The sequence below is a fragment of the Mesocricetus auratus genome, unplaced genomic scaffold (genome assembly GCF_017639785.1).
Source record: "Mesocricetus auratus isolate SY011 unplaced genomic scaffold, BCM_Maur_2.0 Super-Scaffold_100014, whole genome shotgun sequence".
Taxonomy (NCBI): domain Eukaryota; kingdom Metazoa; phylum Chordata; class Mammalia; order Rodentia; family Cricetidae; genus Mesocricetus; species Mesocricetus auratus.
In genome coordinates, this window is record NW_024429197.1 from 33,113,848 (window position 1) to 33,258,026 (window position 144,179).

Consider the following 144,179-nt stretch of genomic DNA (forward strand, 5'->3'; position numbering starts at 1 on the left):
AGAGGGTCTGACTTAACCTTAACCCTAATGCAGCCTGGGGTTTGATTGACTCCCAAAGAAGCAAGTGTGAGAAGCCTCTGCCCTGTGGCTGACTGGTTGGTCTCTCAGTGAACTCTGGGTGGGGCATATCCACTTTGCCCTGACAGAGTGCATTGCAACTGGAAAAGTGAAAAAATAGGTTATTTGCTCTGTCTCTTTGAGCCCCAAATCACAGCGGGTTGAGTGAAATGTAGTTAGGTGATCCAGGGTGGAGGATGGTCCTGTCTCCCTGTCATTCGAGGACCCTTCACACCCTTCCCATTTTGTTTTTTGGTTTATTCTTTGCTAGGTGTTGGACTGGCTATCCCAGCTCTCATATGTATTTCGGTAAACCAGGAGGGTGTGGGCTGCTTACATTTAGGGCATTGGCAGACATTCCATTGCTTCCTATTGGCCAGAGCTTGGTCACATCGTTATCCTTAGCAGCAAGAAATAAATGCAGTCTATACTTGCATGGCCCAGTCCTTCAAAGCAGCAGTGTACAAGTCTGGGGTTATAATGAATAGAAAGCAGAGTCAAATAGATATTGGGGAGCAAGAAGCCTTACCACAGAGAGGCTACAGAGAATGGCAAATACTCCTCCACTGTCAGTTCAGGGCTCAGAGAAGGTAAATCATTATGATGTTTGTGGGATACAGATGATATGATATTTTATATAAGTGACCCAAAAAATCCACCAGGGAACTCCTGCAGCTGACAAATACTTTCAGCAAAGTGGCAGGATACAAGATCAACTCAAGAAAATCAGTAGCCCTACTATATACAAACGATAAAAGGGCTGAGAAAGAAATTAGAGAAACATTGCCCTTTACAATTGCCACAAACAACATAAAATACCTTGGGGGTAATGCTAACCAAACAAGTGAAAGACCTGTATAGCAAGAACTTTGAATCTTTAAAGAAAGAAATTAAAGAAGACACCAGAAGGTGGAAAGATCTCCCATGCTGTTGGATAGGTAGGATCGACATAATAAAAATGGCAATCTTACCAAAAGCAATATACAGATTTAGCACAATCCCCATTAAAATCCCAGCACAATTCTTCACAGTCCTTGAAAGAACAATAATCAACTTTGTATGGAAAAACAAAAGACCCAGGATAGCCAAAACAACCTTATTCAACAAAGCAACATCTGGAGGCATTGCCATCTCTGACTTCAAGCTCTACTATAGAGCTGTAGTCCTGAAAACAGCTTGGTATTGGCACAAAAATAGACAGGTACACAGGTAGACCAATGGAATCTAACTGAAAACCCTCATATTAACCCACACTTGTATGAACATCTGATTTTTGACAAAGAAGCTAAAAATATACAATCTAAAAAAGAAAGCATCTTCAACAAATGGTTCTGGCATAACTGGATGCTGGAATGTAGAAGAATGCAGACAGATCCATGTCTATTGCCATGCACAAAACTTAAGTCCAAAGGGATCAAAGACCTCAACATAAATCCAGCCACACTGAACCTGTTAGAAGAGAAAGTGGGAGGTACCCTTGAACAAATTGGTACAGGAGACAGCTTCCTGAACATAACTCCAGTAGCACAAACACTAAGATTGACAATTAACAAATGGGACCTCCTGAAACTGAGAAGCTTTTGTAAGGCAAAGGACACAGTCAGCAAGACAGAAAGGCACCCCACAGATTGGGAAAAGATATTCACTAACACCACATCTGACAGAGGGCTGATCTCCAAAATTTACAAGTAACTCAAGAAGCAAGTCTCCAAAACATCAAAGGATCCAATTAACACGTGGGGGACTGAACTAAATAGAGAATTCTCAATAGAGGAATATAAAATGGCTGAGAGACACTTGAGAAAGTTCTCAACATCCTTAGCCATTAGGGAAATGCAAATCAAAGCAGCTCTGAGATATCATCTTACTCCTGTCAGAATGGCTACAATCAAAAACACCAATGACAGTTTGTGCTGGAGAGGATGTGGAGAAAGGGGAACACTCCTCCACTGCTGGTGGGAGTGCCAGCTCATACAGCCACTATGGAAATCAGTATGGAGATTCCTCAGGAACATGGGACTCAGTCTACCACAAGACCCAGCAATCCCACTCAGGCATATACCCAAAATATGCCCATTCATACAACAAGGATGTCTATTCCACTACATTCATAGCAGCATTATATGTAATAGTCAGAACCTGGAAGCAACCTAGATGCCCCTCAACTGAAAAGTGGATAGAGAAAATATGGTACATTTATACAATGGAGTACTATTCAGTGGAAAAAATAATGGAATCTTGCGATTTGCAGGCAAATGGATGGCACTGGAAGAAACCATCCTGAGTGAGGTAACCCAGTCACAAAAAGAGAAACATGGTATGTACTCTTTTATGGATTTTAGACATGAATTCGGGGAATGCCAGCACACAATCCCACTGCCAGAGAGTCTAGGAAACAACCTTCATCTAGCAACTGATGAAAGCAGAGGCAGATACCCACTGAACTGAACTCCTGGAATCCAGTGTCACAAAGAGAGAACTGATGGGCAAAGGAGTTAAGAGTGTGTTGGTTTAACCCACAGAAACAGTTGACTCGAACAAGGGGGAGCTCTTGGACCCCCAAACTGATGGCTGTGTGGAAAGCATGGGACTGACCCAGCTCCCCTGAAGGTGGGTGTCAGTGAGGAGGCCTAGGTAATCTATGGGGCCTTGGGTAGTGTTTATCCCTGGCATACAAGTAACCTTTGAGTGCCCATGCCACAATATGGGAGGCTCTCTCAGCAGGAACTCTTGGGGGGGGCTAGGCCCTGCCCTGCATGAAATGACAGTTACTGGAGATCCACTATGGAGTGCCTCACCCTCCTTGGGAATTGGAGTGGAGACTGGGTGGGGGACTGGAGGACCTGGTGGGGAGGGCGGGGGAGGAGGGGAGGGAGAGGGAGCTGGGATTGACATGTGAAACAAGATTGTTTCTAACCTAAATAAAAAAAATTTAAAAAAGGGATCAGAAAGAAGTCTTGAGTTGACCCCTATGAAATTCTTGTGTCTAGGGCAGTTGAAGGACAAGAAAGAAGTCTTGAATTGACTCATGTAGATCAATAGAGGGGCAGTGAGACCTTACTATACTGGGCAGCCCTTCTGCAGTGGGATATAATCTACTTTCAAGAGAATACAGAATGCTGATTTAGTTTAATTTCCAAATCTTGCATAAAATGTTTGGACCAATTCCACTGTGAGGTTATGTTGTAAGTGAATTCTGGGAAATGTAGTCCCAGTTTGGTGACCCAGATACAGACAACCACACTGAAGTTACTGAAAGCAGCTCTGAGGTTGGGCAGACCTGGGGTCATAGGGTGGGTGGAGGGACTAGAGAAGATACCAGGCACATAATCAATACAACAATGGCCACTGCTGAGAAGGAGACACATTTGTGCCTCCTTGACCTCTTCTAAGTGCCTTGACACTATGAAACCATGAGTCAGTCTTCGTATTCTAACACTCCTCACTCCACCAGAGTAAGCCATCTTGAGAACTACTTAGGAAGGAGAAAACCATGCTCTGCTTATTTATTAGAGTTTCTGTCCCTGGACCAGACTGCCTATTAGGTACCTGACAGAGAAACAAGTGGTGTTTCTTAAGTGCTTGAGTAGATAACAGTGAGAAATTCTTATCTGCTAACTATGTGATCAATGGGTCTGATTCATCTACTTCCCCTTAATAGGCCCAGCTAAGGAATGCCATCATCTCTCAGTGGGCTGGGCTCTGGCCTCTGCACATGTGCCTCTTCGATCATAAAGGCTCGTATAGGAGTCTTTGCTGCTTGTGCTGTATTGTAAGCACTCTTCCCCCTTGACTCAGCTCCAGCATATTTCTCCTTGGTTAGTTCTTATCTGATGCATTTCCCTAACTTCTCAAGGTTCTAAGGGTTTTGGCTCAACACTGTATGTGGAACTAGCAAGACAGCTCAATGGGTTAAAGGCATTTGCTGCCAAGCCTCTTCTACCTGAATTCAATCCCTGGAGCCCTCATGGTAGGAAGAAAGAACTCACTCTGCATATTGTCCTCTGACCTCCACATGCACGACACACTTGTCCTCCCCAATATCAATAAATAAATAATTTTTAAAGAAAATAAACACTGTGTGTGCACCCAAACTCAACAGCAGCCCATGTTTCTAGGACTGTTGGCTGACTGAATGGATTGACTTTTGTGCAAATGATGAGCAAATAAGAACTGCTCCCAAGTCATGTAAATATGTCACTCACATGGGGTTCTTGGCAAGTAATATCTGATTGTGTTCATAATAATATTTGACTTCTAGCCCCTTAAAACTATATGAACAGGGTCCTCTGGGTCTTTAAGAGTTCCCTAGAGTTGTGGCTCCATCCCCATCAGTTTCTTCGCTGGTTTCCTCTCAATTTTCTTGCAGAGAAATTCTCTTGTTGAAGCCTTTTGTTATTATTTTGTTTTCTAGAGGTTACTATAACAAGGTATCACACACTGACTGTATGCATATATACCACTTAAGACTGTATAATTATAGCCTCTCCCATATCTAGAAGTAAGATGCCCAACCTGAGTGTCAGCAGGGCTGTGTTCCTTAGCTTTGGGAATCCTTCACTCAGCAAGCACTGGCTTTTAGAAGCATCACTCTAATTGCTGTCTCTGTGGTCATATAGCATTTTCACTGCATGTCTTCTTGTCATTATATGGCCTCTAACCCATGCTAGACAAGCATTCTAGCCCTCTGATCTGTTGTCTTACAACATTCAATTTTGTTTAGGCACCACATTTTTATTAACCCATCCACCATTTGAGGAGGTTCCATGTCCTAGCTATTGTGAATAGAGCAGTGATGAACTCGAGAATGACCTTGTGCTGGGTCGTATGGGAGATCCATTTCTACTATTTTGAGGAACTAATTTCCAAAGTGGCTGTCCCAGTTTGCACTACCACCAACAGCGAATGAGAGTTTCTCCTTTCTTACACAATCCCTAGTATTTATTAGGTCTTGTTTTCTTAATCTTTCCTATTCTGACTGGAATAAGATGAAATCTCAAAGCAATTTTAATTTGATTTCCCCGATGGCCAATGTCCTAGTTTGCTTTTTGTTGTTGTGATAAACACCATGACCAAAAGCAACTTGATGGGGAAGGTTTCTTTTTAGCTTACAGGTTACCGCCCATCGTTGAGTGGGGTCAATGACCGCAAGGCAGGAGCTTGAAGTAGAAGCCAAAGGAGGAATATTGCTTACTAAGTAAGCTTGCTTCCTCTGGCCTCCTCAGCTCCAACTTTCCCACCTGCCTAGGGATGGCATCACTCACAGTGGATCGGGTCCTCCTACATCAGTTAACAGTTACGAAAGAACCTCACAGACTTGACACAGGCCAATCAGATGGAGGTCATTCTTCAGCTGAGGGCTCCCGTTCTCAGATATGTCAGGTTGATAACCAAGATCATTTACCACTGATGTGGAGGGTGAACACTTCAAATATTCGCAGTCATTTGTTTTTCTCCTTCTTAGAACTCTTTGTTCATTTCCATAGCCCATTTTATTTGGCTTATTTTGTTGGCCTTTAGTTTTTTGAGTTCTTTATATATTCCAGACACGTATTCTCTGTCCGTTGTGTAGCTGGCAACCATCAGAGTGGTTTGTGATCTATAATGTGTGGTGTCTTCTCAGTGAGAGCAATGACCATGAGCTTCTCTCCTAGAAGGCCTCTGTGACAATGCCGTCTTTTGTCCACTAGGCTCTGATACTGCGGTACACAGCACCTTAGAATTTAGAGGAAGATCTTCCATCTTCATTCACTTTTCTGTTAATTTGCCCACCAGTCACACAGCAGACTCTGAGCTAGGCTCTGAAGATGTGATGGTGGATAGGCAGGCCCTGACCTTTCCCTGGGGCTTATGGCACATAATAGACACTCAGATTCAATGAGAAACAAGTCCTGATGCTTCCAGAAGCTTCTGTTTTGATCTTAAAGGTCCGGCAGTTGGGGTTTTTTTTTTCATGGTTCTCACTCACCATCAAATCTAAATAGATTTTAGGTATACACTCAGTCTCTTCTTTTTATGTAAGGTTCATTCCACTTCATCAGCCTGGTCCATGTGGGCAGCAGAAGAGGATTGCTGTGGGGTGCCCATCTGGAAGGCACATGTCAAAGGCCAAAGTTGGGAGGAGGTCATGGATACAGAGTTACATATAGATGACCAGAACTCGAGAGTGGGATGTGTGTATGTGTGTGTGTGTGTGTGTGTGTGTGTGTGTGTGTGTGTGTGTGTGTGAGAGAGAGAGAGAGAGAGAGAGAGAGAGACAGAGAGACAGAGAGACAGAGAGACAGAGACAGAGACAGAGACAGAGACAGAGACAGAGGGGAGAGAGACCCAGCAGTAGAACACCCAGAAAAACAAGCTGTTGTTGGGGTCCAAAGTCCAGACCTTTCCCTTCCTCAAACTTTTTTCTGGTTGAAGCTTGTTTGGGTTCTACATTTCAGCCCCTACCTCTCCAGTAGGATTCCTCTTGCATAAAATATTTGCCCGCAACCAGTGACAGGGAGCTCACTGTGATCTGAAATGGCATTTTCCACTGATAGAAAATTCTTTCATTCTTCCATTCTCTCCCTTTTCTATATTCATTCTCTGAGAAGCAGTCCCTGTCCTGAACTAGAACATAGAATGAGGCAAGCCCCACTTCTTAGGGAACATGCTGGCTTGGGGCATCTCACGTAAGGGAATGGATGCTGATCCTGCAATAGGTAAGTGGTGTTACCCTGTGCTCATCTGCCTCTGTATCCCCTTGGAGGTGATCTTGGGCTGAGTCTTGAAGAGTTCATAGCTGTTAGAGCAGGGGAAATGACAGCAGATGAAAATGCACGGAACAAGAAAACACTAAGACATGTCCCACCTACCCTTAACCTGGATGGAACTATGGGGCATAACAGGGCAGTCTCCCAGCTCCTCACTCCGCTTCTTCCAGCTGTTCATCAACTGGTCAGACCCAACACAGACAGGTACCTGTGAGCTGAAATGGGAGATCACTGGGTATTGAAAGGCTGCTGTGAGGAGTGTGGCTCCTCTATCCTCCACAGGCAGGGTAGGAGGGAGGCCAGAGTCCCTGGCCCCTTCTCTTTCCTCTCAAGTCACAGCCCATTCAGCCCCGTCTCTTGTCTCACGGGATTGCTTGCCTGGCAGTGTGAACCTAATATTTGAACTTTGGAACAGAAGTCAAGAAAAATTCTGTCTGGTAGCTTGGGGGTCCACATCCACTTAATGTAATCTTTGATTTGTTTTTCCTGGGCAAGCAATCCTGAATCCCTTAGTCTCATAAAATCCATGTTTACCCCATGATTGTTCCTAGTACCATTATCCTGCCTGATGCCTGGCCATTCAGCCACCTCCAGACAGCCTTCCTTCCTCACTTCCCTCAGGCGCAGCTGGATCATTAGGTTGCACCTCTCCTGCAGCCTTCTTTTTTTGTACCTCTCCCTGATTCTTATCTCCTTGTGTGCAGATTGCCCTAAAGCCTTCAGGAATGGCCTTATCATTTTATTTTTTATTCTATGTATGTGTGTGTATGTATGTATGTATATATATATCATCTGTGTGTCTGTCTATCATATGTCTAACAGAATTACATGTTTAAGGAGTACCATACACTGTGTTTTCACTTTTATATTCCCCGAAGTTCAAGAACATCCAGGAAAAGTGCTTTAGAAACATTTACCAGACTAGCTTTTCTTATCAATGAAGAACAAGGTTGTTGTTGTTTGCCGTGGGCTTTGGGCTAATGGGATTTGTTCATTGACAGCAAGCTTTCAGGTGGCAACCTGTCCACGCCACACTCACAGCCTCATTGGATCCTTGGGGTTTGGTATCCCTACCTGGGACTTTACCTAATAGGAGACAGAGAGACTGGATGCAGTACCACTGGCACTGTCAGTGAGGATGTCAGGGTCTGCAGCCAGGTGTACAGGGATGGGCAGTGTGTCCTGTCCTTGTGAGTGCTTCCTAGCTGCGCTTTCTTGGCTGTGTTGCCACAGAGCCAACATTGACCCATTCCCACTGCTCCTGAGAGAGAGAGAGAGAGAGAGAGAGAGAGAGAGAGAGAGAGAGAGAGAGAGAGAGAGAGAGAGAGAGAGAGAGAGAGAGAGAGAGAGAGAGTGTGTGTGTGTGTTGTGGGCAGAAGCCCAGAAGGTTACACGTGCGTCCACCCTCCCCCAATGACTCATCTTGAAGCTTGTGATGCTCTTTCCATAGTCATAATTGAGGGGTCCCTCCCTTTTTAAATAATTTGCACCACAGATTTATGATTAATGAGGTAACAGCCACTTTCTCCATCACCCTAGCTTCCTCTTCTGAGTCAGAGTTGAGCTAAGCAGGGGATAATGCACTACTGCATGATGTTTCCGTATACCTTCTCCAGGGAGGCACCCCTTGGCATCAGGGGTGCAGAAGGCTGCCATCCTGGCCCTAGATCTGCCACCAAATAATTTGAGTAGTTGCTTTGTCCAAATAGCATCTTCAGATGCCAGCTTTGCCCTGGATGCCATGGGGATAAAGAGTGTTTGCTTCTCTCCTTAAAGATATATCCTGGATTAGAAGTCCAATGGGACAGGCAAACTTCCTTATCGAGGAGCTTGCAGAATTTTACCAAGTGAAGGGAGGGAAGGCATATCAGGCAGAGGCCACAGCAAGGACAAGGGGTTGGAGGGTTGAGAGAGGAGAGCTGCAGAGTCCTGGCAAGGGAGGGGTGAGATTTGGGTGGAGGGATATTTGTTTCGAGGGACTGAAGTTTGCAAGGTAGTGAGGAGCCTCTCAGGGAGGGACTGGGTGAGGATACATTTACCTCATCCTTTAGGCTCTCTGGAGATACTGAAAGGTCACAGACTCACAGCAGTTGCTTCATCCAGGACTCAGAGGGAAAGGCTGAATCTTCAAAGTCATGTAGAACAGACAGTAGAACATTCTCCACCCAGCTTTTCCATGTAACTTCCCCTTCTAAAATGTTTGTTTGTTTGTTGTTCTATTTTATTTTATTTTAGCCTGAGATGCGTCTCCACTGAACCCATGCCCAGGAGCTAGGGATACAGAAGCATCACTCAGTTAATCAGGAATAGAAACCCAAGCTTTGGTTCCTAAAGGAGGACCACCTCCTTCCTGTTCCAGGCACTCATGCTGGACGTTGCCAGCCCTGTGGCTAATCTGCTCCACCTTCCTGAGTAGATGCTAACAGCAACAGCAGGAAGAACCACACAGATGGAAGAGTAGTTGCTTCCTGAGTTGTCAGTATTCAGCCTTCTGCTGCTACAGTCAAATACCCTGAACAGTCAACTTAGAAAGCAGTGAGGCTTAGTTTGGTCCATAGGTTTGGAGATTCTAGTCTGTGGTGGGTTAGCTCATTGATTCTAGGCCTGAGGTAAGGTGGTGTGTGGTGGTAGAGGTATGTGGCAGAGGAAGAGACCTACCTCATGGCAGTTAGGACATGAAATAAGGGGATTGGAAGAAAGGAGAGGGTCCCAATAGTCCCTGCCAGAGCACTCTCTCAACCACCTAACTTCCCCTCACAAGATCCCACTTCCTATAGGTGCTAGCATCTCACTAAAGCAGCCTGGGCTGAGGGTCGAGCCTTTAACATAGGAGAGTTTGAGAGATATTCAAGATCTGAATAGTGCCAAGTAGTCATTGTATCCAAAGTGCTGTGAGAAAAGCTGGGACTCTCACAGCCTCATTGAAGGAGGTATGTGTTCTTACACAGCTACAGAGACTAGGGCAACAGCCTAGGACACTCCAGGCTAGGGAGGGAAGAGAGTGTCTGTTTCTGACCTCACTCCATCCCCACCCTTGTTCTGCTTCCCAGCATGCCAGTCTTCGCTGAGTGGACCCTGGTCTTTCCTCTGATGCTATAATGGAAGCGGTGAAAGCAAAAACAACACATCTTTTAGGTTTCAAAACACAAATACTTATTAAGTATAATTATCACAAACAGAAAAAGTGTTAATGAATTAACCCAGCTTTGTATTTTTGTCACAAAGTATCTCAGCATTAGTGGTTTCACTTACAAGATCCTTAAGCTACTGATTTCTTTATACTTTGTAGCATTAAAAGTAAGGGCTAGACTTGGGCCTATAGCTCAGTGGTAAAGAGATTTGCTTAGTAGGTACTGAAGACCCAATGTTTGAGGCCCAGCACTACCCAACAAAACAAAAACAAAAACAAACCAACAAACAACAGCAACAGTAACAAACATTTAACACTTTGCTGGACATGGGTGGTACATGCCTATAATCCCAGCACTTGGGAGGTGGTAAGTGGTAGGAGGATCAGGAGTTCAGTGTAGTCTATATTAAGTTCAAGGCCAGAAGGTCTGGATTCAGAACAAACAAACAACCAAAGAAAAGGCAGTCTGGAAATGGAGTAATAATTTAGCAGCTGCACTTAAGAACACACTGCAGGCCACACTTGTGAACTGCAGATTTCTAACTTGTTCCATTGATTTCTGGTACAGAAAGTGCCTCCATATCCAGGTGGTCCTGAGGTCTCATTGTCACTCAGAAAAGGGTCCAGACTGCCATTATCTATCATATCCAGTCACTTCTAGGACTGTGTGAAACCATCTGGCAGCAACCAACAGCTTCCTCTTAGGAACAGGTTGCAAGGCACACCAGTCATTTTCATGGTAGAGTCAAGCTGGGTTGCTGGCAGGAATGAGGGGTGTGGCAACATGCCCTGTTCCTTTTCAAGATGCTGTTCCCGGACATCAGGAGGGTAGAAAATGGCCCTTCTGGGAATACACATGTCCTGGTACTTTTTGCTTTAGAAGGACCCAAAGTAAGCCAGCTCTTTAGAGATGCTTCCCAGCTTGGCATCTCTGCTGCCCTGGAAAGGGAGGAGAGGGCTCTCTTTGTGGGTTGCCTGGTCTCCTCAGCAGCAGGCTCATATCTTCCTCATCCCCTACATCACCCACCCCTCCCCACCTCTCCTCAAGCCCAATACTCATTCCCTACCCTGAACAATCCTAAGGTACCAAATGAACCTCTTTTTAGAAAAACCATCACTCAGCAATTCAACAAGGAAGAGACTAGAGTTCAAAGAGTCTCAGTTCTATGTGAGGTCACAGGTCAGTCAGTGCTCGCTGGGCCATGTTCAGAGCCTTCTTCATCAGCCCAGAGGTCAGCAGCTCTCACCCTGCCTGGGGATTTGTTTCCCTGTATCTTCACATAATCCGTGCTAGGAAGACTGTTCTCTTACCTTTCTATGGAAAGCAAGAGGTAGAGTGAAAATGAGAAGCATGCATGACTGTAGATGACAGACAAGAACCTGTTCATGAAGATTTGTGTCCATGAAGATTCAGGTTCTGAGGGTGGGAAGCCAGGCAGCACTTGGCTGGGTGGTTCTGGCTAGGGTCTCTTAAGAGACTATAGTCATCTCTGTTTAGGCTATTCACCTCCAAGTTGAAATTCAATTAGGAGTCTGAGGTTGGGGTAACCTCATGTGGACTTCTTTGTAGGGCTGCTCGTGGCATAGGAGACTGGGTGAGTGACACTGGTACTACATGGTATATGGCCAGGGAATGCCTTACATAACAGTATGGAAACCAAGAGGCAGCCTCTCTGTGGTTGTCTTAGGGGTAGGTTACCACAACACATGGCTAGCAAATCGCAGTCATGTCGTTTTGTCTGTGTGTGCAGCATGCCAACCACAGGGGTTCAAAAATGAAAGCATGTCATGGCTGGTATTGTGGTCAGTGGGTAGTTGATGAATCAAGACAAGATTAATTTACCTAAAACACTATGATTATTTTTCTCTGCTACTTAAACCTTCAAAATTGACTAATGAACTGAGTACAAATTTACAACCTACACATTCACACTCATACCCAGAATGGTGCTTGCCTCTAGTTTCCAAAATCAGGCCTTTGCTGGTGTCAGAGTTTCTAGTGAGACCACCAGAGGTTGTGTGCCTCAGTGCCTCTTGAGCTCCATCCAAGCTCACAACCTATATCTGTGTCCATCTCAATAGGTTACAGCTGCCCCCTCAGGTACCCCAAGGACCTTTGCTGGGCACGTGGTGCTCAGTAACCTTTCAGAACCAGACTAATCCAAGGCTTTCTCAGAAGCCCCAAATGAAAGGACAAAGTCTTCTGTCTTTGCTCAGAGGCAGACTTGGCAAGGTCTGGTCTGGGGCTGGGGTCTGGGCCTCAAAGGAATTAAAGTTTTGGTTCCTGGGAACCTGCATCTCCCCCCCCACACCCCTGTGAGCTGTGGTTATCAGTCCTAAGGCAATTGTGGTTTGAGGTATTCTGTGTTCTCTTTGTCTCCTTGCCAGCATTGAATGATTTACATTTCTACTGACCTTGGCCATTTCCCCCCTGCAGAGAGTATAGAAGATGCTGTACTTCCTAATAAATTTACTTGGCATTAGTTATGAGCTTATGCAAAACCTTCCGGGCCCAGCTATTGCTTTTGCGTTCTTTTTCTCATCGCTGGTCCTCCCACTCAACGCTCCCCTGATAGGGACCCTTTTTCCTGTGGGTTTGGGTCCAGTAACTGTGGCTGAAAAGGAGTGTCTCTGCTAGATCAGCAACATGTTCCTGACTCTTGTCTATGTGGTTTGGTTCGAAATGGTCCTTTGTGTCCTTCAAGAGGGCAAAGGCTATTTTAATTTTCAGCCCTTTCAATTAAGCACTTGGCACAGAGCTGTGACTGTCTGCTCTCTGGGGGGAAGTTAATCACAAATTCCTTCTGTCCCACTGCTTCCTGGGTGGCATGCCAGGCAGTCTATTCAGAAGCAGACTCCATATACTGTTTGAATTATGCTTGTTATTCTACAAGAGCCTTATAAACCTTACAGTTGAAGGCTTTCTACATTCCATATAGAATGTGGGTATACAGACTGCTCTACAATCACTGGGATGTTCTGTTCAGATGTTTGTAGGAAGCAAACATTCTGTGACACAGTGGTAGAAACAGACAGATCATTGTTACAGGAAACTGAAAAGTTTTCAGATCTCAAAGTTCTAGATTTGTATTCCAGATGTATCACCTTTGAGTTAGACTCACTATCATTGGTTGGTTAAATAATGAAATGCCAGTTCAGAAACTGCACATCATTGGAATTCACTCTTTATATATATATATATATATATATATATATATATATATATATATATATATATGCAAGAGTCATGTTGACTGCTAAGCCTCAGTTCCATTGGCAAAGTGGAAATTGCTCCCTCTCCTCTCCCCACTTGATCATCAGGACTCTGAGACTGAGCAAGTGGAGTTAATTTGTAGGGCACCGTTCTTGGTGAAAACGGCCACCACTGATAATTTAGCTAACCACAGCTGGCAGGTGGAGAACAATGCAGGCTGGAAGTCATAGGTTTGAATCCAGGTTCTGCCACTGGCTAACCATAAGGGAAAGTATCTACTCCAGAATATCCTTTCCCTCCTGTAATGGGGCTCTTTCCATTCCAGTTTACTGTGAAGACCGAATTAGATCCTGTTTGGATGAGAAGCTGGCAGGCAACATAATTTTCCCCTCACAGCCTGCCTTTAGATGTTTTGGGCTACAGGAGTGAATTTTCCCTGGAGGTAAGAATAGTAGTTATTTTATTAATGTGGCCAACTTTCAGTAAGTGGGTCTACCTTAATGTGCTGGACACTTGGAGGGGGAGGGCAGGGAGAGGGGACTGCAATCTTAGAAGCCCATCTCTCTGATATGACTGGGTTGTTAGAAATCATTCCATTCCATGATTCTCCTGGAGTTGAGAAGTCTAAAACCTCCTTCATGGTTTCAACTCTCAATCTAGGTCGTAACAATGAGTTGTTTTCTTCCCTAGTTCTTCTCTTCTGGGCTTGAGACCAGGGACCTGCTTCATGATTAAGTCAACTGCTTCCCCCCAGGTTCACATTTTGCCTTTGAGTACCGTGAATCACTGGCATCTCGTACAGTTAGAAGTACCAGTCTCCTAATACAACTCCATTTCAAGGAAGGACTCGTTCATCCACTGTTACCGGCTACCTGACAGACGCAGCTCTGGCAGTCCCATCACGTAACAGATGAGACTTGGCTCTAGTGCTTAGAAATCTGGGTTCACCTTCCAGCCTTTGAAGTTGGTTGGGTGTGGCCTCTGAATCTGGCAAGTGATGCATTCCTGCTTGTTAGGATTATTTGGGCCATATGTTGGCTACATGTCTTGGATTCATATCAACCTGGGATAGAATTCCACTGTGACATGTGGCCTTGGCTAAGTCATTTTCCTCCTTTGTCCTGTTTCCCTATTTGAAAAACAAAAACAACAAGGCAACCCTTGAGAGGCTGTGTGGATGGTTTAGAGCTAAAGGTGGAAAATAGAAACACTTTTTGTAGTTCAGGGCAAGGAAAACATTAGCCTAGACCAGTTTCCCTGTTCTTCTAGAGACTGACTCTTCCATTGGTTTCCTGGTTGGGGCTCTCTGCAATAGGCAGTAGAGGACTAGGATCCTGGCATTTATTCTTTCCCTCACTCTGGGCAGCAGGACATTAAATGGCGGTTACCCGCATGGAAACAACTCACAGTGACTTCTGCAGCCCGCTTGTTCTTGTTCCAGGTCCATTCTCTACTTTATGTTGGCTTTGTAGATCTCCAGAACCCACAGCCTCTCCTTTCCTGGGTACTTCGGGCTCTTTCAGAGAAAGCCCTACTGTCATGGGTGTTGCCTGCATAAGGGGCCAGAGTTTTCATTCTTTGCTCATCTTGTACTTGCAAACGAATCCTGGCATCCTAAACTATGAGCAGCTGGAGTCCAGCAACCTCCCTGGGCAGGGCACCATGAGTCAAGTGGAAAGTTAGAGTATCTAGTGTCCAGGATCTAAGTGTCCCCATCCTTCCACCCTTAGGGCAGAGGACTCTCTAAGGCTCTGCAGAGATTTTTTCCACAAGGCAGGATACAGCAGGGTGCTCTAGCAGAGTCTAAACTTGCCCTGGAGTCTGGCTGGTGGCAGAGCCAGTGGCATGGTGAAAAGGAGGTCATGAGCCCTTTCCAAAGAGTAAAGGAAGGAAAGCAGATCTGCATATGGCTAAGGGATGCACAGGGCCCACCCCAGGGAGGGTGAAGGGGTGGTACAGCCACCCTGTTCCCTGGATGTCTGCAAAGTTAGGACACAACAGGCTGACAATAGGTGTTTGTAAAATGTGAACATAGGACTTGACTTGCTGATGTAACAGACAGGGTCCTTGTTATAGCTTTAGCATGAAACATCCTCCCACCGGACTCTAGGATTGGAGTCTTTATCCCAGCTGGTGGTGCTATTTTCGGAGGTTCTGGGAATTTCAGGATGTGGAGCCTAGCTGGAGGAGGTAGGTTCTTCAGGGGCCTGACTCGGAAGCTTGTGCCTGGTCTTCATCTCTTCTTTGCTCTTCTGCACCATGGTAAAGAAGGGTTTCTTTCGCATGTTCCTGCTACCATGATATTATGCCCAAGTACATGGGGCCAAGAAACGGTGGAGTGATCCATCTGGATCCATGAGCCAACATAACTTTCCCCCTTTAAGTTCTTCTCCCAGGTATTCTGTTGAGTTCACAGAATCACAGAGTTTTAGATCTTGGATCTAGTGGTGTGGGTGGGCTTTGCATTTCCCGATTCTTAAATCTTTGAAGACTGGAGGACCTTCTGGGACTCTGCCATGCTTGGTTTTTGCCGCTCAGGCTTGGAACAAGAGAAGGCAAGAAAGGAGGGATGGTGACATTGTAAGACAGGAGGAATGGTGACTTTGTAAGACAGATGGAATGGTGATGTTGTAAGACAGGAGGAATGGTGACATTGTAAGACAGATGGAATGGTGACGTTGTAAGACAGGAGAGATGGTGACGTTGTAAGACAGGAGGAATGGTGATGTTGTAAGACAGGAGGAATGGTGACGTTGTAAGACAGGGGGAATGGTGACGTTGTAAAACAGGAGGGATGGTGATGTTGTAAGACAGGAGGGATAGTGACGTTGTAAGACAGGAGGAATGGTGACGTTGTAAGACAGGGGGGATGGTGACGTTGTAAGACAGGGGGAACGGTGATGTTGTAAGACAGGAGGGATGGTGACATTGTAAGACAGGGGGAATGGTGACGGGGTTTCAGGGCTTTGGGGGCAAGGGTTTCATTTTCATCCAGGTCCTTTGCGTAATCCATTCCCATTCTAGCCCTCAGCTCCTGGCTGGGTTTGAAACAGGCTGTACCCTCTCCCACTTCACGGCCTCTGCCCTCGGTGTCCCTTTCAGTCGGAATGTTCTGGCCCCAAGAGCTGCATGACTTCCTCCTATTGCTTCATGTATGGGCTCTAAGGTCACCTCTGAGAACTTCCCTGAGGTAGGCAGCTGTAGCCTTCCTTTCTATTTCCTTGCCTAACCCCATCTTTCGTCACAGCACTCAGGAATTCTCAGAATGTTTATTTATGGACTCAGTCCGCCATCCAGGGTGAAAGGCAGACCTGGTGCATGGAGGCATGGTGGCCCTCCACAAACATTTGCCAATGGATGACTGAAGCGATGAATGAGAACCCCTCCCCCTATTCCTACTTCAGGGTCTTTCCTTCTAGTCCATGTGGTCACTTGACCACAGCTTTGGTGTCACTGTATCCGTAATACTCTCCCCAGATTGATGGACCTTGGCTTACCAAGTTCATGACACACCCCTAGATAAAACCTTTCATTGCACTTGACCATTTGCGTTAGAGACCTTCTGGCCCTGTGCCACACCACCCAGAAGCACTCGCTCTCCATGTTTTACAAGCTTGCTAAAATGGCAGTGAAATGGTTCTAAGCGGTGGCTGACCATCTCCTAGAGGAAGTGGGTTCCTTTGTCCCCCCATCCTTGCCTCCAGGGATACTCTGGCACAATAGGAAGACCCTTCTTCATCCTCCTCCACCATAGTCCTCATGGCCTACAGAACAAGCTCTGACTCCTTAGCAGGGCATCTGCAGCTCAGCCGTGTCTGCCCTACCATCCTTCTAGGACCTTCTTCCTCTCCCACTCTAAGAAGCCTTACCAACTGCCCGGCTTGACTCCTCATCACCCTTCTATCTTTGGTGTCTGCAGCTCTCCCCATCAAGAGCCGCATTGTTCCCACAGCCCTCACCCGGTAGAATCTTTGTTTCCAGGCCTTGGCTTCAGTTCTCACTTAATAGCCCATTAGCATCTTTTTCAGAGAGTCCAGCATGCAGCTCCCATTGAACACAGTGCAAGCCTGCCTTCCTCGCCCCACCCCCACTGCTATTATTACCCTTAAGTCTCCAGGTTGAAGTCTCGGGGTCTGATGAACCCTTTTAGGTGCTCCCACAGCTAGTGAGTCAGCCCATTTTTATTAATGCAACCCCTTGACAGCTGGTGGCACGCACTCCTCACAGATCACTGAGTGTCAAGTGGCTCTCACACTACCCACAACCTCCAAAATAAGGCTGAATATCACTAAAATGCAGATAACGCTGATGCCGCCAAGGGACCCAGGTGTTGCATGACTCGAGTACAGAAGATATTTATCCCTTTCTTGTACAGTAGTCCAAGAGGGAATGGTCGAGGGTAGGCAGGACTTCTGTGTTCTAATAGAACATTCAGGAACACAGGCTAGCAGGTCAGCCTGTCATCTGCATGCAAGGCATTGTAACAACTCTAGTTGTTTCTGTTTTAAAGCTTGAAGAAAAGGGGGGAAGGAGGACGGCCCAAAAGTTGACACACCCCCTCTGCTCACATCCCAAACTGAACTTAGTCATATGACCATATTTAGCTGCAAATGAAGCGTGGGATTACAGTGTCCAGTGACAGCTCTGTCACAAAAAGGAAGGAAAGAGAATGAATACTAGTGACTAGAGCCATCTTCATTTTAAAGCAGGGGAACTGAGGCACTGAGAACTGACAAGACTTGTCTCTGGTTCAAAGCACTGCATGGACTAGCTCACAGTTCTGCTCTGGAAAATTTCTGGTTACCCTGTGGGGCTTGTTGATGAATAGTGCAGTTGTTACTGGAAATAAGTTGTGTCAGAATGAAGACACAGACCACTGTGAAAGGCTCAGTCTGGGAGAAGAGAAAGAGCTAAGACATGAGCAGAACCCTGCTATAAACCCTTAGTGTCTGTGTGTGATGGGTAGGCTGAGTTCAGGTCCCTCTGATCAGCTGCTGGTCCTTGTCACCTACCCCAGGGATAGAGTTAAGGTTAGAGTCAGTGTTAGGGTTAAGGTTAGGGTCAGTGTTAGGGTTAGGGTTAGGGTTAGGATTAGGGTTAGGGTTAGGGTTGAAGATAGGGTTGGAGTTAAGGAAGCAGTCCTTGACCTCCACCTTAGCTCTAGGGCATGCACTCTGAGAGAGGAGGGAAAGACACAACTTGAAGCCCTGGATGTGCTTCCTCAAGGAGAAAAGATTCTAGGAAGCAGAAATTCTGTGCCTTGGGAGGGGGGAGGCTTGCTTTCTAGACAGTATTCACAGAACTGTTTCTCAATTCCCCCTCTCCAGAAAACCACAGCTCTCTTCTGAGTACCTGTACACAAATCCCTTGAGGCACCAACAACTTATCCCTGGTTGGGCTCCCTTGCTGGAATGCACATTCCCCAGAGCCCACAGGGAAGTCCAAGTTACTCTTTACAACCCAAACTCTACTAGTGTAATGGTTTGATGTACAAACACTGTGATTCTTCTCTTATAGAGATCAGTGTCTGCTCATATCAGTCAACTCATCAGCCAGGTGCATCAGTTTGTTAGGGCTGAGGTAGTTTGTAACTTCGAAAACAGACATTTTCCTGACCCAGTTCTAGGGACCTGTAATTGAGTTGGAGGTGTGGGCTGGACTGCCTGTGTTCTTGGTTTGTGTATAGCTTCCTTCTCCTTGTATCTTCACAGTCTCCCCTTGATGTGCAACTGTCTTAATCTCTTGTGAGGACAGTTGGCATTGGACCAAATCCAAACTTATTGATCCCTTGGGCCTTAATTAACTCATTAAGGCTATTTTTGAATATGGTTACATTCTACAATGTTTGTTCCTAGGAACTGAATCAATGAATTATGAAAGACCAAAGCGTTAGTATGAGTGTTTTTCCCTTCTTTATCCACTAAAGAATAGTTTCTTCCATATGATGGAAGAGTCATCATGTGACTGTGTCATTAGTAATATTCTCTTCTTCTTCAGTATGCTCTTGTTAAAGGGAAGAGTCCTATATAGTGAGCTCAGAAAACAACACTTCCAGAATCCTGAGACTGATTTTCCTCGTTGGACTTTGAGATAGATGCCATCTAGGTATAGCTAAGAACTAGCTCCAGTAGTTACTGGGAGCCATATTTTCATCTCAAAGTGCACAGGAACACAAAATCAAAGCAAGAGGAGGAAGCCTAGGTAGCTTCAGGAAAGCAAACAACAAAGAATCAAGTGAGTCCAGCTCCTTCTCTGATATGTTAAGAGAAGGATGAGCTTGGAAATTGGTTACTGCAAGGCAAAGGGGACTGTGTTACAAGGAGTCTTTATTTCCACTTCACGTCACTCCACTTCTCAAGGCAGGGAAAAGGAACCTGGAAGAGACACAATTCAGCGGTAACTCTGGAAGAAAACACTGGAGTGAACAAAGGCAGATTCTGACAGGTAATGGCAGGACACTTCCATGGGGCTTCTTTGCAGATGTCCTCAGGGACATGGACTCCTTTGCTCAAGCAAAGCTCGGGTAATTCCCCTCTGTATTCCTCAAGTCCAAAGCAGAGCACAGTTTGGGGGTAACTCTCACATGACACCCATGGACATGCAAAACAATGTTCGATGTACAGAGCAGCATTTGGTTCAAAATGAAGTGCTGCTTCCTGGACAGCATGGCAGTACAGCACCAATTTGTAGCCATTCTTCCTCTCTCTGGGGTCAGAGAGCAAGCTCCACGTTCTTCATTTGCTTCCAATAGTGACCATCAGAATCAAAACTTTCCCACCCAATTAAGCATTTGGGTGGTTGGGACTTGCCCAAGGAAAACAAGTGTGTGCTCACTCAAACAGTTTATTTGGAAAATGTTCTTCAGTAGAGAGACCCAGCCTCCTTGTCAGTGCCTGAACTCTGGGGTCCTGCTTTTCAAAACCAGAGCAGAAATTTAGCAAAATAGAACGACTTGGATTTCAACCTGATATCCTCTCAAGTCTGTTATATTCTTTACAGCTTTAGCAGAATGCCTTCACCTCTGTGTTTTGATCTGCCCCTCACAAGAACTCTGTGAAGCTGGCTAATAAAGAAAATGGACTCCAAAGACCACAGCTGGCTTCTGATGTTGATAAAGCCACTCTTGGGTAAACAGATTTCTTTGGGATCAAGTTGTCTCCTTTATGTAATACGACTCTCCTAGGCTTGTGTCAAGGTGCATTGACATATCTTTAAAAATTATATAGTTTATTTAAAGATAGGGTTTCTCTGTATAGCCCCGGTTGTCCTGGAACTCACTCTGTAGACCAGGCTGGCCTCCAACTCAGAGATCTGCCTGCCTCTGCCTCCCAATATGGGAGTAAAGGTGTGCACCAGCACTGTCTGGCTGTGGTATATTAAAACAAATTTAAGCCGGGGCCAGCAAGATGGCTCAGTGTGGAAAGGTCCTTGGATGTGTGATCCCTGGAGCCCATATAATGACACAATAACTATCCGACGGAGTTGCTTTGTCCAGTGAACAAATCCTTCCCTTCTCTCTCTCCATCCTCAACACAAATGAGTTCTCAGTAAAGATTTACTATAGTCATTTTTAGAGCTATTGCTCTCTAAGAGGGAAGACACACCTTAGCTTTCTTGTGGATGTTTTAAACTTGCAGTTAAAGACTTCCCAAAGCCTCTCCTGACTTCCAATATAGGAGGAAGCGGCAGCTCCGCGGTAACTGTGCCAGCCTGGTGGGAAGTGTCAGGCCGAGTCTGCTCTGGACTCTGGGCATTGACTTGCGTTGACTGCACAAGGAAGACATGTTCTTTCTCCTGGCCTGGATCCTCATCCGCGTGAGCATGCTGGACCAGCTGAATGCTTCTTGGGACCTCCAAGAACTTAGGTGGGCGCTACACAAACCTTTTCCAGTAAAATGTCTCAATGCTTAAAAAGGGAAATTGAATCATATTTTTTTCTGATCCATGTGCACTTAACTAAACAAAACCCACTTTCTAAGAGCTCTTTGATGTTCCTACTGCCTTAAGGAGCCCTCTTTTTAGGGGGCATTTAAGCAGCTTTTTTCTTAGAAACAGGAAATCAGGTTTTGGCAAGATGGAAAGAAACTCCAACATACCAAGCCTTGGGGGGCAGTTGGTTTGTTTTCAGTCAGCAGGGTTCTTGGGAGTCCCACGATTGGCAAGAGGTGGCCTAGGCCACCCTGACTGAGCCTGCCCATTCTCGAGGTAGTGGTGTCTGGGAGTGGTGAGGGAGGTGGGCCTGAGGCATTTCCCTGACCTTGTAGGACCTTTTAAGTTTTCTGTTCACCCTCAGTCCACATCTTTCCTTCTTTTGCAGTATCTGGCAACCCACACTGCCAAATGCCTTAAGTGATCTCTAAGGAAAATATTTTTCACTAGATGATCAGTTTTCCTTCCAGAAAAAAAGACAAATACACAAAAGAGTGCATGTGGCAAAGGGAGGTCCAGTTCCCGCTTTGGAAATTTCTGAATGTTCTATAAGGCCAAGCGTCTTAAGCAGGGTTCTCTAGAGGAACAGAACTGATAAAATGAGTGTTTGTATATATACACATGTGTGTGTGTACACATGTGTGTGTATATGTGTGTGTGTAAAATATGTGTATATAGTATAAAAGAGGATGGAATAAACTGACATAGAACCGATCATGGTTGGGTTGTCAACAACGGCAGTGTCAACATCTGCACATTGCAAAGGCTGAGAACCTGGTGGCTGCCCCGTCCTGCAAAGCTGGGTACCATAGAAGTTTCAATCCATTGGGGTCCTTACAGCTTGGAAACTCTCTGGAGAGTCACTGTGTCAGTACCTGTCAGAAATCCACAGAGGCTGGGAGCTGCGAAGAAGCAAGGTGGGCAGGCGACACAACTAAATTTAAAAAATAACATTTTAATTTATTTATTTTGTGTGTGCATACACCTATTTGGAGGTCAGAGGACTCTTTGAGATGGGGGCGAGTTCTTTCCTTCTACCATGTGGGCTCCAGTGTTCAGGTCAGCAGGCTTAGAAGCAAGAGCGCTTGCCCACTGAACTGTGTCTTCACTCTCTTTATTTGGGCCACCAACTGGAAGTTACCAACTGCTTTGAGGGGGAGTCTCTCTCTCAATTAATCCTCTCTAGAAATGTCCTTACAGCCATGCCCAGAGGGGTCTCGCTCAGGCCATTATAAATTCTGCCAAGTTCACAGCCAAACCAACCATCATACTAAGTGATTTTTACAAAGCAAAGAGTTCGTCAGGCAGGCAACCACAGTAAGGAAGGATGTCCAAGTTTTGCCTCCCAGCTGCTGAACAACTTGGTATAAGTCATTTCTGGTCTCTGAGCTCCAGTGTCTGATTCTTTGGGGAGAGAAATGAGGACTGGCTCAAGGGTTACAGGTGGAATCATGAGATAATGTAGACCTGGATGCCCAGCAACTGTCCCTCTATTTGCTGTACTGACCTCGCCAGATGGGTTAGCCATAGCTGATGGACCAGTTCATCTGCCTTCCTTTCAAAGGACTGGTTGAATGCTGCATGCATCTATAAAGGATGTGCGGTAGAAACTAGAGCTTGGGCCAAAAGCCAGGTGGCCTACGTGCTGCTATTCTTCTTCCACATTTCTTTCCTTTTCCACCTTCCCCTTTTACTGCTATGGTTTTAAAGTCATATAATAAGGTTTGCAGGTGTGCAGTTAAGCAGTGTTGATCTATTCCTATTAATAATAATTTAACAGTTCTCTGATACTTTGTCCTTTTTCAATACCAGAACTTTGTGCCTATTGAACAGCAGCCTCTATTTGCATCTTCTCATCCCAAGCACCCCAGCTTACCTTGTGTTTCCATGATTTTGACTGCTATTGACACCTCAGATGTGTCCAACCTCACTGTATTTGTCCATTTACTACTGACTTATTTCATTCAGTCACAATGTCCTTAAGAATCACATATGTTGTAGCATGGGCCAGGGTTTCCGTCATGTCTAGAGTTGAATAATTTCCCATTGAATATAAATTTCACATTCGCTGGAGCTATCTGTCTGTCTATGGAGAATTGCTTCCAACTTTTGGCTTTTGTGAATAATGTTTAAAAAAATATGAGCTTGTCATGGCCCCAGCTTTAGTCCCAGTTCTTAGGAGGCTGAATCAGAAGGATCCTGAGTTTGAGGCCAGGCCGGGATATATATAAATACTTGTATCACAAACCAAACCAAACCAAAACCAAAATAAAATCTGTGGTCATACAAACATTTCTTTGATATTCCGCTGCTTTCAGTTTTTTGCTTATATGTTTGGAAATGGAGTCAGTGAATCATGTGGTAGCAATATATATGTATATTTTAAAGGGAACGTCATATTGCTTTCCAAAGTAGCTATATCATTCCCCTCCCATCATTCCCATCCCTGCTCTTTTTGTTTGTTTGCTTGTTTTTCTTTGGTTTGTTTTTTACGTTACCCATCTTAATGGGTTTGAAGGCACTGTGGTCTTGGTTTGCAGTTGACCTGGCTTCTAAAGTGCTATTGTAATCTATTTTACTTGATGTTCCTGTGATATTGACATCATGTGTAATCATTTGTATTAGTCAGTGTTGTGTAGAGGAACAGAACTTACAGGATAATTCTCTCTCTCTCTCTCTCTCTCTCTCTCTCTCTCTTTCTCTCGTATCTATATATCTACCCATCTGTCCATCCATCCATCCATCCATCCATCCATCCATCCATCCATCCATCCATCTGGGATTTATTAGAATGGTATACAGACTGTGTCCAGCTTGTCCAACAGTGACTGTCTGTTAATGGGAGGTCCAAGAATCCAGAAGTTGTTCAGTCAGTGAAGCTTCAGTGTGCACTGGAATCCCAAAGAAGTAGGCCCTAATGCCAGTGAAGGAATAGATTTGCCAGTGAGATGCAGAACAAGCAGTAAAGAAAGCAAGCTTCTCTTTTCCATGTTCTTCATATAGTCTACTAGCAAAAGATGTGGTCAAGACAAAAGATGGGTCATCTACCTCAAAAGATATGGATTAAAGGTGTATCTCCCAACCTCAAAAATCTGGATTTAAAGTGGGGTTTCCCACTTTAAATGATTTAAATAAGAACAAAAAAAATCTCTTATAGATGTAACAGGTGCTTGGGTTTTAGATAATTCCAGATGCAGTCAAGTTGACAACCAGGAATAACCATCACACCTCTTGTTTTTTAGGAGGCCAGTGGCAGCCTCATCTAGAGTGGTGACCAAGATATAGGCCACAAACAAACAGATTCCCACTTACATGGGTTCTTGGGTTTAATGTTGGGTGGCTTGAAGTGATAGGAATTTCTTGTTTTGTGCCTCTAACAGACATTGAAGCTCTAAGTTCCTGTCAGGAAGATCTATTCTGTGACTTCTGTGACACCCTGTTAGCTTCTAATGGTCTCCTGGAAATGTTGAGTAATCATTGGTTCCTAGACATGCTACCTCAAACCTTACTCTCATGTTCATATGGTGTACTCTCTCTCTCTCTCTCTCTCTCTCTCTCTCTCTCTCTCTCTCTCTCTCTCTCTCTCTCTCTCTCTCTCTCTCTGTGTGTGTGTCTGTCTCTCTCTCTCTCCCTTCTTTATAAGACTACCAGTCAGACCCCACTAAGCCTGCTTTTAGTGTGATAATCTGCCTTTAACCTGACTGTTTCTGGAAAGATTTTACTTTTAAATCAAGTCACATTTTGAGATATTGGGAACTAGAAATTTAACATAACATGGCGGTCCTAGTTCAGCATGTCCCTTTTGAATACAGTTCAACCCACAGCTCCAATTTCAATTGGCATTTCCTGGCTTATTACATTCAGAGGTCATTCAAACATCCAAGATCCAAAGAATTAGAATGTGAGTAAGATGGAAGAACAGAGAACAAGTACCCTAATCCAAGAGTCATGACCTTTACTCTTTCCAGAATCCAGCAGGATAAAACATATTCAAACATGGTACATGCTTCCCTCTGGAAGTAAGAGTAAGCTCCTGTATCTCCAACCTTGGTGGCCACGGTTGAGTTGGTTCAGTGTTTGCTGACTGATCTTAGTATAGTGTCTATCTGGTCTAATGGCGTATCTCTATGACATCACACGACCCTGGATACTATGTAACACTCAAGATTTTCCTTCAGAAGTGAGTAAATTGCCTCCAGTGGTGGGAAATGCCTCTGTCCTTTGAAATTGCTGTAATCTAGAGAGAGCTATTCCACTCAAAACCATGCTTGTCTCTGGGGCAGCCTACACCTGGTTACTGTTCCACATGGAAATCCCACCACTTTTGCTGCCAAGTGGGTAAAGGTAATGCCTCTTCAGCTTCTGATCCTTTTCAGATGTGTTGTGACCCTTGCTACAGCTTGGTTTTCCTTCTGCTACATCTTTCTTCCCTTCCCTTTTCAGGTACAAAACTCATGAGACCCTTCTAAGAGGTATCCTTCTCATGACTTCCATCAGAGCTTAATTCCCAAGGGAACCCAGCTATAGAATACTATATTCTCAAATTGAAGATGAGCATTCCACCTCCATAGGGGAAAGTCCTGGAAAAAGAAACCAGTATAGCTTACACATGTTTGTAGTCCAAACACATTTATCTCATGAATTAAATAGAGAATGGACAGATCCAAGCCCCAGCTTTCAAAGACACTCCTGGTTAGAGAACGTCTTTTTGGGCATTGAGTCAAGATTATGAATGTGTGACAGGAATGGCATACGTAGTGAAAACCACCTAACTGTATATTTGTTTAGAGAATATTTTCTCAATCTGGGAAGTCTCTTTCACTAAAAGCGACATGCACATGGTGTTGTTGCATCTGACAGGTGGGAAAAGCAGGGCTTTAGATGATACTGTCCTTCCTGCTGAGACCACGCCCAAAGAGGAGTGTCCTTTGGTTCTGGGTCAGTGTAAATGCATCCCATCTGGCATGAACTGCTCAGCACTTGCCAGAACAGCTTTCTAAGAAAGGAAGAATTTAAGAGGGGCTTTTGCAAAGTCAGCAAGTAGGCCTTCCAGCTGTTTGGAAGATGTTTTGTCAGGGCTTGGGGTGTGGAGCAGTCACACCCCAAGGGGCAGGGATGTGATTAGAAACCTCCCACCCACAGAGCTGTACAAACAGACAATGGATCTTAACCCCAGTTGAGGGAACTAGATCTCAAGTGCAATTAACTTCCATGCAATGTGGGAGTAGAAGCCTGTGTGCTTGAAGGGATAGACACCATTAACACTTTCAGATGTTCACGGGCTGAAGTCAGTCCCCATGGGATCACAGGCCCCTTGGTGTCTCTTGTGAATTTCACTCAGTGTTTAGAAGCTTGCCATGGCTGTCCACTGACCTGTGATAACATCCTCAGTGGAGACTGAAGATCTTCCATTGTGAGGACACCATGCGGTTCACTCATGACCATGCTCTCTTCTGCCTAGTAGCATAGGTGGTTGATCTCCTAGTCAGTCATGGCCATGCAATTTAACATGGCTGGGACTGTATGAGTAGAAGTGTGTGTGTGTGTGTGTGTGTGTGTGTGTGTGTGTGTGTGTGAGAGAGAGAGAGAGAGAGAGAGAGAGAGAGAGAGTATGTGTGTGTTAATTAAAGTGTTTAAGAACTAAAAAGCGGTTTCCATTGTATTTCTTAACGTCTCAGGCTTTATTGGAAAAGAAACAAAAAAGAATGCTTCAATCAGTCTTGTTTTTGCTATTTCCTAATGATGCCTCTTTAAGGTTCAGAAAGGCCATTAGCTTATTGTTTTAGAGATTTCCTCCTTTAAAGGATGAAACAAAATAATATTTGCCATGCACAATGGTCTTGCTTCACCCAGAGTGGGACAACCTAAAAGATTATTTCATTCATTTCCTTCACACAACACTTCTGCCACACCAGAATCATCGTTTATGTCTCCCAGTATCCTGATGTTTTCTGAATGTTTTAAATTCTAATGTTTTAAAATCCTTGGGGGTATGATTACGACCTCAGTCATAAAATCACCTTAAGTTTATGTATGTCAAAGGAGTTGAACACAGCTTGAAAACACAGAAGTCAGCACTGGTGGAAACCAGAATGATTGCACATTGTTTTAAGGGCATGAATACAGGAAGACAGTTGCTCTGAGAGTGGGCAGTGTTCAGTGAAATCAGCACCCCAGTGCTTCCCACTTTTGTCCTCAGCAGTGTCCTTTACACAGTTATTCGCCCATCTTCTCTCTCCATTCATTCATGCAAAAATATGTACAAAGTTTTTCCATTAAATCAATGACCACTTCTTATTCAAGGAAATGGGAGGTCAGCCATCTCATGTTCCTAAGAGGAAGAAAGCAGGAATGCTAGCAATCGTCATGAAGCCTTCATCATGGAAGCCCTTCCATGCCCACTGAGGGTAGCACATAGCCAGGGGACTAAGACTCTATGCTGTCAAGGCTGGCAGCAGACACTGTAACCAAAGCATAACAAGTATTGGATTACAGGTGTGTAATACCACACCTGGCTCATCGGCTCATGCACACAGCCATAAAACCATTTTTACCACACTCACTGCTTCAGGGTGCTTTATGATCCTGTCTCCTGGTCACCTCCGCTTTACTCTCTGCCTATCCTGAACTAAAGCTGATCTACTTTCTGCAACTATAAATTTGTTTACCTTTAAATGACTCTACAGGAAGCCATCACTGGTTATCTGTTAAGAGCTGCTGGGACTCCCGAGGTCCACAAGTCCTTCATGTAAAATGTTAGAACTTTGACATGTCACCACCCTCTTACCTTACTCTTACCTTACCCTGAAATCAAGTTAGGTTACTTATGAAACCTAATATAATGTAAATAATATTCAAATAATTAAGCTACTGTACTGTTTGGGGGATAATGATAAGGGGAAGAGTTTATACATGTTCAACACAGAGACATTTTCCCTCTAAATATCTTGAATCTAGGATTTATTTAATTCACAAAAGACCAAAATTGGTCTTTTGAAATCTGACTTCTGTTACTTAGTATAATTATTTTGATTCATGCACGATGCATGTTCCTTTTTATGGCCAACTAATATATTGTTGTATGGCTGCTTTATCTCTTGACCCTAGTGACAGTTTTTGCTTTTGGTTTGCACAATTACAAATTAAGTTGCTAGGAATATTTGTGCACATGTTTTTGAATGTATTTGTAAATACTTCAGAACATAATGGCCAGATCATATACCATCTTCCTGTTTTAAGATTTTAAGAAATCACTGAACTGTTTTCCAAAGTGGTTGCATTTTACATTCCCGTCATTAGTGGATGTGAATTCTAGTTCTTCTCATCCTTGCTAGCATTTGGTATTGTTAGTCTTTTTAATTTCATCAGTTCAAATAGGTGTTAATTAATTTCATATTGAAGGTTTTAGTTAATTTTAACACTTTTTCTCATTTTTATTAATATTTTAAGAATTTCCTACAAAATATTTTGGTCATATTGACACACTCCTGCCAGACACATTCTCCCTTCGCAAAACACCACACTGTATTCTCTGTTTTAGTCCATCAAGTCCCATTTGCTTTGCTGTATTCTCTTGGGTGTGCAGGCTTCACTGGAGTATGGAAGGCTTCACTGGAGTATGGAAGGCTTCACTGGAGTATGGAAGGCTTCACTGGAGTATGGAAGGCTTCACTGGAGTATGGGAGGCTTCACTGGAGTATGGAAGGCTTCACTGGAGTATGGGAGGCTTCACTGGAGTATGGAAGGCTTCACTGGAGTATGGAAGGCTTCACTGGAGTATGGAAGGCTTCACTGGAGTATGGAAGGCTGGCACTCTCCTCCCAGCAGCTGTCTATCACTGCCAATAGCTCCTTAGCTAGGAGTGGGAGTTCATGCCCCCTGCCCCATGATGCACGGTTGTCTGGCTTCAGCTTGGGCAGGCAGTTCTTATGCATGCTGTCTCAGTTGCTGTAAATTCATAAGCGCAGTTGTCTTGCGTCCAGCACTGCTATGTAAGGACATGTTTATATACTATGTACTGTATGTTGAATGTGCTCCCTCCAGTCTCTCTCTGCCATGGCCTTTCTCCTCGATTCTCCAGATTTCCCTAGTTCTGCTTCAACTTTCATGTCATATATGCTTACATGGTTTTATGTATCTATACAAAATCTAGAAACCGTAAATAAGGGGAAACATAACAGTTGTCTTTCTGAGACTGGCTTAATTTGTTCAAGATGATTAACTCCAGTTACATTTATTTTCTTGTACATAATACAATTTTAATCTTCTTTAGGATGGAAAGTTCTAGTGTTTGTGTGTGTGTGTGTGTGTGTGTGTGTGTGTGTGTATCACAGCATCATTTCCCATTCCTCTATTCTCTTACATCTAGGTTGGTGAGTCGTGCTACAATACACATTGATGGGCAGCTGTCCCTATGGTGTGCTGCCTCATTCTCTGGAGTGGTACAGCTGGCTTCTCTATACGCAGGGATGGTGTATGGGTCATGAAGTAGATTTGCTTGCAGTGTTTTGAGAAACCTCTGACATGCTCCCCAGTGATCTCATTCATTCCCTTTTGTACAGCACTGTTACAAGGCTTCCTTTCCTTTTGTACCCATCCTTGTCAGCATTTGTTGTTTGTTTCTCAATGGCTGCCATTCTGACTAGGGTGGGATGGAATCTCTGTGTGGTTTTAATTTGCACATCTTTGGTGGTTAGTAAGGTTGAACATGTTTCTATATGTTTATTGACCACTCATATTTAATCTTTTCAGAACAGTCTATTCATTTCATTAGCCCATTTATCAATTAAGTTGTTTCATTTCTTTCAACGTGTTACTTTTTAAATTTGGAAATCATTGAGTTTTTTCTTTAGAGGGAGTGTGTGTGTGTTTGGGTACTGCAAGACTTTGCTTTCTCATTTTATCATGTTGAACATAGGGCTCAACTTCCATGTCATAGATGCTTACATATTTGGGGGTTAAATATAGGTTATCAGTTTGGGCCAGGTCACTTATAATGTTTGCACAGTTGGAAAATGGGAAGTATTATCCTATAATATTCATAAATCTGAAGGGCAAGGAAAGAATGGCTATGGAAACTGACATCTTCTCTGTGTTATTCAGCTCTATGTTGCACTGTGACAAAATGCCAGAGGTAAAGCAACTTATAGGAAAAGAGGTTTATCTTGATTCATAGGTATCAGAAGTTCCAGTCCTTAGTTGCTAAGAACTCATTGTATTGAGCACAAGCTGAAGCTGAATACTGTGGGGGGAACAAGTGATAGGGCCAAGCTGTTCACATTACAGTGGTTGGAAAGCAAAGAATAAGGAAGGGGGTGGGTTCCATATATCCATTCAGTATGTCTCCAGTGATCTCATTTACTTCCTCAAGGCCTCACCTCCTAAAAGTTGCACCACTTTTGGGGGGACATTTAAGATCCAATTTACAACACCCCACATCTACCTGTAATTTCTACTTTAGTCATATCTCCTCTAAAGCATCCAGTGGTCAGTAGTGTATTAAATTGACCTCCCTCTTGCTGAGTCACTTTTCTCTTCATAGCATTGAGGTATAATATCCCTAAGGGAAGTGCACTTAAACCATAGTCAGATAAATGCTCACAAATGAGCACCCATATAACTGGCACCCAGATCAAGGAACAAAACATGAGCACATGTTAGAAGTCAACCTTGAGGTCACTATTCCCTTTATTCCAGTTCTTAATCTGTTTATCTCCTTGAGCATAGGGCTCAGCTCCATTCCACTTCCTGGTGCTCCCATTCTCCTCAAATTCTACATTTTGTGTTTTTCTTTGCTCATTTTCTCCTTTTTGTTATATATCTTCACTAGTTATACTCATACAATAGAGTCTATACTAGGCTCTTTTGAGATTTCCTCTGCCAATAGAATTAATCCAAATCTCTTCACTTTAGCCTCAGCTAGAATCTTCAGACAAGGGTAAAAAGTAGCCAAATTTTTCATCAAACTATCACAAGACTGTTCTCTGGGGCAACATGCTAAAATTATTCTCTTCTGAAATCTCTTCAACCAGGTTCCCACAATTTAAATCTTTCATGTTCCCACTAGTATGGCCCATTAAACGGTGCTTAAAGTATTCCACTGTTTTCCTAACCCAAAATGCCAAAATCCAAATTCCTCCAAACAAAAACATGGTCAGGCCTATCAGAATAATACCCCAGTCCCTGGTACTATCTTCTGTCTTAGTTAGGGTTTCTATTGATGTGAAGTGATACCATGACCATGGAAATTCTTATAAAGGCAAACATTTAATTGGGATGGCTTACAGTTTCAGAGGTTTAGTCCATTGTCATCATGGTGAGACATGACAGCATGTAGGCAGACATGGTGTTAGAGAAGGAGCTGAGAGTTCTACATCTTTTGCTCTGTAGGCAACAGGAAGTGAACTATGTCAATGGGTGTAGCTTGAGCATAGGAGACCACAAAGCCTGCTCCCATAGTGACACACTTTCTCCAACCAAGCTATACCTACTCCAACAAAGTCACACCTACTGATATTACCACTCCCTGTGGGGGCCATTTCCCTTCAAACCACCACAGTTACCATCTCTACTCTGACAAAGATAACCATTAACACTGCTTCTGACAACCACATATTGATTTATTTTATTTTTTATTCTTTAAAGAAACAGAACAATGTTTTTTGTGTTTGGGCATATCTGAGTGAATGTCTCTGTATTTTGTGCTTGAAGAGGCTACTTTGTGTGTTTCTATTGCTTTGTTTTGTCAGGCTCACGCTATGTAGCCTGGTCTGGTCTACAGTTTACAGTTCTCCTGCCTCCCAAGTACTGGATTGCAGGTGTGCCCCACTGTGATAAGCCTGAAATCTCTGTTCAGTTACTCAGGGTTAACGTTCCTCAAGTGCCAGTCAGAGCACACATCAAACAACAAAGAAAACATTTAGTGGGGATGATGGGTGAAGAAGAAACTTAAATGGGAAAAGAGATGAACTTAAATGTAATTGGCACTAATTCTAAGTGAATTAGCATCAATGAGAAGAAAGTAACACCGTCAACACCCTTCTCCAAACAAAAAACAACAAAAACATTCAAAACAATAACAACAAAGACAAAACAAGAACAAGAATCGCTAAGAGTCTAGCAAGCACAAAATACTGAAATAAAAAGTTATTCTGAGGTAGGCTGCTCACCAGGCATGGTAGCAAACACCTTTGCCACCCATCATCTCACCAATCTCAAAATATACTTTTTAAAGCAAAAGAAAACAAAAACAAAGCATAGAAATTATGTGAAGAAAGAGGTTTAAAAAATCACGGGCATAGTCTTAAATGCTAGGCGAGTTGGGAGTCCTCTCGTACTGACCTGGCACAAATTCTGATGAACAGAAGTCCAAATGCTGGCCTTAGTCCTCTACATTCCACAGGCCCAGAAGGCTCATGTCAATCAGTTGGTGGGGACAGAGACCTCAGGCACAAGTCAAGCTTCCATCATCCTGTCTTAGTTTCTGCAGACACAAGTCACCCAGTGAGCTGGCAGACAAATCAGTGTTTCAGCTCCTCCCTGCCAGCATCTTGATGGCACATGGTGGGTATTTGCTAAGTTCTCAAGGAGTAAGAGTAACAGAAGGGTTCACAGCACAGAGTCAACATCAAACCTTACTTCCTAGGAAAGATGTCTATGCATGTGTGCAAGCATGTGTGTGTGTGTGTGTGTGTGTGTGTGTGTGCGTGTGTGTATGTCTGTAAGGCACATGCGTGTGAATGATTTCAGAGGCCAGAAGAGGGCACAAGATCTCCTGGAACTGGAGTTATAGGCTACTGGGTGTGATAGTTGGTAACTGAGCCTGGATCCTCTGGAAAAACAGGAAATAGACTTACATGTTGAACTGTCTTTCCAGCCCTGAAACAAATTTTTAATTGATTATAGAAATGGCAAATCTACATTTATCTCTAAATGTGTCCAGCAACACAGTAGGTTTTGTCCCACAAATATCCTCCATTCTAGATCTTCTCAAGAATCCCACAAAGACCATGTAGCAGAATCCAACATTCCACCTGTCCACAAGCTCACGTTTCAGAGATCAGAATGTGTACCACAGTCCATGTGATGTCTTTCATTGTGTCTTAATAGTTAGTGCTTTTTCCTCTCATTTCCTGAGATGATAGTGAATCTTATATTCTGTGGTGTGTTTGATATGCTGTAGATGTGACCATCTGTGCTTGCCAGATGAGATCAGGGAGACTTTCAGAAGCCAAAGAAACTGGACAGCATTCTACACTGGAGAAAATCCAGTCTCTGATATATAGACTCCTAAATGTGTTCTCCCATTCCTGAATCGCAGGTGTTGGAACTGATGTGACCTGTACTGGGAAGGCTGAACCCCAAAATGTAAGAGCCAAAGAGCTCTCTGGAGATGAGCTTGTCCTGTCTATTAGACAGAGGGGTACCAAAGCCCACTCTGTCTCCATATTCTTGTTGCCCAGTGCATCATGCTGTTTCTGATCCAAGATCTTATTTCTGTTTTTATCCTATGTTTGAAGTGTTTTGGTATTGCTCTGTCCTCTTTCCTCTTCTCATACTAGCCATTGATTTCACTAATGGATAAGGTGACAGATAAGGGACATTGGGCTTCTGCATTGCCTTTCTGTTCTGTTCCTTTCTGGTCTTTGGCTGCATCTGGAGAGGTGTGGTAGCCTCTGAGGCTGGTGGGTGGGAGACCACCAGAAGCACGTATGTACAACTTTGCCAGGCAAGGACAAGCAGCACAATCTCCTGGTGGGAACAGTTTGTTCCTGATGTGCTTTAACTTAAGCTTGGAGGAGAGCTGCCCAGTTATGGGATAATAGTCCTGGATACTGTGCTTTAGTGGCCTGGGGAGCCTTAGTGTTAAGTGGTAATGGCTCACAGCTGGAGAAGCCTGATGAACTTGCCCTGGATGTCTTAGTTTCTGGTTTCAATCAAAGCGTTTTACCATTCCATCATAGGTGTTTGTGAATCCAGCAATGAACTTGCATGGAGGAAATGGATGTGAAGAGTGTAAAGGGATCCTTTGGTCCAAGCTTCCTTCCAGGAAAGGAAGACCCAGAGAGGTGAATTTGCCTGCCAAATTCACATAGGAAATTGTGGCTTCGGCTGAAATCCAGGTCCCCAATTCAAAGTCATCCAAAGACTTTCCTTACCAAGTGTTATGGGAAATGTTCAGTGATGTTAGGTGTAATTCTTCAACGTAAACAGGAGGTCTCTCTGTCCTGCTTTCTAGCTCTCTGACTCCATGCCCCAAACTCTACTCTCACCAGAACATGTACATACTGCCAGATTCCTGAACTTAGATGAGCTTTAAATCACCATCTCTCTCCATTCACAGCCCCTGGTAGCTCCCCAAGAATGAAGTCAAATCTCTTCAGCACTGTATCTGCACGTGACCTGAGTACCTGCTCTCCTCCATGCTTCATACTGTTTACTGAGCATTCTCATGGATCCTGACCCACTTGGCATTTTTCTTCAGGCTTCAAGGGCTTTTCTCATGCTGGCCCAGCCTCTGGAACAGGCTTCCCAATGGTCCCACTTGTTCCTTAAGACCCTATCAGGCAAGTTCACTATAATAGATCCCAGGATGAAAGGCTGCTGTTCTTGGGGAATTATGTCGGGAAGAGAAGTGTGGGGTGGTTCAGTGGACTGTATGGGAAATCTGTTTTGTTTGGGGACAGGCTGGCAGCCGATGGTAGATAAGCAGAGTACCCAGAAATGTGATTGGATAGCCAATATCAGAACTGTGGGTGCTAGATAGGGTTCTATGCTGTCAGGAGACCCAGAAGCAAATGATATAGAAGAGACCTAAGCTGTAGGAAGCTTGAATTTGGGTGAATAGATGGTTTGATTACATTATCATCAGAATCCCATGGTTATTTTTCAAATAAGAAAAGTCTCAGAAAGGCTCCCAAATTTCTCAGAGCTTCCACATACTTGATTTTAGAAATAACAGTGAAACCCATGATTCATGCAGACACAATTCCATGTATAGAGGAACTAGGGGTCAGGACAGAAGTCAGACAATGACCAGTACCAGAGAAATCATTATTGCTGCTAAAAAATGTGAAGGAAAGATGGGAGAACAAGAGTTTCTCCTACTCATGGCTACTGTATATTACACATTAGGCAGGATTCTAAGTGCTTTATGTGCTGGGTATGTTTAAATGTCACACGACTGAGCAGTAGGAAGCCTCCTTACCTTTCAGATGCAATGGCATGTTAGACAAGATGAGCCTGGAATCGTGACATCACGGCTTGGGAAAACCTTCCAAGTGAGATCTTCCAGCCAGCTGAGTGGTCTATGTTCTTCTGGTGGAGCAGAGTACCCTCTGCGCTGATTTATCTAAATACCATTGGAAGCCTCATCCCCCGCTTTGAGAGGGTGGAAGGAAGTGCATGCTGGCAGTAGAAACAGAGAGACACTAAACAAGTCTTTACCCACAGACACCAGGCTTAACTAGTCAGACTCAAAATCCCATCCTGCCTGCACCCAAGGTCATTACTACCGGTGGGAAAGCCTGCTTCATTGTGAGGGAACTTGTGGCGTGAAGGCTTGTGATTCTAGTAGTGGATTTGCTACACAGAAGGCTATGCAGCTGTCAGTCTGTCTTCATGTGTTGTTCAAGGCTCCTCTTTCATGGCTTGGCGATGCTGGTGTTTTTTTGTTTTTAATAGGATCACGATGTGAGGACAAAGGTGCCTTCTCTCATCTTCCTTTTAAATGACGGAATATGCCAAACAGCAGAGGCTTAACATGCCCCGATCTATTGTTGAGTTCTTTATGCTTGTGACTCCATCTTGTCCATTGCACCCATGTGCTCATCATAGGATGGGATATCTGCTTCATAGAAACTCCAGGCCATGCATTTATGCTTTTATGTTTTTTTGACTGGTCAATCTTGGTCAGATTCTGTTCTGTTGCCATTTCGGCTTTGACCTGAGATGCAGCCTTCTTGGCTTACTAAACCTTCACACCTTCCACCACAGAAAACCATTTTCTCACAAGGGTGAGGTCAATGAAAGACTTTCCCACTAATTTGTGCTCTTTGTCAATGAGGATTTTCTATTGAATTGCGAAGCTTATGGATTGGATATGCTCAAGACTAGGTTTTATGAACCCTGGGGTAAAGATCGGTGGCTCAGGGGTATTAATAGTTTTTAATGTGAAATGCCCTCCACTGGTTCATGTGCTTTGTAAGTGTTTCGGGATGGGTCAGGACAGGATGAAACAGGAGTGGGTCAGGTATTCTGGCACTCGGGAGTCACAGAATACTCAGTGTTACACAGCTCAGGTGGAAAGGTATCCTGGAGCTCGGGAGCCAAGGATACTGAGTGTTACACAGCTCAGGTAGAAAGGTATCCTGGAGCTCGGGAGCCAAGGACCACCACAGGTTGCAGTAAGCTTGGCAGCTTACAGCCTTGCCTCAGAGAAAGGCTTCTCCGGTGTATCAGCTCCGCTCCGGCAGGACAGGGTCTTCCAGCTGGGGATGTTCGCCTAGTGTAGCAGTTTTGCTAGGCAGGAGGTTTCTCCGGCAAAGTTGCTACAGTTCAGCTCTGCTCCTGGAGAGCAGAGAGCAGAGAGCTGGGGATTGGGGAGCAGAGTGTAACAACTCTGCTCTGCCAAGGAAGGTTCCCCGGGCAAGTGTTACAGCGCTGCTCCCTCTGCTCTGCTCTGCCCAGGGTTGCCTCTGTTCTGTCGCCCCTGCAAAAGAAGATCTTCACCCGAAGCTCATCCAAAGGGGTTTATTGGAAGGCAGCTGGACCAGCCAAGCTCAAAATACACAGGGTTTATATAGGGATTCTTGGGGTTGGGGAAGTTTTTCCAGAGTAGGGATTGGTCCAATTTCAGTGCTGAGCTCATATGGGCTAGAGCTCTGCTCGAGGATTGGTTACTTTTTATACAGGATTAGGGTCAGATTTGGCTCTGGTTTCAGGGCCAGGGTACATTTCTTTCACTGACTCTGATTCCAGGGACAAAGTGTGTTCTTTTGGCACTGGTTTTAGGGTCATGGTACATTTCTTTAGTTGTGGTTGCAGGGCCAAAGTGTGTTTCTTTGGCTCTGCTCAGGGTGTGTTTCTTTGACTGGTCCGTTTTCCCTACATGCTTCAACAGCTGGTGGCACTGCCTTGGGGAAACAGAGGAACCTGCAGGTGGGCCTAAATGAAGAAGTTCATGACCAGAAGGGGCAGTCTTTGCATATGCTGTATTTTTCCTATCATAAGCATTCTTGCATCTGATTATTTATGACTGGTTTCCTCTTTCAATTCTGATCTTAATTTAAATGTCAGCTCATCAAGGAGACCCTTGATTATACTATATAATATGGGACATACCACCTACAGATTTCTATGTCCTATTTTTTCCTAGTTATTTTTATTGCCTACAATTTTTTCTGTTGTTGTCCTTAGTTGATTTTTAAACTTGTTTTTGTAACCTGTTTCCCTACCCCCACCAAATGTAAACTTGTGACATCAAGGATTTTTGCTTATTTGTAGCCCATGGACATAGCAGAGAGTAATCTGAATGATTTTTTTAGTAACTCTTTAACTCCATGCCCTGGAACATGGTCTTCACCTTGGAGATCCTTGTCATCACATCTTCTTGAGAAAGAGGGTGTTTAGGAGGTGTAAAGATCTGGGTGCATTGCATAGGACCCCAGAATCCAGATCTTTGTGAAAAGACCTTATCCACCAGCACCAAGTGAAAACTTTTCCTGTTTCTTATTGTCTAAGGAACTTCTTAGATAAATCTTGGGCCATTAAAGGGGTGAGATGGAGGGTCTGCTATTCTTCTGACATCTATATTAAGACTACCGGTGGGATTGAAGCATAGAGTAATGACACTGAAGCTTTGGGACCTCCCTTTGAACAATGCCTCCCAAGGCTCTGAGAAGACATTCACGGATATCCTCACATCATCACATAAATATCTCCTGGGTTAAAAAGTAAAGCTTTCGCTTCAATTAATTCATGCCACTCCCTCTTCTCACTCACTGCCAGCATGGCACATCTCCCTTTGTATTGGCTGATGTAGAGGTTGGAGACATCCCTAGGTTTTCACTTAGGTGAAGAGGCATGGGAGTACATGTGGTGTGAGTTTAGTGAGATTTGTTGACGTGAAGAATCAGTGTTCTCTCCACATAGCGACAAGTCATGACAGCATAGGGTGTGAGACCACATGAGATATTTCTACTCTTCACTATACTCTGGCAGAGACTAGAGGTGGGAACTCAGCATGGCTATGCCCACTGTTCTCTGGCATCAGAAAAGCATAGGTCAGGGAGAAGAGACATGCTTCCTGACCCTTCAGTCTTGTTAAAGCTGCTTCTCCTACCACTCAGATACAACCTCGTTGAGCCCACTGCAAGCCCTTCCTTTGCTGTAGCCCTCCATCCTACCCTGAGTTCATTTTCACAGGGTCTAAATACACTCTTACTTGCTAATGTGGTATGTTATTTCTAAGACTTGTATTTTACGAAGTGCATCATAAAATTCAATCCTACTGCCCAGATGGTTCAGAGAACGCTTCAAATGTTCTACTTATTTGGAACTCTGTGTGTGTGTGTGTGGGGTAAGCCTTAAAAACATAATGCTTGCTTTCCATCTTGGCCAAGTCCCCGAGGTACAATTGGATAGCATCATAAAAGACTCATATGATTATGGCTAGTGTCATTGGATTGAATCATCGTCCTTCCCAGGTGATGAATCTATGAGATTGGGGCTGCTCCCAAACCCGAGGAAATACAAATCTAGGCACCTAGGGAATTGACTATAGCCACCTGCCTTCTCGAAAACTAAAGAGGAAAAAGCATTTATCAATTGTATTTCCTTGGTACTAACCCCACAGACTCTAAATACAGCACTGAGTTGAAAACATGTTCCCAAATGATGTCAGAGTTGGAAGAAAATGCATCCTGAGTGTAACTCATAGTAAATTATTAGTTCTTGATTCTTTACCCCATCCACTCAGGTCTTTCTCACAATCGTATTCTCTATGAGTCGTTGCTCACCATGAACTTACTGAACTACTCACTAAGTGTGGGTTTAGATAGACTCTGCTTCTTGAAGGCTGTGTGAGCATCAATGTATTGGGCTCTGGCAGCCTTTCTGTTTCTAATTGTTTGGCAGCCCCAATCACTGGCAGTAGACATGCAGTAAGTGAAATCCTCCGGTGTTACAGTCCTTGTGAAGGTCTGAGGTTTCGGGGCCCTTGCCCTTTCAAGTGTTATAGTTTGTATGTAGGTCTCAGGTATTGGCAGCAGGCAGTTTTACCACTCTTATTCCAAGGTCTGAGGCGTTATATTGCTGACCAGTTGCTGACCAGAGGTGGCACTGCGGAGTGTCTTGTCTCCCAGCTGACTCACTGAGTGTTTGAACAAATCACTTTTGTTTGCTTGCTTGAATTCCAGACTTGGCTCTCAGCACCCATCCAGTCACTGAGGCTTGAGGACTAATCACAGCCTTGGCTCAGCACCAGTCACTGCAGTCCCTCAGTTAAACCTCAGGGGAGGTGGAAATGGCTACAGAGCCATCCAGAGTTCCTAGAGACTTGCAATAGCAAAACGTGTGGTACAAATGGTTTGAAATAGCTTTAGCTGATGCTGAGCTTTCAGGAGCCAGAGAAACCAGTTGTCACCTTTGCATTGTCATTTTGAAGCATCTCTGGGGTGCTCAAGACAGCTGGTGATGCTGACACAAGGGAGTGCCACTGGCTGTTAGACACAGGGTCTGTTTGCTCAAGACTCCTAGGACATCATGGGAATATAACAGCTGCTGATTAGGGGATGAGTTGCTCTCTACCCAGTATTTATAGGAAATGAGCATCAGTGCTTATAAATGTAAACTTAAAGAACTTGTCATGGACAGCACCAGTGTTTAACACCAGAGAGTTAGGCCACCCTCACCCATCTCAGTACCATCTCTTACTCTCAATTGTAACAGATCAATAGGGTTCCAAATGTCTGATGATTTCATTTCAAATTGTCTGCATCAAGGTGATTAAGGGATACCCACAGAGCTGGTAGAGCATCATTTCTGGGTGTGTCAGTGGAACTGCTTTCAGGAGAGACTTGACTTAGTGGGCCAGTAAAGAAGGCCTACCCCCACCCATCCGAGTGGGCATCGTCCAACTATTAAGAGATCCAGCAGAATAAAAAGGCTGGGTAGGGTGGATATAGTACCCACTCTTTTGAGCTGACACAACTTTTGCCTTTGAGATGTACAGTGTGTTTCCAGGCCTGGGGGTCACATCATCGGCACTCCTGGTTTTCAGGTCTGTGGACATATGTTAAATTGTGCCACTGATTTTTCTGTCTTCCCCACTTTGAACACAGTCCACAAAAACCCATGAGCTAGTTCTCAGATCAACCTCTATCTTATATGTCTGCCTGTGTACCACTCTTCCTCTTTCTCTGAAGAAGCCTGAAAAATGCACTAATAACTAAAGTGCTCTCAAGGGATGACTGCCCAGAACAGCTCTGGGCAGTAAGCACAGTATATTTTTGTATATAATTGACACTCCAAGCTTACGTAACCTGGCAAGCACTGGTGGTACAGTCAGGGTTCCTGTTGCTGCATCTCCCAGTTCTTGGATGGCTATACCAACCTCTGTGATTCCTGTCTTCAGGGACATGACAGTCCTTGACGTGCTATTTTGCCAGGACAGAGGCTTCCTTTTGGCAATTCTTGATAGCTCCTTTTCATGGATTAGGAAGCCAGTGTGTGGATTCTGCAAGTTTTTAAGAATGTTTTCCAAGAACTGAAGTCAGAAATTATGGGATGGATATGAAGCTTTTACTACATTTTACAATGAAACAAAGTTGAATTAAAATTCCTTTTATCAACTTGCTCCTTTAATCTCTCACCCTATTTGTCAAATTGCAGTAGGTTTGGGGCCCTGGGATTTAGTCTGTAATTAGGACCAGTGCCTATTAATTCCTCAGGGATATATTTACCAAGTTAGGAAGGCACAGGTACTTTTGGGGACGGTAGTAAAAGCATTCATAGTGCACGCCTAGAATGTTTTATGTGACTTATGGCTCCATCTTTAAGGGGATTTGGCTAGCTCTCCATTCAAAGGACTCTGGGTTTGTTCAGATATGGAAATTGCCTCAAGGACTGCAGCAACACTAGTGTACATCATCATTCCTAAGACCCAAAGCTATGCACACCCTTGTTATGGCTTGACTCTGAACTGATCCCCTAAGGCTCCTGTGTTAAAGGTTCAGTTGCCAGATGATGGGCTTTTGTGAAGTGATTGCATCCTGAGGGCTCTGGCCTAATAGGCATTAATCCGTCACTGGACCCAATATAATGACATTATTAGGAGGTGGGGAAAGTGGAGTTGGGACCTAAATGGAGGGAGTAGCTACCAAGCATGTGCCTTCAGGAGATAAACCTTGGCTCTGGCTCCTTACCGACTCTGACCCTGGCTTCTATAATGTGATCAAGGTTACTTGGGCATGCCCTTTTGCCTTCTTCTTTCTCATCACAGAATCTTGGAACCAGTGACTGTGGACTGGATCAACATGAGACAATGTAGATCCTTCTTCGAAGTTGTTTCTCTCAAGTATTTTGGCTAGCTCTTCACAAAAGCCTATGAAGACAAAAGTCTGATTAACACAGACCTTAAGGAGATGTCAGTCATTTAGGGTTCAGGGTATCCCAAAGTCAACCATATTTTCTAAGGGCCCCTGGTAGACAAACATTTTAATATTGCCACCTGTATGAAGTCTACATTTAGTTTAGTTTATAGCTGTAGATAAAATCCCAGTGAAATGAGAGGCCCTATCTTTCCTGGAACTTCTCCCTTCAGAGAAATGTCGCTGGAGCACATTTCAATGACAGCCTAGCTCCTAAGATCTTGGTAAGAGAGAATGCCAATCATTTTAATCACCAATAAGGGGTTACTGGACTACATGTTATAAATCCATTTAGAGTTTTGATCCCTCAAGACTTTAGTTTCTTTCCTTATGGTTACCTGAGGATTTCTGGAATCTTAACTTCCTCTCTTTATATTGTTGCTATGTTCATGTTTCCATCAATAACACCCATGTGCTGACGCTTGACAGTGAGTCCAGGGTCACTGGAAGGGCCCTCTACTGATGACTTCACACAGATGTGTTATGTTCTCTTTTGTTGGAACATTGTGTTTTAGTTTCACACTTTCTTCCTGCTTCTTAAGTCCTCGTCCCTTGGGTATGACTTTGCAATTCTCTTCTTCCTATCCTCTGAAGAGCAGCCCATGGGTTTGATTCTGTGCTTGAAGATGATAGTGAAGAGAAAGAGAATGGTCACCTGGCTTCTTTTTGCCAGCCATCTTCAGACAAGGGAATATGGATTCATCCAGGAATGAAGACAAGCCTCCTCAGCCAATGAAAGGGCTTATACCTCTGCTAGAGAAGATGGAGTGTGGGCTGGCCTGTCATGACGCCTTGACAGCCTTTCTTTTGCCTCCTTGAATTTTTGGGGGAACTGTTCTTTCAAAGTCAATACACATCTCAGGGAGCAGTATGCCCATCTTCACCTCTTACCATGTACATCTCTTGCTACTGTCACCCCCACTGAGGATCACTTACAAAACCAGTCTCTGAAATTCAGTGTCAAATGGGATGCCTGGGATGGCTGAGTCTGTCTTCCTTGTTCTTTTCCAGAAATGCCAGGGGTGAGAAGAGGAGGGGCATTATTCTTCAGCTTCTGCAGAAGGCAAAAATGCTGAGTTTCACTAATGACCTACACTATGGAAATTAGGCATGAATAGGATGTTAAATGGCTAGCAGGGAGAAAAATAAACAGAATGAGAAGGACCATGGAGAACATCTGCATTCATCTAATAATCTTTTGTTGACTGCTCAATTTGGGGGTGAATCTAGTTGTTACAGCAGTATACCCCTAATTAATTTATAGAACACTCTGAGGTCTGTGAAGTGAAGGGTGTATTTTTATTTATGCGTCTGCTTAATAAAGTTTAGTCACCAGAGAAGAGGCATGTGGCAGCAAGGAGTGCTTCTGTCAGCAGGAGGTGGGCTCTGGTCAAGTCGGGAGAAGGAGATGATTTGGGCTAACTCTGGTGGAATGAAGGAGAATTTACCTTGGGGAAGGAGAGGGGAAAGAGCATCCAAAACTGAAGTCAGAGATTGACTAGTGCATGATAGTACGTGCTTGTGTTATCCATTCCCATAATCAGAAAGAGGTGAAAGAAAATGTCATCATCCTAAACCATTATGTCTAGTTGTTTGTTTTCATAGTCTTGAATATGGGGATGTGTATCAGAATGTGTGTGTGTGTGTGTGTGTGTGTGTGTGTTAGAAAGGAAAATAAAACTACAGAGCTGCTATTGATCCAAAGTTTTCAAAGATGACATCCACAAGGTTATAAACTATTTGTATTCTGGTCAAAATGACTGTGCTGTCAACCTGACGATAACTGAGATACTTTCTCAAAAATAAGATGCCCATGGATACAAACTTCCAATCAGCATGGTTATAAGAGTCCATTTAAAAACACAGACAGAGGGTAATCTCACCTTTCTCTAGTCACCAGGCATTATTAGTGAATGCTAGAGAATGTGGACCTTCTGTGTTGAGTGCCATTTTTCATTCCCTTCTTGTTTGATGCTCACTGTTGCTTAGCTAGGTATCCAGTACCGACTGGTACACAGCTGTAATGGGGATAGCTTTTTGTCCCTGCTTTACATACCAGGAAACTGAGGCACAGATATTAATGTGCATTCAAGATTGTGTGGTTCAGATTAGCTGCAGATACTGTGTTAATGTTGAGAGTCTTAGCCATAAAATAAGTGACTTTCAGACTGAGCTTGAATACAGCACACTGCCATCTCTCACCAGGGAAGTGACAGCTCCACAGCAGCTGTTCTCCGGAGACCTTGTTGATTGGTGAGTTGTTACCATGATGTCCCTTACTGCAGTCATGAGACCTTAGCACTGTCACTAACCTTAGCCAGAGAATTCAAACACAGACCTAGGAAATTTTGTTTTACAAGGAATGTTGATGTTGCCAGTTTAGTATGACATTTTTAATAAACTGTGTAAACTCCAAAAAATGAGATTGTGTGTCCAGTTTCAAAGTTATGTGATTGCAGAACGCTTCTTGACTCTAAGGCTTACTTTAGTAACACTGCCGTTCTTTCTTTGCTTCCTTCTAGCTTCTGAGGATGCAGCTGTCAACCTTTGTTCAGGTTTTGGATACATCAGACTATGATTTTGTTTTTTTTGTTTTTGTGTTTAATGATCATGTTTTCAAGATATCCATCAGGGATAAGAATTCTGTTTCATTTCCGCCCTCTGGGGCCACTGTGCTAAGAAAACAGCTTATCTCCAGCGTTTCACAACGTGGAATGGTTTCCTTCCCAGAATTACCTTACTGGGTCACAGGACATCTCGATTACACAAGATTTCAAGGCATCTGGATGTCAGCATAGCTCACCCTTAACTCTGAGTAAAGCAAGTGTGCTCAATCTTAATTCTCTCCTAATTTTTAGCTTGAGTAGCTAAGCTTTGATATCCACTGGCAGGAAATTAGTGGGCTTCTTGGAGGGAAATGCCTTAATAATTTGTTTTTATCATCACCACAAGCCTATGAGACACGTATTATTATGATTTCAGTTTTTGCAGATTGGAAATCCTTGACTCAGATTTGCCAAGGTCACCTAGTTAGAATTCTGGAATTTAAACCAAAGCTGGTCAGCTTCCACCATCCAGTGTCTTTTAATGACATGATACTTGAGTAATTGAAGTGAATGGTTCTCTTTAAGCCAATTTCCTTTGGTTAGAGTCTAAACTCTGTGGCATGAAATTTAGCTTATGGATCACGCTTGGCACTGAAAATAATGGAATTAAAATATTACAGTGCATTTCACAGAGGAGGTGCAAGTGTTATTCTGGACAATTTTTATTTCCATTCCGTTAGACATACATGCATTTACCTGTGCTGGAGACAGTCTGACCTGGCTGACCTTGTAAAATGCATGCAATCACAGAAGGTGGTTAAGAAGCACATAAGGGAGACGGTGAGGTGGCCAAGCAGGTAAAGGCACCTGCTGCCAAGCCAGATCACCTAACCTTAAGCCCTGAGACCCACAAGGTAGGGAGAATCAACTCTTCCAAGTCATCTTCTGTCCTTCGTATGAGCACAGTGCTGTATTTGCATGCACGCACATAAACATGCACCCCCATATATATATATATATATATATATATATATATGGAGAGAGAGAGAGGGGAGAGAGAGAGAGAGAGAGAGAGAGAGAGAGAGAGAGAGAGAGAGAGAGAGAGAGAGAGAGAGAGGAGAGAATACTGTAAGGACCTGCTAGTGCAGGCCTACTAGGTAAGCTGAGATAAATTCATAAATTCAGGGTTAAACTAGGCTACAGCGCCAGCCTGGGTATTTAGGGAGCCCTTGTTAAAAGGCAAGGGTGTGGCAGGGGCAGGGAGGGCTAGGAATGTAGCTCAGTGACAGAGTGCTTATCTAGCAACCCCCAGTATAACAAAAAGACACAATCAAGAACAAAAGTTACCTAACAGTCTTCATTCCTCAGGGCTCTTGTTCAAGCACAGATAATGCCTTAGACTCCTCAGTTTCACAGGTTCAAGCTCAGACTGCCTGTGCCTTTGCACCCTGCTCCTCTTCTAGTGTGCCGTGTCTCTGCAGAGGGGCCAGGATCTATCAAGATTATGAACACCCCAGTCTCTTTCTATCAACAGTCTCTTTAGTAAATGACTAATCTGTTTTTTCAGCTCTATCAGATTGTTTGTGAATCTCGAAACTGCCCTACTCTACTCTTCCTTGTTGCTGGAGGCAAGGGTGTGTTTAATCTAAGCCCATCGTCCATCAACACACCTGCCATCCCTCCTTGGTCTTTCTTTCTCTGATCTGCCTTTTGCATTGCAGCCATGTTCATCCCTTTAATATTCCCACTGCTGGAGAATTGACTCATCCTTGTCTTTACCTGATAGGTACTGAGACAACAGAGAATATGACCATCCTAACACTGGCGGAGACTTTGCCATTGATCTGTGTTGGAGCAGAGGTCTCTGTGGGACAGCATGAGCTTTGCAGGAGGTGTCTAGGGTAATGTTCTGGTCATAGGAAGGAAACATCCCTATCTTTAGTTGGCTGGTAGAGAAACGCTTGTATGTAATTTGTACATGTTTACAGATGTCAGGCATGTAGATGTTCCTATTTTGTTTATAAGAAAAGGCGTGCAGTGAAATGTTTGGCCAGAGGTCCTCCTGGGCCTTAACATTTCATGACGACTTTGTAATCCAGCTCCTGTTCACTCCTCAGTGCCCTCAGTACATTTCCACTTCCTTCTCTCGCCAGTATTCACTGCTCCCACTTTAGAAGGCCAACATGTTTATATGAAGATTTTTATAATTCTCTAAATGTTTCTGTGATGCATTTTGTAATTTCTCAGATGTATGTATGAACAGACAGAGGTGTGAGCTGTGAGTGGTCCCAGGATGTTGTTGTCTGTGAAGGTAGACTAAAATCAATTATACCAATGTCTCCTGGCTTTGAGAGTGCAGCAACCTAGAGTGATAGATTTGACTATCACATAAGTACAAAATTCCTGCCCAAACTTTACCCACCCTTATAAATCATGTTTCAAAGACATTTTAAGACACTAGTATGTGCAGTAAGTTAAAAGTACTATCTCTGACTATGAGATCAATAGCGATTGTCAGGCCTCAGTGTATGTTCCCAATGCTAAGTCTCAGGACAGAAGGTTATATATGAAAAGCTAACCTCAGCTATACAAAGAGACCCTGCTTATCACAAATAAACAAATAAAACGGCTTCATTAAAGGGTGTATTTAAAAAGAGAAGCAATGTGTTTTCTTTATGACTTCCTACATTCAGATTTTGTGCTTATAGTGATTTTATTGTACATTTCATTCACACAGATGAACAGTAAATATCATCTACAAAATACATTTATATCCAACCCCTATATTGTGAAATGAGTTATTAATGCTTTTGAAACCTTTTCTTGACTACAGTTTTATAGTGGGAATCCTTTGTTTTCTGTTAAGGATTTTGGAGTGATGTCCATAGGGACACAGGAAACATTTTATCCCATTGGATGACTTTCTAGTCTATTTTTATTTTTGTAATTTGTTTGCTCTTTGCTTTTTGTGTATTTTTCTGAATATTTTAGAATTTTCTCCCTGGACATCATACATAATCATGTATATGTACACTATACATAAATAATATGTAGTATACATTGGATAATAAAATAAATGATATCTTTTAAAATGTTACTTATTGTAAGTAAATGTTTCTTCAGTATTAACCTCCAACGGACTTTTGTATATTGATCATCTTACTCTTTTATTAATAATAATAACTTATATTTTTCAGATTCTGGACAACTGTGAATATTTATGAGTATTTATTATTTTTGTTTCTTTTTCTTGTCGTATGTAAGCAAAAACCAATACTGAGCGGAGAACCATTGTTTTGTCCTTTTCTCCTAATAAATGTATTTGACATTGTCTCTACAAGTGTGCATCAGTGCAGGTCAGAGGTTCTCAATCTTCCTAATGCTATGAGGGTTTACTACAGTTCCTCATGTTGTGGTGACACCTAGTCATAAAATTACTTTTATTGCTATTTTATAACTGTAATCTTGCTACTGTTATAAATTGTAATGGAAATATCCTTGTGCCTTCTGATGGTCCTAGGTGACCTCTGTGAAATTTGACCCCCAAAGGGTTGCGACCCACAGGTTGAGAATCACTGGTGTGGTTTAGAAGTGTCTCTGTATTCCTAATTTTATTAAAACTTTCAGTTACACTCTATTAAGCATTAAATTCTATTTAGAGCAATATAGTCTTCTTTATTACTAAAAAAGGTAAATTAACTAGTAGTTTTTAAAATACCAACCAAAATTTATACTCTTGGTATAAAACTTCATCAAACTGTATTTCATGTTTTAGCATTGCTGGGATCAGCTTGAAAATATTATTTAGACTATTTGAACCTGTGTGGTATTTGCAGCACAGTGGTGAGAATAGGTGTCTTCTAGAATATTTGGGTGTTTGATGACAATGGTACATCATTTTTATGCCTGAATTTGACATTAGCAAATTCATTTAAAAAAAGCTAAAGAACAGGGTGTATCCTCATTTTTTCTGTTCTCTTAAAATTTTTGGATTTTATCCATTTTTAATATGTATGTGTGTGTGTTTTGCCTGAAAGTATGTCTGTGTACTAGGTACATGCCCATAGAGACCAGGTAAAGGCATCAGATCTCCTGGAACTGCAGTTACAGAGGTCATTGACTATCATATGGGTGCTGGAAATCGAACCTGGGTCTTCTGGTACCTGGGTCCTGGGGAAGAACACCCAGCTCTCTTAACTGCTGAGCCATCTTTCCAGCCCCCCTTTTTTGTTCTCTTAAAGGGTCTATAGAATTATCTCATTGATCCTTAAGGTTTTGTTAGGAACTCACTTTTAGACCACTTGTTTGAGCTTGAAGTTTTTGTGGAAAAATTTAAAACTAATGTACTAATGGTTCAGTTTCTGTGATGATCAAGGCTGCATTTAGCCTTTTTTTCTTCTCTCTCTCTCTCTCTCTCTCTCTCTCTCTCTCTCTCTCTCTCTTTGATTTGGGGGAAATGGATGAATACTCAGGAAATAGAACAAAACCAGGCACAAATTCATTTCTAAGATTGCGTAATCCGGTCACAGGAGGGACACTGAGTAGTTTCAAATGCAACTGAAACTTCGGTATTCTCAGATAGTTCTAGAACATACATTGCCACCCGTAAAGGTCCAAATGAGGCCAAGATGCTGAGTGTGTGTTGCAGTCATCTTAGATGCATTATGTCTAACATCTGAGGATGATGCAGAACCCCTGTGCATTGACTGTTCAGATGACATAAGGACACTTGGATTATGACATAAAAAAGTGGAGGTCTATGGTGTCAGTGGGTATACAATTTTAAATGTGTTTGCTTAATATAACATATCTTTCCTTTCTATTCTCCCTTGAGAATGTATAATTCAATTACCCAATAATCAGTGAAATTGTAGACTTAAGTCGCCATGGTCCTTGTCCTGCCTTAAGATGCCTTTTCTTTCTCGTGTCAGCTGCAGGCCAGCAACCCCTTTCTTCTTCATCTTCTGATTAAATTCCACTTACCTTTAAGACTTGGCTTCAACCACTGTCTTCTGGGACAACTTTTGGAAGCTCCACCTGTACCATTAAAATCAACCTGATCGATAAGAATGAAATACCTTCACACAGCAACAGTTGTTCTGGGGTTTTGAGTCATTTTCCCTACATGGCCATGAACTCTTTGAGAGAGGGTTGCATCATAATTACTTTGGTGTATTCTGTAGCTAGAGCAGTGTTTATGCAAGCAATTGTTTTGCAGTAGTGTTTAATAAAAAGTTAAATGTGTTTATGGTCATTGTCTATTTCCTTGGTTCTTTTAGAACTTACCCTGTTGGTAATTTAAGACCCTTGTCAGAGATGAAATGGAGTGTGAAATCTTAGTGGATCTTTTGTCTTCTGCTGTCTAGAGCTCTCATCAAATTCTAATGGGAAGCTGATGGGTGAGGAGAGGCAGGGCCGGGGGATGGGGGTTGGCTTTTATATCCCCCCTGTTTTCATTCTGAGCAGGGTCTTGCTTGTTCTTGTCTGGTCTGATGCTGTTGGATTTGATCCCTGCTGGCCTCCTGTAACCAGGCCTGTGGTGTAATCTTACACCTAATTAGACAATCATGCAGCAAGCCCTGGCTCCTGCTTTGTGATGGATGATTTATTTTTCTATGCTGTTCTCAGGAAAGTAGAGACTGCAAAGTCACTTCAGGGGTCAAGCTGCTTCTTCCCTTGTCCTTAGTCAAGTGCCTACCCCTCTGCCTTCTGTGGCTCCTGGGTGGGGATGTGCTCCTGCAGATCTGAGTGAGTACAGGGTGGTCTGTGATGTGGCACTCAGTGGCAGGTGGGGTCATCCTTGTATCTTCCGTTGTGACTGGCTGGCATGGGTTTGAAGGCATTGCCCCCTCAATTGGAGTCTTCAGCTCCAAAGGTGACCATTTCAGCATCCTGTGCCTGTGTTTCTCTAATATTGCCCTTCAATACGTGCATTTGTGACAACGAATGAAAAAGCACATCGCTCTTCAAGCACACACCACCAGTTTCCAGTTCCACCCTAAGCATATGATACTGTCTAGAATGCCTATTCTGTGCACCCCTTTCATCCCTAGTCTCTTTTAATAGGAACTTGGCTCTCTGTGTCTCTTCCTGGAAGCCTTCCATGAATCTCCCAGCCTAGAATAATGCATGTACATGCTTTATTGCTAATTGGTGATTGACAGGTCATACCTTCCTACCAGACTCTTGGAAACTAAAGTAAAACAGCTGTCAAAGTACCTAGTAAGTTCTTGGCACACAGATCCCAGGAAAATATGGTTGCTAAATAAATTAGTCAAACATGAATTTCAGGGAGCCCAGATATTGTGTAAGACACAAGAATGGAGCTGGGCAGAGATCAAGATGACCATGAGGTATTGGGCAGAAAGAGAGGTATTCAGTTCTGAAGTCAACTTGGCTCTGATTTGAAAGAGGACCAATTGATATTATAGAAAAGATGGATGAAACAGTTGTTGCTAGTGGCATTCAAATACCTGAGACTCTAGAGGGTCATCTGACACTCAAATCACAAAGCCCTCCTTCACTTGCACTCAACTTTTTCTGTTTTGTTTTTAACTAGTCCCAGTGTGACCTATCATCCTTCCAGTCTAAGAACCCTGGCTGAGAATAAGACCATGAGATAGAGTGGAAGCCTGTCAGATGAAGGCGTAAGAGTAGGCAAGGTCTGGAGTGCTAGAAATCAAATTTGATAGAAATTTGAGATACACAAGGTGTGTATCATTTCTTTTGGCTTCAGATTTTTCCCCTCTGAAAATAGATATAATTATTCCCATGTCACCTATGTCACATCTGTCAAAGGACTGCTTAGAAGGGGAAAAGAAATGTAAGGGCTGCTTCCATGAGCTCTTCAGTGTAGAACATTATTATCATGCATTCTGCTAGGCTCTGCTTCCTGCTAAGGATATAGCTTCATCATAAGGGATATCCCAGACACTCACTTACACATTGTCATCCACTCTATGTCATTCACCATTACTTCTGAAGAGCCTAACCTTGTGACTAAGATCAATGCAGTAGCTTTCCTTTCTGGGTGAAGTCTGACTGGAGAAGTTCCTTGTTCTGGATGAATGCATAACTATGATATGTCCTGTTGTACTTAGATGTATGTAGGGTCCGTACTGAAGTGTCTTTTTATCTAGAGGAGGGCAGTGGGAAATGCTTTGTATTCAGGGCAATAGAAGAGCTTCATCTTGTCCTTATCAAAACCACCTTCTAATGTCCTTCAGAGTGCTAGTAATCCTGCAGGAAGGATTTGTAGAGTTAGGACAACAAAAGGTTGATAGAATGAAGTCAAATCCAATGCAACTGGTGTCCTTGTAGAGACAGAAGGAGACAAGTGTGCCCAGAGGGAAGAGTGGGTGAGTTCAGAAAAGAGGATGCCTATCTGCCGAACAGAGAGAGGCCTCAGGAGGAACAACCCAGTGACACCTTCATCTCAGATTGCTAGACCCAGAGCTGAGAAAGTCAATTTCTGGTGTCTATAAGTAGTCCCCTCCTACATCAGTCTTTGGTGTATTATTATGGCAGACTAAGTAAGGTATATTTTCCCTTGGATTAATAAATGGACTAAGGAATAAAATGGCTCTTATCTCAATCCCTGCTCCGTGGCTGCAGTTAGCCGGGCCAAGTGAATGGGATGACTAGAGTAGTCAAGCAAAGGAAATACCACCAGGAAGACAGAGAGTTGACAGAACAAATATATCCAGCACAATTAGCTCTTACAGAGTGGTTGGGAAGCAAGAGGTGAGCCCAAGAGAGGTCAGACATAGGGCTCAGCTGGGCCACAAAAGCCCAAACAGTGATTAGATACCCCCTAGGCCCTTCTAAGTCACTTCCAGATGAATCTACCCAGTATGTGTGCATACTATGATGTAACATAGAAATGAATTCACCAAGGATTCTTGCTCTAACTACCATGGGGCAACGCAGGGATTATTTAGTTCAAATTTCACAGCATACTTGTGAGGTTCTATTACAATTCCCATCTTATATGAGGGAATGGAGACTCAAAGATATGGAGCCATTTCCTGAAGGACACATGGCCAAGTGGTATCCCAGCATGGTTGGCTTGTGTACTTTGTTTAGGGTGCCAAGTGTAGAGCATTGAGTTCACAGTACAGCTGCTAGACCTCTTCAGGAGGCAGCACTGGCCCGAGTGCTTTTTTCTGGGAAGTCTGTGTGCTCAGATTTTGGGCTGGAGGTTGTGAAGCACAAAGGCATTCTTTTGGTTCCACTGGCTGTGTGTCAACTGTGAGGAACAGGATTGAGTGTGATTTCTACCTAAGGGAATACAATGGATGCCAGTTCAAGGGAAGACACCTGGACAGAATGAGTAGCAACATTATTGGGAGGTGCATGACAATCTGGGGCAGGAGATTGACTATCATCATGACACATTCCCTCAAACCTTAACTTCCTACATGGAGAGCTTGCAGGTAGACACCATTCTGGCCTCACTTCAGTTTCTGAGAGGAGACAGGCCCTTCTAGAGCCTTCATGGGAACAGTGTCTTGTTCTCTCTTGGTCATACCCATCAGCCAGCCCTTTGTGGTAGGGTGTGAGTTTAATCCAGGCTAAAGAGTTGACTTCCCATACCCCCTCAATCCAGCTATTTACAGCTATGACATCTAGCCCTGTTTATTTTTAAGGGTCTTACTATGTAGACTAGGCTAGCTTTGAACTCAGAATCCTGCTGCCTCAGACTCCTGAGTGCTAGCATTGCAGGCCTGTTCCATTATGCTTGGCTCTAATCTACCTTTTATCATCTCCCAAACTGATCACTTTTAATCTATATCTGCTTGGTTCCCATATATGTGTTGCTTGGCTATGGGTTTATAACAGTAAGAAAGTTACATCATTTGTTGGTCCTTTAAAGTCCCAACACACTGAATCGACCATGAAGTGATACTTTAATGCCAGTGCTGGGTATTGGAGTTACTCTTTGGAGTAGCTAGCAAAGGTGATAGTCTAGCTAGTTCTTTCACTTGTACATATCCCTCAATTGAACACATGATGTGTACTGGTGTTTGGGAGACTATAGTTTCCTACAGACATATTTTCCCTGTTAAATATTTTTTTCTCTTTGCATCAAGAATTTTGGTAAGAATTGCATGATATATTGAGCATTTTGGCAAGCATGGGTGTATATGAGTGGTAGGTTATTTGCTATCTATTGGCATAATAAAGATATGTTACAAATAACCATAGAACCTTAATGCACACAACAGGACCACATACATTGCTAAGAATCATCTTGGATCGTCCGTGATGCTGTGTTGAGCTTGTCTGTGCTCACTCACGTCTAAGTGTTCGCTGGCATACCATGGCTTCAGCACAGGTTGCTGGGAGACTCTGTTCACTCTGTATGTCTCGCATTCTTTGGAGCATGATCTTGGGACGATGTATAGTTATAAAGTGGTAGCATGTGGTGCCTCTCACAGTCCAGGCTCTGATGTGGCTCATCATTACCCAACTGTCCTGGCAGGAGCAAAGATCTTCTTAAGAGACACTTGTGACTCTACCTTTCACTGTAAGATTGAGATAATGAAACTGCCCCCCCACACACCAAGAAACTGGAATTTCTCCAGGAGTCTCATACTTGGAGAAGGAGAAGCCTGGGACCCTGGTGACAGCCAGAGGAGGAATTTGCCTATGGAAAGAGATTTCGCTCAATTGTGACAGCTTGTCAGACCACCTTGTGAGAGACTGGAACTGAGACAATGCTGACGGGCAGGACCACATCTTGACCAGGCCAGTGTAGTTATTTATTAATACCTTTTGACCTCTATTTAAACCCAAATTGCATTCAGGATCCTGAAGATGGCCTTGCAGGAATGGGAGCAGGTTGTTAGATCTTTGTGTCCTTTCCCAGTGTGACCTTATTGAATACGTTTGTTTTTTCTGCTTTTCACTGTCACTTGCTTGTCTAACTGGCCCCTTGGGGACAGGTGGCTGAGCCTGACCTGCTAGGGCTTCCAGTCTGACCCTAATGATTTTGGTTATTCTCCCCTGGTACTTCCAGGGCAGAAACTCCAAAGCCTAAATGTGTGTAACCTGGGGGTTTCTCAGAGCAATCTTCCACTCAGACAGGAACCTGAATAAAAGGTGTCTGTAAGCAGCTCCCACTCCTCACCCCTGCTTGGGATGCTGTCAGCCACCTTGAGTAGTTGGGCCCACTGTTGTGTTTGGCTGGTGTGTATTCTGACAGGGCAGTGCCTGGGCTACTTGTCAAACTCCACGAATGTCATCCCTGTCCATATCCATTCCACTCACTAAATTCTTAGGTTTTTAATTCTTGAAGATTTCTAATAACTAATCTCTCCCCATCTAGAGCCCCTGGCTCTCTTTTTGAGCACAGTTGTGTGGAGACTGGTGATACTTCCTTTGGCCAGCGTTGCCTTTCATAAGAACCCCACCTCTGCATTGCCTTCTATACTGATACATTGATTTCTATACTGTGTCCACATTTTTGGTCTCACCTCCATCGACTGAACTAATTGCATCCATTTGTTTCAAAGAAGTTTGGGGCCTGGTATGATGGCTCAACAGATAAAGACACTTCTCTTCAAGCCTGATGACCTGAGTTCTATCCTTGGAATCAACATAGTAGAAGAAGAAAACCGACTCCATCATGGCATCCTCTGATGTCTACCTGCACACCCAGGCATGAATGTACACAGGAATAAATGATGCATATTACAAAAAACATTGAAAAGTTTTAGCCTAAAGATAATGTTACCATATTAACTATGTATAGGGTGGAGTTAGAACCAGCCAACTTATCTCACCCACCTACCTCTCTCTCTTCATCTTTCTCCTTCTCTTTTTCTTCTTCCTCCCTCTCAATGATATGACCCCAGGGTAGCTGAGAGTCTGTGTACTTGGTGTGTAAGTCTAGACCAGTGGTTCTCAACCTTCCTAATGCTGCAACCCTTTCGCACATTTCCTCATGTTATGGTAGCCCCAACCATAACATTATTTTCATTGGTACCTCACAACTATAATGTTGCTGCTGTTATAAACTGTAATGTATGTGTCTGATATGCAAGACATCTAATATGTGACCCTGTGGGATCATGACCCATAGATTGAGAACCACTGACTTACAGCAAAACACAAACTATTCTTGTATGGTCCTGTTCTTCTACCTTCCTGTTCTTCTTCAGAAACATACCCAGACCCAAAGGGCTCACCAAGGGGGCTGAGTAAAGTAGCTGGAAGCTGTTGCTTTGATGTTTTTATTTCAGGAAGCTACTTGAACAGAGGGTAATTATTGCCATTAATAGCAATGATCTCTCCATAATCTGGTTGCACGTCCTATTTCATTTTAACATCAGAGCAGCTGCCTCTGAACAAGTCTGGGCCGGGTCCTGGGGGCAGGGTTTCCTGAAACATAGTCCTTGGTCTAATTACTTCGCTGCTGGGGCCTGTCTGAGACGGAAGCCAAGGGTGATGGTCAGGATGCGGTCGCTTCTCCCACCACGAGTCTTTAGACAACAGAACTTTCTGGTGCTTTTCAAGAGTAACTCCCCTTTGCTGGTACAAGAAAGGCAGATGGGTTTAAGTTCTCACCATCTCTGCTGTAACTCCCACAGCCAACTAAAGCACTCTAGACATAAGAGCACAGCTCTGAGGGAGGGACTTTGCTTTCCTCTCTCTCCTAGCCATTGGCAGCTTGGGAGATCAACAGCCATATCAATGCTTGATAGCCTCTTAGATCTCTTTCCCCACCTAAAGCTTGCTTTACATGAAGAAATGAGGTCTCTTCAGATGGTTTCACTTTAGATCAAAACACAAGGTTCAATGGCCTGGGCATATGCTAAACATTTACTGTGTCTGTAGCCTCTGACTGGCGATCTCACATTTTCTTGGTCTGGGATCTTCTTTTAAAGCAGTCAGACCTAGACCCAATCACTTCTCGGCCACCCACTAGGCTCCATGGCCGCCAAAGGAAGACTCTATGTTTTCACATCTCTGCATTTTAAATACGTTCTTGTAAGATTTGGAGAAAAATATCTATCTTGAGTGGTTGACCTGAGTACCTGGTAAGGCAACCAAGGTCACCTAGGCAGCAACTGATAGTTGCTGTCCTTTCCCTGGTGGGCTTAGTGGGAGAATTTCAGCATCTCTGCCTCTCATTAACTACACCTGGCCTGAAAATTCAATTTCAACAGTCCAGCGGGGTGGGAATAATAACCTTTTACAAACAATGTATTTCAACTAAGGTGCATCTCTCCCAAATTACAAAGACTCCAAGGTCACCTGCTGGGCACTGGCTCAGCTCACTTGGGAGGGAAAAAGATACCTCTAGCAGTTTCTCTGTAGTGTCCAACCTACCTAACAGCTGTTTCCAATATACTGGTGATTTAGGAAAACAGTCAAAAATAATACCTTGAGAATATAGGTCTCAGAGCTATGAAAAGACTTGCAGGAGGGGAGAAGTTGTCTTTAATCGGGTCATTTCAAAAATTTGATCCATGGTGGGTTTTATTTTATTTTGAAAATGAAATAAACCTTTAGAAAAATTATTGTTCAGCACACATTTTTATATACACCTTTTAGCTTAGAAAGGGCTTGGTTCCATAGCCCTAGCAAACATAAAATATATAAGACAACAAATATAAGCCATGTTGGCTGCCTTGTACATGCTCTTTTGTAACTGAAAGTGTTCTCAGGAACTATTCTGGCCTTTCTCCCCCCACCCAACCTTATTAAACGTCAACACACACACACACACATCCAACTCTGTTTCCTCATTGTGAGACTTTATAGAATAATGTATATAAACAAAGCTTTGGAATCAAAGCTGAAAACTCCATAGATCCCCAAGTTATAAAGATGACAATTGATTATTCTCACCTATAGGTAGTACTCATTGAAAAATAGACACACAAGATGCAGATGAAGAAAGCAAAAGTTCTGGTTTCATTGCTGGTAACAATGCCTTGAATGGATCTGAGGTCAAGTCAACCTATTAATTTTTAGGATTTTGGATACTCATTTGGGGAGGGGTGGTGGTAGGGTTCTGAAGAATGGACAAATTATTACACAGTGAAATGCAGGGAAAGCCATTGTTCCTCTGTCATGTAGTTTAATGGCAAAAGCCAGTGGTCAAAGTTCTCAACTCCATTTAGCTTGAAAACATGAACTGATGAAAGTCAGACTCATTGCTTAGTTATGAAATGAATTATTCTTTCTTCATCATTAGGTATTGAATATTATGTAGAGATGATTCGATGAAAGTTGACTCAAACTTAGGGAGTCTCCTGAGAACATAGATCGAGAGAACATAAGAAGACATAATGTTGGGCATTGCTATGCTTTAAAAGTTGGAAAGTTAAGGTTTATATAAAGTTTGAGTGAGTATACCGATGGCTTACAGGTTGGTAGTTTGGTCCCCAGTGTGGCAGTATGAGAGGTGGGAACTCAGCAGAGAATAACCAGATTAGCTGATTTCTTAGAAGGGATTAACACAGTCGTTTTGGGACCCCAGTTAGTTATTATACCAAGAAAGTGAGTTGTTATGAAGATAATCTCTCTGGCTTCTTGTCTTACCATTGACAAACTACCTTTTGCTAAATGTGCCCAGTTAGCTTTAGGCTATGATTGAATTATAAGATGTTGGTGAACTTGTATTGGAAAGATACAGGTATATTATCAGTAAAACAAGCAAAAAAAGTTCAAAGAGAAACTGTTTGTCTTTTGACAGTTTGAACATACCACCATATCATTCCATCGGCCATGTTGCCAAAGGGACCTCACCAGAGAACTAACAGATAATGCCGATTTTCCTTGGACTTGTGTCTCTAAAATTGTGGGCTAAACAAATCTTTTCTTTATATATTACACAGGCTCAGGTGTTTTGCTGTACTGGTGGTATTTGGAGGTAGGACTTGGTACTGGGTCATAAGAACTTCCCTTCACAAACCTATTAATCAATTTGTGGATGAGTGAATGACTTTAGTTTTTTAAAAAGCAAGCTCTTTCTATTGTGTTTATTCTATCTTCCCACGTGGTACCTTCTGCTATGATGCAGCAAGAAGTCCCCTAGCAGATGCCGAGCCAACAGTATTATTTCACTTCCTGGGCTCCAGACCAGAGCTGAGTAAATGTCTATTTGTGTAAAAACAACCAAGTCTATGGTATTATGCTATAGTGGCAGAAAAGGCAAACTGTTGCTCCCTTTAAACTTTCTTTTGCTTGCTTTATTGATGACATACATGTGTCTCTCCAAAACCGGTTCACCAGCATCTTATAATTCAGTCATAACCTAATGCTAACTACCCACATTTAGCATGAGATGTCACAGATTTAAGGACTAACACTCACAAGACTGCCTTTATTTTAGATGTTTATTGTGAGTTCAGGATCCCAGGATACCACATTTCTGTTTTTATCCTCATTTCTGATAATTCACACCACAGAATTTAGAAATGTGTTTCACTTAATAACTGCCTTTTTATTATAAGAGATATAACTCTAGAACTTCTATTAAAAGAGGGCCAAGGGCAAGGCACATGGTGACGATGGCTTCTCTGGGTATATCAGCATCATGGTACATGTGTGTGTTTATCACCTTGGAAGCACTCCAATTCTTGTTCCAGAGTTTCTATTTAGCCTCATTATGTAAGCATGATTGATTAAGTCATTGGCCACTGGTGAGTGAAATCAGTCTCTGACTCCGAAGGTTAGGGAAAACGGGGCTAAAAGTTGAATTCCAAGTCTCATATCTATTTCATTTACATCTATCTATATCTATATATCAATTATTGAAGTATCTATCATCTGTCTATCTAAGATCCACAGTACCATATTGAAATATTTAGCAAGGACTGTAGATTTCATTTTGAATATTAGTTGGATTAGGTACATGGTAAACATTAATTATCATCTCTCAAATAACTTGTCAAATTTGAATGTTATGCACCTTAAGAGTCTAAGTTTGCATCAATAAGGATTTAATTTAATGAAATCCAAGAATAGAACTTATGCTTTGAAAGATTTTTTGCTTCTCATCCGGACAAATTGAAAATGAGCAAAACCCTACCACATGAAGCTTAATAAATATAAGCATACATAGAATAGTTAATCTTATGTCTGTCAGCGTGAGCCCATTAAATTGACAGCTTCAACTAAATTGAAGAGTCTTCCTATCATTGTGGCTTCCTCTCTAGGAAATGAATGTCATGTTATGGATGAAAAATTGCTCAGAGCAGAACAAAGTTATACAGATGTGTTAACATTAGAAGTCTCTGTGTCTGCAGTGAAGAGCAGTTGGTAAACACAGGAAATAAGTACTATTTAAATAAAAATAGAAAAGAGTCAATGCATGCCAGTTGTAAAGAAATCAGAAAATTAACTTAAAATATGCAAAATTATATGAATTAAAATGATGAGTGTTTTGATAGAAATCTAAGGACCTGGTTAAGAATCTTTAAGATTCCTTCTAACATTTACTATTTACTTATTTAACAAATATTCAATGAGTACTTCCCTGTGCATCTCACTCCCATGGAGTGTTGGTCCTGTGATTCAAAATGATGATAGCACATTGATACCGATCATGGCAAAGGTCTACTAAATGTTCGTTGTGCTGGCCTGAATGACATATTTTATTTTATATGATAAGCTTAGTTGTTCTTCAGAGTACCTAATGACATTGGTTCTGTTATAATCAAAATCTAAGAGCCAGAATCGTTCCATTATATGACCAGAGTCGCATCATCTCTATGAGGTGACAGAAATTAGATTAGTCCTCAGGTTCACTCATCCACATTTTTAGTTCCCACTTCTAGGACAGGATTTCACGTTTTCATTTCTTCCATGCCTTCTTTTAAAGTGGAGAGCTTTAAAACACAGAATTCTCCTCCCCTGTAGAAATTAATTTCAGAATTAGCAGATAAAATAATGATGGCCAGATTTGGCTCGGTGAGTTGGAAAATGCCAGGTGTTTCTGGTGCTCCTGTTGGCAAGGAATCAGAGCGCTGGTACTGACGTAGCTATCCCTGAGATGCTGAAGTTAGCCACCCAAAAGCAGCTGCAGCAGACACTTTCAAGTACCAAATGTTGACAGGAGGGATGAAAGAGGAACCAGGGATCTGGTGTTCAGAGAAGCAGCCCCTGGAGTACTTGGTTGAAGGAGAGAAAACCCTTCTTTGGAGGTCGAACCAGAATTTTTGTTTTCTGCCTTTAAAAAAAAAGAAGGAATTTTTGTAAATAACTGAGCAGGAGACAAAATTAACCCACCTGCGTGGCTTTTCAAAACAGACCTCCAAGCAAACTCCAGAGTGGGGTCAGGGGGGCACTTGAGTGTTCATGTGCTTGGAGTCTGGGGCAGCCGTTGCCCTTGGCTGCACTTAGCTTAACAAATACTAGCAAAGGTTTCGCCTCTCTTGTAGACTTGTGTTTGGTTTGCTGTAAAACAAGATGAGAAATGATTGGGGTGGGGGCAGGAGGCAGGAAGGGAGGTGGGTCAGCATAATTTCATTCTGCCATTCTCTTTGAACTGCCAGCCACTGGTTTCATGCATTCCTCCCCTAGGGGTGATGGAAATAAAATTACCTGCCTGGAGAATTTCAGAGTGAAAAATCAACTCCCAGCCTGAATGCCAAGACACAAACATTCAATGGGAAAGAGGGAACTCCAGGGAAAGAAGCTATGATTGACTAAGTGAAATCTGCATTTGAGAGTTGAGAAATATGTGTCCCTGTTCTGAGCAGGCCATACCCAATCCCAGATCCTGGATACATTCATGTTCAAGACAAGAGTAGGGAGGACTTGAAATTATTTTATATTTTGCCCTTGGGAACTAGATGATTCCAGACCCTGGCAAAGCTGGGAAGGGCTCTCTGTGAAGGGAACCTAAGCTGAGGGACAAACCTGGCAGAGGAACAAACAGCCCGATTTCCTTTCAACTTGGGTGAAGGGCTGGGCTGAGCAGGACTGCAGAGTGGAGGATATTATGTCATACACAGGCAGGTGCCAGCCCTCCTAGGCACAAGGAGAAGTTGGGCCCTGCCTTTGATTACTGGGGTTCTCCATACGGGGAGACATCAAGCTCTTTAAAATTGAAAAAAGTCATCGCCTTGATTTGTCTTTTCCTGTCTCCTCTACAACATCAGAAAAATAACAAGGGAGTCACAAGTGTAATCTTGAGTGTATTTCCTCTCCACTCCCTTCCTCAATCCTTCCCTTTTCTTCGACACCACCCCTCCTCCAAACCACAAGAAACACTGATTTTGTTTTTAGTATGCAGCCTTTGCTGATGGTCTGGCAGTTTAAGCCACTGCAGCTTGTTCAGGGAGGCTCCTGTCCTGCTAAGGTGACCGAGAGGGCCATGGTGTCATGGCAGAGGGAAGGCCTGAGCTTTCCAGATTCTGGGTCTTCTCTTGAGACTATTTGTTAAAGGTGTTTGCTCTGTACTAGACCTGCACAGTTAGGAAATTCAATAAAAATGAGTTACTGCAGAAATAAAGAGAAGGGGTGAGAAGACAAACTACAAACCCCAATTGTTTATTAGTAAATTTCAACAGTCATAAAGTTTCCCTGCCTTCTTGGTCCAGCTTCTTAATGCTGAATCTCGGATTCTGAGGACTGACCCTGAATAACATGGGCATGTGGTTCCTCATTTTTCCCAACCAAATACCCTAGAGAGGCAGCTTAGTGGAGCATGTCACACATGGGGACTTGGGCAGGCCTGGGGTCAAATGCTGACTGCTGGTGGGATCCTGCACCCAAATTCAGGGCTCCATGTCTCTGATGGGCTCATCCTTCCATTTTGAAGAGGGGAGGACACTGGACTTTCAGGTTTGCTTGGAGGAGTAAATGTGACATGTTGTAAAACATAGTTTAAGGCTAGTGAGATGGCTCAGTGCAGGAAGGATGCTTGTCACCAAGTCTAACGACCTAAGTGTGGTCCTTAGGACCCACACAATGTGAGGAGAGAATAGATCTTCTAAATTGTCCTCTCATATACAGTCACATGCACATAAAATAAATAAGTATACCCAATAAAATAAAATAATTCATTCAGAGCCCAAAATGAGTGATCATGGTTTGGCCCATGGATTCAAGTTGCTTTGAATGACATGTTCCATCATGGAATGTGTTTACATAAGCTTTATATATTACTGAACAAGAGAAAGTCATAAGTTAATACATTTACCAAAACTCACTGGTAAGGTAAGAAGTCTCTGCAGTAGGTTTCAGATGCATCTTCAGACAACTTGAGTTCACAATGCGTAAGGACCCTGCGGCAGCTCTGCACGTAGCCATCTCCCCACTTGTGGAGAAGGGAGCAGGCCTGGGCTTTTCCTCACTCTTGAATGCATCATGTCCTCCATAGTCTAATTTTTCCTTTAGGTTTCCCACCCCAATGGCCAGTTACTTCTCATTACTTTCTCCCTAATTCATCATCCCTGCCTGATCTCAGAGTGTATCTTCCTGATAACATGGCTTATGTCTCTCTCCCTTTCCTGAGGACAGGAACAAATCCATTTATCCATTGCTATTTGCCATTTCCTAATAAGTTACAGGGCAGTAGCAGATGGTCAAAATATTTACACACGCATGTGCACACACAGGTACACAATTCCATGTTTAAAACTTGAGCTTGTGGTTGCATGGAAGAAGCATTATCTACCGAAGACTGTTCAGGTGCAGATCTCAGAAGACATGGACATTATGTTCTATTACCAAGATCCAGTGGGGCCCCTCTCTGTGAAAATGGGACATGAATTTCCTGTCTTTCACCAAATCTTTAGGTTCCTGTGGCGCTCAGGTGAATAGGGTTGGCCAGAGAAAGTCTCTAAAGCACACGTAGAGTTCTGGGGATTGGGGGGGGCAGGAAGTACATGTACATAGGAAAGGAGAGGGTTAGAGCACAGGCTAGCATGAGGGAAGGGAACGTAACATGGAGGAAGACCATTTTGGATCATGAACCATCAAATGTCAAAGCCATAAGAGTCCTTAGAGGTCTTGTAATTCAGACTACCTGAGACCATTTCCAGTTGTTCACAGCTGGGCAGCTTCTTGGCCTGCTTCTTTGTTCTCTCTAAGCCATTTTTTTTGGTAAATTGAAATAATTGTAGCAAATCTACATTGTAGGGTCATAAGGAAGGATACACAAAATCCATGTGGGGGGATGAAATTAGTGTCTGGTGCACTGATTGCTGCTTGTTGCACAATTATTCTCTGACCTTGGGAAAAATGGGGACTTGCTGAAGGAAGTAGATCCAAGTGGAGGGAGCGCCTAGAGTAGAATACATTCTCATTCGCTCACATTTCGTTGGGTCCTTACTCTCTTTTCTTGAACACAGACAATTTCAGGATGGAAAGATGCATGCATCTAGTGTATTTTCATGCTCACACTTGACATACAGCCTCTTCCTTACTCCTACAGCCCCTGGGAATTTAACCCAAGACCCCCAGGGGATGCCTGGAGCTGCAGATGGTACTGAGTCCTAGCGCTCTCCTAGGAGTCTTCTTATCCTTTCATAGCAGTGATAAAGTCTAATTTATTGACTAAGCACAGAAAGAAATCAACAATGACTAATAATAAGACAGAGCCTCGTTAAAAGAGTTTGGTAATGAACCATTCCTTCTGCTTCTATTGTGTGGAACACTTTGAGGACTACTGGTATTAGTTGTTCTTTGAATTTCTGTAGAATTCTGCACTGAAATGATCTGGCCCTGGGCTTGTTTTGGTTGGGAGACTTTTGATAGACTCCTTCTATAGACTGCTTCTATTTCATTAGGGGTTATAGGACTATTTAAATTGCATATCTGTTCCTAATTTAAATCTGGTAAGTGATATCTATCCAGAAAATTGTCCATTTCCTTTAAATTTTCAAATTTTGTGGAGCACAGGTTTTCAAAGCATGACCTGATGATTATCTAGATTTCCTCAGTGTCCATTGTTATGTCCCCCTTTTCATTTCTGATTTTGCTAATTTGCATGTTCTTTCTCTGCCTTTTGGTTAGTTTGGATAAATGTTTGTCTATCTTGATGTCCTTGAAAAACCAACTCTTTGTTACATTGATTCCTTGTATTTTTTCTTTGTTTCTACTATTGATTTAGCCCTCAATTTGATTATTTCCTGGCGTCTACTCCTCCCGAGTGAATTTGCTTCTTTTTGTTCTAGAGCTTGCAGTTGTGCTGTTAATTCGCCAGTGTGAGTATTCTCCAGTTTCTTCATGTGGGTACTTAGTACTGTGAATTGTCCTCTTAGCACTACTTTCAAAGTGTCCCATGAGTTTGGGCATGTTGTGTCTTCATTCTCATTGAATTCTAGGAAATCTTTAATTTCATATTTTATTTATTTCCAGACCCAGGAATGGTGCTATCGTGCATTGTTCAATTTCTGTGAGTTTGTAGGGTTTTCGCAATTTGTGTTGTTGTTGAATTCTAACTTTAAAGTACAGTGGGCTGATAAGATACAGGGGGTTATTCCAAATTTTTTTTATCTTTGCTATGTTGCTGAGTAAGAAGATATATTCTTCTATGTTTGGATGGAATGTTCTATAGATGTCTGTTAAACCCAATTGGGTCGTAACTTCTGTTAGTTCCTTTGTTTCTTTGTAAAGTTTCTGTTTAATGGTGAGAGTGGGGTGTTGAAGTCTCCCACTAAAAGTGTGTGAGGTTTTATGTGTGATTTGAGTTTAAGTAATGCTTCTTTTATGAATGTACTTGGGGCATAGACTTCTTCCTCGTGGATTTTTCCTGTGATGAATATGAAATGACCTTCTTCATCTCTTTTGATTGGTTTTAGTTTGAAGTCTAATTTGTTAGATATTAGGACAGCTACACCAGCTTGTTTCTTGGGTCCATTTGATTGGAAAATCTTATCCCAACTCTTTACTCTGAGGTAACATCTGTCTTTGAAGTTGAGGTGTGTTTCTTGTCTGCATCAGAAGGATGGATTCTGTCTTCATATCCATTTTGTTAACCTGTGTCTTTTTATAGGACACAGTCAACAAGACAAAATGGCAGCCCACAGAATGGGAAAAAATCTTCACCTTCCTCCCATCTGACAGAGGGCTGATTTCCAAAATATACAACGAACTCAAGAAGCTAGTCACCAAAACACTGAACAATCCAATTAAAAAGTTGGGTACAGAACTAAATAGAGAATTCTCAATACAGGAATCCAAAATGGCTGAAAGACACTTAAGAAAGTGCTCAACATCCTTAGCTATCAGGGAAATGCAAATCAAACAACTCTGAGATACCATCTTGCACCAGTCATAATGGCTAAAATAAAAATTATAATAAAAAACACCAGTGACAGTGGAGAAAGGGGAACACTCCTCCACTGCTGGTGGGAGTGCAAACTTGTACAGTCACATTGGAAATCAGTATGGATGTTCCTCAGGAAATTGGAAATCAGTCTACCTCAAGATCCAGCAATTCCATTATTAGGCATATACCCAAAGCATGCATATTCATACAACAAAGACTTCTGTTCAACTGTGTTCACAGCAGCATTATTTGTAATAGCCAGAACCTGGAAGCAACCTAGATGCCCCTCAACTGAAGAATGGATAAAGGAAATGTGGTATATTTATGCAATGGAGTACTACTCAGTGGGAAAAAAACAATGTAATCTTGAAATTTGCAGGCAAATGGATGGAATTAGAAGAAACCATCCTGAGTGAGGTAACCCAGTTTCAAAAAGACAAACATTTTCCTAATTCCTGATTTTCCTTTAAACCTATAGTGGCTCCCTCTGTTAAGGTAGCTCTTTTCTTGCTCTCCTCTATTCTTCCCCCGACTCAATATTCCTGGTCCCTTATGTCTTCCTCCCCATCCTCTTCTCCCCTTCTCTTTCTCCTAACTCCCTCTCCCCTCACCCCATGCTCCCAATTTGCTCAGGAGATCTTCTCCCTTTCCTTGTCTCTGGGGGACCATGTATGTCTCTCTTAGGGTACTCTTTGTTTCCTAGGATGACCCCAACTAAGAATCTAAGAGGCTACCTTAAATGTCCTTGCCCTATAATGAGATTGATGGATGGCTACCTTATATGCCATCCTAGAGCCTGCATTTAGTAGCTGATGGAAACAGAAGCAGAGACCCACAACTGAGTCAATATTCCTGGAACCCAGTTGTCAAGAGGGATGAGTATTGAGCAATGGGGTCAAGACCATACTGGGGAAACCCACATAAACAGCTGACCTGAACAAGGGGGAGCTCATGGACCCCAGACTGACAGCTTGGAAACCAGCATAGGATGTAACCAGGCTCCCTGCATGTGGGTGTCAGTTAGGAGGCCTGGGTAGTCTATGTGGCCCCTGGTAATGGAACAGCATTTATGCAGCATTTATACCTAGTGTACAATGAATATTGGGAGCCCATTCCCCACAGAGGGATACTCTTTGAGTCTAGACACACAGGGGAGGGCCTAGATGGGATGGGGTCAGTGGGGGGGCATGGAAGAATGGGAGGAAGAGGGAACTGGGATTGACATATAAATAATAAATAAGATTATTTCTAATTTAAATAAAAAAGGAAAAAAGACAGAACAATTGAAACAATATATTGCCATAAAAGATTTTTTTTAATTTGTGAATTATTTACTTTTGGAATTTTTTCATTTAATATTTTTAGACTAGGTGGCCATGGATAACAGAAACTGAGGGAATGAAGCTTCAGATGGAGGTAAGGGGATGGGACAGATAAATCCCAGCAAAGAGACTGAGTGAGATGCTTCAAATGACACAGCTGGGTGGTGCTGGGGCCAGAGAGAGGCTCTTCCAGACCCAGCTCTCCTCTGGGCCACTTGGAGAAGCTGCTTGTGATGATAAACAAAGGAGGCTGGGAAGAAATGCTCATGTAGCACATCCAGACTTCCTTTGGAAGCTCTCATCAGTCTGAGAGCATCAGCACTCTGTTCTACTCGTGAAAATAGAACCCAATGAAAAACAAACAAATAAACAAAACAGTAATGGTTTTGGCAGAGCATGGATCCTTCAAATTTTGGCAGTTATTATAATTGGATGGGGACATTTTCTCTGAGACTATCCTAAGGTGCCAGGAGTCCAGGAGTGACCAGGGGGAGGCTGAGATCTGGGGTTATCTGGGCACTCTTATCTACAAACTTCCTGGGAATGTCAAGGCTCTCCTTCTCTTTTCCTCTCTGCCTGTGTACTCTCTGCAGGGACTACACAAGCAGAGCTCTACATACCAGGGCCTGGGGAGTGCCTAGGGGGGGCATGGGGAGTGCTGGGGGGCAGGGAGGAGGACATAGGGAGAGTCTGGGGGGGAGGGCATCACAAACCCAGGCCATCTCCTCTACCTTTGGAAATGAAAGAGGAACATGATACCCAATTTGTTCAAATGCTGTCTACATTACTTTTGCCTACAATAGCAGAGTTACATAATTGTGAAAGAGCCTAGTATTTATTACTCAGCACTTTCTATGGAATAGTTGTGGATTCCCCTCCTAAAAGGATGTTTGCTCAGGCTCATAAAATCTTTGAACATGAACATACATTTTATAGGATATTAGCTGTTGAGAAGCCAGCATCAGTCATGCTCAGTACTTACTTCATAGGTGTGACTGGAGAGAGGAGTTATTTCAAGCAATGTGCTTAGAACAGTGGCAGTGAGTAGTATAGGTGACACTATGGATGTCACAGCCCTTGCTGTAATGGACCTGCAGTACTTCCCTCAAAGCTCTTCAACACAGTGCTTCTTTTGGAGAGGGCAATTAGGGAGCAGGCTGGTGGGGGGCTGGGAGATCCAGGAACTGAGAGGTCTCTTTGATGGCGTAAAAGACACTCATGGATTTCTTTCTGGCCAACTTATGTATATGCCTCTCCTTTTCAGAGGATGTCTTTAAGGCTCTGGGAAATGTAAATTTCCATTTACCTTACAAGGAACACTCTGTGCTACTCAGGAATCTGAAAGAAACCTGGGCAGGGAGCCCAAGTTGGAGTTCTAGGCCTGGTATTCCAATTAGTCACATGACATTGGGCAAATGGCCTATGTTTATCCTCAGTTTTCTGGTGAGCCTGTACTCCACTCTTCTGGATGGCTGGGATAATCTTTTCCCCTCCATGATCTTCTGTCAGTTTGTAGAGGGCAGCTTCAATAATACCATCTGCTTCTTCAAAAGTCGCCATTGGGTCTTCATTTGCACATTTGTCTCAGTCTCTCTGAGATCTGGCTTCTGAACAGGTTCACAACTGTAGACTGTGACTAGATTCTGGCTATAGGTGAGCCATGGATTATGTTGTTGGGATCTGAGGGATTAACTCTACTACCACCACCATCATAGCAGAATATACCCCAAAGATCCTTTGCTCTTGAAACTGTGCCCAGAAATCTGACTCCTCTGGAAAGTCAAACTCTGAAAGCTCTTAGCCTTCTTTTCCCTCCATCCAAATGTCTGCATAGTGGCCTGGCATGGTGCAAACACTTCCAGCAAGTGGCTGGCCGGGGTTTTCACTTGTGCCAGGGGGCTGCTTGTCCAAGGTTGCTTGGCAATTCTTAATCCCCTGTGTAACCACCTCCCACACATCTACTCTTCCAACTGCCAGTCTTTTAAAGAACACTTACAAGTAGATTCCTGTTTCATCTTCAAACAATCCTGACAATTAAGCATGCCATGGACTCCTCTGCGAAGGATAAAGGAACTGAGGCCCAGAGGGGTGGAGCAAAGTGTCCGAGGTCTCAGCAATGCTTTAGCTCAGATGAGCAAGACACTTATCTTCCAACTCTCAGTTCTGGGTTCTTTCTTCTACTATCCAAATATTTTCAAATGGTGTTGTGTCTTGAAGTTCCTACCCCCAGCCTTAACTCCACATGAAATAGCCATGTGTAAAGTCAGCATTGTGGAGGGAAGCTTGTGGGAAAGAAATCTCATGTTCATGGGCTTTGATGCTAGTCTGGGATAATGTTTTTCCCCCCTCTTTGAACCAGGGGGAAAAATCTACAGGCTAAATCTCTTCAGAGAAAAAGAAAATAGTGTTTTACTTATTTTCCTTTAAAGGAAATTGTGCTGTGCTACTAGGGTATTCACTTCTAACGTATTAATTTCAAGGAATACAAAGACTGTTGACATGAGAACTTCTACATGGATATGAGAAATAAAACATGCTATTGAGAGGTTCCAAAGGCTGGGGACACTTTCTTCTCTTACTCAAGGTCTTGGTTTCTTTTTTCAAGTGAGGAGGTGGGTGTGACACTTAGTTCTAACTAAGTTTGGCTGCAGTAACAACCAATCCTCAAATGTTAGTGTCTTGAAACAACTAAGATTTATTTCTTCCTGTCTTGGGTGGGCCATGGAACTTCTCCAGTGTCTTTTTCATGGATCAGAGTGGAAAGAACTCTCTGGGATATGTCATCTATGGCAGAGAAGGACAAACAGCAGAACTTTGCTTTGTATAGAGTAATCTCTGCAAAGAAAAAATAGATATTTCCCTTCATATTTTGATTTTAAAAGTCATCATGTGGACAAGCCCGATGTTAACAGAGTACAAATTATTTTCTTCCACGGGTCAAATAGTGTAGGGTGTTTTAAGGAGGAAGAACTTAAACCTTGGCAATAATTTTATTAACAAAATAGGATACAGCTACTTTCCAAACCTTCATATTTGCACATTTTATGTGTAAGTCATCATATCTGTTATGGTGTCAAGTTGTCTATCCAAATTAGTCCTTAGTTCACATGTGTGGAAAGTTGACACTTAAAATGTGGTGATTAAGTTGTAAGGTGTCATTATTACACAGGGTGAGCCTGATATAAATGTGAGGGTGTCCTGTTCCTGTACTCTCTTGCCCTCTCCCTCATACCATGGGCTGATGCAGCATGATGGCCCTCACCAGATGACAGTACCATCTCTCAGTCTTCAGGACTGTGAGGCAAGGAGAACATGCCTGTCTATAAATTATCCAATCTGTGATATTGTTACACTAACACAAAATAGAATGAATGATTTCCCAAACTGAGTTCATCTACTCCTCAAATGCACCCTTTTGTATGTATCTCTTTGCCATGGGAAGTAGAACTACTATGGCTACCCATCTGAGGAATCAGCCTCGATATTTCTCCTGGGTCTTACTGCCCATGTGAAGCTGTCAGCTAAGTCCTTGGATTCTGCTTCACCTCTTCTTCTCATCCCTCCTCTCTACTCCTGTCATCATTCATCATCATGCAGATCAGGGCCGGACCTACCACAGTAGTTCTCATGAACTCCATCACGAGTCTTGGGTATGGCATTGAGAGACAGGAAGACATGGGGCAGACTCCAAGCTATTATAACTCCAGTAATCATTCCTGTGTAAAGGGAACCACCCCCTTCTCAGAAGAAAGAGATGAGTCCTCCTTCTCTCCTAGTCCTGCCTATCTTATTTCCCTATTGGCCAACAGGGTTTTATTTATCAACCAATAAGAGAGACATATTTACAGAATGACATCTCCCATCATCTCCTCTTTTCTGTCAAAATAAAAAGAAAGGCTTTAACTTTAACATAGTCAAACTATATATAACAAAACAGTTATCAAGTAAGAACTATAGTTACAATATTTAGTCCATTAACATTTAGCAAGATTTAAAGAAAGTATTCTATCATCTACCCTATCTTTGTGAGTCTAAAGTCTTATAGGCAACTTATCTTTTGTCATAACCAAGGAAAACTATAACCATGACTATCTGTCTTCAACTCCATCAAAGATCGCAAAAGGATAATATATGAACTCTAGAATTGACAGAGACAACTCACTGCTGGTCAGTCACCCAAAGTTCTTCTGCAATGTTTCATCTTCAACCCATAGGCCATAGTGTGTCCTCAGCAAAATAGGAAACTTTAAACTGTCCTCCTGTATTGGCAGTTTGTCAGTCACATTTCTCTGTGTCCTGTAGGATGTTTGGCAGACTCTCCATGAAGTAGGAACCCTGTATCAATGTCCATCTTGTTTCAGCAGTCACTTTTCTGTGAGTCCTGCATGTCCATTTCATACAGCATAAAGTCAAACAGTCCAAACAAGAGCAGTTTCTTGCCCAAATGGCAAGTCTTGCAATATTGGAAGCAAACTCCACAGTGAGTTTCTTCGATATCCATCTTCCTTTCTGACATAATTGGTGTGCCAGGAGCAGTTGTATCTGTCATGAAAAACCTAAACTATTTTAAATGCCATATTCTGAAGGTTTTTGAAAGGTTTGAAGAATGCCTATCCAATTGAAATATATCTCTGTATATCTAGAAAACCTAACTATAAATTTTGACTATTATAGGTTACTATCTATAATCTGTATTTATACATTACATTTTAAATGAGTTATACAAACACAATACCTAAACAAGAGGAGACATATATATAACCACAAAATTACCTTAAATTTATATCAATAAATGAAAATCCATTCCAATACAAAGTATTCGTTTCTATACCATAATTTCCCTTTTACCTTTAAAAAGAGATGGGTTGTGATCATTAACCATTTAGCCAACCCCATTTAAGCGAAAATTTAAAAACAATATTTGGGAATTTGGGCTTTGTTCATTCCAAATTGCTTCCTGCTGGTTGGGGGTGCTGTCCATACCATGGGGATCATGACAAAACACAGAAACCTGGACAAGTCCTTGTTTTTGTAGTCTGCAAGGCTGTTGTCTCAGCTGTTTTGCATGTTGGATCGCCTGAGACGCTGTTTCCGGGGGTCTTGCCTCATCAAACCATATTAGTCTGGAAGGAATCCATAGCTTTACATTTTCTGTGGAAACACAAGCAAAAACTCTTTTCCCAAGTAATCTGTCCTTATATTTAAATTTAGAAATCAAAGCATTTCTAAAATATATAAGTTGGATTGATTTAGTAGCACCTATAAGCAAATGTATTTTAGCAGCTGCAGCTCTTTCCTCAGCAATCAAACAATTTAAAGACAGCGATATAGCATATAGTATCCAGACTCTCTGAGCATTTTCCATCTTTATCTGAGTTTTTATTTTTTATTTCTTTTACTTACTTCTTTTTTTCTTTGAAACAGGGTTTCTCTGTGGAAATCAGCCTGCCTCTGCCTCTGCCTCTGGAATGCTGGGATTAAAGGCGTGTATCAGTATACCTGGCTACTCATTATTTTTTCTTTTCTCTCCCAAACTTATGTATAGTTTTCTTTACTGTAAATCTGTATCTTCTTCTAATCACACGAATCTTATGTGCTCGCTTCAGCCTTGGTTTTGGCCGCTTATTATGCAAATCAGGAAGCTGCTCTTAAAAGGAGTTGAGGTGTGTCTCTCAATGCCTGAGAAACAGAGCTCACCCAAGAAAATGCTGCTATCAAGAAGTTGTGCTTGCCTCTGTTCTTTTTGTTTCTAAAATCCCTTTTTAAGTTTCTCTGAAGTTTTTATGTGGAAGTTCTTAGTACCCACATTGCCAACGCCATATTGTTTCAGGATTCCCGCCTGGGTCCCATGACCACTTCAGAGACCCCAAAAAACACACAGAGACTCTATTAGTTACAGTGCTGTCAACCAATGTCTAGGGCTTCTAATCGTCTGGCTCTGTCTTAAGTATTAACCTATAACTACTAATATATATATTTTTACACGGTCTTATCTTACTGAGAACACTAGACTCATGCATCCTTTCCTCCTGGGATCACATGGAGACTCCCTACTACATTTCTCAGAATCTTCTTTCTCTGCTAGTCCTGCCTATTTTGCTTCCCTATTAGCCAACAGTGTTTTATTCATCAGCCAATAAGAGACATATTTACATAATGACATCTCCCATCAGACAGGTAGTAGCTGGCCTTGGATAGATATGCTGACCCTCATGCAAGTCCAGCCACCTCTCCAGGTCTCCAGATGGTAGTGAGGGCTTTGAGAGACAAATGGCAGAAAAGGACCTCTGTTGGGGAAGACCTGTGTATATGTCAATAAAGCACTGTTGGCCAATAGGGAAGCAAGATAGGTGGGACTAGGAGTCCAGGAGGACTCTGGGAAGGAGAAACACAGGGGTCAAGATGTAGCTGCCATAGGGATAAGAAGCCTGGAAACTTCTCCGGTAAGAGAGATACTTAGATTAACAATTATGGGATAGATACTTCAGTCAGATAGCCAGTAAGAAACAAGCAAGGCCAACAGCTTCATAATTAGTATAGCCTCCTGTGTGTTTATTTTGGACTGATGCGGCTCTGGAACCAGGCTGGTGGGAAGGCTTCCCTTTACAGACCTCAGCTCTTATTGAGTCTAGACTCTGTGCTTAAAGGTAAATATTCCAATTGTCTAAGAAGAAAAGAGCCCTGCTAAAGTTCATCCAGCAACACTGTAACCCACACCCAGGACAACTGTATTACAGAGCTGTGTTCTCACAGTGATGGCTTCTGGTGTGGTGCAGAGCATGCTCCAGGGAGCCTTGAAGTTTCTGATTTATTTTACCTCATTTTATTTAACTAGCATTGACTTTATCACTAGTTAGCGTATTTGCAAAACACCACAAGTCTTCTAGAACTCTATATGGTATCTGGAACCTGACTTCAGAGTCAGAAGGGCCGCATTGTTGGGAGTGAGCTATGCTACTTGTGTTAGAAGACTTGGAGCCAAATACTGCTCTTAAACTTACTTAAGTATGACCTTAAGCTACTGCTTCTTCACTCTGAGCCTCACTCTTCCCATCTCTATAATGGATGTAATAATAATGTATAAATCTCAGGTCATTTGTGTGCTTTAATCCTTGAGATGTATGTAAAGTTACCTAGTCCTAATTTGATCTGTCAGGCTTTCACAGTTCTAAGGAAGCACCTGTTCAATGTGAGGTACCAAAGACATACCAGAACTGGCCAGGGAATTCGCTTGTGTATGTCTTCCCTGCTTACCAGTCAATATGTGCAAAATGACAAAATGCAGCTGGAGAAAACTGTACAGAAGGAAGAAGTTAGAAAGGGAACAAGTAGTAGATTCTCTCCAGGTAGTCACAGGAGACCCTCCAGAGGAGGCAGTATTGGAGAATAAGTTTCAAAAGATGAAACTGAACCTTCTAGGTGAGTAATTATGGTAATTTTAGAGAAACATAATACCAGGAACATGAAGGTGTGAATACATACAGCTGTGGGAAAACTAAAGTAAGCAATTTTATACAGCTAGCATACACAACAGAATCAGGGATGTGGTATGGTCAGGATGAGGGATGAACAAATGGGGTTTGGGCCAGGCTGGATCAGTGCAGGAGTGAGAAATCTAAGAGTAGAAATTCACCCTGAGCCAGAATTGAGAGGCTGCTGGCTTAGTAGTACTTGGAAGATGGACATTGCCTGACTGACATGGGGCCTTAATTTAGGCATGGCATGCACTCTCCAGCTCTACATTCTGCTGTTTTCCCAACCTCACTGCTGCCCTCCTAATTCCCTTGTCTGTTCTTTGCCTGGAGTTGGAAAGCTTTTGAATCTGGGAGATATGGTGCAGAACTCTCACAAAGCTGGATCTGATGTTCAGGCTGATGGGGTGGCTACATCCACAGGTTAGAGCAGTGATGGTAGATGAGAATCCTATAAAGGGACAGTTGTGGCAATCAAGATCCTGATCTGAGGCATGGTAGAGGACATGGAGACATGGACAGAGCTGAGAATCCCTGCCAGTGCAGAATCCACAGGACTCAGGAGGAATTCGGGTCAGAGGGTAAGAGAAAGGAGAACCAGACAAAGAGTTTGGGAGACAAACTGTCTCATGAATGCTGTCTCATGAGGCCTTTCCAATGCTTGACACAACAAGGAACCTCAATAAATAATTCCTGAATAACTAAGTGAACACAAGAGGAGGTTCAGATGGTTTCCAGGATGCTAATCTTAAAAAGAACATAGAGGAGTTATTCCAAAGCTCTGGCTTGAATGTGAGCAGCACACCCCTAATGATAATGAAGTTTTGACTTCTGTTTTCAAGTCACACCCAGCCTCCACGATCCATATAGTCCATGGAAGCCTAGAGCAGGAACTTGGCCGGCTTCTGAGATGCATAAATTAGAGGTACTTGCTAAGGGAGATGTTGTCTGCTATTTCCCTTCAGAGACCTGGGCCAAAGAAGTGAAAACAGTGAGTTCCTTAACTTTGGGAGATAAAAGTTAGAGGCTGTCCAAATCTGAAGCTTCTAGAAGTCCGGGTGCCTCCAGGCTCAACCTTCTCATCATTGAAGCAATAACAAAGATGTTACCGACAAAATAAATAAGGGCTCTGTGGATTGAAGAGATAATAATTTTGCTGGCCAAATATGAAAATATCAAAGGTCCAGGAAAGGATACAGTTATGGGCCTTTGATGTATAATCATAAAGGCCCATTTTATGCTTCAGCCAGGAGTATTTCATGGCAAAGATGGAATGATATTTTATGCTACCTCTGAGGCATAAAGGACACTTTATGAGTGAAAAGAAGCCAACTTCTCAGATCGCTGCAGACTGGCAGGTCCCTAGTTTGAAATCTAAACACTAACTCAGATTCCAAAACAAAATTCCTCCCAATGCCCGTTGCCCAATTGAGAGCTGTTCAGATTGTCAGAGTCAATAGGGTAGGAGGTCTGCCCCAGGGCAAGACAGATAAACCTCAATGGTTCCAATCACAGCAGGGCCCAGGGTCTCCATAGTTCCTGGAGGAACCATACTTGGCAAGGTCTGAAGAGCACGGAAGGCATTAGCTTGCAAAACTGGGAGGAAAACAGTGGAGGTATGAGGTTCTCCAAAGGTGCTTACTGGGTGAACAGCAATTTGGGGACAATTCTGTCCTCTTCAGACCTATGTTCAGAAGTTTCTTCCTGGGGGAGATGCTCATGCTGTGGCCCTTCACTGTTTCAATTTGTCTTCATTTCTATGACGCTAGCAATGCAAGCAAGGACACTGTTTATGCTGTTATCATCTCACTTTTAGATGAACAGCTCTATGTAGGCACAGCCATGGTGTTTTCTCTGCAGTAGAACATTGCCAGACACACAGAAGGGGTCTTCTAAACAGCTGATGAGTGAATTGATAAAGTCTCTCGTCCTTTTGTTGTTCTTTTTCAGTACTGGAAATTGAACTCAGAGCCTTGTGCATGGTAGGCAAAAACTCTACCACTGAGCCACTTCTCCAGTCCTATGCAAGCCCCTAAGCTGTGCTAAGACTCACGGAAGATGACTCAGGGTTGCTCTTTGGTTACCAAGGCTCACACGGTAGTGGGTAAGACGATTAACACCAACATAAGGCAATACACAGAATGTGATGGGGCACCAAACAAGTACTTAGGCAAGCCTGTTGGTGGAGGACAGGAGATGTCCCCTCAAAATGATGCTATTGTTGAGTTCTGGAGGATGGGTAGAGGTTAGCCAGAAAATGACACGGGGAGAGAATTGTCAGCTGGATATACCACATTCATGAAGTCATAGTGCAGACCATGACTGAGCCAGGATATGTCAATGAATAAAGTTTTCACATATACAATAATTTATTTTTCTGGTCATTGGCTCAAAAAGCCAGCTAAAAGTGCCTTCTAGACTCCCAAGATGGCTCAGTGGGTAAAGGCACTTGCTACCCAAACATGACAACCAGAGTTTGATCCACAGATCCCACATAAAAGTGGATGGAGAGAACCAATTGTACAAAGTTGTTTTCTGACTTCCACACACACACACATCTTGGCATGTGTGTCCCCTATGTGATATATATATGCACACAGTAATAAGCAATAATTTTGAAAGTACCTTCCAATGAATACATTGCACATGGGCTTGGTTTTTTTTTGTAACATTTCTGGGGATATGAGTAGGTTGACATAGGGACTTGGAGCAAACAAAACAAAATAAAACACAAAACAAAAAAACAAACAAGGCACACACAAATTCACATAGAGTTACTTCCTCCTGTAAACACACACATGGCTGTTTAGAAAGGATTTTAAGTATTTCCTTTCAGGGTGTGTTGGAAGGCACCCACAGTTGGAAGTAGGAAGGATAGGGAATCAGGTATTGTATAAGCAGTTACCAGACAACCTTATGCCTCTCAGATGGAATTTCTGAGCTGTGAGAACTAGGTGAAATACCCTATGAACAACAACAACAACAAAACAAACAAACAAACAAAAACAACAACAACAAAAATGGACACATCAGGGTTGTTTCCTATCTCCCACTCGATTCTTCTCTCCACCTATTTGCTGTAAGCAGGCAGAATGATCCTCCTCTTCAGGGCACAGTCCCAGGTTCATAGTCCAGTGCACCCATCATCTCATTCAACAGTGCCAGCATCCCAAAAGTACCCCTCAGTGTTGCCTTCTTACCTCCCCTCATTCCCGACAGCCACTGATTGTCCATTACTATAGAACCATCTCTCTATGAGTAGAGAATGGCAGATCAAGGGAGTCCTACAGTAGGCAGCCTTTTTGAGGCTGTCTTCTTTAACTCAGTATAGTATCTACAACATGCACTAAAGTTCTTACACATGCCAATTCCTTTTTATTACCAAATACTATCCTACTGGATGGCCGCAACACACCTTAGATTTTCCTTGTTAGAGGACATGTGGGTTATGCCTACTTTTAAGTGACTGACTAAACATTGTATGCTGGCTTTTACAAATGTTAAGTTTTCTTTTTTCCAGGGTAGATTGTTAGTAGTGGGATTAGCATAACCCACTGTAAGCATATGGTTAACTTTGTAACAAACGTCAAATTGTTTTACAGAAATAGAGGTACCATTTTTCACTCCCAGGAGTTTAATTTAGTTTTGAATAGAAAGAATGCAAGATCCAGAGAACTTAAGTGGCTTCAACTTGATCACAAAGCAAACGAGGCAATGTGTGAAAGAGACCTAGTTTACCATTGACTTCCAGTCCACTGCCTTTCTGTTGGGTTTGACCTTGTTCGTTTGTCTAATCTTCAGCATAACTCTTTGAGGTGGAGTCTAGATGTGCATTTGTTGACATTCTGTAGGCTGAAGGTAGGTGAAGATGGGATTCCAAGGGGACAGGACTGCCTAACCTCAGGCTCAGGGCAGTGGGTAGAGTCTGTTCCCAGCTTAGTGCACATTTCCTCTGGGTTCCTGAGAATTGGGGCAGGAATTGCATGCAAAGGAATCGACATTTCAGGCTTTGCGGTCATGCTGCATTACAGGGGAAACTTTCCATGCTTTCACAGTGTGAACTGTGTGTTTATTAAAAGCTATCCCTCAATTGCATCAATTTTCACGTTATTAAAGAGCTTGGCTCACTGGTGTATTATGCTCTCTGCTTGGAATGAATTTTTTTCTTCCCTGTTTGTTTTTAGTTGGGTCTGGGGCCAAGGAGTGAAAAGAAGGCTTTAGGTCTGTTGCCTGCCATGATTGCCAGACAGTGCCTGCCATGCCTGAGGCTTCCTTCCTGCTGGCCTGTCAGGAAGGAGCCAACACCTTTTCTAGGGAACAGAGACAATCAGAGAAGGCAGATAACATAGCTAATCCCAGCATCCCAGCTCTAGCTTTTTTGGTAAAAGGTGTTGGAGATGATTTCAGGCTCCTAAATTGTCTCTGTCGGGAGAAAAAGAAAGACAGATCATTTCCCACTTGTCTAAGGGGCTTTGGGCTTCAGGTGGACAAAGCTCACCATCCCCTGTCCCTTTTTTAACTCTGCAGACAACAGGAAATGGTGGAAAGCAAGGTAGGAAAGGAAGGAAGAAAAAAGAACAGAAAATGATGGGACAAAGAGAGGGAGGAGAAAACAAGAAAAGAAATGAGATGGGGTGTGTGTCTGGGGACAGGGTGTCGGTGGAGCAAAATGAGAGAGGAAAAGCCCAGGCTTGAAACTAGGTAGTTTATTTGCTTAGCTGGTGTTTGTTATAGATTAGTCTTGACTAGCTGGAAGGGGCCTGGGTAATTGGACCATGCTAATTAGATCTTCATTTGATTTTGCCTCTGTTTGTTTGACTGCTTACTTTATGACTTGGCAGAGTGCTTTATCGTACACACTCTGCTAACTGGTTTATCTGAACTGAGATTGGGCGTGCACAGAATTGACATTGGATTTGCTGCTTCAGACCACACAGATGAGGGGAGAAACCCTCGCATGTAAACATCATCATCAAGGTACGGTAGCAGACACGGCAGGGAGGCAGGGCAGACCTCTTGGAGTCCCAGGGACAGCAGGGTTAATACACACTATCTGGGTTGAGTCCATGTAGATGACACTCCTGACATGGCAGGGTACCTGGCTGGTGTTTGGAGTCTGCAGTCGGTTGGATATAAATTTAGTTCCTCCCTGTTATTTACCATGAGATTGCCGTCTCTGAACCTCCATGTGATAGTTTGAATGTGAAATGCCATCCTTCACAGGCTTATATGTTTGAAAACTTGTTCCCTAGCTCATGGCACTCTTTGGGAGATTGTAGAAGCTTTTGGATATGGGGCCTAGCTAGCTATGGCAGAGCTTATAAACCTGATTTTTTTCTGGCTTAACCTGTCTGCTTCCTGGTTCTGAGATGTGGTGGGCAAGAAATTGCCACATGATTCACACAGTCACAATTTTCTCCCCTGTATTGGGAGGAAAAGAGAGAGAAGCAAAAGCAAGCTTTTCTTGTTGAACCATCTTTGGATTGCCAGCCCCCAAATATTGTCATGGAGACTTCTTATTAATTATGAAAGCTTGGCCATTAGCTTAGGCTTGTCTCTCTAGCTCTTGTTATTTATATCAACCTGTTTTGTTAATCTGTGTTCTGCCACATGGTGGCTCGGTTCCCTCCACTCTGTACTCTGTACCATATCTCTTCCTCTTCAGTGTCTCCCTAGGGTCTCACTGGTGTAATCTGTGTGCCTAGACTCTTCTCCTCTTCTTCTCTCTCTCCAGAAACCCTGCCTATCCTTGCCTGCCTAGCTATTGACTATTCAGCTCTTTATTATACCAATCACAGCAAAAGAAAAATCTTCATATAGTGTACACAAATCCCACAGTGAGACAGAGAGAGGGAGAGATGGAGAGACAGATTTCCATCAGAGTATCCTTGTTGTATTTGCTTCTCTGACCTGCCACCACTAGCTTCAGCTTAGACATCAGATGCACAGGATATCTTCTGCAGAGCCCCCAGGCTCTGTGCTGTCACCCTGCACTGGTGACAGGTATACCAACCCTTTCAGAGATCATGCCTTGCCCTTCTGTATCTATCAACTTATTTGCCTGATGCAATAAAGCTCTTTGAGTTCATGGACTCGACTTTTCTTCCCAGGTCTCCAGCTCTCAAGAGAATTTTTAGTTGTGTGACTCTGGCCAAGATACTTGACCTTAGGTCGCCTCAATTCCTTCATCTATACTATGACATAATTATAGTCCCCACAATGCTTGAGGGTTAATTGGATAAAGGCTATGTAAGCTCCTCCTGGCAAATAGTAAGTGCCTGGTATCATTTGCTGTCAGGAATGTTATACAAAATGAAAAAATGAATGAGTACAAGCTTGAGTAAAAGATATCCCTTTACTATTGAGGGTTTTGGTCCCTTGGGAAAAATGTCTTGAAACAATATAGTATTAAAGTAGCCATCTATTCCTTACAAAGTACAACAACAACAGGAAAGAAATATTCATTTAAATTTAATAAAGACTACTAAAATAAGAAAACGTGAAAATGTCAAGGAGCTTGAAATTGCTTTTTCTCTTCTCTCTCTCTCTCTCTCTCTCTCTCTCGTGTATGTGTGTGTGTGAGAGAGAGAGAAGAGAGAGAGAGTGAGAGAGAGAATGAGGTATAAAACATCCATACTCTTCAGACTTCAGCCATGAAGATCTGTGAACCCCCATTTTACCATACTCTTAACAGTTTCCTAGCTACTAAATCAGAAAGTTAGGCCAATTTACATGACAAACACATGATCCTAGCAGCAAGATACAATTTAGGGTGTTTGTTTCCCCACTCTGGAAGTGTCCTTAAATTGGCCTTACCTTTAGTGGAGGAGATTATCTTCCCCATAGGACAGGACTTTGCTAGCCAAATGTGTGCCTCTTGTGTCTACTCAAAATGTCTCTGTATTTTTACAAATCCACTGTAGGGGGCGGTGCTGCCTCCAGTTGGGAAGCTCTCAACTTCCCCATGCAGATTCAACAGAAGAGGACCCAAAACGTCAAAGCCAGCCCCCAAACCAAATTTCTTGACTGGTGATTTCCGTTAATGTTTTATCTTCCAATGTTTTTTTTCTAGCCTTGTATTTTAATATACTATCAATTTTATTACATCAACCCTTTGCATCTGAAGGTTTCACTTGAATTTTCTAACCTGTAAGCCATTATCTTATATGAGAACCATGGGGAAAAGTTTTCCCAATTATCTTCCGGGCAGAAACCCAGGCACTTCAGTGCTGTTGAAATCCAGAATTCTGATCGAGAAGCTGACACACCCCATTTCCTCCACCTGGATTGGTTTCCTGAGATCCTTTAGACCAGACTGGCTGAGTCAATAATTTTAAGAACTCCAAAACGCCTGTGCTCTCCTTCACTCGGCTGCATTTATCAGATTTTGATAGAAATGAAAAGCTTAGACATACAGCCCTATCTCTGCAACTGGGTTCGGTGTTGAGAAACTGCTCTCAGATACCCCAGAGTGCAGGGGGGAGCCAGGTGGTATTTGGTTCCCCTTTGTCGGTGGGAGGGCCATGCAAGAAGGACTCTGCATTAGAAGATGGAAACCTGGCCTCTATGCTTAGCCTAGTGTACTCTCTGACAGCTGCCATTCTCGTGTGGGTGAAGCTCACTGTGAGCGTGTGGAACTCATTCAGCTTCAGACAATACTGAAGGAGTTCTTGCCTTTTTCTTTCTAATAAACTATTTACTTTGGAGTAAGGGTGACCATGAAATTGTGGTCTTCCTGCCTAAATATGACCAACTTAATCCTTTGCCTTTTTATAATGGCATACAATGGCTGGTTACAAGAGAACTTACTAATAATACAGTTTCCTTAAATCTCATTCTAGGCCCCTCATACTTGGTGTAAACACGGAGGAGGGAGTAGAAGTTTTGTGTTTGTTCTTAGCTATACAACGCCTTATCCTTTCTCCTTTATGGCTATCACCGTGTGAAACCATGCCCCATATGATAGGCATCTGGGTCTTGGATCACTTTGGAGAAGGCTTCTTGTTGGCCATTTTATTGGTCTATGGAATGAGCAAGAAGTAAGTCTCCAATCTCAATGACTTAGTGCTAAGGCTGTTTTGTTATAGGCACTGTTGTTAGCCTAATACATCTGTTAACACCCAGGCAGGTTATGAGAACAGCAAATGGATGAGCTCATCTTTCTTCTCTAGCCTCCTTACTACCCACTTCTGAAGGAAACTCTAGGACTTAAAGACAATTTTATGGGCTTCTTTCTCAAATGTACTTTGACTCTGGAATCTACATCTTCTCCTAGCACCATATTTAATTGACAAACTACCCAATGATTAGATGCTATGTCTGGAACTTACCTGTGTGATCTTGAGAAGCTCATCTAGAAGATGTGGAAGGTGAGACTGAGTGGAGGGAGGTAGGGCTGATGGGTCCTGTGCTGTGGGACTCTTGTGGCAACTAAATGAGACCATTGGCACATAGCAGCTGGCACATAGAAGGTGCTCAGTTAATGTCAGTCGTCAGTCCCAGTATTCTTTCTTCTACAAGAACCAAAGACTTTATCTGCAGTATAGAGCATGAAGAATGGTGGCTGGGGGGTCTGGGGAAAGGTGTGCAGGCACTTACTGTCTCTTCAGCCTAGATTGCAGTTAAGCTGAACTGTTGCCTTTCTGAGCTCCCCAGACTGAAGGGAGGAAGCTTTGTTTTTCAGTCTTCATTCCTTGGACAGAATCCTTTCCTCTTCCCTGGGTCTGGTTTCTCCTCAGAGTGGCAGAGCAGGCCTGTATGACCCCCAGCAACCCCGTAGTTCTGCCGGAGTAGAATCCCAAGTCAACATGAGAAGAGTCAACTGCTGTGGAGAAAAAGGCTGGGGAAGGAGTAGCCTGGAATGGAGGCTCGGCTGTATCAAGTAACCTGTCCCAAAGGATGTAAGCCACATGTCAAGGTCATATGGCAAAGATTTACAGCCCCAGGTCCATAAATAACCCCTGGATGGTGGAGACCTTCAAATACCAATGGCATTGCAGCCTACAATAGGGGAGAAGACCTGCTCTTCTTAGAAACTCTGTTTATTGTGCATGTTGGCCAGGTTGGGCCACACTTGCCTTTTTCTCTTCTATTGCTCCTTCCCCCGCCCCTGGCCTCCTCTCTGTTTTTTCTCCTTCTCTTTTTCTCCCTTCTCTTCTTCCTCCTATTTTTCCTCCTTCCCCCTCCCCTATACTTCCTCCCCTTCTCCCTTCTCTTTATCTTTCATCCCCCCTTACCTCCATCAGCCCTTTCCAATTCTCTTCTCCTTCAGTCTGGATTTGCTGCTGGCAGCTACTCACCTTCTCAGTTCAGAGTGCTTTACTTCTTTCACATCTTTTCGGTGATGCCTGCTTGTATTTCTTAACTTCCTGACACTTTTATGCATGCATTTCCAGCCGCCATTAAATGGGCATCAGCCCATACTAGGGCATTGAGCTGTGGCACTCTTCAATTAAGCAATCCTGGGGACCTAGTAACTGCGCTAATAACTGACTGGTGTATAGATTCAATAAATGGCCAAGCACCATAATTTTAGTTACTATCAAATACACTTGAAGTTGTTGCAGAAAGGGGTTATCATAGAGAGCAATTTGAGGAAATTTGGGCGGGGGAACTGAAGTTAAAGACAACAAGGTTCTTTTCAACACTGTTTACATAGTATTTAGGATAATTACAAATTTGAAGTTTTTGGGTACAAAAATCATTAACTCTGACATTCCAATCAACCTTGGAATTAACTCCAATCTGAGCCCTCAGCTACTGAGCAGACATTTTTTGATATATAGTCATGTGTTCTTTTTCTTGGAGGAGAAAATTAAGGGCACAGTTTGGAATCATATGGAGAGTGTTAGCATAGCATTTCATTCTCAGACTGGCTTTAATTGTAATTACAGGGGCACAATTATAGAGGCAGATGGAGACTCCCCTGTATTAGGCTCGTTTTCTTTCCATCTCTGTAGTATGTGTAGTTTTACTATGTTTTGGCTAGAAATTCTGACACCACAAATTCTTAGCATAATGCTCCGATAAATGTCAAGTAAGTCTTACATACTCAGCTGCTCTCTACAGGGACATGGGTACCAGTGCCTCTCCCATGGATGAGGACTCGCTGCCCTTATATGGGTGCCAGTGCCTCTCTTGTAGATGATAGGAGTTTGGGGCTTCACAGGGGTAGAGTCAGAGATTTTGTTCCTGTCCTTCATTCCAAAACTCTATTGTTTATTCCTGTGCACCCAAATTCTTTATAAATGCTTTGGTTGCTGGAAACAGACTCCAGTATCTTTTTTTCTGGTGAAATACAAAGTTTAAATTGAGTGAATCTTTGCTTTGGGTAGGGAATATATTTATGTAAGTTTCCATTTTCCACTGAGAAAGCGTTTCATGACTTTATCCCCCAATCTTAATCAGTTGTCACTTTTGTCGTGTTTGCCTTTTCTTTTGTCTTCTGAGTCTCCCACTTTGTGATTGTTGAGGAGAGAAGAGCTTCTTTTGATGCTCCCAGTCTAGTGTAGAGTCCAGTGTCTGACAGCGAGGAGAGTGCAGACTCCGAGCCCTCCCAGGTTGTCCTTATTCTCTGACTAGTTTTAGCCAAGTGTCACCATCCATTTTCCTGCAGATGTCATCATGTCATTCTTCATGGCTGTGCAAAACTCCATGCTGTGTATACAGTACGTCTTCCTCATTAATTCATCCATTCATTGCGGATGGTTGTGTAGGATGTTTCATATCTCAGCTATCATGAGCAGTGCTGCAGGATACATGGATGCTCATTTCTGGGATTGCTGATTTTGATTCCTTCAGATATTGGCCCATCTGGATCATGCCACAGTTCTATTTCAGTTCTGTGAGGAGCCTCCACATTGATTTCCATAGTAGTTGCACCATTTTACACTGTCATGAGCATTTCCGGGGCACAGAGACCTGTAGTGTATAAGAGGCCATCTTTCCCTGCATCTTCACCAGCATTTGTTGTTGGCTGTTTCATGATGATAACCATTCCAGTTGAAGTAAGATGCAATCTCTGAGTAATTTCAATTAGAATCCCCTGATATGTGCTAAGCACTTTTTCTGTATTTATTGATCACGTTTTTGCTTGCTCTTTATTTAAAATAATCTTGTGTAGCCCAAGCTGGCCTGGAGCTCCCTGTACAGCTGAGGCTGGCTTTGAAATCCTTATTTCTCACTTTCATTTTTGGAGTGCTGAGATGATGGGCTTGAGTTATCCATATGTTTGGCCCTTTGTATTTCTTCCTTTGAGTATTGTAAATGTTTAACTCATTTGCCTATTTATTGAGTGGATTTGATGGGGGGTATTTAAAGTTTTGGGTTCTTTATAGATGCTAGAATTTTTGAGAAATTGATTACACAATAAAGGAAAGCCTTTGATGAGAAATAAAACCTGTAAAGTGCATTCAAAAGTGAAAACACCAGGAAGAGTACCAAAAAAGAAAAAAAGACCTTGTCTCTGCTGGGGGCTCTCTTTGTAGGAGCCACTGTCCCATCAGAACCTCCCAGTGGACTTTAGGTTTGTGAGAACTCTTGGCCTGTCCTTCAGGTAAGACTGTTAGTTCTTACCAGAGACGTCCAGCTTACCTTTTGGATGAATCTTGTGATTCCTGTTCCCAACTTGGGAGCCACACTGTTGAAGCCGAGTACAGTTTGCAACCTTTTACTAGGTTATGCTTCTGTCTCTCCACACTTTGCATCTGTGCTGTCCCCTTCTGAGGTTTCTGATACTCTTCTACCCTCCCTTTCTCTCTTTAGGATAGAGTCTGTGTGAATAACCTTTTCATTCAGTTTGCTTCAGCCGAACACATAGAACCTTCTAGCTCTTACCAAGACACTTAAGGAAGAATGTTGAACTGTGTAATTGTGGTTTGTGGTTAACATGGATGTCCTTGGAAACCTGCTTCTGAAAGCATGATTCATATAGCCTAGTGAGATGGCTCAGTAGTTAACAGTACATACTATTTCTGCAGAGGGCCTGGGTTCAGTTCCCACCACTATGTTAGGTGACTCACAACACCTGTATTTCCAGCTATAGGGGATCTAACACACTCTTCTGGACTTTGTAGGCACCTGTATTTATGTGTAAAGTTCCCTAGGCCACCCCATATCATATACATAATTAAAAATTTTAAAGAGAGCATTGGAGAAATGACTCACTAGTTAAGAACACTGGTTGTTCTTCTAGAGGACCAGGATTCAGTTCCCAGCACCCACATGACAGCTCATAAGCCTCTGTTACTTCAGTGACATTGGGTATGGTGCCCTCTCCTGGCATCCATCACAAAGACATACCTGATAGGTGCTGCTTCCATAAATGTACACATTTGGGTTTGTATTCAACTTCCTGTAAATGTCATGGAAGCCCCTCCTTTTATTCCTGTACAAATGTGCACAAATTGATTAGTGAAATATAAGTATATTTGAATATGCTATAATTAATGAAACTATAAAATACTCACAATCACTATTTTTGTCACTAATGCCTGTAACATGTGACTTAGATAAAACCCACAACTGAGCACTTTGGAGGAGAGGCATAGCTAGTTAATGACTTTGTTCAACAGTTTCCCAAGTGTTTCTCACCAAAGATTTCCCCATGTTTTCTCCATCGTTTTCATTTTAAAATAATTTTATATATTTTCATTGTTGATTGTACAAAAAATGAAAATTGGTGGTAGGAGGTATTGGTCTTCAGAGTTGACCAGTTGTCACTTGTAAGTATTTAATGTGTTAGTAAGAATGTGGCAAACAGGAGATGGTAGGAAAACCTTCCTGAGCCAGAGGACCAATAACTTTTGAGAAACCCTCGTGAAACATCTTTGCTTATGTATGTACTTCCCCAAGAGGTGTCCACTGTTCTGGGAGAGCCATTTTCTCTGCTGCTCCCTGTTCATTCCTTTATGCACAACCATAGAGCACTCTTTAGCTGATCTGATGTCAACATGTTTCACACAAAGCATTTGTTTTCATGTGACAGTGCACAGTTTATTGAATGGGAAAATGATCATGGCATATTATTTATAGAAGACTTATATAGAGTATAAATCAGTATTTACTGTCATTTTTTGCAAGTCACATGTTTAATAGTGAGATAACCCACAAATAGATTTTTATATTCTAGAATGTTAAAAATAAATGTGTGTGGAATTTGGATTTTAATTAACCTCTTCTTCTTTTAAAGGCTTGTTTATTTTTAGGTGTGTGTGTGTGTATGTGTGTGTGTGTGCATATGCACATGAATGAAGGTGTCTATTGAGTCCAGAAGATGGCATTAGACCCCCTGGAGCTGGAGTTACAGGTGACATGAGTCATCTGACATGGGTGCTGGGAACTGAACCCCAGTCCTCTGGGGGAGCAGTATGTACTCTTAACCACTGAGTCATCTCCAGCCCAAACATCCTGTCTTTTTTATTGCCATCCATCTTAAGCCTTTAATTTGATAAATTTTTACAAATGTATATAGTTGTGTAACCATCTTATACTCAAGAGAACTCTAACAGAGCACCTCAGAGGTGCCCTCGTTTCCCTCCAAAACAACCTTTCTATAAATGTGTACACTAATGGATTCTCTCAACACTGACTCACATGGGTGCTTGTATAATTCATTAAAATAGGATAACACAATTGTGACTCACTTGTATTGAGCTTCTTTGTCTTATTACATCATGGAATTGGGGACATGCATGAGGCAGAACAGTAGTGTAATGTTTCTCAGTGTTGTACAGCATCAATTCTATGTGTATGGGGGTGTTTGGGGCATCTTCAGAGTCTGGTTATTAATGATAAAGTTGCTTTGAGCATCCTTGGATAACATGCCTTTCACTACATGTTATCTAGATGTTGAACTGTTTTGGTCTTTGTGGTAGTTCGAATGTAATTGTCCCCAAAATCTCATAGGGAGTGACACTATTAGGAGGTGTGACTTTGTTGGAGTAAGTATGGTCTTGTTGGAGGAAGTGTGTCACTGTGGAGGCAGGGTTTGAGATCTCATAATTACTCAAGCCACACCCTGTGTCTCAGGCCACTTACAATCCATATGTAGGACTCTTAGCTCCTTCTCCAGCACCATGTCTACCTGCATACCATCATGTCACACCATGGTGATAATGGACTAAACCTCCGAAAGTGTAAATGACCCCAATTAAATATTTTTCCTTTATAAGAATTGCCAGGGTCATGGTGTCTCTTCAGAGCAATAGAAATCCTAACTAAGACAGTCGTGGTCTCTGCATCTCTTAGCCTTAACAGATGCTTCCAGTTTTACAGAGCTGTATCAGTTTACATCAGTATCAGTGGTGCAGAAGCCCTGGCTCCTCTACACACGCTCTCTGCAATGCTTAGGATTGTAAGGTTTCTTATTCCTTTTTGGTTTTTGTTTATTAATTCTTGTGGATATTCAGTGACGTCTCATTGTGGTTTTAATGTGTATTTCCTGATGTTAAACACATGATTGTTGGCTATCTGGACCTATTATGAAATACTTCCTTAAGTATTTTGACTATTAAAATTTTCCATTATGTGTCTCAATCTTATTGATTTCTGGGAGTTCAGATGTTTTAATGAAAAGTTGGTTTTTAAAATATGTATAATTTAAATAACCCTCCTTACTCTTTTACTATTGTGTGTGTGTGTGTGTGTGTGTGTGTATAGTTTCTGTACGTATGTGTGTGAGTGTTCATATTGAGGCTAGGGATTGATGTCAGTTTTTTCTCTCTCCATCTTACTTGTTTGTTTTTTTTGGGGGGGGGACAGGTTCTCTCACACAAGCTGGAGCTCACCCAGTTAGCCATCCTGGCTAGTCAATGAGCTCTGGGGAATCCTCCTGCTTTTCCCTCTGTCTAGCTCTGGGACTACAGGTTCATGCTATCATTCTTGTCTTTTTATGAGTGCCGAGAACCTGAACTAAGGTCCCCATGCTTTGTACCGTGTGCTTTATTGACTAAGCCATCTCCCTGGACCATTCTTCTTTTCTAAAAACTAATTTAAAGGCATCTTTAAAATTTTCATTCTGACTTTAATTTTATTTTATGTGTATATTTTGCCTGCATATATGTCTGTGTAACACCTGTGTGTCTGCTGCCTGGGGAGGTGTCAGATCCCCTGGAGCTGGAGTTATAGACAGTGGTGAGCACCATGTGGTGCTGGGAATTGAACCTGGGTCCTCTGGAAAAAACAAACGAAACAGCCAGTGCTCAAAACTGCTGAGTCAATTCTCCAGCCTCAGGCACTCTTTCAAGGAGCATAATTTTTGACTGTTACTAAAGTCAAATGTGTATTTTGCTTAAGAAACATATGCTTACCCTAGGTTTATATGTTGCTCAATAAGCTTTGTTATTAGTTATTCACCTGTTACATTTAAACCTATGGGATTCAACAGGAATTGAATTTGTGTATATTGGAATTTAAGGTTCATTGTCTCTATGTTAATAGCAACTAATTCAGCACTAACCCTTTCTCTACTGTGATAACTAGGCCAATCATGTGATCTTTTATTGTGTGTCTATGTTTGGAATTTTGTTTTATTCTGTTGTTTGGTTGTCTGCCCCCACTTCCACAATATGCTCACTCTACTTAATGTGTATTTATAAATAACATAATTACTTAGCTTCTTGTACTCCATTCTCTCTTCAGTTTATACTTGCTGGATGAGGGCATTGTACTTCCATAGAAAGTTTAGAATTATCTTACTGATTTTATATAGGGAGGACCCTTAGTCTCTACTGTTTGTCTGCTCCCTTACCCCTGCCCACTTTTCTGTGTGTTTATTTTCCTCAGGGGGTCCTCTGGGAACAGTGGCCATATGATTCCTGCAGTTCAACTCTAGCTGTGACATATTGTATGGTAAGAAATAACCTTAGTTATATTGAACGTAAACTTTATATATTGCTTAAGATTTGGTATGAATTTGTGGAAGGTATGTAATATATTTATTGTCACCTATGAAACTTATGAATTTCTGGTCTGTATAATAATTAGAATATATGGTATGCTATTATATATATGTTAATATATGTATGTCATTGGTATATATATGGTATATAACAAAACTTACATAATCCTCATTTAGCATATGTATCATATATCACATACACACGCACACACACACGCACACACATGCACACACACACAATTCTTCAATGTAACACCTCTTCCACATGAAGTCCTTTTTTGTTTGTTGGGAGCCAGACTAATCTAAGGTTTTCTCAGAGTCTTTTCTTCATGGTCCCTGGTGAAAGGACAAAGGGGATGCTAGATCTGTGTCCTTGCCCAGGGCAGACTTGGCAAGGTTGGGGTTGGGACTGGGGTCAGGGTCTCAGAAGAGATAAGTTTTAAGTTCCTGGGAATCTGACTTTCTCCCATGAAGGGCTGTGGTTTTGTGTCCTAAGGCAACTCTGTCTGAGGTATCCTGTGTTCTCTTTGCCAACATTGTCTGATTTCGTTTTCTGCTGTTCATTGCCCGTTTCCTCCCTGCAAGTAGTATGTATGATGCTGTACTTCTTACCAAACTTGCTTGACATAAGCTGTCAGCTTATGCAATACCTCTTTGTCCCAGCTTTTGCTTTTGTTTTCTTTATTTCTCATTCTGGCTGACCCCATCAACTCCCTGCCATTTGGAATCCTTATTCCTGTGGGCTCCTATCAATTGCTTGACCTGATGAACTCGGCTAAGTGACTTGTGAGTTCACTCATACTATTTATTACATTTGTTTTGTCATTTGGGTTCAGTGACAATCTCAGGAGCTACTGGAGCAGGGGTGATGCATGTCTTACCTGATCAGCACTATAAGTGAAGTTCTAAGCTATACTGACATAGATTGACCACATAAACTTCTAACCCGTATAAGAGAGATCACTACATTATTGTACCCTGACCTATGGCATGCAAAGCCTCCATTTACTCATTCATTTAGCCATGTGGAAAAAAAACACGTTTATTTGAGGACATGCTATCTACCAGAACTACTTGGCACTAATTATGTTCCACCTTATATTTTCTTTAATCTTTTATACATAATACACACACACACATATAAATACATATTATATATATATATAATTAAGAAGAGGTAAATAATTTGAGAGGGAGGTGGGAACATGGCCAGAGTTGGGAGGGGGAAAAGGAGGGGTATGATATAAATACAGTACTCATGTATAAAATTCTCAAAATACTAAATTAACAACAACAAAAGATTCCAAGAAATAAAAGTGATGTTTCACAAAGTACAATTGAGATGAAAAGAAAGAACGCATTTGGGGAGCAGACCTGATGGGGGCGTGGCCACTGAGTGGGAATATCTGAAGGGCTGGCATGCTTGTCTGGAGAGGAATATTATTACGTAGGACTCGAGTTAGAAGCTCTTGCCTTTGGGTAAAAACAGGAATACATTTCCAACAAGAGCTGTCCAACAGCAGCATGGGCAACTTTGGAGTGCTGAGAGCTACTCCTGTTCTTCAGGATGGCCAGCCCGAAGGCAGAGCCTGCTGCTCAGGGGCTCACACAGTGTGCACTGGAAACAGCGCACTGCCCCAACCAAACATTTTTGTTTGTGTGCTTGAGAAAGAAACTCAAGGTGACAGAGTTATGGAAGTGGGGGTCTCTCTCTGGCTGCTTCTCTCTTGAGCTTTCAGGGGAACCTGGATGAAAGAACGGTCTTCCAGAGAGTGTAGGAAGCTCCCATGAAGAGAAGAGGAAAAGAGCCTTCTAAGCTAGTGTGAAGAAGCAAATGTTGACAAGTGTCTGGTCAGACTGTTAGTCCCATAGTTGGCCTCGTGAGTAAGGAATGCAGGGGTCATAGCTTGGTAATGTAATCTGAAAAGGCTCAGGATACAAACAGCCTTGGGCATCCTCAAACTCAGCTGTGCTTCAAGGTCTACAGAGGGAATTCATGTGCTGAGGCTTGTCCAGGGCCCCAGGCTGTCCCCTGCCTGCCTAGCAGTCCCAGTATGAAGCACATGTTAATTAACAATGACATGCCTTCTGTTCTCTGGGTTTTTCAGGCTTCCTGGGAATACTTGGTATGAAGAAGGTCTGCCTGTCTCTGTCAGCATCTCCATGGTTCCTGGGGTCCCAAGATTCTGTGTCCCAATGAGGTTTTTCCACCTCCTAGATATGCATGCCTCAGTACCACTCAGATCATACCCTAGTGGCCTGCCATTCTAGTGTGCAATCTGTCCTAGAATCTGTCAGAGATCCAGGAGCTCGCATATGTCAGGAAGAGAAGTACTGGGCCACCAGGGCTGGGACTATTCACATGCAGCTCTTTAGCATCCAATGGTGTTTGGGGAAGATCTTTTACAGAGGAGTGAGCAGTTCCCCTGCATCCAGTTTGTCTGTTTGTTTCTTTGTTTGTTTATGGTACACAAATCCTTGTATTAATCTGTGTAGGTCATTAAAAACATGTTACACAGTGTGTCATGTAGTAGAAGTACTTCTTACTGTCTAAACATTAGCCTCTTAGGGCTTTGCTAACACCACATGGAGGTGTCCACATAGAGGCCATGCAAGTGAGCTATGGGTATAATTCTTTGTGAATATCCTAATGTTATATGTATGGATGCCGGGGATAGAAGTAACTTGCATGGATCTCAGAAGCAGGGCTCAGCTCTCAAGCTTCCTACCTTACACATGGGGAGACCAAAGCTTTATGATGGGAAAATAGTGCTTTATATAGGCAAGTAGCGCTTGTGCCAAGTCCTGGGACTTTGTAACCTAAAATACTTTCCGGAAAGGGTCACTCATCAGCACAGGGTCTCTCATAAGTGGGATGATACATATGATCACTGTTGCTTCATTGTGAATTCAGAGTCCACTTACATGCTGGCACAATTCAACTTTACCCTTCAGAGCCAGTTTTGAGTGTGCTTCTACCAGGAGGATGTCCCCAAATGTCTAGCTCACAGAGCCTCTATTCACACCCTTTCAACACCTTTATTGTCTCTCCTGCACCACCTTGACCTTCGCTGATTCCATAACTCCAGAGGAAGGGGGTCAGCTGGTCTTTAGCACATATAGTTATCTCATTTAAGCTCCTCAGCAAACCATGAAGAGGATACCATTATCGTTGTTTTAGAAGACGAGGTGATAACTGTCAAAGTGGAGAGGTAGCTGGCTCAAGAGAACACAGGGCTCACTAATTTAGCCAACGGCATTCTGTGACAGTCCTTCCTCAAGCTCAGTGCTATTATGGGTCAAATAAAGCTTGTTATCTCAAAGAGCTATAGTAAGCAAGGCAGTTTAATAGGGAGTGGTCAGTTCCTGGGAAAACTAGAGGACTGGAGATGTTACTATAGCCAGTTTGGAAAATACGACTAACCCTGGTACTGACACAGGCACTCAGGTTTCCAGTGTGGGTTAGATACAAGAAGAAAAATCAAAGGTGGTTATAGACTAGAGTCTGTTAAGTGGAGGAGACAGGCCAAGAAATGTAGCAAGAGGGAGTCAGAGTTTTACAGTTGAGGTATCCAAAAGAGATATGTGTAGAATTGGGGTTCAAGAAATGTATTAGAGGTTGACTCCTGCCAAAGGGAGTAGGCAAAGATAGTATTTGGGACATGGAAAAGTAGAATTGTGACAAGGTCTGATGGTTTAAGCCAACCCAGCAGGTGATGCCCATTAGAGTCCCTGATTGGGCTGAAATAACTAGATCACTGTGTGCTAGCTGGAAATTCTATGCTGTGATCTTGAGTCGCGTATGTCTGTATAGCTAAGGCAGAAACTGAGTGAGCCGTCTGTTGCTGCCCTCAGATGAACCTTAGGATTTCTTGGAATGGGATCTGGGTGGTACAGCTCTGTGTCTACCACAAGAGGGAAGACTTCCCAGTTCCTTAGCTCCTGCAATTCTCCACACTGCTCTTCCATACTTACTATACATCACCCTCTGCTAAATTCAATGGATTTCCATGTCTTGTAACCCAGTATGCTAGTCCAAGACTGCAGGTCCCTTGACCTGTAAAGCAAGAGATTGGATGGGCTTTCCCATTTTGAAATCTGATGATTCTTATCACGCTTCCCACAGTTAGCAATGCAGAAAATGGAACACAAGTCAGCTGTTGCTGGGAGCCCCTTATCAGATACAGACCCAGACAGGCACAGTCTGGCTTCACTGTGCATATGATTTATTCACCTATTTCACAAGAAAGCACCAGGTGACATCTGAGCTGTGGCGGCAGCCAGCTGGCTCTCAGCATGCATCCGGAACAAACGTAGTTCACAAGGAACACTGAGCTCGAATAATTCATGGTTCAGACTCTGGGAGACCCAGGATACTGGGAAAACACTGGAAAACACAGTTCTGACCTGAAAGCCCCAGCTTCTCATATTTCATGGTAGATGGGTACTCACAAAAGCCCTGATGATGGTACCTGGAGCATGCATCCTGGGAAGTCCCTGACACTGGACTCTTGGGTATCATACAGTGTTGGAGCCTAGACTTAAATTTTCTCTGTGCTAACAACCTAACCCTGGTCTCTCCAAATAGGTTTCTTTATCTTCAAAGTACATAAAAGGGGCAAGAGGATGTCTCAGTGGATGAAAGCACTTGCTCTGCAGGTGTGGAGAATTGAGTTTGAATTCCCAGCACCCATGTAAAAATCTGGGCCTGGCTGCACACACATGTAAGACTGCAGTCGAGGATGTTGGAAGCAGATTCTGGGAGCGAAAACAGCTAGCCTCTAGTTTAGTGAGATGCTGTCCCAAGGCAACTAAGCACAGAGTGATGGGAGAAGACACTCAACACCCTCCTCTGGTTTCCACAAGCACTGACACCTACAGGCATGGACCACACACAAACACAAAGAGAATCTAAAACGTATTTCTTAGATTCATTTTGAACAGTGAAAAATAATGCAAAATACAGCATTTATTCTGATGCCAACCACATACTTGAATGGTTATTATTAGTGTCAAAGAGGAACATGATCTTCCAATTATTAAAGCTCTGTCTGTTCCAGGCATTGGGATAAGTGCTAGGAAAACAAATATATCAAAATATGCTCTTGACCTCAAAGAATTTCAACCTAATAGGAAAGATAAATTGTTGTTCTACTCCAAATCTTGTCACATCCTTGCTAAGTGACCTTGGTTAAATCATTCTAGACTGTGGGTCTCCATTTCCTATAAAATAGAGAATTAATCTAATTCATAGCATTGGGTACCCAGTGGATATGTGATGAACAAGTTGCCAGGCACAAGGCTAACCTGGCATCTTTGCCTGTGGATTCTTCTCAGTTTCTTGGTAGAGTGGATGTCCAATACCCTGGAACTCCAAGGAGCTAGCTCAGCCTTGGCCATTTGGTTCCATTTCTTATTCTGTGGGACATGTTAAGACAGAAATGCAAATTTATGACAGATCAGAAACCCCAAAACTTTAAGTTCAAGCCTGTGTTTCTGTACTTTGAGCTCAGAAAAGTTAAAGTTCTGGGAAGTTACAGTTTGGGATGAAGACAGAAGTTTCTGTTCTGCCTAGTTCCACAACCCTTTAGTTCCAAATAAACACACTGAAGCTTATATTAATTATAAACTGATTGACCAATGACTCAGGCTTCTCATTGACTAGCTCTCTCTTAATTATTAACATATTTCTATTAATCTATGTATCTCCATTCAGTCTTGGCTTACTGGAGAACACTCAGACCTGTTACTCCTTCTGTGGCTACTCTCTTTTTGTGTTCTCTTCTCAGCATTCTTAGTCTAGTAGCCCCACCTATACTTCCTTCCTGGCTACTGGCCAATAAGCCTTTATTCACCAACCCATAAAAGAAACATATATTCACAGCAGACAGAAAGACATGACCTGTCATCTCCTCTTTTCTGTCTAAATAAAAAGAAAGGTTTTAACTTTAACATAGTAAAATTATATATAATAAAACAACTATCAAACAAGAACTATAGTTAACAATATTTAGCCCATTAACATTTGGCAAAATTTAAAGTATAAAGTTTTATATGTAGCGTAGTTTTTATCATAACTAAGGAAAACGATAACTATCTGTCTTCAACTCCATCAAAGACCTCAGAAGGATAATATATAAACTCTAGAATTAACAGAAACTGTCACTGCCTGGATGGTCACCCAAAGTTCCTCTGTAACGTTGGGTCATCCATTTTTAACTTATAGGCCTAAAGTGTTTGGCAGACTTCTCAGTGAAGCAGGAAATTTGAAACTGTCCTGCCTGTATTGGCAGTTTGTTACTCATTTTTCTCTGTGTCCTGCAGAATGTCTGGCAGACTATTTCATGAAGCAGGAACCCTGAAGGACTGTCCAATCTTATTTTGGCAAGTTCAGCAGTCACTTTCCTGTGGGTCCTTCATGTCCAGTTTATACAGCATACAGTCAAACAGTCCAGGAAAGAGCAGTTTCTTGCCCAAATGGTTAGTCTTTCCATGTCAAAGGCAAACCCATCTTCCTCTCTGACATAATTGGTATTTCCAGGAGCAGTTGTGTCTCTTTGTCATGAAAAACCATAATATATCATTTTAAATGCCATATTCTGAAGGTCTTTGAAAGGTTTTGAAGAATACCTATTCATTTGAAATATATCTCTGTATATCTAGAAAATTTAACTAAGTTTTAACTACTACAGGTTACTATCTATAATCTGTATTTTATTGTACATTACATTTTTAAAAGAGATGTATAGGCACAATACCTAAACAAGAGTAGAAATATGACAAAATTGACCTTAAATTTGCGTGAAGAAGCAAAAATCCCATACTAATACAAAGTATTCATTTCTATATCATATCCTCCTTTTTTTCCTTAAGAAGGAGATTGACTGTGAACATTAACCACTTATAACCAATGCCATTTAAATGAAAACAAACATTTATAAACAATATTTGGGAATGTCTGCATAGTTCTCTCCAAACTGCTTCCTGCTGTTTGGGGGCACTGTTAATCCCAAAGGAATCCTGAGAAAATCCAGAAACCTGTCAAAATACTGGCTGTAGTAGTCTGAAGCTACATAGTCTCAGATGTTTTGGATGTTGGATCTCCTGGGCCACTGCTTCAGGAGTTCTTGCTTGATCAAACAATATTAGTCTGGAAGGAATCCACAGCTTTTTATCTTCTGTAGAAATAAAAGTAGAACCTCTTTTCCAATGTAACATGTCCTTAGACTTAAATTTTGAGGTGAAGGCATTTTCAAAATGTATAAGTTGGATTAATCCAACAGCATTTATAATAAAATGTCTTTTAGCAATTGTTTCTTCTTCCTCAGCAATCCAACAATTAAAAGACAACACAATAACATATAATACCCAGACACTCTGTGTAGTTTTCATCTTTACATGGCTTTTTCCCTCGGTCTTTTGAGACAGGGTTTAGCTCTATTGCTTTGGAGGTTGTCCTGGCACTCACTCTGTAGACCAGGCTGGACTAGAACTCACAGAGATCTGCCTGCCTCTGCCTCCCGAGTGCTGGGATTAAAGGCGTGTGCCAGAAATGCTTGGCTTAGATGGCTTTTTTATTACTCTATTTTTTAATTTTATTTTTTGAGGCAGGGTTTCTCTGTATACTTTGGTTGTCCTAGAACTCAGTCTGGATACCAAGTTGGCCTTGAAATCACAGAGATCCTCTTGCTTCTGCCTTTGCAGTGCTGGGATTGTGACACCAAACTCAGCTACTCTGTTTCTTTTTTAAGGACTTTCTCTGTCCTTTTATTCTTTTCTCTCTCCAAGCCTACATATATTTTAAACACACAGTAAACCATTTAGAGGTTTTTCCCTCTGAATCAGTCTTACTGTGTATCTCTATCTTTTTCTGACCACAGGAGTTTTAATCTGCTGAACTGCATGACTAAAATTCAAGTGGCAACTGGCCCCACCCTATTCCTTAGCCTTCTGAGAGTCTATCTAGCTTCTTTTCAGAGAATCTGGTGGAAGCCATGTTTATTGCCATAACTCTATGGAGTTTCCAGGTTCACAAGCTGCTGGTCCTCAGAGACCCTCTGGCTGAGGCTCCAGTTAGTTGCAGAGTAATTTCTCAAGAACTTTGCCAATGGTTGCCCATAAACACCATTTAGCTGTTTGGTAACAAAGCCTCTTAAAAGAACCATGCAGTTTTTGCTGCTAATGCTGAGTCAGGAATCCTCTCTTAAAGCCTCTAGCAAACAGAGCCCACACGAGAAAATGCTGCTATCAAGAAGCTGTGCTTGCCTCTGTTCTTTTGTGATTAGAATCCCTTCCCAAGCTCTCTCAGGATTTATGTGGACATAGGTGCCAAAAGTTGGGTGTCATTTGAAAATGGAAGTTTCCGTTTTACCTGGTCCTGCAGCCCTTTAGTCCCAAATAAACACATTGAGCCTTATATTAATTATAAACTGTTTGGCCAGTGGCTCAGACTTCTTATTGGCTAGCTCTCTCTTAATTATTAACTCATTTCTATTAATCTACGTATCTCTATGTAGTCTTGGCTTACTGGAGAGTGCCTGGACCTATACTCCTTCGGTGGCTACATGGCATCTCCCTAGTGACTCTCTACCTGTGTCCTCTTCCCAGCATTCCTAGTCTGGTAGCCCCACCTATATGTCTTGCCTGGGTATTGGCCAATCAACATTTATTCACCAATCAATAAGAGAAGCATATATTCACAGCACACAGAAAGACATGCCCCATGATTGGGGGGCAAAAAAATGCACTTTGGGGCTGAACAGCTTCCAGTTCTCACTCGGCTCTTATGTAGATGAGCCTCAGTTTGAGCTCCCAGTTTTCCCATCTGTGCTCTATGCCATTCCACCTTCATAGGAGCATGACAGTATTTATCAAGAGACACTCATGGAGACTGTAATGGAGTGGCTGTTTTATAGATTGTCATTATTATTGAATAATTTATAATTTTAGACCAACCTATGAGACATGGAATAGAACCTGAGACAGGCCAGGGCTCAGATATTAACTAATTCGATTGTGACATGTCTGTGTGTGATCCTTCCATGCAACATGTAGGAAGTGCCAGTTTCTGTCTCTCTTCATTACTTTGGATCAAAGGCACTCCCAGCTTAGAGAACATTCTTTCCTCAGATGTTTTTAACTTCATTATTTCATCTATTTATAAAACTTGAATTATCTTCTTGAGGGGGAAACCTATTTTTACCGGACTGGGAATGTCTAGGCAAGATATTTCTGAGTCATAAGGCAAGTAAGTCGTAAGCTTTCTGACTAATAATGATCTTGAATCCGGTCTCTGGATCTAAGGCCCTAACCTCTTTTGATATTGTCAATCCAAGTCACTCGTGGCTGTGTGGTAGCTCTTGATGCTTGGTGTTGAAAGAATAAGTGAGTTCTTCTTATGTGCATATGAGTGCTAGCTCCTCATGACTCACATCTTCTGCTCGTGATGACCAGTCACCACAGATAGATGGAGGGCTTTGGGATGGAGGTTCCAGAGAAGTCCATAACTCAGCTCCCAGAGGGACTGTAGGAACATAGTGACTGACACAAGCCTAGAGAGAGAGAACACAATGGCCACCTTGCACCATGAATGATCTTGGGAACTGTGGAGTCTGATGATAAGTTACATTTCTGGACTTCCAAAAGAATTGTATAACCCTCTAAGCATAGATGAGGCTCTCTTCTGGAATCAGTCTAGATAGATGTCAATGTATTATGAGAACCAGAGTCAAAACCATAATAACTCATCAGACTGTGAATTCACAAGCTGCTGGTCCTCAGAGACCCTCTGGCTGAGGCTCGTTAGTTGCAGAGTAATTTCTCAGACAGACTCTGAGTTTATCAGCCCCCACTGCTGAAAAGGTGCTAACACTCTCCAGTGCCCCTCTTGTTTTCCACCACCTTCCCTTACATTCAAGTTAACCCCTCCATACCTGCATGAGATGGATGTTCTCGTTCTCTCTACATACATAGTATAAAAAAGACACAGACATCCATGTAAGTGGTGCCCCAGGACCCTGCAACGGTGGAGCCAGGAAGTGGAGCCTGTTTATCCCGATTCCGGTCTCTTCTCTTCACCGTGCCATACCTGGGGCAAGAGCCCTGAGCCTCCTTATTCCCCTTGACTCCTGTGCCCCTCTGGGTTTTATTTGGGCATGCTGCCCACAATGTTGGATCCAAAAGTACAACTCATTAGAAAGGAAGGACAATGGGATGAGTGGGGCACTGGGCAAGACTCAGTTTTTATTTCTAATACAAGGGTGCTGGTGAGGAGATCTTTTGGTCTTACTGCTAAAATGCTTGGGAACATCAATTCTCAATCCAGGCTTTGAATTGGAATACCCTGAGGGATTTCCCAAGACTCACATAGGGGGTTATCTTTCTAGAGATTTGGGCAGGGATACAGGCATAGTGTTTTCTTTCTTTCTTTCATCCTTCCCTCCCTCCTCCCTTCCTTTCTTTTTGTTTTTTCATGACAGGATTTCTCTGTGAAACAGTCCTGGTGGTTCTGGAACTCACACACACACACACACACACACACACACACACACACACACACACACACACACACACACCTTGTATGTAAAACTAGCTATACAGTATCTGACACTTATTAGATGAATGCCATATTACCTGACTGGATTCAATTCAGTTTGGTCTCTTTAGAACAGCTATTTCTGAAAGGGTTTAGTTTAGGCTTTGTGAACAACACAGTCTTTTCTGCAATTCAGTTTTGTGGTAATAGAGAAAAATTAACTATAAACAATATGCAAATAAATGATAAGATCTCTGTTTCAATAAAACTTTATTTATGAAAATAGACAGGAGGCCTGATTTGTCCCTTGGGTTGTGTTTGCTGACCTTTGATATAAAGGGGGAGCAAGGTGTTAGAAGTATTGGGCTAGAATAGAATTGACAATTTCTGGTCCACCTGCAAGCTACCTGGCTCCCTTGACAGACATAACTAATCAATCATGGCCCTTTTCATGCTGAGATACATTTTACTTCACACTTCAACCTAGTACCCTGAGTTACCAGTCAGAGGTTGTGAACCTCTTTGTCATCTCTTGTTTTTTTTGTTTTTTGTTTTTTATACAAAAGCTGTGGTTGAGAGATTGCAGGCTTTGGAGTTTCAGCTGTACACCGTGTGACATTATCTCAGCCACTTTTTGTCTTTGTGTCTTGGATAACCCTAATGTCGGGAATTTTGCTGACAGAAACATGAGAAATTACCTTGGTAAAGATTCCATCAAAAGCGCCTGCCTGCTTTGCTTCTCCCCATGTTTGGGATGTGGTCGGTTAAGCGAGGGGTAATAATTTAAGCCAGTTGTGATAACAGCGTTAGAGCCGGGCTTCTGTTTACCCCTTACCACCTCGTGAGTTACTGAGAGCAGCCCATGGCTCGAGTGGAGGAAACTGACAGCCCATTCCAGATGCCACCTTCCTCCCCTTGCTGTGCCTCTTGTCAAGCTTTCCGAATGTGCCCCTTTCACCTTCCACTCCAATGGGGCTTTCCTTTTGGGGCTCCTGACATGTTTAATTCCTTGGCTAAGTTCTCTCCCCGTCGAAATGTCGCCACCCTTGTCATAGCATTTACTTTCCACACACATAAAATCGAGCCTGGACATTTTCTCTAAGGTGAACTCTTGAGCAATTGCCTTCAGAGCAGCCACCCATCATGCTGGCAATAATTCTCCAACAGTAAAGCCTGTTTCATTTGCTTAGCACTACCCATTCCAGATCAGGTTTCACTGAAGGCAGCTTGGGTCAGCAGAAAAATGCCTCTTCCCTGGGTTTGTGTCTGTCCTATCAATCAATCAGGGGAGGAGAAAAAGAAACAATGGTGGGACATTAGCTGTGTGCTAGTCATGTGTGGAGTGTGTTCACACTCAGTTCACCTTCAAAGTGAGGGTGATTAATTTTATTCTGCTGTGGGGAAATGGCGAAATAAAAAGAGAGTGCGTACTTGAATAGATTTTTCTGAATTCTGGTTGCATCAGTCAGGGCTTTTTATGTGTCTGTCTATCTACCTACATACCATCTGCCTGTCTATCTATCTGTCTGTCTGTCTGTCTGTCTGTCTGTCTATCTATCTATCTATCTATCTTCTATTCATACATTTATCTAGCTGTCTTCTATCTGCTATCATCTATTCATAGATATGTTTTAGGGAATTGGCTCATGTCATGGTCCAGGCTGACAAGTCTGTGGGCTCTCTGGAGAATAAGGGAAGAATTACAGAGTAGACATGGATTTCAAATCTGCAAGGCAAGACAGCAGGCTGGAAACCCAAGCAAAGTTCCTATGTTAAAGTATCATGACGGAATTCTCTCTCTGGGAAAAAAAACACGAAATCTATGCTAACCTGATGGAATGAGGGCCATTCTCACAGTGTAGGAGAGCTGCATTGCTAAAGTTACAAGACATCTATAAGACATCTTCATGGCAGCATCCATGCTAGTGCTTGACCAAGCAACTAGACATCTTGCTTTAATTAAATTCTCACACAAAATTAGCCATCTCAGCATGCTTGGATTTTACTTGTTGTATTTGTTTTTCTTTTCTTGTCTTTTTTTTCCCTTCAAGACAGGTTCCTCTGTATAGCCTGGTCCTGGAATTTGCTTTGTAGACCAAGCTAATCTTAATCTCACAGAGATCCACCTGCCTCCCAAATGCTGGGATTAAAAGCCTGCACCGCCATGCCTGCATGGCTTTTTTTTCTATTTTTATACTTTGTCAGACTTGGGAAAGCCATTAAAGGTTTGTTGGTGTTTTTTTTTTTTTAAACCTGGTTCAGGACTTGAACTGAGAGGTGATTTCCATTTAGTGAACATGGAAGATACAGTTCTCCTAGAGAAGACTTTTGGTTTGACTGGGGATTTTGAAGTAACTCTGTTGGAACTTTAATGCTTTAAGAAAGTGGTCTTGGTGCCCGATGTGCAGTGTCAGACTGTTTCTTTACCTTCTGGTGACCATTCCTGTGCTTTCCTTGCTGTCATAACCAGCGCCCTTTCTTACCTTTGTTTTCTCTCTAGGTTCTTGCTCTGACCCTTCCTCTCCTCTGCCAGTTCTCACAGGAGTAGATCCAAGGTTACCCATCCCTCCATCAGCGTTTCCTCTGGAACATCCCCCAGTCTGCATTTCGGGCCTGATATGCACGTATTGACCCTGGAGTCTATTGTATTGACTTTCCAGTTATCTGTAAGTTTAAGCAGGCTGGGCTGATGTCTTATTTCCTTGTCCCCAGGATCCTGGGCACTACATGGTGGACTTTTAATAAATATTTACTTAACATTAAGTAGAGAGAATGCTACTCTTGATATTCTTTGACATTCTTCCAGAACAATTGAATTTGTTTTTCTTTTTCCATCCAAGTAAATTACTCTCTGCACAGCAGTTTCTCCAAGTGCTTGTCATTATATCATGAATGTTCTCATGAAGAACAATTAAGAGCCAAGAGGTGACTCTCATCAGTGGAATTTGTGTCAGGCACACAATTTGCCCTCTTGTTAGGAACAGAATCTAGTGAGCTATCCAGGGTCCGACATGTGAAGAATGGGTTTGCCATACAGCCATTGGTCCATGGACTTTCTCTGAGTCTGCTCTAGGAAGAGTGACAGTAAGATGACAGGTATGAACATTAATGACTTCAAGGTGGTCTCAGTCTCTTTTACTGTCCCCAGGAGCCCATTGCAGAGTTTGCGCGGATGTGATGCAGTATGTTTGGAGACAGTGATGTATATGTGTTTAGTCTGAACTGTCCAGCATGGCAGCAGCCCTGTGGGGGCAGCTGCCTGGAAGATGGAGGAAGAGGTATGTATGACTCATCGTGGAAGGCCACCTCTTCTTTCCTCGGCTGCCAAGACCACAGCTTTGATCACTTTGTAATGGAATTTCTAATTTTCTCTTTTCAAAAATAAATGAGATCTGTCCTCTGCATTGGGGAACCATAAAGGATTCAGTTCAAGTCCATTTAGTTCAACGTTGTCATGATACTCATTTTAAAATATTTAAAATATTTATTCAGGCTCCAAGCCATGTATTGGAGTGCAATTATGAACAAGGAACAATAGACCCTATCCTCAGGGAGCTTACAGTCCAATGAAGGAGCTTCTTAAAAGAAGAGAATGCAGAACTAGGGACTCCCTCCCAGCAGCCACTGTCACATACACAGCATTGGCCCCATGCTGGGGACACTCAGTCAGGTTTTCTACATTTGTCATCATCATCTCATGTTGTCAACACAATAATCTTTTGAAGTAGACAGTATTATGGTCTACTAAGTAAGGAAACAGCCCTTGACTCATTAGAAAACTGTTCAAAAGCTTCAAGTCAGGGACAAGAGATTTCAACTAAAGCCAATTGTCTTTGAAGTCAAATCAATTTCTCATTGCTACATCTGGCTTCTATGGAGTATCTACACAGTGAACCTGGTTGTGAGCTCATCTAAGTGCTGTAATTGAGGTACAGTGAAGACTCAGAAGAAGCCAGGAGGATGAGATTTCAAAGACTATGTAGAAGTCCACCATGCGGAAGGATTGGGAAGGTATTCTAGAGCTGGGCACAGTGCTGTGCTGGAATGTGTAATGGTCTAGGGTCACATGGTAGTGGGGAAGAGGAGAGGTGGAGAAAGAGGATTTCAATGAGGATGGGAGTAAGACCAGCAAGAGGAGTCCTATCTGTTTCTCAGGGAACAGAAGCATTGACTGTGTTATGCATAGGACAATGAGATAATGAATCCAAGGGTCAAAATAGAGAATTGGCCAGTAGGGGTGACCTAACGTGCAGCACCAGGAGCTAATTGGGAAGCCACTGCTGGTCTCCTTTAGCTTCTGTGATATTTCTCTGACACACATACTGGGAAGAACTCATCAGTAGTTCCATTTTTAAGGTAGAAATATTTCCCCACATTTCCTTTGTAGTTCAGGGGTTGGGGGAGGGTCAGCAGCAGATTTCCTCCCCTTAACTGCACGAGGAAATAAAACACTGCATGTATGTAACTGTAAGGACAATGCAGGACACTGGAAACATGGACCAGACCACTTACCTACATCAAAAAAAAAAACTATTCTTCTAGCTGCTTAGAGGGCTGCCAACAGACAGCCTTTTACTCTTAGTCCCATTCAGGATTTTATCATCAGAATACAGTCATTTCTCCCAACTTCCCCTTTCTTGAGCAGTTCATTAATGGTAGTTATGTTTTCTGGGATTATAAACACTCATACCCCAATCTGTGTAAAGTTTCTGAAAGACAAGACTCCTAAGAAGTTGTTGAGACCTCTTACTTCTTCTTCTTTTTTTTTTTTTTTTTTTTGGTTTTTATGAGACAGGGTTTCTCTGTATTGTTTTGGAGGCTCTCGGTCCAGCCCGGCCTCAAACTCACAGAGATCCGCCTGCCTCTAGTCATTGAATCCAGGTCACCTGATATGCTTCCTGGGGGGCAGGATACATCTTCAGCATCTATTAGATGTGTCAGGAAAGGAGGCCTAGATAGAACTAATTTCTTCAAGATCACAAGGCTGGCAATTTTCATGTCTTGTCATTGGATTTATATTTTTAATGTAGGATGTGTGTGTGTGTGTGTGCACACGGACACGATGTATGCTCATGTTGTATGTATGTGCAGAGGCCAGGGGAGTATGTACGATGTCTTTTATGAATCTTTGTCTTACTTTTTGAGATGATCTGCCACTGTGATAGTTTTACGTTAAATTGACGAAAGCTAAAGTCATCTGAGAGGAGACCTCAGTTAAGAAAATGCTTCCCTAATACTGGGCTGCAGCCAGGCCTGTGAGGCATTTTCTCAATTAGTGATTGATAGAAGAGGGCCCAGCCCACTGTGGGTGGTGCCATCCCTGGGCTGGTAGTCTTGGGTGCTATAAGAAAGCTGGCTGAGCAAGCGATGAAGAGCAAGTCAGTAAGCAGCACCTCTCCATGGCCTCTGCATCAGCTCTTGCCCTGTTTGAGTTCCTGTCCTGACTTCCTTCAATGATCAACAGTGATGTGGAAGCATAAGCCAAATAAACCCTTTCCTCCCCAAGTTGCTTTGGTCATGGTATTTATCACAGCAGTACTATCCATAAGTAGTCCCTGAATCTTAAGCCTGCCATTTCAGTTAAGCTCAAGCTCCTATAGTCCTCTGTCTAAACTCTTAACACTGGGTTATAGGCTTAATGTAGGGGATTTGAACTTAGGTCCTCTTACTGTCACAGTGAATACTCTGACCTATAGAGTGATCTTCCATGTTTCTGTTTGTTTTGAGTCTCGTCTATTAAACTAGGAGCTGACACATGCCAGCAAGCTCTCAACTGACCACTGGATTATAGTCTCAGCCCATCTAATGTTTCTAATACACTGATATCTAGGCATGCTGGTCCCAGGATTGCCATTTCTGGGCCGGAAACTGTATTTATCAGGTAGTAGTCACCTTTTAAAATCCTGCTAAAACTGTGATTCCCAGAAAACAGGAAGTATTGGGTATTAAAACATCACTGAGGAGGCCCCGACTTTAACTTGGGGGTTCACAAACTTTCCTTGTTTTCCACAAAATTGCCCCCAAGGTCCCTAAAGTGAAAAGGGAAAGGCAAAGAGGTATGCATGATTGGGGGTCATTGTGAGGCCTAAAAAGGAAAGGAGATGTGTGAGAGGAGGAAATGGGGGAGAAGAGAGGAGGGAAGAGGAAGGAGGAGGAGAGGGAAGATGCTGAGTGGACAGGTAGAGGTGAAGAGAAGAGAGTAGAGAGCAAGAGAGCAGAGGGAGTAGAGAGAGCAGGAGGCAGTCAGTTGTTTTCTTCTCTAGGTAAAAAACAAAGGCAATTTCTCTACTCACGAGGCATCCTGTTATTGGTGGATATATGCAGAGATGGTAGCTTGGGAAGAGCGTCCTCAGTTCACTCTGCAACAGTGCTGTGAGGAGCCTATGGGGGTGCTATGATATCACAGGGCCAGGAGGCTGTGAGGAGCCCACAAGGGTGTTATGATGTCACAAGGCCAAGGGGACTCTCATCTCATGCTGAGAGCAAATGAAAGAAAGTGGGGTGTCTGGGGCTGTGGACCCTCCTGTTGGTGATCAGGTGATGTGCGCCCTATAAAGAACCTGGGAGCCTCGGCTCTGCAGTGGCTTTGCAAGAAAGAAACAGAGTCGCTGGGTGCAATTTGTTATCTTTTTAGGACAAAACCTAGCAGTTCTGAAAACACTGGCTGTGCTCCACAGCTCATTAAGTAGCACAGCTCCAAGGAATGAAGGATAAAGCCCAGATGTACCGGAGCGCAGCCGAGGGACAGGTGCTCTTTCCTTTCCTAAGGACCTGGGGCAGTGCCCACCTGTAGGAGCCCCTTGCACCAGTACCCTCAAGCTTCCTGAATAGTGTTCCTTTTTGATCAGACCCAAGGGGAGGGAGTCCTGATTGTCTGGTACTGAGAGGTCGTGGAAAGTTCATGGCATGGGGCAGTCCAGAGTCTTGACCTGTCTGCTTCCTTGATGAGGCCTTGGGAGGCCACATGGCTGCCACAAGCCTGGATGAGGCTCACAGTTTTCAGTTCACTGGGCCTGGGAATTCAGGAACATTTGTCTTCACTCCTGCAGGCCCTGGCAGCTGAAGTCTTAGTGTCACCAGGAGACTCTCAGTCCCTTCCAGCTACACAGTTTGTGTGGCTGCCATCCTACCTATGTGCCTTTAAAACAAGTCACCGCCACTGTCCTGCAGGGCTCATACACATCAGAGAACACAGGTTTAAGCTCTTGGCATAGCCTCTAACCTTTCTCCAGCCCAACAGTATTGCTTGGGCTGTGCTAGAGCTCTGTGTTGTCTTCCAACTAGATTCCTGATCCAGATGTAGTGAGAAGCTGAAGACTTGGACCAGCAGTCAGCTGCTTCTTCTCTAGGTCTGCTGCCATTTATAGAAGGGTTTGGACTGGATAAACATGGTTCCTGTATTCTGGTATGGACACCCTCTGATTTTGTTTTAGGGACAGTTTTCTGTATGAATGTTTTGTCTCTCCAGTTATTGAGTTCCATTTATATAGCTCTCTATGATCCAAAGGCTCTGAGACAAAAATGGTTCACTTGCATGCCTCAGACCCTTGCAGAACCCATAGTGGTCCTCGTATCCTCAAATTATGGAAACACAGGGCTGCTTGAGAATTTGGAAATATGAGTTGGGCAAGAAGAATTAGGTCAGATGCAATAGGCTATGCTGTATTTTGCAACCATGGGACTGATGGGACTGTGGCCAAATCCCTCTCTGCGTGCATGCTCAGGCAGGAATACACATTTGTGTGTGCATAGACACATGCACAAATGCATGCATATGTACATGCACGAATGTCTTCACTCTAGAAATCAGATGAAAGTTTTATTTGGAATTTTATCATGTAAGCATCTCTCACAACTTTCCTTTTTCCCCTTCAGAGTTGAGAATTTTCTTTCCTTTTTGCTTTTTATTTTTTCATCATATATTTACTAGTTACACATCTGAGGGTCCCAAACTTTATGTAAGTGATTGGAAACCCTGAAAATAGGTACAATTAAAGAAACTTGTGTTTAGGGAGGGTCAGTGCCTAAGTTGTACAGTGGGGGTATGATTTTCTATGATCTGAGCTTAGGTCTAATGCCAAAGCTAGTAGGTCTTTGTGTAACTGTTCATGTGAAGTGGATTCTTACTTGAGAGTGAGCTAATAAACAGGTTCTTGGAGCCAGTCATTTGATTTACAGGGTCTGCCTATCAAGTTCATGAGAGAGCCATTCACCAGATTCCTAGCACAAAGTTTTCCAAATTTCGGGATGATCCCTGCAATTAGTTTCTCTTACCTGACATTCAGTGATTCTGCATTTTATGGGAGACAGATGACATTAAACCACATAGTATGAAGCAAACACTCTTAGGTGTTGGAGGTTGAATTCTCAGAGCTAATCTTCCTGCTCTTTTGGGAAACCATGCAAATCATGGCCAAGCAGAACATGAAACAACAAGTTTGTTAATGGCTGAGCAAGCTCTGAAAACCTCACTGCAAAACAGGGGTCATGGTTGTATTATGGGTCTGGATTTGAGATTGTGAGTTCAGCTTTGTGGAGGGACATACTTGGGTTGGTGAAACAGAACCTAAGTTCACCTAAACAACTACAGGAACAAGAGTGGCTGCCCGAACCTTCATGCCAGACAAGTCACCTGGAAGAATAATTGATGAATGTCTCTCACCAGATGCCTGTTGCAGGGAGACAGGAAATGGGCAACAGGAAGTGCTCTGTAGGCAGATGTATAGCGAATAACATTCTATTCACACACATCCCCATGGTTCAGGAAATAGAGTAGGGTGTATTCAGTTTTGTGCCCCACTTTCAAGAAGTCATTGCCACTAATGATCTAGCTTCCAGGACTCTCTGGAGTCTGTCTAACCAGGTGAACAGTTGCTTCTTGTCTTTAGTGTGGTAAAGAGCTACTGAGGACAAGCCTATACCTATAGATATTTATTCATTGGTCAAGACTGAGGTGTAGGGTGATTAGTGGTGGAGACACATTCTTTCCAACAGCAGGACAGATTCTGCATCAGCCTAATTTCTTGGAGGCAGCATCAGCCATTCCATCAACATACACTAGAACTTACTTCACCAAGGTAACAAGCTAGTGAACAGTGCTGACCTGGATGTCCTTTATCCCTCATAGAGCTGACATTCTAGTTGGGGACATAGTCATAAACTAGCAATTAAAGTGATACACAGAGAAAGCAATGGGTAATTTCAGTTAGAAAGCTAACAAGTTAAGGACAGAATAATAATGAGGGAGAGACCACTCCATTCTAGATGGCCGAGAAGAGTCTCCTCATATACAGACAACACGTAGATTAGGATATAGTGTTAAAATATTATGGAAGTAGAGGGAGGAAATGACTTCTTTGGCTGGAAAACGAAAGTCAGTTGAAGTGACTTAACTCATAGTCATCTAGCAGGTCACTGGCAAGCCCAGACTAGAATCTGAAGCCAGAAATGTTTGTTCTACTTAAGGCTTTTTATCTTGCTCCTTTTATTTCTAGGGTCTTGAATCACTTCTTTTAGATTAGGTGGCCTAGAGGTGGTTGCATGGAATTGTCTTCAGAGTCAACGTTTATGTTTTGAAAGAAGCAGCAGAGGCCCTTGGAAAGAAAACATGTGCCATGTGAAAAGTCTCTTTTAAAAACATAATGAACAATTAATTGCACCGTGAGTTTAAGCTTCAAGCATTTCTCCCTCTTTGGTGGGTTTGGTTACTCTACAAAGGTGTGGGAGGAAAGAACAGATGGACAGTGCCCAATGCTTCAGAGACAGGAAAGCAACAGACACATGCTAGAAATGATTAGCTACCTGACATATGTGTGTCACACACACACCCTGGGCTGGGGAGAACAGTTATCTTTACTCTATTACCTTTATGCCCACTGCCTTTTCTGTAGGAATTGAAAACAAAAGAGGCTTGGTCCCGAGGTGGTGAGAGCTCCTACAATATGCTCTTTTCTCATCTGCCTTTTATCTCTTCCAGGGACAATCAGCTGCCAGAAATGTGTCACTTCAAGCAGTCCTGCACATTTCATGAAACATCTTATTTGGATAAAACTTAAATTATTACCACACCAGTCTCTGCACACTCCCCACAACCCCTGCTCTTTTCCAAGAATAGCCGTAACCTAGCTTGACAAACTACTGATTTCACCAAAGCAATTTCAATGCCTGTTAGACATTAGAGACAAGTAGAGGGAGGACTGAAAACACTGCAGTGCTTTAGAGAGACATTTCCTCCAGGCAGTCTTCCTGAATCGGCTAGCAGATCAATAAAGGACACCTGGATATAGGAAGTACATAGGATTTCCCTCTCATTTTAATCTTTGCTTATTCAGTCAATGTCAGTGGCGAGGCAGAGCTCTGGTCTTACGACCACCACAAACTTCCTAGGCATAGGCACAAACAATTCTATGACTAGTGATGGAGTACTGGGTTAGAGGGGATACAAAGTGAAATATTGAGACACTTAACAACAGAGAAGAGATGGGGAGATCCTGCTCACTGGAGGAGGGTGGAGGGGATCTTATCACAGGACCGGGGACCAGATAGCATGTGAACTGATCTTTTAAAGATAGGGAAGACCATGTAACAGACCTGTAGGGGAGCAGAGAGGCATTTTTATAATCAATAAAAATTGTGATTGGTACATTCCAGATTCAGGGAAAGCAGGAATGGAGGAATAAAGAAGAGTTTTTTTTGAGGGGGAGGAGAGGAAATACCCAGCTGCCTGGCACACACTATGCAAGACAAAGGCAGCCAGTGATGATAAAATGGAGAAAACAGTCAGATGTAGCGAGAACCTGAACCCAAACTGAGTCCCTTTCCCCCATTTATGATAAAATGGAGAGGATAGTCAGATGCAGTGAGAACCTGAACCCAAACTGAGTCCCTTTCCCCCATTTATGGTGCAATCTTGAGCATTCCTGTTCACCCTTCTTAGTTTTGTTTCCTCCATTAGCCATGAAGGCAAGAATGCTTGCCATTCGGCATGGTAATCTCACTCGCTGATACACTGGAGGTGTTAGGAGGGTGCTTGGCTCAATGCAACTGCTCAGAACATTTGGGAGCCTTGTTCGGTTCTCATAGAAAATGCTAGAAGCTGTTAGGATGGGAGCTAACAGCTTCCCATCTTCTGTTCTGTGTCCCGGCTTCCCCATCTACATCAGGGCAGTTGTTGGTTTGGTATAACATCTCACAGAGGGTATATGTCATACTATGTTCTCATGGATCCAAGAGCCATGCTCTCTGGAAGAGTGAGCTCACCATTCTGTATTTTAATGTGATACATTGACAAACTGGCCACAGGTTTTCTGACCTTCTTCTATTGAGGCATGAACTCTATTTCTCTCCTGTTCTTATCTAGGCTGGTCTTGAGACTGTTTTGTGAAAGAAGAGAAGAGTCCTGAGCCCAGGCCTTGAGAGATTTCAACTCCTCTTCCCCTTTCTTGAACACGTCAGATTAACCTTGTGAATGAAGAGAGATCACGTGGAGGGAGGTTTCAGACATTCACCAGTTTGGCCAAGGCCACCATAGTCCAGCCCCTAAATGACCCAGGAGTTGATGCTAATCTACTTCGTCAGAAGCCTGCTGCCTTGTTAATTATAATAGGCAGTCATTGTTTTAAGCCCTTTCTTAAATTGTGTGGCAATTTGGTAAGTAACAAAACTACGTGATACATATGGGGACAGCACAACCTTTAAAGTAATGCCAGCACTAGAGTGGCAGAGGCAGAGAGATCTCTGGGAGTTTGAAGACAGTCAGGTATATACACTGAGAGTCTATCAGAAAATGAATGAAAGAAAGAAAAAAGAAAGGAAGAAAAGAAAAGGATACCTTGACCTACAAGAAGCATGACTTGCTCATGAGGCTGCCATCAGTCTTAAGGCTTCCAGGAGCTGGGTACAGTGGTGACTGTGTAACATCAGTAATTGGGAGGTGGAAGCAGAACTATCGAGGTCATCATTAGCTACTGACGACAAATGAGTCATGGCTAAATGAGACCTCCTCACACCACCCCCTGGAAAAGAGGGCTACCAAGAATGGCCACCCGATTGGTGAGTAGCCCGGTCCTAGGAGGTTTATTCAAGTAAGTGTAACACTCTCTGATTTGCACAACACAGGTGGTCTGTAGGGTTAAGCAAGACAAAATATGTGAAGTCTTGGTATAAAGTTGGTGCAAACTAAGCATTTATTTTTATAACAACTTCTTGTATTGAAATATTTTCTTCTGTTTTATTTTATGACTATTAATACTTAATTATCAAATAAGCTTCCATTTTCCCCTCAGAGAAGTGTTCTAGGAGTGGTGATGGTGGTGGTGGTGGTGGGCCAGGTAATCTTCAGGGTTCTCTAGTGTGGCTCTCTGTGATTCATGAACTAACACAAATCTACTCGCAATGAAGAAGCAGAAACACATGGCTCCTTTGGTGCATGGAGGACAAGGCCCCAGAAATACCACACGGCAGGCCATCTGTCAGGCAGCCACGTCAACAGTCTGAGAAGCAGTCCATAAAGCTGCCAAACCCTCCCTTTGCTCTGCCACAATTAAACAGGAGGCACAGGCAAGGCCCCTGTGCCTGGAAGGTGCGTGGCAGAACATTGCTATGTTCTGAACAGGAACTAAAGAGTTAATGTACCACTGAGGATACAAAGACACCTTTTGGTTTAAGATAAAAAGCAAGCAGCATAGGCACGGAAAAGTCCGTGAGATGCCTTCTCCTGCCCATTCCCACCTCTTCATCACACTGAGTTCTGAAACATTTACAGCTGACTTGGTTTCCAGAACTGGGTTTCTAGCAGACTCTTGCCTGTTTTACTGGTAGCTTTGGACAGGGTTCTGGGGCTGAGTTCCAGGAGGAGCTTTACTCTTTCCCAGGCATGGATCATGGGACTGACGGCTTAGCCTCGCCCTAGAAACTGGTACAAGCGGTCTAGACTTTGGCCCGACAGTGATTCTGAAGCACAGCCACAGATGAGTACCGCTGACCTAAGTATTCTAGCTTGGGTCCCTGCAGGCAAAGTATAGATGATAAGATCCACTACGTGGTGTTGCTAGGTGAACCAACTAAGATGGAGAATAGCAAACTGTTTTCACTGGACACAGCTTTGCCTGGAATAGCCTTCTATCTTACACACAGGTCTCAAAGACCGGCTGTATTGTTTTTAATCAGCCATCTTCAGTACCAGGAATCTGTCCTGGCTCTGCTTCATGGGCCTGTGTGCGCAGACTCAAGGAGGAGTAAAGATGATGTGTATGTTTTTTGGATCACCCTCAGACATCCAGGATGCAGATAACATTTGCTTGTATGTTCTATTTTAGTGCCATCTCAGTGGTGCTTAGAAGAAATTAGTACTGTGTCATCACTGCAATAGTGAAGAGGGAGCTTTGTCTACCCAGTTGCTGGTAGAAGTGAGTACAAGGGGTGTGCAGCTATATGGTATGTACACATGGATTTATTTGGGTGCGCCAGCCTGCATTTAGTTGGCAAGCACCTCATTTTGCTGACTCTATGCTGGGCACTGGTCCCATCCTTGCATTTGGACTGTCCAGTACCCCCAAGGAGACAAATCCATGGTTAATAGTACTGTTAAGGGTCTAACAACCCCTACTCATGTTAGTGACCACTACATTGGGAGTAGTACATTGGGAGTAGTGGTCACTAATCATGTAGTGGCAAGCTGTTTAGAGAAGTATCATATTGGTACAAGTGAGAGAATGTGAGGAAAGGCTCTGGGTAGATCTGGTAGACTATATTATCCAAAAGCCCCTAGCTTATATCTTCTTCATTTCTTACCTGGCATATATTTTAACTACTCTGTTTCAAGGAAGCTGTTTTCAGTGTTCCTTGACCTTTCTATCCTGTGCCCCCATGTCCCTCTCTATATTCCTTCCTGTATTTCAGCTTAGCCCACATGGAACTGTTTGACATTGTCTGGACACACATGTTCTTTCACATCTGTCTTGGGCAAGCCTGACATACTTTCCTTCCCACAACCCCCTTTGCCTCATTTTCTTTCCACAGCTATTTGCTGTCTACCCAGTGTTCCCTTTTACATCTCTGAACAAATGATTTCCTCTGCTGGGGATGACCCCACTCCTTCCTTTTGTCTGCCCAAAGTGGTAACTTCTAATCTTTTCTAAACCAAATTCAAAGGTCTCCTCTGAGGACCCACACACCCTGATTCCCCACCAATAACTGCAATTTCTCCTCTGCTCCCCTTCCCTCTGCACTTCTGAGTGTCTCTCACTCAGTTAAGGCACAGTATGTGATAACACAGACAGAAATAAAGAGGGGACTTTGCTCCCTAGAAGCCCTGGTGTTTGAATTCTACCTCTGTAGAGAGACTCCTTTGGAGGACATTAGCCAGTGCCTGGAAACTGGAATGGATTTATCTTCATATTGCTTTTTGCCTGTCCCTGCTTTGCTGTTTAGCTCTTTCTTAGAATCAAATTTCATTTCTAGGTAAAGTCAGGAAAGAAAATATTTTGCAGTTATCTGCCTGATTGTGCAATGTTTTATGCAATTTATGAGTTAAAAGGTTGCAAACCAAGGTATCAAACACACATGAGGCTAATCAGCAGAAGTTCAGGAGCAGAGCCAAGGGTGGCCAATGAGCGAGTCCTTGGACTCTGAATTTAGGTCAGAAAATTGGCTTTGGATTTTATTATTCAGCCCACTCCTAAGGCACAAGCAGTGTTCTGATTTCTGTTATGTTTCACTTAATTTTAAGAGCAAGAATGTCCATATTAGGATAACATTGCTTATTGTTTTGCTATTACCCTTGTGATCTCAAACTCCATCCCCTGGAAAGAGCACTATATTCTAATTATTAAAGACAAATGAGTATCTGTTCTCTAGACTTGTCTCCTAAACTGTTCACAAAAGGGATTACATGGTGTCTTCAAGATCTCTGATAACTTAAACATTTTGATTCATTTCTTTTCTATGTGTGTTATCTTGCAGCAAAATCTATCATACAGTCCTTCTTTTCTGCTAAGCCCCAACCATAGGTCTGTGTTGACCTTCCTGCTCCCTGTCATGCACCAGTTAGCGTTATCCAGGCTTGCTGACTCCAACAAAATTTATATGATGTGATGTGATGCAGTATTTGAAGATTCCTGTAACTCATTCTCAAGAGACATTTTCTACATCCTGCATTGTGTTTGTTACCTTTTTTATCACTACAACTAATTCCTGTGAAAAACAGCATCTCATTTAGCTCTCAGTTTTGGAAGTTCAAAGGCATAGACCTGGCACTGGGTCATCTCTGTGAAGATGACATCTTGACTAAAGGCAGTGGTTGGGAGTGCTTGTGGAAGAAGATGGTTTCAGTTTTACACATGAAAGCAGAGAACAAAAGAGACATGGAGATCAGCTCTGTCTTGGTAACAGTGTGCTCCCATAGAACTCACTCCAGGGGATTAAGATTCCCTACCAAAGGAAGCAACTCCATTGGCCAAGAACCTACTATCAGGTCTCACTGCTTTTTACTTCTTTGCTATTTGAAATTATGTGTATGTGTGCATGTTAATGCAAGTATCTACAGACACCAGAACTGTCAGATCCTCTGGAGCTGGAGTTACAGGCAATTGTGAACTGCCTGAGGGTGGATGCTGGAATGTGAACTCTGATCCTATGTAAGAGTAGTATGTGCTCTAAATCATGGAGTCATCTCCCCAGCTTCCATGTCCTACTTCTTAAACATTGAGCCTATCAGAGGACATGCAACAGAGACCATTTGCTATTGTCCTTATGTCTGTTGATCATGTATGTTCAGACTTGACATTTTGGTTCACATTATATACTTCTAAAGTCAACATTTGACAAATATATATCACCTCTAGTTACAAAGCCAAAAGGAGTTTCTTGTTTGGTGTTCTTATATTCTGTCCCTATTGTCTCCTCTACTTATCCTCTGCTGACATGACCACTCTTTCAAAATGTGTAGAAACTCCAGTCCCTAGGTTTTGTTTTTATTTTATTTATTTTTTGAGACATGTTTTCTCTTTGTAACAGTCCTGGATGTTATGAAGCTCCTTCTGTAGATCAGTCTGGCCTCAAACAGGTGTAGATGGAAGTTTCTGTCCTTCCTGGCCCACTGCCCAAATAAGCACACAGAGGCTTATATTAAAAATATAAACTGTTTGACAGATGGCTCAGGCTTCTTATTGGCTAGGCCTCTCTTAATTATTAACCCATTTCTAATAATATGTGTATCCCCATGTAGTTTTGGCTTACCAGAGATGCCCTGGTATCCTACCTTCCTGATAGCTACATGTCATCCTTGTGGCATATTTTTAAACTGTTATCCAATTAAACCTAAGCCTGGAAATTCTTGCTTACTCCTTTCAGAGAGACCCGGCCTCAATGAAGCTATCTTTACCCATGTAGCTGATCTCCTTCCAGCTAACTTCTTAGGGAGCTGATACCAAGCCTGGTCTGTCCCTGGAATCTCTTATTTCCAGACCCCAGGAAGTACCTTACTTCTTGGCCTTCCTCCTGAAGCCACTTACTGTATCCACTCCAATTGCCTGTGCTTTCAGCTCTGGATGGCTGGTATATGAAAAGTCTTATTAAAAAAAAGCTTTATAAGTTGTAACTACTGATAATACATTCACTGTTTATGGTTATTATTATTGTTGTGTACAGACATGATTTATCTAGAATTTCTTTTTAAAAATACTGTTTTGTATATGTTTGTGCATGATGTGTGTGAGGGCACAAGTGTGCCATGGTATGCATGAAGAGGTCAGGGGACAACTTTGTGGCATTTATTCTCTCTTTCCCCCTTTACATAGGTTCCAGGGATGGAACCTAGGTCATCTGTCTTGTGTAGCAAGTCCTTTATATGCTGATCTGTCTGACCCCATCTTCAATTTCGAGATAAGTACTATGCTCTTCTGCAGACACTGAGGATCCACTAGCCCTTTAGCTTCTCAGCATGGCCCTGAGAATGTCATTACCACAGGTTGAGACACTTCCTTCAGTAGTCCTCAAACATCTTAGCCACAGGACTGTCCCTGAGAGGTAGAGCAGAAGTAGGAAATACTCAACACTTACCCAGAGAACATTTACCTAGAGAGAGATTGTGCCATGTCTGTGCTGCATGGAAAGAGCTAGAGAAGAAAGACAGCACAGTCTCAGGGACTGTAAAATTTACTTGGGAAATGTAAATAATTGTTAAGAAATATCAAAATAACCAAAAATCTTACAGAGATAAGCGTGACATTGGCACAATTCTTAGGTAAGCCATTTTCCCTAAAGGACCCTTGCAATGGTCTCATTTGGGTAGAGGTCCAGGGGCACCTGACTATTTCCTTCTTTTCTCAAGGTTCTTTTTTGGAGAGGAATGTTTGAGAACTTTCTAGCCATGTCCTCTGAGGAGAGACTAAAGAAGGTGCCAGTGTTTGAGTAAGGCCCTGGAGAGTGAGCAGGAGTCCTTTGTGTCACTGGAGCGGGCCATGACTTTCTGAGAACAATAATAAAGTGAGGAAGTTCATGGCAGCAGATTGTAGTGGTTGAAAGCAATTTAATAGATGAGGCAGACAAAGCATGGCAGAGGCTTCTGAAGTCACACAGCAAAGTGACAAGGATGTCAGCTGATCTCAGGAACATCCTCCTGAAACCACAAGTACAGGCTAGAGGGAGAAAGCAGAATACAAGGTGTTGCTAGAGTTTCTTTTTTCCTACCAGGTTCCACCAACCTCAGCCTTAAATAACACACTGGCTTCTTACTGGATAGTTCTGTCTTAATTATATAACCCATTTCTATTCATCTAAGTATTTCCAAGTGGTCTTATCTTACCAGAAAAGAGTCCAAACCTGTTACTCCTTCTTTGGCATCTCCTCGTGGCCACTCTCTGCCTACCTTTCCCAGAATTCTCCTAGTCTCCTAGTCCCACCTATCTTCCTGCCTCTATTGGACAAACAGTGGTTTAGTCACCAACAAACAAGAGAAACAGAAGGACATCACCATCAGCAAGGAGCACAGCACCATGGGTATTTGGCCTCATCTTTATGGAATTTGCTTGTGCATTCAGGGCAAACTTAATCCGCATCTCCTAAATGCGTCCATGCTTATGAAAGCCCAAATTTATGGCAGGGTAGGGTAGAAAAAATCTAGTTTGTGATGATCCCCCAGATCTCACAGTAATGTGAACATTGTTAAGAATTAAATAACAAGCCTGAGATGTGGAAATGGAGAGGAAGAGAAAAGTGAGAGAATAATTTGACAGGAATAGAATGACAAGGCAGAAGTAAAGACAAGTTAACAGGTACTGTCCCAAGAAAGATGATGCTCAAAAGAGTGGTAGAAATATAGAATTATAATCTTGGGAAGGATAATAAGACACATTAAAATATGCTGAATGTGGAATGAATATTACAGATAGCATTTAAGTTGTTCAGAAAACAGTTGTAGACAGGATGTGGTAGTCAGCGGAACCTGCTAGTGAACATTCCATTTGGTCTGTGATGAGTCTTGAAGGAATGGGAGAGGGATGTAGAATAGTCATTGAAGGAAAAGACATTAAAGCTAAAATCCTGAAAACAATGCAACTTTGCTCTTGAGTTTGATTCATGGTGGAGGAATTCACCCAAGGTCATTGGCCAACTGGAACAACTCAAAGGTCAAGGGCTGCACATTTTTTCATAGCATTTCTCATTTATTTGAGCTTAAATGAAGCTGAATTCTTCAGGGAAATGAGCAAATGTTAAGCATCTCCAAAACCAGGACGTTTCATGGCCAGAAACTATGTTGGTTCAATAGTAATACAAATGACTAATACAATTCTTGTAGGTCTCCCGTGGTCTGAGTCCCAGGAATCTGAGCCAGCAGCACACAAATAGATGGTAGCTCCAACTGAAGGCAATTATGCAAGAGAAACCCAAGTGTGACTATCCCCATGAAAATGATGGGAGGTGCTCTCAATGCAATGGTCTCATCCGTGCTTTGATCTGACCTATGAGATGGTCATGAATTACCGAGTGTGGTTAGTCAGGGCTACATCCTAATGACAGCTCTTTAAATCTAACCACATAACTCATCTTGCTGGTTCTCTAGGCACCTTGCTTTACCATTTGATCTGTCTTTGTTGGGTCCAGACTCAAGACAAGTCATTTTGTATGGATTCTGTTGACCCTTTAAGATCTAGATAGATGTTTCTGCTACTAGGATGCTCCATCTTCCCCTGTTGTCCACAACATCTGACAATGCATCATTGTAATAGTTGGGACCTTGCAAAGAAACATAAACAGATGTTCCCCCTTCATCCTATTGGATTTTTCAAAGGGAGATTAGACTATAACTGAGTTTGCAGTTAAGATTTCCTAGGCTTCTAACACTGGGCCTTCTTGGTCAAAGGATGATTGGTAGGGAAGAGAAGTCATGGTGACTGGAACTTGAGACAACTGGTTATGTTGCTTCCACAGTAATGAATGCTGATGCTCAACTAGCTTTCTCAGTTTTATCCAGGCTGGGACTACAGCCCATGGAATGGTGCAGACCACAGTAATTGTCTTCCTATTCAATAGATCTAATGTAGATAATAATCCCTTACATGCATGCCCAGAAGTGTGGATCCTAGGTGTTTCTAGATCTTGTCAGGTTGACAATATTAATTGTTATACCACAAAATACAAACTCCTGGATGTCTTAGAAAATGACTTCCTTGAGAGCTTGTTTGGAGGTTTTAGCAGGGGAGTGCAGCTACTTTTATACCTTGACAGAAGACCCGTCCTTCTCTATTCCCGGAAGGTCATCCTCTTCGACCAAGCGTTCAGTTTCGGGAGGAACACACATAGCCGTGAGGGAGAAAGGGGACACCCACCTAGTCAGCCAGATCAGCCGAATCAATCCTGGTAGGCAAATGGATGGCACTAGAAGAAACCATCCTGAGTGAGGTAACCCAGTCACAAAAAGACAAACATGGCATGTATTCTCTCATGTATGGATTTTAGACATAGATCTGGGCAGTGCCAGCCCATAATCCCATGGCCAGAGAGTCTGGGGAACAGAGCCTTCATCCAATGGCTGATGGATGCAGAGGTGCAGAGGCAGACTCCCACAGATAAACACTGAGCTGAACTCAAGGAATCCAGTGACAGAGAGGGAGGACTGATGATCAAAGGGTTTAAGACTGGGATGATTTAACCCCCAGAAACAGCTGACCTGACAAGGATTAGCTCTTGAATCTCAGACTGATGGCTGGGATTCCAGCATGGGACTGATCAAGATGCCCTGAATCAGTGTCAGTGAGGAGGCCTAGGCAATCTATGGGGCCTTGGGTAGTAGATCGGTATTCATCCCTGGCATACAAATGTACTTTGGGTGCCCATCTCACAATGAGAGATGCACTTTCAGCCTGGGGAAATGAGGAGGTATTGGGGAGGGTTGGTGGGAGGGTGTGGGAGGAGGAGAGGGAAAGGGAGAGGGACCTGGAATGGACATGTGAAGCAACCTTGTTTCTAATTTAAATTTAAAAATTAAAATTAAAAAAAAGAAAACGACTTCCTCGTTTATTTTTTCCTTTGTATCTTTTCCCTACTGGTGCGATATTAGAAGGAACAGAAGTTACAGTTAAACTGATGGGAATTCAAGTCCTAGGTCTACCATTTGGTTTGTTCTCAGCTCACAACTTTGTTAAGATAAGATCTTCATCTACAAAATTCAGTGTGCAGCATTAGCTCCAGTGGGTTATTTTAAGGACTTAGGGACCAAGTACATGTAAAACTAGCACAGCTTGAGGTTTTGACATGTATTATGTGCCGTTCTGACACTGCTACACATGAAGGCTTCCCTGCAAATTATTTTGAAAGTCAGGGATAAGCAGAGGCGTAAGTCTTGGGTGAATACACTTTCTTCCTGGTGAGCTGATCACAGAAGAGAGTTACAGATGGCTGGGCAATGCTAGTCCTGATCTAGACCTCTCAGGTGACTAGCTGGTCTTATGTCTATTTATCTTAGAGCCAAACAAAACAAAATACAAAATGCCAAAAGCATCTTTGTAGAAAGGTGGGTTATTAAAGGCAGTGGGAAAGTCCATCTGTGCTTGCCAAATGAGTCTTTGATTTGTTTCAGACAAAGTTGTGTGTGATCTGCTATCCATCAAGGTCTGTCTGGAGCTCTCCCAAAGGGACCAGCTATGTGATGCCAGTGACAGCTGTGGACATGGCACTCAGCTGATGTCTGCTTGCTCACTGAATCTTTAGGCAACCCCCAGTAACAATATTGTCCTTATTCAACATGAGGGATAATCGGAGTCAGCAAATCTCTGCTATTAGTATTCTTCAATTTGTTTGTTCTCTAAAACATGGAATTCTTCCTCTGATACCACATAATAGGAAGATCCATGTTTCTTTTCTGGATGAAGACACTGATAATCATAATTATAAAATTAGATAATAAATATTTAGCATTAATTTTGCTATTGTTAGGCATTTTGTAGACAGGTTCTTGTAAGCAATTACTTTGCCTCCAGGAAACATTTACATTTGGTAGTACTTGCTGTAAAATCTATTGGATTAGAGTTCAGAAATGCTGCTAAATAGCCTATAATACAAAGGACAGTCTCCTACAACAAAGGAACTTATGAGGTTCATCATGTCAGTAATGTGGAGGTCAAGAAGCCCTCGGGTGAATACACTCAATGTCTTTTAATTCTTATGAACCCCATCAGACTCAGTCCCCTAGGGCAGGGAATCTGAAGCCCAGAAAAGTTGGGTTGCTTCTTAAAAGTTAATTCTAGGGTGAGGTGATGCAAGACATCCACACCCACAATCTACGCAGCCAGTACTTCCAACTAGAGCAATGTCAATAGTTCACTCAAGATATTTACAGAAGTAGAGGTTGTATGGGAAGGGGATCTTCTTGGAAGAAATCCTAGACTAAAATCAGGTTCCTCTAAGGTCCCATCATGTAAGAGGCAGGTTCTAGGGTCCTACTCTAGGCTCCAGAAACCTCATCCAGGAACCACCAGCATTATGTTGTATTCAAATGTGAAAACTAATATGGAAATGATTAGGGAAAGAAGTGATACAGAAGCATATAGAACAACATTCTCACATCTCCAGGACTCTGCTAAAGTGCAGTGTCACTGGTAGTGGCAGGAGGAGCATCTTTGAGTACTAGCATCCTCCACAAAGATGTTCCCTCCAGCCTCCATAAGTAGTCACATATGACTTTATGCTCATGTCTGACCATTCACAAAATATGATCACATTTAAGAGGCCCAAATGTACTTGTTAATTGCTTTACTAGAATGTGGTTTTAGATGGTCTTAGTGTCTATTACTCAGACTTTTAAGTTGACTATAGCATTTAATTTGATAGTTGCTTTCATTTTACATTGCAAAAGGGTGTCTCTTCTCTGTTTCTCATAGCTAGTCCCTTAATTTGTGTACTTAAAATTCTCTCAGTTCTTTGCTAATAGAGTTTAGAGGGCTCTAGAAGCTATTTGGTGACACTTAAATATTTTAGGAACATGGTAATTGGGGTTCAGAGGAAAAGGAAATGACTTTACTATTTTAATACAATCATGGTAGGCAAGAATTATGATCATGACTCATATCTGTACATATAAAGCTTTAAAGTTGATGAATCATTTTTATTTAGTGTTTTCATTTGCAATGTAACATCACTGGTCAAGTAGAGGAGGGAATGTTTTGCTTATGTTTCATATGAGAAATGCATGAGTGGATTGGCTTAGAAATTCACAGTTAAGGAAAAAATTAAAAAGGAATTCTAGTCTCCACAGATGTTTCTAGGTCTTGGAGAAAACTTAACTTGGCAATGTAGGAGTTTTCTTGCAGTTTGTATAGCTACTAATTTAGCAAACCCAATTTCCTACTTTTATTGGTGGGTAATTTCCTGCTCATAGCCTAATGACGAGTTGCTGCAGCTGGGATATCCTTAGTGTTCAAAGGGGAACTGTACACATCTTTTAAGCAAATAGACTGTTTCTTTACAATTACAAATATGACCCTCCCCAGTTACACATGATGATTATTTTAAGGCTGTTTTCCCACTGCAATGTCAGGTAGAGTTGGCTGCAATATTTGTTCACTCGAGGACTTCCTTTCCTCGTAGCCCAATAAGAACCATCCGTACCTCGTGGTTACCATTTCCGCAGTAGGCGTTACTACTAATGTGTGAAGACAGTCAGTGTAATGTTCCCCACAGTCCCTTGCCACTGTGTGTTTCTTTTATACCACTGAAAAGTTTTGTCTCCATTAAGAGATGTCACCAACATCTCTATTATCAGTCAAAATAGAAATCTGACAGCCATCTTTAGACAACAGAAGTGAGATCACTCTTGGCTCAGAGGCTTATGTTGAAGTGTTTCCCTGATCTACTCCTCATTTGAAACTATAACCAAATTATTTTGATTATGGCCAACCTCATTTTCCACAATGTGCCTAAGGATTTCAGTATCACTGAACAACAATTGTGAAACTTTGCAGAGACTGTACCATGAGGGTCCTCATCTGTTATGTTAAAGAAGTGTTGGGGTCTGGTTTACATCTTATTATTTATTCTTCTTTTATTGAAAATAGTTTTTCATATAATATATTCTGGTTATTGTTTCCCCTTCCCTAACTACACCTAGTTCCTCTCCATCTCCCCTCCCATCCAGATCCACACCCTGTCTCTATTTCAGTGGAAAACAAACAGGCATCTAATAAATAAAATAAGTCAAAATCCAAACAAATTGGAATAGGACAAAACAAACACAAGAAAAAGAGTCAATGAAAAGGCATGAGAAATACATATAGATGCAGACAAACCAACATACACACATTTGCACACACAGAAATCTCATAAGAAACCAAAGCTGGAAGTCATAATGCATACACAAAGGTTCTGTGTGGGTGGGGGAGTAGGGATAGTGGGGAGAAGGGAGGAATACCCTGATCCAACATTATGAGACAAAAAAACCCTCCAAAGATTCTATTGAATTTGGTTTGTGTTAGCCATCTACTGTGGAACATGGGGTCTACTCTTAAGAGTGGTTTCTTTTCTCAGTGAGACTCCCTTGGAGAAAAAGAACATAGCCATAAAATGACCCCTAACAACGTTCTACTAAATCTATATATAGATCAGTGCCTTGCTTAGCCATCACCATAGAAACTGCATTCTGCAACCGACAGGAACAAATATGGAGACATACATCCAGACAATATGCAGAGAGTGACCCTTCTTGAGAACTCTGCCAGGACTTATATGATGCAATGAATATGAAATAGTTCGTGAGGACTGCAGAAATTCTATTCTTGATACATATTTAGAATAGGTATTCATTGTACATCTGTGATGATCAGAGACGCAAGCTCAGAAAATCAGAAGAGGGAAGCCTACGATGGAAACAAAGTAGCTAGAGCATGTTTTATTTGAGATGTTCAAGCTTCCAACTAATTGTCCCGACAGGCACTGGGTTCAAGAGTGTGAGCATACCCAAGTGGTGACAGCCACACAGGTGGCACTGAAGTTCTCTAAAGATGGGATTATCAAAGAACCAAGGGTGGGTAAAAATGGGAAGCAATGGAGGACAAAAAAACCTCCTACAACTCTCCAATTAGAACATGAAGAGACAGGACAGGAGGAGCCTATGAAGAGGACTATCAAAATATTAAATATTTAGGGTAAGTGTTCCAGAAAATGAATGCGGAAAATACTTAACAAGGAAAAAGTGATCCACCAAATGCTGCTGAGAGTCGAAGACAAGACTGGCCATGGTGCCAGAGGCTAGAAGGTCACTGATAATACTGATGAGGGCTGGTTGCATGTGCTGTGAGTGAAATTTGCACAAATTGATGTATGTGGCTTGTCTTCTTAATCTTACATTCATCCTATTCTTTCTTCTCACTCTATCTACACTGCAAAGACGTGGTTTCCAACATCCCTTGTCAATTGGCTTCAGACCAGGTTGACTCAATGGGAGACCCTGGTGGCTGAAGGAGAAAAGGAAAAGATAAACACAGCATCCCCAGCTGTTTATTTTCTATAGTTCTGGCTACCTACCGCTGGCCAGTCCATTCTCTGTGGTCCAAGCCCTTCATGCGCAGGTCTGCTGGGGTTCTGGCCTCCTAGAACCATGGAAACGGTTCCTCAGTCTCTCTAATTCTCTGGGAGGTAGTGACTCTGCTGTAGTTAGTACTAGAGCTGCCTCACTCTCTGGCCACTCTTTCATCTTTTCCCCAAGAAAGGCCCCTCCCAGAAACATCTGACTGTGGTCATCCCTCTGGGATCATCAGCATCCTGGGGTTCACGTTCCACACATTCTGGGCCATTATTCAGGCGTCCCTGTGGTTTCTAAGCAATACATTTGAGAAGGACATGGGGAGTCCAGGCCCCAAGAACAAGAGAACCCCTGTGTGTTCTAGGGAATGACCTCTGGAGGTAGCTGATAGCCTTTGTGAGTGGAGACTCCTTTCCTATGGCATAATGCCTTCCCCAGATGTGGTGGGTGGGCCCATTGCTTAAGCAAACAATCCTGCTACTAGTTTCTAAGAGTCCCATCTGAAGAAGTGAAAAGGCAACACACACAAATTAACTCAGCATGCTTTGGGTGAGCTGGGGCAAATACTTTGGGCTGTATAAGTGGAAAGGGGGGTGTTTCTAAATTTCATCAAATTACATTTTTCTTGGATTAATTATGAGTTTCTGCTATTCTAAAATTTCAGGACTCTGAGCTTCCAAGCAGTTGAATTTCTTGTGTTTTCCCCAGGCTCCAGACATTACCTGTCTAACAATAATGATCTACAGTTGACTTCTTATTTTCCTTGTCTATTTCTGCCCTATCTGTAGCATATCTTAGATTCCATACACTCTGCAGCTGTCCTGTCTCCCTACTGGCAGTCAGTTGGTGCTTCTTTAATGGTAGAAGTTCTCACCAGACTTGGACATCATTCCCCTTTCTGTCTCTCACTTCCTTGTCTTCGGAACTGCATTGGCATTGACTGAGTGTCTCTGTACAAAGTCCCTTCATCTAATCCTCATTCTTTGAACCCTCTTGCCATTGCTGTTTCTTTCCCACTATGCCCGAGATGACAGGCCCACATACTCCTTGGAGTTGTGGGGGCAACTGGAAAGAATTCAAGCAAACTTTGCCCTCTGCCACCTCCACAGTGTTGATCACATCTGCTCCTTAAGATTCTTGCTGCCCTTACTGGGTTTTATTTCAAAACCCAAGGATGACTTCTCATTCCCACCGGGTTCTGTTTGATGGTCTTACTTCACACCACATTGCTACCAGTCCTCTGACATTTCCAACTCCGCAGGTGCTTGAGGCACCAAAGTGGATCCTGGAACGTTGGTCCCAACGAAGTCATTCTGATTCACTGGGGAGAATTGTCATCTTCAGTGTTATAGGGCACAGCTGTCCCAGCTGTCTCACAGAAAACCCTCCAAGACAATAAAATCGTATCCCTTTAGCATTTCCTTGGTATCCCTTCCCTTGACCTCAGACATGAATTTGACCAAAGAATCCAAAAGCTGTGGCATCATCAAGATTAAATGGCTTCTGTGACTAGGTCCTGGAAACACTAAATTCAAAAGGATAAGGAGCGCCTTTCAGCTTATTTCCTTCAGAATTTAGAGCCCTTAAGTAGACTATGTATTTCAGAAAGGGGAAACTGAAGGGGTGTAGCATATTCCTGTGCCCTCTTCTGTGGACTATGTCCATCAGTGAGCATGTGCAAGCATGGCCTGAAGCTAGAACAAACTGGCCAACAGTGTCTTTGCTTTTTAGTAGGGGTAGTGGGCTGTTTAATATTTTCACTAATTTGTGAAAATCATGAAACATTTTCTGTCTTTAAGATTCTTATCTCAGGGTGACTGAATGGACTCAGAGGTTGTTTATAGAACAGATAATACAAGCCAATGGAAGACACCTCCAGTTCTGTGTTCTGCCAAACTAAAACTTGGATCCTGACCCAGTCACCAAATAACACTGGAAAAATCACCTTTCAGAGACTCAGATTTTGTATTCATAGAATGGAACCAATAGCCTAACAGCTGTGCTGATGAGGAGGTGTCATCCCAGCATCTGGGACATTCAATAAGTGGGTTTCTCCTTTGTTAGACAACATAAATTCAGACATTGCTCACCTCTTAGAAGTATTACTTGATCAGTATTTCAGAGTTTTTCTCTAGCATGTAAACTATGTGTGGAAACTGGAGAGACAGGTACAAATTTGAGTGTCTTAGGGAAGATGAGATGGAGGAAAGGAAACCTCTCCACATTGTCAGCAAAGGCATCAGTGGGGGTAACTTTGAATTCCTGGCCTGAATCTTGACAATACACTTTGAGGTAAAATCCATAAGGATTTCTTCATTTCTTATTCCAAATCTGGGAAGTATTTTCTCCTCTAATGCCAATTTATTTTTAATGTTGTTATACAATCTTTTTTTATGAAAATAACTCCCACTAAATCTCTCCACCCAAACATATCAGATATTTTCATTTTTTTCTGATGATTCTTAGACGTTGGGATACATATGGGTTGAGGCTTTGTCTTCAAATATTTTTGATTATATAATACTAGATCAAATATTATTATGAAGATTAAAGTATGGCAGTGTTTGAAAAAATTATGCATAATCATGTTTTTACTCTTGGATAGTTTTGCGGTTTCTAATTCCTTTACCATTTTTCTGTCATGACAATCTTCATGCCTAGAGCTAGAAAGATATTTTGAGATACTAATTTTTCATATTTCTGACTTGCTATCCAAATACAGAGAGGTGGGGTCCTTTTCCCACTTGGAGATGGCTCAGGGTTCAGTATGAAAACACAGGCATCTACAGTGACTAAAGCTAAGAAGGCATTTATAAATAAAATGTGGATTTGCTTAGACAAGGTTTATACTGTGTCTCCACCCTTGGTATTTAGTTTTCCCTTCTCTGATTTAGTTTTCAAAGGCAGAGGTGGGACTGTGTGGGTGGAGATGGACTAAAGGCAAAGGCTATAACAGGGTCTGGAGAGATACATAGTTTCTTGGAAAATCAGGGGTGGTAACATGGTTCTTTCTTCTTTGTTAATGTCTCCTCAAACATCCTGGGTTCGGGGGTAAACCAGGAGGACAAAATCAAGATCAGAAAGGGAAGTGAGAACCTAAGTTCTTCTTCCTGGTAGGACAACTGTGAAGGTGGCAAAGTCCTCCTGAAAGGGACTGTATGTGATACGAAGTCCTAAGAAAAAGATTCCTAGCTGAATTATTACCCCCTGTGCCTTATAGATGATAGAAACAATGGAAAGAAACCAAGCCCTAAATTTAATAACTAAACACCATCCCCACCCAGTCCAACGAAGCTTCAGCATAGTGCGTAATCCCAGGACTCTGCTATAACTCTGCATTCAGGAAAACCTTAGTGGCCAAGATTCAAATTTCCAGAACAATAGAAGATATGGGTTTCAGAGCCAGTATTGAGTTGAAGTATAGAAATAAGGTTGGTCCTTTACTGAAGGTGGAAGCCAAATGTTTTATCTGATGCACATGTAATTTTTTCTTTGGTCTTTCTAGTTTATGTAACTAGAATTTAGTAACAGATTACTTGATTGAACATAAGGCACATATGTATATGTGTACACATATATGTATTTTGTAACATAGGCTATTATTTTGTTTTAGTTTTACTTTATGGGGATAGGAATTTTGTCTGCATGTATATATGAGTATCACTTGCATGCCCAGTGCCTGCAGAGGCTAGTAGAGGACATTAGATCCGCTGGGACTAGATTTACAGGTGGTTGTGAGACACCATGTGGGTGCTGAAAACTGAATCCAGGTCCTATTGAAGAACAGTCATTGATCTTAACCTCTGAACAATTTCTCCAGCCCACAGATAAGTATAAATTAATTTCTTCATGAGAACTTACTGGGTTAAGTTATATTAATAATTTTACATCTCGTGTTTCATAGTTTCAGATAATTTTCCACAAGAATTGCTTTATTTTACCTTGATACCCAAAATAATTACAGGTATTCACTTAAACATATATTCACTAGCTTTAGCTACTAGTATTTTAAAAGAAAATATTGCAAATTGAGTGCTGGCAAACTTTATTTCAATTCAGCAGAGATTTCCTAAATTACTATAAGGCTTGATCCTATGCCTGGGACTCATTTGTGAACTGAAGTTCTATGTGTATTTGGTTTTAATTCATGTGCAACAATGATCTTTGAATAGTGCAAATTACATTTGTCTTTAACAGCTTCCCTTTTTGCTTGTGGACAGAGCATTTCACTGAAGAGTCAGCATGCATGTAGAACTTCCTTCTCTCTCTGTCTGGATTCAGTACTTAACCCCTCACCACTAAAATATGTCTCTCATCAAGTCAATTCATACATACCACCTGAAAGGCCAAGCTCTCCTTTTTTTTGGTTACAATGGACAGGTTCTAATTAGGCATCACCATGATTGTAGGGAAATTCATGTAAGAAATGCAGAGGAATGTGGCTAAGTGTAAGGCAACCCATTCCCATCACATTACATTAATAGTTGGGCACTTGAGCTCCAACTTAATATCGTTGACTACACAATTTTTAAAGGAAATAACTCAAATGGCAAAAATACCTTGGGTGGAGACAAACAAGATAAGCATTGTGTGGAAAATCCATGTTTTATTTATAAAAATGAACCTAAAATATTGTAGCACCAGAAACCTTTATTAGAGTACTTTCTTCCACTCAAATGTAGGCAAATCTGAGAATCCCTAGAGGAGAAATTGAAAAGAGCACTAGCTGGGGAGGAATGTACTATTTTTCTGCATCCTGCATCTGTTCTTCTTGCCAGGATTAAACACTACTTATCTTTTAAGAGGCTTGGTACAGGTGTGATTTTGGCCTCTGAGAACCTCATAGAATAGCAATGACCTTGGTCTGAGCTTGGGTGCCATGCTCTTTGGCTCTTTTGGGAATGCATCTTGTTTTCCTGTCTTCCACTTCTGCCTGTTGATTGGACTGTTATTTTTTAATTAACAATCAAACATGCCTCTGTGTCTTCTAGTTCATACAGGACTCTTTCCTTACCTTAGCTGTTAGACTCTGTTTGAAATCATGGTCTATGCTTTCTCTAATTCTTTTTTCCACCCCTTCCAACACACTGCCACCTGGATCAACCTTACAATTGCATCAAAGTAACTCTTATTATAGTCTAATAGATTCACACATGGTGAAAAATCTACTAAGTATCTTTGGATTATCATTGTACTGGACATAGTGGTAGAACTTACAAATTGGCTTCCAGTCTTCTGTCTTAGTTTACTCTCATCTCACTGTCACATTCATTTGGCTCTTTTGCTATCTTTCTAGTTGCCCTTCTGGAAACTTCTTTGCTAGATACTTATCTTTGGCTTGATTTTTTCTTTTATTGGTTTTTCAAGACATAGTTTCTCTGTGTAGCCTTGAAACTCACTCTGTAGACCAGTCTGGCCTCAGACTCAGAGATCTACCTACTTCTGCTTTCCAAGTGCTAGGATTAAAGGCTTGTGCTACTACTGCCTGCATTTTGGCTGATTTTTAAATGCTGGCTTTACCCTCTTCAATCACCATCTCTACTTCCCTGGTCTTATCTATCAATCATCTGAGTGTCAATGCCTGCTGTATTCCTATCTGATATCAATTTGCCTATATAAACCATCAACATGGCCTTTCTTCAAAGACCATTACTTACGATTTGTGAGTTCATCACACTGTCTCCAATCTGCTCCCTTTCAAGGATCTATCATTTGGTAATATTCTCCTGAATGTCCTATTTTTCTTTCTGGTGTCTGCTTGCTTGCTTGCGTAAAGATTTATTGATTGATTAATTAGCTGGATTTACATTATATTTTTACACCAGTCAGGGAGAAAGTCTTGCACTTCATTATCCGCCTAGGAAATTTCCTGTTTCATCAAAATTGCTTCCTCAATTACTTCAAATCTGTCACTGATACATGAATTCTTTGCAAATGCTGAATTGTTGAAAAAAAACAATAGGATATGTATCTTTTCATTTTAAACTATTAACTTTGAAAGCATAAATTTATTGTGTTCTCACACAGTGATGGAAATAGGCTAAACGCAAATAAACTAGAATTCACTTTTTTAAAAAAAAGAGATCTAATGCTTTGAAATGCTTCCAACAATGTAAAAAAACAATCACAAAGGCTGATTCTTTCCCTCTGTGGCTATTGGATGAAGCCTCTCTGGCAGAAGCTACTCATCTGGGATGAATCTTAATCACGTTTCTAGCCAAACTCTCACAAAAACACATCAGCCAAGAAGACCCTGAATACTAATGACAATCCCTTACACTTGCATAAGCAAAAACACGCAGAAGGGATCACCTCACAATCTGCAAACTTTTTACAGTCATTACTTGAGTCTGGTCTGCCAGGTAGGCTGGCCTCTCTACTGTACAGATGAAGAGACTGAGGTTGGAGAGAGGAAAGGTCTGTAAACTTGTGAAGTCTTCCATCTTGCAGACCTCCATGATGGAGATAGAACTCACATCCCTGTATCTTGAATTAGGGTTACTTCCTGCCCTATGATTCGCTCCCACCCAGCTAGGATCCTAGTCTGTTTGCTGCTGCTCTCTTTCGGGGATCAGGGCTCATTGATTTTAGCATAGAGGAAGAGAAAATACTTGACCTAGCATCATAGAGATGCATACAGTTAAGGTGGCCTGAACATTAGGGCTCTGGGGGAGAAGCGGGAGATGAGGCTGAAGACGTAGCAAGAGCTGCAGCAAGAGGGAATCTATCACAGTAGGGCGTTTAGTCTAGCAGGACCTTTCTGCAACTGAGCATGGCACACAGGACCTGCTCACCTCTTCCCAATCTGCAGGACACATTTTTAAAATTTTATATTAATTTATTTTTTGCATTCTAAACCATGTTCCCCCTCCCTCTTTCCCCAACCTCCATCCTGCAGGACACATTTCAAAGCAGCTTTCCAACCCACCCTTCTCTGATTCCTACACTCAGGTGGACCCTCCTTTGGACCTAGGGTGGAGAAAATTTCCCCAAGTCAATATGAAGAACAAGAAGCTAACCCAGTCTTCACCCATCAACTCCCTCACGATCCTGCACCCAAACCTCATGCTTCATCTGTCATTTAGAATAATGATTTGTGTTCTAGTGCCTTTTAAGTTCCTTTGTTGATAGAAACTATCTCATATTCAAATGTAATCACATGCCTTATCGAGAGCCTAGTACAAAGCCTCACATGTAGTAAGTGCTCAAAAATAACAGGTACATAAACAAATGAGGAAAAGAGACCTGGGGTCTAGAGAGATCCTGTGACTGGGAATCTATGAGAGAGGGGGGACAGGACTGGGGAGGTGGCTCAGTCAGTAGAGCAGGAAGATCAGATAGTCATATTCCACATGAACGTCAGGTGGGTGTGGTGGCCTGCTACAGTCCTTAGAGCATGGGAGGCAGAGACAGGGGTTCCTGGGAGCAAGCTGGTTATCCAGGTGTCTTAGTTAGGGTTTCTATTGCTGTGAAGAGACATCATGACCATGGAAACTCTTACAAAGAAAACATTCAATTGGAGTGACATGCTTCCAGTTTCAGAGTTTTAGTTTATTATATTCTTCACCTCTGAAATCTCTTGAGCAAGTCCCCCACCTACACACACATAGTTTCAGCACCACCGTCAGCATGATAGGGAGCATGGTGGCATGCAGGCAGATGTGGTGCTGGAGTAGTAGCTGAGAGTCCCATATCTTGCAAGCAACAGGAAGTTGACTGAGACACTGGATGATTCCTGAGCATAGGAAACCTCAAAGCCTACCCTCACAATAACATTCTTCTGCCAACAAGGCTGTACCCACTCCAACAAAGTAATACCTTCTAGTAGTACCACTCCCTATGAGATTATGGGGACAAATTACATTCAAACTACCACACTAGGCTAACTAAAACAGTCAATTTTGGCTTTAGAGAGACCCAGTCTCAATGTGTAAGATGGAGATTGATGAACCCCAGGTCTCTCTCTCACACACAAACATATACACCCAGACAAAAACGTGTGAACAGTGAAACATCCACATATGTATACCACACACACATACATTTGCTGACCTGGAGACAGAAACCCATTCTATTCTAGCCACAAGTGAGTTACTCAGTAGGTGAGTTGCTAATTCCTCCATTACTCAGGCTCTCATTTCCTTTATACAGTAATTGAAGATACTAGCATAGTTTCTAGTGAGGAGTACATTGAATCTACAGATATCACAGCATTTTCTCATCTCTCACATGCAATTTTCATCCTTGCTCAATGTGAAGCAGTTCCCAGTCAGGCTCACTGAACAGCACCCCTCTGCCTTTTTTTCTTCTCCATTTCCAGGCAAGTTTATCTTTGTCAAGGTTGTAATTAACTGAAATTTTTGGGATGTGGCCTTATTTTATTCTGCTCTGGGGTGGTAGAGTTGTTTAAGTACTGTAGAATGGTTCCAGGGCTTTTGTGAGTCAGAGTCAAAGTGCCTTCTCAATCCAATGTCATTCACCAGATCTTTTAAAATTATTTTTAAATTTAAATTAGAAACAAGGTTTCTTCACATGTCAATCCCAGGTTCCTCTCCCTTTCCCTCCCCTCCTCCCACACCCTCATACCAGACCCCCAGAACCCCCTTATTTCCCCAGGGAGGGTTGAGAACCTCCATGGGGGTGTCTGTAGTCTGTCACTTCATCCAGGGCAGGGCCTAGACCCTCCCCCAAGAGTTCAGGCTGAGAGTGCATCTCTCATTGTGGGATGGGCACCCAAAGTCCATTGTATGCCAGGGATGAATACTGATCTACTTACCCAAGGCCCCATAGATTGCCTAGGCCTCCTCACTGACACCCACATTCAGGGGGTCTTGATCAGTCCAAGGCTGGATTCCCAGCCATCAGTCTGGGATTCAATAGCTACCCCTTGTCAGGTCAGCTGTTTCTGGGGGTTAAACCAGCCCAGTCTTAACAGCTTTGATCATCAGTCCTCCCTCTCTGTCACTGGATTCCTTGAGTTCAGCTTAGTGTTTAGTGTTTAGCTGTGGGAGTCTGCCTCTGCATCCATCAGCCATTGGATGAAGGTTCTGTTCCCCAGACTCTCTGGCCATGGGGTTGTGGGCTGGCACTGCCCAGATCTATGTCTAAAATCCATATATGAGAGAGTACATAACATGTTTCTCTTTTTGTGACTGGGTTACCTCACTCAGGATGGTTTCTTCTAGTGCCATCCATTTGCCTGCAAATTTCTGGATTCCTTTGTTTTTTCTGCTGAATAGTACTCCATTGTGTAAATGTACCACATTTTATCTATCCACTCTTCAGTTGTGGGGCATTTAGGTTGCTTCTAAACTCTGGCTATTACAAACAATACTGCTATGAACATAGTGAAACAGACATCCTTGTTGTATGAATGGGCATCTTTTGGATATATGCCTAAGAGTGGAATTGTTGGGTCTTGTGGTAGGCTGATTCCCATTTTTCAGAGGAATCTCCATACTGATTTCCAAGGTGGCTGTATGAGTTGGCACTCCCACCAACAGTGGAGGAGTGTTCCCCTTTCTCCACAACCTCTCCAGCATAAACTGTCCTTGGTGTTTTTGATTTTAGCCATTCTGGCAGGAGTAAGATGGTATCTCAGAGTTGTTTTGATTTGCATTTCCCTGATGGCTAGGCATGTTGAGCACTTTCTCAAGTGCTTCTCAGCCATTTTTAGACTCCTCTATTGAGAATTCTCTATGTAGTTCTGTACCCCACTTTTTAATTGGATCCTTTTCACCAGATATGTATGAATGTTTTTCCCCCATGTAGGTTCTAACTCGGGTATTTCTCTAGAAGAGTTCAAGCTAATGGATTCAAAGATTAACTGACACATTTTTTAATTAGTTTTCCCCAATATCTTATTAATATTGCCTTTTAAAATGTTGGTTTCCGGGTAGTGGCAGTGCATGTCTTTAATCCCAATACTCTGGAGGCAGAGGCAGTTGAATCTCTGAGTTTGAAGATAGTCTGGTCTACACAGAAAGTTCAAGGACAGTCAGGGCTACACAGAGAAAAACAAAAAGTTTGTTACATTGTTAGTTCAGGTTCTTCTTAATAGGACGTCAATTTCCTAAGATTAATGTTTTCTGTGTCTAGAATTGAGTTCTCTGATGTGAATCCTTCTCCCTAGGCTCCACCACTGAGGGGCACTACAGCCTGCTAACAAAAGGAACTGATACTTTCATGGTCAAGTTTCTCCTTCCTTTTTCCAGGTAGGGTCTGGCCAGTAAAGTGTTTGCTGTGCAAGCATGAGAACCTGAGTTCAATTCTCAGCACCCACATAAAAAAGCTAGGTGTGATCATGGGTGTCTGTAATCCTAGCTCTGAAGAGACAGAGACAGAAGGATCTTTGGGGCCCTCTGTCAGCATAAAGGAGATTTATTTGCCCCAGAAGGATAAAGGGCAGGGAATAAGAAACAAAGATAGGAGATAGAGGTTGAGCAGGAAGGGGAAGGGAACCAGGGAGAGGGGGAAGGGATGTTTGTGGTGGGGGGTGGGTGAGGGCAAAGGATTACCTCTGGATAGAGAGGAGATAGACGTGGGCCATAGGCAAACGGCAATGTATAAAGGTAAAAGTGGAAACCCTATGTTAGGATGAGGTGTTTACTCTTATTTGGGCCTGTTAATTAAGTGAGCCTAAGGGGGCTTTTGATTGCTGGACTTCAATACTTTGATAGCTGGACCTTGGTAGTCAGCCTCAGGAAGAGGAAGAGGCCAAATGAAGAACTACAACTTGGTGGCTAGCTTTAGGATTGTAAACTAATGGTTTATAGCAAGGCAGTTGGAATGGGGGAGAAGGGAAAGACATACAAGAGTCATGCTCACCATGCTCAGACTGGCCAGAATCCCTTCAGGGGTGGCCCGGAAACTAGTAGTTGCTTTGTCTACAAGGTGGGGTGCCTCAGCAGTTCCGATCTAGGTCTGGAAGCCCAAAAGGTTCCTGGAGAACTGCTGGTCCCTAGGCCAACAAGATGAGAGATTGAAAATCCTGGAGCATTGGAGGAATCAACAGCAGCAGCAGCATTAGGATGAATTATCTCACAGCAAGAGGAGAGAGCAAAAGGCAAGACGACCTTCCTTCTGCCATGCCCCTTGTATCTGGGATGCAACCAGAATATGCTGTTCATGTCTAGCGTGGGTCTTTCCACATCAGTCAAAGCTAGCAAAACACTTCTTCAGGTGAGGGTTCCTACTCAGGTGATCATAACCTGTAGCAATGTGACATTAAAACCAAGCAAAATAGTATGGGTAAAAGGTAATCTAAAATTCCAGAAAGTCTTAATTGAGTGGGGATAAGAGACCTTTGACTAGAGACCATGAGTGGCCAGAGTCAAAGATAAATACAGGGTCAGATGCCAGGATCCCGGGCAAGTCACCAGATGGCATTAACAGGAGACAGTGAATGGGCAAACTGTAGTCAGGAGCCAAGTTGACAGGAGACAAGACATCCAAGAAAGGAGAGAATGAAGAATCAGTGTTTGGGAGTCAACTTGGATTGATGGCAACTCCAGTTTACTTAGTGGATTTCCGTGAAGAATACTCAAGCATCCTGGGCTGCTCACGAAGACCTCAAAGTCCCTCCCATGCCCCCAAAGTTCTTCAGCTCAAGAGGGGCATGGCCTCTCTTTTGGCACACATAAATAGAGTGTGGGACCACAGACTGAATCACAGAAGAACAAATAAGGTCCTCATTAAAGGGTTTTGTTTGTTCTTTTATTATATATATATATATATATATATATATATATATATAGTTGAAAATAAAGGTGTCAGTGGACTCTATGGTAGCACAGTGATCGATGCCACATGCCATGTGCTTATTACTTCATGGCAGTCCAAAATTCTGAGATGAACAAGCTGCTCTACATAAGCTAAATTAATCCTTTTTACTCAATGGACTTAGAAGTGATCCCACAGCCCAGCAGAACTCCAAGTTGAAGGGGGCTTGCTTTCTCCTCCTTTGTTGAATTACCCCAGAGAGGAGATCAGAACCTGCAAAGGGGACTTCCTCAGGTTACCTAAACAGGACTCACTGTCCAGGGCTGTGTTCCTCTGCATGAAGCCTTCCCAGTCTTTAACACCACACAGACACCAACAGTATAGAGGCGAGACTTAACATTTTATACCCATTTCCTTTTAATTGATAAGTACTCCCACCACTTCCAACCACAAGACTGGCCCCTTGGCCTTGACCCAGCTTCTCAGCACTGTATCCTACCCCTTCCCAAAATGAGCTTATGTCATTTTCCTTGAAGGATTCCAACCCTGCCTAGTTAGCAGCCAGCTGCAACTCATCAGACTCCTGATTAGGTATTTGAAAGGGTGGGGCATTTCTTACAAAATGATTGACAGAGGCATCTATATCACACACCTGCTGCTTTCAAATCCCCATAAAATGTCAGAGGGAGTGTAAGTGATATATTGCAGCGGTGTTACACAGCCTGCAAATGTTAAGTGTTAGGTGATGGGGGTGTCTGAGGCTCAGCTACTGGAAGAAAACAAAATAGATGTCCATTTCTAAAGAGAGAGCCAAGGGGGTGACTTCACCTACAACTGAACTGCTAGCCTGACTGGATGTGTAGCACAGGCAGCCTTTGTGGTTACTGTATGATTGCTTTTAGGTTGTCCCTGCTAGATACAGAGCCTGTTCCCGGGACCAGGTTGGGACACCCTAGAGTTATTTCTGGACATTAGGTGATTTGATTTTTTTTGCCCTCCTCTGTGTTTGAAACCAGCTCTTTGTGGACAGATTCAAGTTCAGAATGCATTCTCAGTGTCCTTGTGAGCAGGATGTGATTGGTTGGGTCACTGAGGATGGTTTCCTTGTAGGAGGACTGCCAGATCCACATGGCCCAGTACTCAAACCAACCCAAACACAATCTTGTCTTCAAGACAAGTGACTCTGATTAGACAGCCAAATCTAGAAGATGATGAAGAAACTTCCATGGGGTGTCTGGAGAGCAGGCGGCGAAGAGTTGGATATGGAACTGGCTCACCAAATTTGGAAGGTAAAATGAACTCAAACATTTTTACAAATATGGATGCAGAGAAGAAATGACCTGGAAAATCCTTCTAGGAGGCAAAGAATGGTTGAAAGAACCCAATTTATGCTTAATCTATGATGTGGTGTGAATGGGCTAGCCTGGAGTAGTGCAGAATGGACACTGATGACGTTATACTATGTGACTCATAGGAATCAAGTCATCTATAAAAATGACTTTATTTATAATTAAATGACTTGATTTATAATCAGTAAGGGTTAGTGTAGCCCATAGATACTCGCGGCATCTTCATATGCCACGTAGACTTTGACTGCATTTAGGGTCAAGTTGCATGGGTATTGGATGGAGCAGGAAAGTTCTGAAGGCTTTAAGAGCCAAGTATCTGAGGCATAAGTCAGTATCCTGGGAAGTAAAGAAATCTGTCATTATCCATTCATTAAGCATTTATTAAGCACCTATAGGATGTCAGACACTGTAAAGCCCTGAGAAACTCTGTCTGCTATTATAAAGAACTATAGACTTTATGGCAATTTCTTCTCATATCTATGTTCCCAGAAACAGAATGTAACAAGACAGTCTGTCCTGGGGACAATGACAGCACAGAGGTTGGAGTGACTGATATGTATATTTCAGTTATGAAATAGATCAGTTCTGCAAATCAGTCCAGATATCTGAATTACCTTGTCTGAGCAGTCATCGGATCACAGAACTTGTGTATTTCTCTCTTGTCTTCAGGAAGTCCATGATTCCTCCTGTAAAAAGTGGGTCCTCCATCCCCCACTCCTTTCTGAGTCAGAGAATTCTTGAAGTTGGTATCATTCCCACACTTTTAAAGCTGTTACTCCTTCTGCATGACAATGTCCTCATGATACATTCCCCATTCAACCATGCTGGCTTCCACTGAACAGTTGCTCCTATTTCTAATTTCTCTACTATATCTCTTTTTGTGCTTTAAGAAAGGTTTTCATTCCCTGAAGTCATGAGATATTTTTCTCTGTTGCTCCCTAACCGGTTTAGAGTTTTGCTTCTGCTGTAATGGATTAAAATCCTGAAATTTTTTATGAGTTTTGAAGAAATGATCTAATTTTATCTTTTTATAATGTAGACAATTTCCTTAACATTTTTAGTGACTAGTCTTTCTTTTTTATACCAATTTCTAGTGTCCTATATAACATTTTCAATTCCCACATTTATAAAAATTCTTAACTTTTTCATAGTTTGTCTACCTCTTGTATTGATACCATAATTTTAATTATTACAGTTTTGTCATCAATATTTCATAAGTAAATCTTCTTGTCTCTTCACTGAATTGCTTATTCTTAAAAATATTTACAATTATTATTATTATTATTTCTGTGCATGTACATAAGTCTGTTATTCATGATATCTCTGTGTGTATGCATTTCACAGCACAGTGTGGATGGAGGTCAAAGGACAACTTTGTAAAATAAGGCTCTCCCCTTCCACCACGTTGACTCTGGGATGGAACCCAGGAGGCTGAGCTTCCACAATACTCTCTTTTACCCACTGAGCTGCTGGTTACTCTTGGCCCTTTGTTCTTTCCTGTAAACTTTTAGGATCAGCATTTTGACTTGCATAAAACTCCACTGCATTAATTTGACATTTGAATTCTTTAGATTTTATATCAATTTATGGAAAAATGTCAGCTATATAATTGTCTTCTTAGATACGAATGTGATTTATCTCTCTATTTATTTACATCCTTTTTGTGTTCTTCAGCGAATTTCCTCTTATAGATATGTCAAAAGATGGGTAAACACATTTTGAAAGAGTTGTGTCTGGGTGTCTTGCATTTTTGCTGTATTGTAAATGGTGCTTACAGTTTGTAAGTTGTTACAGGTTTGCTGTAACAACTGAATTTTGATTGTCCGGATGGTAATCTGAAACTACTGTGAAAACTTTCTATTTGCAACTTTACTTGGAATTTCCAATGGATAACGTTACATTTGCAAAATGATGAGGTTTCAATTCTTTACTTTCCACTAAAATTACAATATTTAGTATTTACCATTACCAACTCATTGCTGTGCCTACAATATCCCTGGCAGAGCCTGTCTATTTTACTGTGAAGGATCTGTCAGATTTATTTTTCATTGACTAATTCTCCATTTGCAGATTTTCTTTTTTCTATTTTGTTTAATGTGTCTATAATGTTGGATTTCATCCTTTTGCCTCTTTTTACAATGGTCTTTCCTGCTGAGGTCTTAGATGACAGTGAATTAGATTATGCAACAATAACAAGAAATACTGAGCTCCTAGCTTAAGGCAGCAGAATTCTTTTCCTGCTCCAAGTCTTGACAAGATTGGCAGATACTCCACTTGTACACAGCTCCTCAAATAGATACCTAGGCTGATGGAAGCACCACATTTGTCTTCTGCACCATCTGAAACATGTGGTTTCTTTGTCCCCATGGTCATGGCTGAGAACCCTGCAGCACGGACTGAGCGTGCTTCTTCCCAGTTTTTATTGTTAATGCTGTCACCTGCAATGTGATGATGTTTCAAGACAGCACCTTTGGGATGTAATTAGAGTTAGATGAGGCCATGGCGGAGTGTTTCTTGTGATGGGATTAGTGACCTTATGGAAAAAGACACCACAGAGCTTGCTTTCTCTTCACCTACTGTGTGAGGTCACCGTAAAACAGCAGCTGTCCACCTGTCAGGGAGGGATTCTCTACTGGGTGGTCTGGCTGATGTTCTCTGATACTGACCCTGCATTGGTTGGCTTCACTGAAGCCTTGGTTCTGAAACCCAGCATGTTCACTTTGTGTCAGACATACCATTGCTTTTGAAAAAACAACATATGTGCCTTAATGGATAGACTCATATTTGAGACTACTGCAAGTTATGAATTATAACGTTTCTAAAAATAATAATTATGAAAAATGAAGACTTTCAATAAGGACTTTTCTGTTGTGGGATATTTGCATACTCTGTCAAGGTGTATTTGCTGTGATTGGTATAATATAAAGCTGGCTGGCCAATAGCTAGGCAGGAGAGATAAGCAGGATTTCTGGGAGAGAAAGGAAGAAGAGATAATGTAGTCTCCAGAGAGACTCCACTCCAGAGACAGGGAAGAAGCAGAATGGGTGGTATGTGACAGAACACAGACTAATAGAAATAGGTTGTGATTTAAGTTACAATAGGTAGTTGGAAACAAGCCTAAGCTAAGGCAGAGCTTTCATAATTAATAAGAAGTCTCCATGTCATTATTTGGGAGCTGGCTGGTGGGAAATAGAAATACTCGTTACAATTTTCCCACTGTCATTCCTCAGCATATATCAAATTGATATATCTTCCTTTGGATTATAATGTGTTAAAATGCTTGTTTAAAATGCTTGTTTTTTTAAAATTGCTGTTTGAGTTGCTGACTTCAATTTCATTAAAAAAATCAAATTGTTAATTAAAAAAATCAGACAGAATATCCTGCCATTTCTGAAATGGACCTAAACATTCTTCTGCAATTTTATGAGTGTATTTATATGAAGTAGTGTTTTCTGCACTACTTGTTAAAAATTAATCATATCAATAAACTCTGAAAATAGTTGGAGATGCCCTAAGTCCTATAGTATCAAATAATGAGCTAAAATTTAAGTATTTGTGTAAAATTAAAAAGCGCTTTTATCTCACCGATGTGTAAATTTGCTTCCATCATTAGTAAAATGATAAAATTGTACCTATACAAAAGAATTATTTTAAGGCAAGCTTCCTTATGATTTTTTCACTAAATGTTTGATTTGCATAAATATTTTACATACCTTTATACTTGGGTATGTAAAAAATTCTAGAATGAAAAGCATCATGAGTGGATAAAGTTCCAGGGGCCCAGGACTTGCAGTGCAGCAGGCTGCAACAACACCTCTTTAGCCACATGGTCGTGAGTGTATCAATCGGTTCTCTCCAGAGCCCTGTAGATAAGGTGAATTAAATACACTATCCAAAGTAGGGGAGCCTGTGTAAGTGGACATGTGTATATGACACACATAATCATATAACCATATGTATATGCACTTGGTAACTTATTCACTCATCATTGTTGTAAGGAACTGGTTAATGAGATTACAGAGGCTCAGCAGCCCACAGTCTACAGCTAATAAACAGAGAATTGCTGTGAGTCCAAAGCAGAGACAATGTTCTAGAACAGTAAACAGCTAGACACTTTCTTCTTTTTTTATTGCTGAATTCTACCAGACATTATTAATTAATTCCTTATAGTATTTTTAACTTAATTCTGGGGAGGTTATGCCCAAGTACTATATTTACAACAGTTCCCACAGTTTCTTCTTGTTCAGCTTTCTTCTTCTGTTCAGATCTGCAGTTAATCAGATGAGACCCACCTACAGGAAGAAGGGGTTAGCGTTATCCAATTTACCAATTAAGATGTTAATCTTATTCAGAAGCCACCCGCACAGACACACTTGGAACAGTGCTTGACCAAATGCCAATGCACCTTATGGCCCAGCTAAATAAACACATACAAGAAGGCAAGCAGACATTTCAATAATCTTCCTTCGAATTATAGACAGAAATCAGGTACCAGATGGAAGACTCAAAAACTAAACTGACCAGTGCAACCTTACTGACATCTGTATATATGTTCCTTGTAAGAGGAATGGACTCACCTGAGAGCATAAGGTGGGGACATTGGGCCAGCTAGTAGGTTGTCCTGTCAGTAACTCAGAGAGCAGCCAGACACAGTGTTAGAAATGTTAGGAACTACAGCTAGGTTTAAGTCCAAATACTGTGGTTGTTTATTTCACTGATAAAACCGTGTCTCATGTACCAGGTCTGAATGACTACAGAAGCTTGCCTGGCTAGAGGTTGACCCAAAGACATCAATCATCATCTCTAGCAGGTGTAGCTTGTCTTTTCGACATTGTGACATAACATTGTCCTTTGCAAGGTTTATTCAATCAAGTTCCAAACAACAACAGAAACAACAAACAAAAACAAATTGCAAAACAGTCTCCTAATGTTTTGAGTAATTTTACAATTTTGCCTTGGTCTTAATTCCTAATTATTCTGGGTCCCGTGGCCTCACTGTATACAGTCACTGGAGTGGTGTCACTGTAAACCACTTACTCCCATCTCACAAAGGACAATGCACACCCACTTCCTAGAGAAGGATTCTATGCATCTTCCTGTTTTTATGGACCGTGGTGCTTCCTCATAGCAGGGATGAAAATCTCCACCCATGGTCCCTTATCTGCCACAGTATGGCCTGTGCTACAAGAATGGCATGTGCTTTATAAAGTCTGTTTCTTCTGCCTGGATCCCAGAAAAGACTGAAAACAAAGATGGGGCTTGGACTGGGACCACAGCCCATTTGATGTCAGCACATAATGGTAAGTGAAAAACGAGCTTTGTTACCACTGGGATGCTTGAGTATCCCTGAGTGGAGAGCT

The 144,179-nt window shown here is 42.4% G+C and overlaps 2 long non-coding RNA genes across 3 annotated transcripts; one reads left to right on the forward strand and one right to left on the reverse strand.

The window, feature by feature from the left end:
- Positions 1 to 59,848: 59,848 nt before the first annotated feature.
- Positions 59,849 to 107,093, reverse strand: LOC121144000. Its single transcript, XR_005881330.1, has 4 exons — positions 107,031 to 107,093; positions 95,511 to 95,621; positions 86,606 to 86,690; positions 59,849 to 60,459 (listed from the first exon to the last, which is right to left on the reverse strand). It is a non-coding gene; the product is annotated as an uncharacterized LOC121144000 (long non-coding RNA).
- A 130-nt stretch (positions 107,094 to 107,223) lies between these two features.
- On the forward strand, positions 107,224 to 116,663 carry LOC121144001. 2 transcript variants are annotated; one of them, XR_005881332.1, is made up of 4 exons: positions 107,224 to 107,274; positions 108,022 to 108,142; positions 110,232 to 110,397; positions 112,097 to 116,663. It is a non-coding gene; the product is annotated as an uncharacterized LOC121144001 (long non-coding RNA). The 2 variants fall into 2 exon arrangements; XR_005881331.1 differs by having other exon boundaries at positions 107,244 to 107,485.
- The last annotated feature ends 27,516 nt before the right edge of the window (positions 116,664 to 144,179 follow it).